The following is a 144,179-nucleotide window of genomic DNA, read 5'->3' as shown; positions in this document are numbered from 1 at the left end:
CAAAAGAACACAAAATCTCTCTCTCACAGGTCACTAAGTGTTTGAGATGAATTTGGGACTTGGAGAGGCTTTGATCTTTTGAATTGTGTCTAGGAGTGAATGCTAGAGCTCTTGTATTGAATGTGATGTTCAAAAATATTGGATGCTTGAAGTTGTGGTGGTTGGGGGGTATTTATAGCCACCACCAAGGTAGCCGTTGGGGAGGCTGTTGTCGATGGGCGCACCGGACAGTCCGGTGCGCCACCGGACACTCACTGTTCAGTGTCCGGTGCACCGCCACGTCACCCAACCGTTAGGGTTCTGGAGCAGTTGACCATTGGCGCCTTTGTCTTCTTGTGGCACCGGATAGTCTGGTGGTGCGCTGGACAGTCTAGTGTCCCTCTGACCCACTGCTCTGACTTCTGCCGCGGTACTATGTTGCACTGTTCATCCGTCAGAGTCGGCCGTTGGCGCGAGTTAGCCATTGCTCCGCTGGCACATCGGACAGTCGGTGGCACACCGGACAGTTCGGTGATTTATAGCGGAGCGCGCCTGTGTTTTCCCGAGAGTGGCTGCTTCGGATTTGTACGGGCATGGGGCAGCGGACACTGGCCGGTGCGCCAAACCACAGCACACTCAAGTCTTTGCTCCGGTTCAATTTAGTCCCTAACTTGAATCTTTTATTGATTTGTGTTGAACCTTATGCACCTGTAATACATGAGTTCTAGAGCAAACTAGTTAGTCCACATGTTTGCGTTGGACATTCAACCACAAAAATTAATCATAGGAAAAGGTTAACCCTTATTTCCCTTTCAATCACCCATGTCGCAGTTTCTTCGGCAAAACTGCTCGCCCTGGATACCCCATCTAGGCCATAGCCTCGTTCTCCCCCGCCTTGCGGTCTCGCAGGAGGGCCTCGCCGAGTAGCGTTCGCGTTCTGCGCAGTTGCTATGTGCCCGCGCTGGAGCTCGCTGCATCACCATGTTCGCAACAGAGTCGGGTCGCGTCCCCATGCACCTGCGTTCGCACCCAGAGTTGAGCCGTCGAGCCTGCACAGCGCCTCGCCGCACTGCAAGCTCATCGCGTTGTCGCCCTATGCTTCGCCGCGTGCCCGCTGCGTCCGTGCACTTGCACAGCGCTCGCGATCGCTGTCTGCATCCGCATCTTGCCGTACATCGTCGACTCGCCTCGTCGTCGTGCAGCCATCGAGTAGGGAGCCACGCCCGACGCCTTCCCAGCTTCGCCTCGCCGTTCGCCATCGTCGTGAGGTCAGCTTTGTCTACCCTCGATCTACGTGCATATCGTGCGCGTAGTCGTCGTTCATTTGCAGGTTCGCGCGCGCGCCGTGCGTCGAGTTCGCACCTTGTTTGCATGCTGTTTCACACGTGCAAATTCACATGTTGTATGCGCGCGTCGTTGTTCACGTAAATCGCTATTTGCACGCTTTAGTAAAATAATTCCGCTATATCGTTCATGTTAAATAATTGATTACTTGTTTAGTTGTCTATATAACAATTCAATCGAATCTAATTAATAATTTCAATTATGTGTTTCCTGTTAGTGTGATTATGATGACTTAAATGTTATATTTAATATTTGGTTAATATAAGAACGACATAATTTAGCAGTACTCATATGTCGCGTTGTTTCTAATCTCTACTATACCTTAAGGGGACAGCGAGGGCGTCCACAGCATCCGTGCCCCCGCCCCCGCCGTCCCGCGCGCGTTCTCACACCCCGCCCGGTAGCCTCCATCGTCGATGGAAGGGCGCGATCTCTGCAATCCGCAGGCCCCTGCCCCCGCAAATGCCGCCATGGATGGCGGGTGCAGCGGATTTCGCCTCTATCCCGCTTGGCCCCCTCCGCGCACATCCAGCCGCATGCCCGCGCATGGCAGATCCGCCTCCCCCTCCACCAACAAGCACGCGCCAGCACCCGATTCTCGCTCCCTCAGCCATGCCCTCGCTCGGCCCCCTCCGCCGCGGCACGCGCAAACCATCGTTCCCCCGCCCGCTCCATCGATCCCCATCCCCCTCAGATCCTCCCTACAAATCAGATCCCCACGCCCGCAGTGCCTCGCCTCGGCTGCTCTACCTCTATCCCACGACCCGCGAGATCGGAATCGCGGCGCCCCACCGCCCTCCTCCAAAATGGCGCCGTCTCTGCTCGGGGTCACCTTTCCTCCCTCTCACTTCCTCTTCTTCATTCAGGTGTGTTAGTTAAGCAGAGGAGGTGGCTTGGCTTGTTGCTCATGTTTTTGCGTGGATGTGTCCAGGGGTTCACCAAGTCGCTGGCCATGACGGTGCTCTCCGAGATCGGGGACAAGACCTTCTTCCCCGCCGCGGTACGCCTCCGGCCTCCATCCCCCTCACGTCACGTCGCCTGCTCTTCCTCCTGTCCTTTTGCTTGCCTTCCCTGCCTCTTCTTGCGTGCGCCGTTGTCCCGTGTGACTGCGTAGACGGGCCGGGTGCACATCTCCTCTGGTGAAGTGTGCCCCCGCCCCCGCCTCGGTTCCTCTCGTGCACGCACTACCGTGATCTTCTCCCCCATCCCCGATCCGAAATCTCCTCGCCCACACTTTCCATGGAAGGCGCCCAGCAGGTCCGCGCGATCCACTCCCCCACCCTATCTCTAGGTCGATCCGCGCGATCCACTCCCCTGATCTGCCTCACATCCATGGAAGTATCCGATCTGCCGCTCCCAAACTCTCCACAGTGCCCCCGCCCCGACGTGCCCCTCCCCCGTCCGTCTCCAGCGTGCTCGTCGCCCCCGGCTGCCCGTGCCCCTGCGGCCCTGCCCCTGCCCCCGCGATGCGCTCTGCTCGCCAAGCACGCCCACTCCCCATGCCCGCCACCCCCGGTGCCGCGATGCCCGCCTAACCCCCCTTCCCCTGCGACGACGGCATGTTGCGCGGATCGGCACGGTTGTGCGAATCGGCGCGGCGCGGGAGCTTGGCCGCATGAGGTGCCTCGTCGACGGTGGCCCATGGACGTGCCCCACGCCATCGCCCCCGGCCTCGCGTTGCTCACGAAGTCCCCCAGCCCCTGCGTCAGAAATTATAATTTGGGTCAGAGAAATGCAGTTCATTCTTATAAGCCCCACAATCTACATGTTCATTCTGCTAAGCCCCTCGACTCTCGATGGCAATGGTGAGCAGGCTGCCGCCACGCTGCGGAGCCAACGCTCCCCACAGCACCCGCGGTCCTGGAAGGTGAGCAGAGGACTGCCCTTCTTCCAACGAGGTAAGGAACTGACAAATGTGCGTGGTGTGTTACGCTTACCATGTAGGAGACGGTGGAGAGGGGTCTGGAGGATAACATGAGTATTGTGGAGGTAGACGACGTCTCCTGAAAATGCTAAATTTAGTTTATGTGCTGCTTCTGAATGCAGGCGATCAGTTTTTTATTGGTTTTATCTGTCGGGTCCAATTAGAAGGTCTCTGTCTAACCTATTACTGTTAGATATCATAGCGCTCAATGTTGGAGGCACCTATGTTCTTCTTACAGGGTACCTGAATCTTGGCTTTTGATCGGTTTGTCATGGCATACATTGGCACACTTTCTTATAAGTGGCGGTGTCGTGTTTAGCATAACACACGATGATTATTTTTTTTGTCTAATCTGTTCAAGAGGGTGTCCTTTTACAAAGGGACATACAGATGTTGTTTGATCTCAGTTCATTGTAACTTTTTGAGGGTGCCAGTGGGGGTGGTAATGGGCTCTAAATTTGCACTATAAAATTTAAGAATCGGATCGGATTAGGATCAGACTATTTCTTTTTAAACTAAAATTAATTAAGGGCTCAATCGAATTATGAAGAAATATTTGGATAGTGGTCCATTATAATCCCTAGGTGCCGGTGGACGTTTAAAGGATCTCCGGCCCTTGAATTTTTCTTCTTTGTCTCTAGCCAGGCTAGGCAAGGTTAAGTAAATGAACTGAATATGTCCAATGTAGCCTTTTTCCTGTGATTATTTATAATCTATAAATTGAATGATGCTACCGTGAGGACTTGGATAATTCAACGAAATTTCTCGAATTCATTTTTTTAGTTTCTTGTAGCGTTGATCGTGATTGGAAGACGATTGAAGCATGTGTCGGCTCAAAGACTGTTATACAGGTAATCCATAGCCTAAATCCTTAATAATAGTTCTCAAAATACTTAGTAATCAATCTATGTTATATAATGTCCCCAATCTATTAAAAATATTCCTTTGACAGATAAGGACTCACGCACTGAAGTACTTCTTGAAGGTTCAGAAGAATGGTGCGCGCGAGCATCTACCCCCACCTCAGGCCAAAACGAAAGGCAGCTCATCCATGTCCATAGAAAGCATCTAATAATGGTCTGCGTTATTCAAGGACCTAGCTATTTGGCATGATTTTTTCTAGATAACAAGTAATGACTAGATTCATTTGGCTCATGCAGTTTCTCAAACTATTTTATTACAAGGACAACCTACCCAGCGGCAGCAAGGTTCTGTCATGCCTATGGATACTGCTACTGTGAGAAACACAAATGTGAATGTGGCAGTGCCGTCGTGGGACGATTTTTTTTCTCGAAAGCGCAGGGGAACTGCGCCTTAAAATATATTAAGAAGAGGCCGCCGTGGGACGATACTCTTGCTCAATCTCTTAGTGCTGGTTTTTTTCAGGTTTCATAATCACTACGACCTGCATACAAAAATAAATGCCAGTAGAGCCAATTGTAACTTTTCATGTATTGGTGGTGCAGGTGCAACAAATAACTGTTCAGGTAGCACAGAGAGTCCGTCTGGTACTTGGCCAACTTCTGAAGCAGTTGAGCAAGAAATTATGGTTCCATCACTCCGTGGTGAGCACTCCCCTCGAAAAGTTTTTCTTTGGGATACCAAATTTCTAGATTATAGGTTACTATTTGCTACATCAGTCTTAGTTGGAAAGTTTATGATGAACCATTCAACCCATTCCATAGAATTACAAGCACGCAAAGCTTGAACTCTAACAGACTCGCTTGTTTAGTCCAAATGTAGGATAAGAAATAAGAATTCGATGAAGTAAAAAATAAAGAAAATAAATGGAAAATAAAATGTAATGACTCGTCCTAGCTATGTTCTTTGCTTATATACTTGAGTTTTTTGTTCTGACTAATACCATGAACTTCCATGCAAGTGGTTGAGCTGATGGCTTTCAACTGAGTTTGAGAAACATCTGACGCCCTATCTGCAACAACCCTGATTATTGACAGCAAGCCTAGCAAGGGTCAGCGCAATTCTTGCAGAAATTTGTTCGGGCGAAATATTAGTTGTTACTGATTCTAAGCTTGGAAATGTTATAAAAGAAAAGCTGGTTAGTGGTGTTTGTCAATTTATTGCTTTCTTTACATGGATAAGCCATCCTTAAATATTCAACGCGCTATTGCATAAAATTGGCTATCTCTACAATAGTGTTGTGATGGAGCTGATGCGAGGGCTGAGAAATCAGCTCATTGAGCTTATAAGTGGGTTGGGTACATAAGACCTGGGTCCAATGAGCTTGGGATTGTCGCACAACTTGTTTTTGGCTTAGTGGGTTCAGTCCCGAGAAGGTGAGTCTTGTATTGGTGCTACCGGCCATCTTATTTATCATGTTGTTATGTGCTCCATTTTTTGCTTTTATTGTATCAACATTTGTCCTTGGCATGAAATCATCTGGAAACATCTCTCAACTAAAAACAATGTCAGGGATCAATCTTTTTATCGAAGTCTCTATTCTTGTCTGAACATTATGCAAGTGGTTTTCTTTGAAATCATAAGCATGGAGTGCATCTATTTAAAGATAAAGCTTGGACAACCAATCATTTATTATCCGAGAATTTAATTTGGTTTTATTAATTAATTTAAACCTTTCTATAGGAAGAGAGTGGCTCTTCACTCCCATCGGACTGACAAAAAGTGAGTCACATGTTTTCTTATTTGTTTGACTTATGTTGGTGTGATATTTTGCCAAACAGATTTATATGGTTTTTCAGAAGCATTCTTACTATTTTATATGGTTTTTGAACAAGTGAATGTTTGGACTGCGTTCTAATGTTAATCATGTTTTGTTTTGTTTTGTTTTTGCACTCTGCATTTGTTTTATTCATGTATAACTGTAATCATATTATAGTTTTTTTGGAAATGTTTGCTCTATACCCGATCATATTCTAAAGCCACCATTGAGTCTCAACCTGTCTTACTTAACATTTGTAGTCACCTATCTGTGTGTAGAGCTGCACTAGCTGTTCTTATTGTCAGGTTCTGTTGGTGAGAACATGTTCCATTGGCAAGCGACCATCATGGGGCCTTCAGACACCCCATTTGCAGGTGGGGTATTCTTGGTGAACATTCACTTCCCACCGGATTACCCTTTCAAGCCACCAAAGGTATTTTTTCTCTAATTTATGATTTCTAATGCCACCTTTACTTGTATATTTGGATTCCTAGAGCTACAATTGTGCATCCTTGGTCAACATATCATATGATAACTCTTAAACCAGTTATAGTGATCTAATGCAAAGATGATATGCTTATGTGCAGGTGTCTTTCCACACCAAGGTTTTCGACCTGAACATTAACGACAACAACAACATTTGCCTTGGACATTCTTAAGGAACAATGTGGCAAAACTTATTTCACACTCTGTAGGAAAGGGAAACACCATTCTTTCGCATAAGCACGATGGTTCGGCCAACTGAACATGTCCCAGTCCACAACTATGTAGCTGAGAACCTCATAGGTAGATTCACAGTAGTTAACTGTCTGCTTGAACAAACTGATGCATATGTTTGTTCTATGTAAAAGATGACACTGTTGTTGGTTTTAATACTGAAATGTCATCCTAACCATTTTACTAGCTATGTCCAACACATTCTATTTTCATTTCTCTAAATGTTGGCAGCTGCTCTCCAATACGTATTACATGGTTGTCTCATGGTCTATGTAAGGAAACCTTGAACCTGAATGTGCACAACTTTAGTTGCTCTACCTGTTTTTAGAGGAATTATATTTAGATGGGTTGAATATTGTCATAATATATGTCCATATGTAAGTAATATAGAAATCACGCCACAACATATTTCTCCACAACATATAAGATAAGAGGGTCATATTTATGAGCTAAAATAATTTTGATAGATAAGAGGGTTATATTTGTGAGCTAGAATAGTTTTGATAGCCACAACTCGCCATCTCCTTTTTTTCTACTTTTCACCCTGCAATGCAAAATTGTTCTAAGAAGGTCATGGTACATCACCATATCATATATTACCAACTTTTAGGATTTGCTTAATTCAATTAATAGTGATATTGAGCCAAATTTTGGTTGTTCGAAATGTCAGACTTCAACATTTGTTAATTTTGTTGAGTTGAGTCTTGATAGCATCACTAAATAAAGACTTATGCATGCATAAACATCCCCCGTTGCAACGCACGGGCATATACCTAGTTTCATTATATGTTTAATTGTAGTGAGTCTCTTGCCTCGTAAACCCGTTTCTACTCGTTTCGGTCGCATCAACTCTGTAACAACTCAATTTCATATTAGTAACATTATTTCATCGCGACACAAGTTTTAATTAATCAGTTAGTCAAGTAATTGATTAATCTGTTGGTTAATTAAAATAGCTTTCTGGTTAAAACTACTTTACAGTTTCTACCTTGCGCCTTCATAAATAAATGTTAACTTTGATTATGCCTATTTAAATGTTATAATTCATAAGTGTTTAGTATAAACACAATATCTGTTAGTGATTCCCATGTGTCGTGCGCGTCGTCGCACTGTCTACGCGTTGTTCACACGTGTGGCGCTCGTCGTCGTCGCGTTGTTCGCGTGTTGTTCGTGCTGTTTCGCGTGTCGTGCGTGCTGTTTCGCGTGTCACGCGTCGCTCACGCATGTCTGAGAGCACCTAGAGGGGGGTGAATAGGTGATCCTGTAAAATCAAACACTAAATAGCCACAAAACTTAGTTATAGAAGTGTTAGTGCGACTAAGTAGTTTTGAGACGAGTTCTTGTGGACAAAACAATCACAGAGAACGCAACACAAGAGACACGCGATTTTATCCCGTGGTTCGGCCAAGTAATACTTGCCTACTTCCACGTTGTGGCGTTCCAATGGACGTGGGTTGCACTCAACCCCTTTCAAGTGATCCGATGATCAACTTGAATACCACGGTCTTTTCCTTTAGAGTTTTATCCCGTTTGCGAGGAATCTCCACAACTTGGAGTCTCTCGCCCTTACAATAGAGATCACAAAGAAAGCACAGAGTAAGGTTGGGAGAAGCAACACATGCAAGACTCAAATATGCAGCACCACCACGCACACAAGTGACGACTTGAGCTCAAATGACAAATCAGAGAGTGCACTACTCGAATGGAGCTTAAATCACTAGCACAACGAAGCGAATGCGCGGGAGCGGAGTCTGGATGCTTTAGAATACTTAGAAAATGCTTGGTGTACTCCTCCATGCGCCTAGGGGTCCCTTTTATAGCCCCAAGGCAGCTAGGAGCCATTGAAGATCAACATGGAAGGCCATCATTGCCTTCTGTCGAGTGGCGCACCGGAGTGTGCCACCGGACAGCCACTGTAGCCTGTCCGGTGCGTGATTTCCTTCCAAATCGGGCACAGTCGACCGTTGCAGCTCCGGGCCCGTTGGCGCACCAAACACTGTCCGGTGCACACCGGACAGTCCGGTGCCCCCCACCGACCATTGGAGTTGCCACACGTCGACCACAGATTTCGCAGCCGACCGTTGGCGATAGCGACCGTTGGCTCACCGGACAGTCCGGTGCACCACCGGACAGTCCGGTGAATTTTAGCCACGTCGCCTTTCTTCATTCCCGAGAGCGACAAGTTCGTCGCGGATGACTCATCAGACAGTCCGCTGCACCACCGGACAGTCCAGTGATTTTTAGCCGTACGCCGCCGTCGAATTCCGAGAGCGACGAGTTCACGCGAACCAGCTTGGTGCACCGGACACTGTCTGGTGCACCACCACACAGTCTGGTGTGCCAGGCCGAACTGGAATTTGGCTGCACACAGCCAAGTCTTTTGCAATTCGATTCTCTTCTTCTCAGCATTGTTTCTAGCACTTAGATAACCTCATTAGTATTTAAAAACAAATGTACTAAGTCTAGAAACATACCTCATGCCTTGATTTGCACTTTTCAACCTTTGGCACATTAGGACTTAAAGAATATGTGTTGGGCATCTAATCACCAAAATACTTATAGAAATTGTCCAAGGGCACATTTTCCTTTCAATGTCGCACAAAGTCCGTGCGCGTAATTAAACTGTATCGCTTATAATCGCTCGTGTTAATTAATTAATTACTTGTTTAATCCGACAACTATTAGAATAGAAGATTAATCGAAACTAAGTAGTAGTTTTAATCTACATTTAATAAAGGTAGATTAATATAATCATGTCGAACTAAATGTTATAGTTAATACATGTTTGGCGTAAACGCGATAACTTCTTGGTCGTAGCTCCGACTATTGCGTTTCTTTTTCTCGCGTGACCGTAGAAGCGATCTCTATTTTATATTACATGTTTTTATAATGTTTTCCTTTGTATGGTGTAATGTTCTTGTGCATGTATATGTTTGTTTGCATGTACTTGTTTGTCTTCACTTCGCGTTGCGATTAGAGCGTCGTTTCCGAGCTTCGGTGAATCGACGATTAATCGTTGGCGACCAAATGATCCAGCGCTTTGAGTTCTACGAGATTGAAGATCCTGAGTATCTGTTTAGTGAAGGCAAGTGTCCTCTAACCTATTATGTCCCATTTACTTTATAATTCATCAACCCACATACCATGATCAACCTAAGGATTGACTAGTATTCTGTTTCCCTGTCCTCGTTTACCCTTTGGGAATTGACTATTATGATTAGTTCTAGGCTAGCACTTTACTTCAATCAATGAACATGATGAGATGCAATGATGATACTATGATTTTATTCTAGATATGATGATATACTTGTGGCATTTTAGGGGACTCGAGCGGTTTCTCGGGTGCCTCTCCGAAAGGACTAGTTCGTTGGATGACCACTCGGGAAAACAGTGCAACCATGAGGGTGGTATGGGACGCCCTTAGCTAATTAATTAGAGGAACTAGGGTGTAGTTCACTTCGCCGTCGTGCCGTCAATGGGGCTCGGTGTATGCGGCTCGCTCTGCCGAGGGTGGTTTGCCCCTTGGGGAGGAGTGCGATACATTTAGGGAACCTAACGGATGGCTACAGCCTCAGGGAATCTTTATAAAGGCTTCGTAGTGAATCCTTGGCCATCCAGCTCAGGAGTGAATAAGGGTCTTGCAAGCCCGGGCTAGAGAGGGAATCACGGCTTGTGGGTAGAGTGCGCAACCTCTGCAGCGTGTTATGAAACCGATATATCAGTCGTGCTCGCGGTTATGAGCGGCCAAGGGAGTTCCATTGATTAGAGACACATTGAATCAGGGCTACTTTGTTTACAGATGATGATGAGGATAATGTTGGTTTCTATTGTGATTATGATTATGATTATGGTTTCTGGTATTCTTTTCGTTTGGAAAGAGCACTTTTGGGTTAACAACTTGGGTTAATGTAAAAACCTGGCTCTCTACTAGTAATAATTACCTAATCAACTAAAAACAACTACTTGACCTTAACCCCACATAAAGCTAGTCCACTACAGCCAAACGGGACATTTGCTGAGTACGTTGATGTGTACTCACCCTTGCTTTCACAAAACATCATGTTGCCTTTGGTGCAATCTATGCTCAGGTAAAGAAGAAGGCGTTGAGGCAGATCTCCAGGAGTTCCAGGACATCGATGAGTTCGAGGATTAGGCTAGCGACCTCCCCCAATCAGCTGCCTATGGTGGGTTGTTTATGTTTGCTATGTTTCGATTCTGTGTACTTTGATTTATATTATGTAAATGACTCTAGCCTTTAATATTATTACTTATTCTTTATTGTTATTCGAAGCATTGTGCTATGAAGAGTCATTTATGTAATCGTTGTGTACGTGAATTTCTGATCCTGGCACGTACATGGTTCGCATTCGGTTTACCTTCAAAACCGGGTGTGACAGGGGCGGTCGAACCGCCCCTAACGACTCTATCGACCTGTTCACCAGTCTAACTGGCAGACTATTGGTCAGATGTCAGAGGGGTCAGAGACCAGTTGAACTGCCCCTTAGGACCAGTTGAACTGGTCTTGACTAGAGAGTTCAGGAGAGAAAACCCCAGTTCAACTGCCCAGAGGCAAGTTCAACTGGTGTATGGTCAAAGAGGTTCACAGTTGAAGTTGAAGTTCAGTTGGAGTTGAGAAAGCTCAAATGTAGTTGAAAAAGCTCAACTGCAGCTGAAGAAGCTTAACTCAGCTGAAGTTCAACTCAACTGAAAAAGCTCAGCTATAGCTGAAAAAGCTCAACTCAGCTAAAGTTCAACTCAACTGAAAAAGCTCAGTTGTAGCTGAAAAAGCTCAACTGCAGCTGAAGAAGCTCAATTGTAGCTGAAGAAGCTCAACTCAGCTGAAGTTCAACTCAGCTGAAAAAGCTCAACTACAGCTGAAGAAGCTCAACTCAGCTGAAGAAGCTCAACTGTAGCTGAAAAAGCTCAACTCAGCTGAAAAAGCTCAACTGCAGCTGAAGAAGCTCAACTCAGTTGAAGTTCAACTCAGCTGAAAAGCTCAACTGCTTTTCAATAGGAACACTCTCAGTTTCTCAATCCTAACAACAGTCAGACACAGAGTGACCAAACGATTTTGGCTTTTCGAAATAGCTTTTGAATATAGAGGCTTGAGCTTTGGCAAACACCAACCTTCTATTTGGACCCCCCTTGATAGTGCGACAATTTCTATACTCAAGTTAAATAAAATATAATTAAGTAAACTCCTTGAATAATTTGTGTCTCGTGTGTGATTTCTCTATGGCGTTGCTTCATAAGGATCACAAACATCTTTGTCTCACCTTTTGAAGAAAACTCAAATCAAACCTTGTGACTTGTACCATTTCACCATATACGAGTTCAAATCATGGCTCCAAGTCACCTTACTGATGCATCAACATATTATAACTCTTCATAGCTGATTAGTTCATCGACTTAGTGCAAGTACTCTCTTCTTCACCTTAGCCATGGTACCTTGGTCCACAAGCCGTCGCTTGGCCTTCACCTTGTTCCTCGAAGCCCTTTCCTTGCTATCTTCACCCTATCAAGCCATTCTTGAGTCACATCATATTGAGCATCCATTGAGAGGATCATTTCTTCAATATTGTGAACCTTGCTTGAATGTCTTCTAGATATAACTGATAAGATCAATCAAGCTCTAGTTTGATTCTCATAGAAGCATATATGGACTGATAGTAATATGGTCAAGCCAATTCACGATTCCTCATATCTTATTCACTTTGGCTTGACCAATCCTCTTAATCACTTCATCCTCTATTCTGATCATATGTATGTAGTGATTTCTCAGGTCTTGTCCATATACTCAAACCAATATAGAGATCATATTATATCCATTTGCATTGTCTCATTGGTTATTTAACCTTGTGTTGAATCTTTGTTCACTGATCATTATACACTATTCAAGTATGTTCATCATACTGAATTTCCTGTTCAACACTTAGCAAACTTGTTAGACCTTTAAATGTGTTGTTATCCAAATCACCAAAACTCACAAAAGGGATGAATGCACTTTCAGCTAGGGACTATGATGGGGTCTTCTAGGTCTCCATATTGTGTCACGATAAACCCATACATTGTCCATGCCAATGGCCAAATCCAGTAGTACCAAATCCATTATCTGGGAATTCTCTGAAATAAGAATAGAGAAAAGAAAACAAAAACACTCTTTTATTCCTATAGAAAATGATCACGAGAATGGTGATTGAAGAAACAACTAACCCATTTTGGAATGAAGAAGCCTGAGAAGAGATCGAATAGAATAGAAAAGATGGTCAACAACCTAACATTCTAGTATGATAAATTTTTGCGTCTTGAGCAGCTTGGCTTGCTTATTTGAAAAGCTTGTGTCTTAGTCAGTGGACGTCCCCTACGAAAACACGACAATTAGAGCGGTCTCTACCAATAATAGATTTGACGAAAACAACTTTGACCAGATGAAGCGCACGCTAGGTAGATCTACCGTTGATGCCACATCGCCCATGGGATGGGAGAAGCGGAGTTCGCGCCGAAGCGGAAGACGAGTGAGCTAGGAGACGGGCTCCCGGTCCCTAGGGGCGACAAGGAGGTTCAAAGTTGGCTGGACTCGACACAACTTTTATCACCTAGTGAGCATCCTTATCCGGAGGCGAGCGCCCTAACCCTCCTCGCCGATGGCGGTGCAACGATGGAAAAAACGGGCGGAGGTTGTTGCGAAGTGGACGAAGTTTGTTGCTAGAGCGACAGCTCCTGCGAATGCTATAGTGCGAACAAATAGGATAGGAATGTGATATGATCTGAGGCCGCATGTTGATTTTGAAGAAATACAAGGGGTTCTTTGTAAAAAGATGACGCGAGACGACCATTAAAATTGATACTTTAATATAGTAGAGATAGAGATAAAGGAAAAGAGAAAGAATATATATAGGATGGAAAAATGTCCCATATTTTTAAGAAAACGTTATAGGAGTGTATAAATGAGAGAATGTACTCAAGTTTTTAAAAGTCCTTGTTTGTCCAAACCTTGTAAGGACCACTATGGGTTGTGGGGACCAAATTTTAGTTCTGTCTTATCGGATGTTTGAATACAAGTCAAAAGTATAAATATAATTTAACTATAAAACGAATTACATAGATAATGACTAAATGGTATTTCCTTCGTCCACATGATTTAGGATGTGTTTGATTTGGCTTTTGGCCTCTCTAAAAGCCAAACCAAATGAATGGATCTAGAAAACAGTTTTTTTCTAATAACCCACTTTTTTCGTAGTGCAAAACTTAAAGCATATCTGGACCTATTTTTAGTGGATTTCGGATGGAATGTAAAAATATATATGGAAATTTTTTAGTGTTTTTAGTGTTTTCCACCAAACAGTTTTAGCAGTTCGCAATCCACAACAGCTTTTTTCATACATCAGCTCTTTTTCACGGTCACAACCCAACCAAAAAGTCCATTAGTTGTTTAGAGTTTGTTCTAAGTCAATCACTATTAACTTTGGCCAATATATATAAGATTAAATTATCTTACGAAGTACATATTACGATAGTTCAAGTCATAATAAATCTAGTAATTTTACTTTTATGTTGTAAAGTTATATACAACCTCTAGTATAATCGGTTAAAGTTAATAATGATTGAGTTATGTTAAAATCAAAACGACTAATTCATGTGAACGGTGGGCGTACGAAGACTCTATTAAGCCAAGTTAGTCTATAATTTGCTAATGTGATGCTACAGTAAATAGTTGCTAATCGTATATTATAGTCCATTTAGACACAATAACTAAAAAATTATGTGAGAGATATGTGGCTCATACATTAATCTCTACTAACCATTAAGGGGGCAGTGTAGACTGCCCCTGCTCGTACCCGCACGCGCACTCCCCGCACGCCCGCAACGCCCACCGTCCGCCGCGCGCCCACGCGCCCCCACTGTCCGCCGCGAAACAGCCGCGTGCCCACGCGCCCCCACCCGCCGCCACGAAACATCCGCGCGCCCGCAACGGCCACCGTCCGCCGCGCGCCCACGAACGCCCACCCGCCGCCGCGAAACAACCGCTCTCTACTAACCATTAAGGGGGCAGTGTAGACTGCCCCCGCTCGTACCCGCACGCGCACGCCCCGCACGCCCGCAACGCCCGCCGTCCGCCGCGCGCCCCCACCGTCCACCGCGAAACAGTCGCGCGCCCACGCACCCCCACCCGCCGTCGCGAAACATCCGCGCGCCCGCAACGGCCGCCGTCCGCCGCGCGCCCACGAAGCCCCACCCGCCGTCGCGAAACAACCGCACGCCCGCAACGGCCGCACGATGCTTCCCCGCCTAACTCCGCTACCCGCGGCATCTCACGCACGCCCACCGCTTCTCCTGCTCGCCTGTCGCCGCTTCTCCAACCGCGATGCACGTCCGCGCCAAGCAATCCCCCATCGTAATCCTCCCCAGCCGTGAAGCACGCGCGCAGCACTCCGAAACCGCAAATCCCGCAACCATCCGCATGCCAAGCGCCCGCGCGAAACAATCCCCCGCCGTGAATCCCGCCCGCAAACCCCACACCATGCCGCCACCTCTCAGCAACCGCCACCAACACCCGCACGCCCACCCGCACTTCGCCCCAAGCTCAAAACCCCGCGTGTCCCGGCCTCGAGCTAGCCGCAAAACACCGCCATCCTCAATCCACCGTCAATTCGCAGCTCTGAGCACCTTTGTTCCCCTGCTCAATCCCCGCCCCGCCCTGTTTGTTGCCCCGCCCCGCCCGAAAGGAAGGACAAAGGAGAAGGAGCTTGCCCTGCCACCGGATAGGAACGATATCTGCTATTGCTCAACCGCGCAGGGCTCGACCAAGGTATGATCCACTCTCCAATGAAGTGTGGTATTGTTATGTTTGTTTATACTCAGTTCGCTACGAGCAATGATTTTAATTGTAGACGGTGTATTGTTTTGCTTGATTCTGAGCACTTAAGTCTCATGTGGATTGCATTTTCGGATTATGTAGACACGGTAAAACACATTTTACAAATGCCATTAGGTAGTGAATGTCATAGGAACTTTAATGATTTCAGCATATATATAAAAGTGTTAGTCACCCCTATGAGCTGATAACAGAGCAACAATCGAATCCCCACAGCTTGGTAACTTGAAGGTAATTGACTCAGCAATCAAATTGCAAGCCCAAGTTATGCTACTCACAAAATATATCATGCCACCCATATATGATCCTCAGAAGACTGTTTGTGCAATAATGGTCTGACCAATTCCAATTGCTTCCTCTGAAACCAGCTATTGTAGTTATTGGGGTGAGATCATTGTGGGAAGGAAGGATGTGGGTATTCACTTCATTAAGAATATGATTTGACTCGACAATGGACACCTGTAAACAGAACCATCAGCACATAAAAATTACGAACATAACACAATGACACAGTTTTGCTTTCCAATGTCAATGATGCTACTATGCCAGGTTAGTTGCATTGAGTAGTGGATCTTGATATCATAAAACTAGCTATTGTAGCGATATTGTTTTGGAGCCAAACCGCATCCCTAGCCCACCGCATTGCAACAAAGGGAAGTAACAGGCCACGACCCATCAACTAGCTGTTTTTCCCTTGTTGTGATTTCATCTCTTATCAGATTTTTTTGTTCAATTTAACTTGCTCTCAGATTGAATAAGATTTTGCCTAATTGTGTTGCAACAGTCAGATTGAATAAGAGATGAACGCTCTATTTTAAACAAAAAACTACCTGAAGAAACCCTCTGTTAAAACGAAGAGGACCAACATCTGCACTTCGAAGATCAGTATTTGTACTTCTGGTGTATTTCTTCTATTTATTGTAGAATCGATGAGTGATGGACTTTGGTAACCAAAACATGAACACTGGAACTTTCTCAACTCTAATAACTGGAAATCTTTATTCTTTTTCCCATATTTCACTTCAGTTCTACACTGCCTCCAATTTTGCCTTTTCCACCATCCATCTTTACTTTCACCCCACAAAACAAACCTACAAATGAGTTGTCTTGCCTTTTCTGATGATTTATTCCCAAATTGTAGCAGTTGTCATACTTCAGATAATCAATACCCTGAAAAGAAACAGTTTCCGTATTCATGAATTAGTACAATTTCTGCATGTTTATAGGTAGTTCAAGTCCTGAAGTCACAAATAGGTATATATACTCATCTGCTCTAGGTCAATAAGCACCGAACATCTAACTATAAATCCACATCCTAAATGTCCAGATACAGCAGTTTAAATAATTAGGCTTTTCGCCTCCTCCCTGCCTCTGTAATTTGTATATAAACAGGAAAATCATGTAGGCTGCTCTGATGTTCTAAAAAGACAAGATCAAGTTCCCAATGAAAAACATATATTTGCTCATCCGATTAGGCAAAACCTAGGCACTCTGACAAGTTCAGAAAAGAAGGGAACATACAGTATTGCTTATTTACTTGTCAGTTGCTCCTTAATGTTCATAGGTTAAGGTCAGGGTCCAGGCAAAATAATACCATAAGGGAGGACAAAATTGTAGCCAATGACTCATTAGGAGTGTGAAACTCAAATTTTTATTTTGCCTGGGGTCTGCTTTTATAAGCCTTCTCTGCTCCCTCCCGCTGAAAGCCGCCGAGGTGGGACTAGACTGAAGCACCATAAACGTTCAGACCTCTGTCTGGTTGCGTGGGCTTTCTGGGCTACCAATACGTCGATGCTGGCCCAGTCCGCAGAGTCTCTCTCGCTCCAAGTTCTCGAGTCCGTTTCCACCGCAGCTGACTGGACACAGGCCACCCGCCGTCCGCTTTGTTTCCCAGACATCAAGGCTAAACTCCATCCATGTTTGAAACAAAATCTTCTTTGTTTGTATGATGATCGTACGTACATGAATGGAACAGTTCCAGGAGGCAAGCCACACGGAGTCTGATCTCGATACTAGCTGCAACCCTTTGCTACCGGTCATCGGTCGCCTAAGAGGCTTGCCATAGTACGTGGCCACCTGTATAAATGATGTATTTTTCTTTTTTTATTTTTCATGGACTACTCGGTTTCATAAGTAAACGTGATCATTTGCAACAGCCATGCACAGAGAGCGCGACATCTGTGTGGGGTCTCACCAAACCTTGGTTTCTAGCTGAAATTTGCATGATTTCTTAGTCACTACCTACATTTTTTTGCCTGGGTACTACTCAATGGCGCTTATGCAGCAAACTAAAACTTTCTTTCAGTGTTCTGTAGCCAACTTTGGAGCACTCTAACATGTAACTTGTTGAGTATTGCTTAGTAATCACTGTTGAGCGGTTGTACCACGGTAGGCTGCATACTCTTTTGCATAGCGTTGCTTGTCGACCTGGTTCTGCTCCACATATGGTTGTCTATCCGCTACAAAATTTATATGGGCAGAAATGGTTAGAACATATGCTTTCCAAGTCTGTTTTTTCTCTAAGCAAACATGCATGATCACCAGGAAGTTACTGTGTGGAAGACAATGCACTCTAAGTAGTATGTTAGAGCTGGATTAGTCAGTTATGTACATTAGGTTCTCTTTTCCGTTCTTACAAGCAACAACATTTCAGTTTACATTAATTCGAGTGAGTAATGGAGCTGGTAGGTCAACTTATCAAGCTCTCATTCTATATAGATACTTCCAATCAATTGAAATATTTTTTACCTGCTATTTTGTCTATTTTCCCTTTATTTCATTTTACAATATTTTGAAACAAAATCAAACGCGTAGCAAAATTCCAATGATTTGGGCTGTTTCATTAATCTGTGTGCTATTACCGTGGTCAAATGTTGTTTTATGGTTAAGCTATAGTCTTGATTCAGATTCACTTCTATTTGTTTCATCATATTCTGGTACATGTCATCTTTTGCCACCTATTTCCGAGCTTCTTTGCAATCTCTGTGGTCGCCAGTTCTGTATTGCTGCTCTTGATATTCTGCAATGGGGAAGTCACTTTTAACTTCGTGACCTGTATGACTATTGTTTGTTTGATCTGCAAAATTCTAGGCTAAGTGCCTCATCTAGACTAACAAAAAAACATGCATTTTGTTGCAACCTAGCGTGTTCTGCATACAATCGAGTAGAGAAAGTAGAAGAGCTATAACCAAATGGAAAGTGAAATTCCAAGTTGTTGGGTTCTGATTCTGAAAGAAACACAAACCAGAAGCTGGATAAATGATAGATGAAAAGCTTCTCCAACTAATCATATTCAGTTTTCTCAATATGGCCTTCTGAAATTCATGGTTATAACTAACTTACAGCTTGCTCAGCCTTTGAGAAGTATATGAATGGAGCTATAGCTCTCTTAGGGGCATTGGGATCTTTCTTCTTCTTTACCTTCTTTTTTTAGAACCTTCATCTGGCCCACTCTTCAGCTTCTTCTTCACAGGCGGCTTTGAGCTACTAGCTTCCTTCTTGGAAGGTTTCTGGAAGACGTTTGTTACCACAATGCATCATATAGCTCCATTCTGGAACCATTGTTATGCCACTAGGATCACCGCCACTAGCCATCTCATGCAAGGTCATAGATTCATGATTTATGTCATATATTGTTGTTGGGACCATGCTTCGTCGCCGAAGGTCCTGCAGGAAGAAACAGCTTCGGCAAAAGCTGCTCATACGTGATGCATAAGCTACCACTTATGAGGCTTCGGTGTTACAGCGTGTCCAAAGATGAAGGATCGAACCGACTTAAAGATGGAATGACCTTTTAGTCCATAAGGGTCCGAGTCATTGTTGTAAACTTTTATAAGGGGCATGATTGTAATTCCTTACAGGTTGTGTCCTGTGCCTATAAATAGTGAACAGTATTCCTTTACTGTTCACACGATCCTGTAATTGCAAACGCATTGCTCTGGAATTATTGTTTCCCGCCAAGGCTAAGGTATAAATATGCCTAAACATTATGCTTTGATATTTAAATTCATATAATAAAATATGTGAGTAATGTTATCTATCTATGGCATATCTTTCTCTAATACTCCATGTTTTATATTTTATTTCATATTGTTTTATAAGTCTAATCACGAAGGTATGACCTTCGTGATATTTTGTTCATGGCCTTCGTCCGAAGTTCATTAAACCCTTGGGGAGATAATGCTTCAGCGGACGAAGGACATTAATATTTAACATTTTATGTTGCCTTGTTCTTGATTCAAAGCATTTGAGATCAAGTCACCAACATTGGCGCTCACCTCCGGTGAACTCACTTCCACTTTTTTGAGCTGATGGCTTCGATCAAGAATCAAGCTGGAACTGCTTCGGCTCCGAAGCTGATTCTCCCGATAACAGGCGGTTCATGCTCAGAGCCGGCCAACAAGAAACAGAAGAAGGAGGCACAGAGAAGAGTACAACACGTAGGGGTACAAGGACCCTTCATCAAATCAAGATGGTCTCACATCCCAATTACCTTTTCTCAAGAGGATCTTCAGCTCAAGGATTACCCACACAATGATGCTATGGTTATCTCTTGTGTGATCAAAGGATTTCTGGTCCATAATGTTTTGGTTGATACAGGCAGTGCAGCTGATATCATATTTGCTAAGGCCTTCAGACAGATGCAAGAGCCCGAAGACAAGATCCATGATGCCACACATCCCCTTTGTGGCTTCGGAGGAAGGCAGATTGTAGCACTCGGAAAAATCACAATGCCAGTAACCTTCGGATTTATCAACAACACAAGGACTGAACAAGTTGTGTTCGATATTGTTGACATGGAATACCCTTACAATGCAATCATTGGTCGTGGTACTCTCAATGCCTTCGAAGCAATTCTTCATCCAGCATATCTTTGCATGAAGATACCTTCGGACCAAGGACCCATTGCTATTCATGGAAGTCAGGAAGCTGCTAGAAGGGCTGAAGGAAATTGGATAGACTCAAAAGCAATCCATAACATAGATGGAGCTGAAGCTTGTGAGCAATATAAGTTCAGAAGGGAGAAAGCTGCTTCGGCCGATCAGCCGAAGCCCATGCTCTTATGCGAGGACATAGCAGAGCAGAAGGTGCTATTGGGATCCCAACTGTCCGAAGAGCAGGAGAAAACCTTGATAAGGTTTCTATTCAACAACGAAGATGTTTTTGCATGGTCAGCTAATGATCTTTGCGGAGTCAACAGGGATGTTATTGAACACTCGCTCAATGTTGATCCATCCTTCAGACCTAGAAAGCAGAGGCTTCGGAAGATGTCTCATGACAAGGCCGAAGGTGCTCGGAATGAAGTGAAAAGACTCCTCAGTGCCGGAGTTATCAGAGAGGTAAAATACCCAGAATGGCTGGCTAACACTATTATGGTAAAGAAGGCCAATGGTAAATGGAGGATGTGTATTGATTTTACTGATCTCAACAAGGCCTGTCCGAAGGACGAGTTTCCATTGCCAAGGATAGATTCCCTAGTTGATGCAGCAGCTTCATCAGAGCTTATGAGTCTGCTGGATTGTTATTCAGGCTATCATCAAATTTGGATGAAGAAGGAGGATGAGCCAAAAACCAGCTTCATAACCCCTAGTGGAACATATTGTTACCTTCGGATGCCTGAGGGGCTCAAGAATGCTGGAGGAAGCTTCAGTAGAATGACAGCGAAGGTTCTTCATTCTCAGATAGGCAGAAATGTGCTAACTTATGTTGATGATATCATTGTAAAAAGCACGAAGCAAGATAATCACATTGCTGATCTGCAGGAGACCTTCGGTAATTTTAGACAGGCCGGTTTAAAGTTGAATCCAGAAAAATGTGTCTTCAGAGTGAAGAAAGGGAAATTTCTTGGCTGCCTAGTTTCAACAAAAGGGATTGAGGCTAATCCAAATAAAATCGAAGCTATCCTTCGAATGGAACCACCAAGTACAAAGAAGGGGGCTCAAAGATTGACAGGAAGACTGGCATCTCTCAACAGATTTATATCTAGAACAGCAGAGAGAAATTTACCATTTTTCGAAGTGCTGAAGTCAGCCGAAGTTTTTCAATGGGGACCAGTCCAGCAGAGAGCCTTCGAAGAGCTGAAGCAATATTTGATAGACCTAACAACACTAACTCCACCAACGCCAGGGGCTCCTCTGTTGTTATATGTGGCAGCTTCGCACTCAGCGGTAAGTGCAGCACTTGTCCAGGAGAAGCTTGAAGGCCAAGTCAAAAAGCAAGCCCCAATATACTTTGTATCCGAAGTTCTTAGTTTATCAAAGAAAAAATATACAGAATTGGAGAAGGTGTTGTATGCTGTTTTGATGGCCTCCAGGAAGCTTCGGCACTATTTTTAAGCATACAATATAGTTGTTCCTTCTTCACAACCGTTGAAGGATATTATGAGAAATAGAGAAGCTACTGGAAGGGTTGGAAAATGGGCTGCGGAACTCAATGAATTTTGTATTGATTATGTGCATAGATTTTCGATTCAGTCCCAAGCGTTGGCAGACTTCATTGCTGACTGGACGCCAGGGGCTCAGGAAGAAGAAACGAGTAAAGATGCCGAAGTTTGGACAGTATTTTGTGATGGATCTTGGGGAACCTTCGGAGCAGGAGCAGCTGCTGTGTTGGTCGCACCTTCCAAAGTTAAAACTTGTTATGCAAGAAGACTTGATTTCAGTTGCACAAATAACATTGCTGAGTACGAAGCTTTGCTCTTGGGTCTTCGGAAATTAAAGGCGATGGGAATCAGAAGGGCGGTTCTTAAAACTGATTCCCGGGTTATTTCTGGTCATATTGACAACTTATAAAGCAAGAGATCCAAAGTTTGAAAAATATTTAGACACGGTCCGAAGGATTGAGGCTTCCTTTGAAGGGTTTTCTGTTAAAAATATTCCTCGTGGAGAAAATGAATATGCTGATTTATTAGCCAAGTCAGCAGCACAGGGGCTGCCCTTACCTTCGGAAGTATTTTTCGAAACAATAAAAGCACCTTCGGTTGAGCTTCTTGAAAGAGCAGTCCTCAACATATCCCCTGTCTATAGTGAAGACTGGAGAACTGAGATCATCTCTTTCCTTCAGGGTAACTTTCTTTCAGATGACGAATCTTATAACAGGAGGATAGAGGCAAGAGCTCGACCATATGTTATAATAGAAGGGGAACTATACAAGCGTGGGGTCTGTTCTCCGTTACTCAAGTGTTTATCTAGAGCCGAAGGTATAGAATTGATGAAGGAAATACACGCAGGCCTGTGTGGATCTCACATTGGATCTAGGCCTTTGCTTGGAAAAGTTTTTCGTCAAGGATTTTATTGGCCAAAGGCAGCTTCAGATGCAGCGGAATTAGTCCAAAAGTGCGAAGGTTGTCAGAAATGTGCAAGAGATAAAAAACAACCTTCGTCTCTAACTCAGTTAATACAACCCACTTGGCCCTTGCAAAGGTGGGGCCTTGATTTGTTAGGTCTGTTACCACCAGCACAAGGGAACTTAAGATATGTTGTAGTGGCAGTGGAATATTTTTCTAAATGGATTGAGGCAAAGCCTTTAGCCACAATAACTTCGGTCACTATTCAAAAGTTTTTCTGGCAAAATATTGTTTGTCGCTTCGGAGTACCGAAGGCTATTGCTGTGGATAATGGGACGCAGTTTGATTCCGAAGCTTTCAGAGAATTTTGTGATCAAATTGGCACGAAGATCCATTTCGCATCAGTTTGACATCCGGAGTCAAATGGACTTGTTGAAAGAGCTAATGGCATCATAATGACAGGAATAATGAAGTTAATCTTCAATCAGCCCAGGGGAAAGTGGCCAGACGAATTAATCAAAGTGGTGTGGAGCCACAACACAACAATATCAAGATCAACAGGCTTTACACCATTCAAACTATTGTTTGGTGACGAAGCAATAACTCCGGAAGAAGCCAAAGCAGGATCAATAAGAATAGTAGCTTCGGCAGAAGACGAAGCTGAAGCTGATTACTCTGTGGAAAAAGATGCTATAGAGGGGATCAGGCTTCAAGCTGTGGAAAACATCAACAAATACCAAGCTGAAACAATAAAATGGCGTGATAGAAAGGTTAGGCTAAAGAACATTGAACTATGACATTTGGTGCTTCGAAGAGTAGCCAACCCAGAGACAGTAGGCAAATTACAGCTGAAGTGGGAAGGACCATTTCTGGTAGTATCTTCGTCAAGACCCGGTTCCTACATATTGAAGGATATGGACGGCAACGACATTCCTATATCATGGAACGCAGACGAGCTTCGGCGATATTATGTTTAGCTTGATGTAGTTTTTTCTATTATTTCTTGTGGCACCCTTTTCCTTTCCAAAGGGGGAGAAAGGTTTTTAATGGGGCCACAACATGTAATTTTTCTTTTCCTTATTTCAATTCTATAAGAGCGATATCCCCCAAAGATATAAATGTAAAAGCTGAGAACGCACCATCGAGTGCAAAGGAAAAAGAAAAGAAAACAGGGAGAAGCTCAAAAGTCGTTCCTAAGGGAATGTAGAGCTCACAGCGAAAAATAAATGCTGATTCCGTCGAAAATAAAAGGCGAAGAAGCTCCTAAGGGAGGCTTACAGCGAAAAATAAACGCTGATTCCGCCGAAAGTAAAAGGCGAAGAAGCTCCTAAGGGAGGCTTACAGCGAAAAGTCAGCGCTGATACACCAAAAAGTAAACGGTGAAGCCAAAAAATAAACGGCAAAAAGATTTAAGTCATTCCCAAGGGAATGAAGGCTATGATTATGGTTTAGAATATACATTCGGATATTCATTTGCATGATACATTACATCATGACATTTGCATTCATAAACATTCATTTAGACATATATAGGATCATTATCATCATACCATACAGAAAAGGCAGATGCTTCGGCTATGAGGAAAAAACTTCGGAGAAAGAGGAAATTTTCATGCTTCGTTGTGTACGAAAAGAAGGGAAGGTGTTTTTCGCCTTCGGCTCAAAAATAACATTTCGTCCACAACAAAGCAGATCGTACAAGGATAAAGGGGAAAAGATATATTACAAGGTATGCACAAATTTACATAAGTTTTTCTACAATTATATTACAAAGATTTCTCCAGAATTTTTTGCAGAAAAGTCTTTTGCAGCAACTGTTAAGTTTCAGCCCGTCATTCTTCAGCTTCGTCATCCTGTACATATTAAAACAGAATGAGAAAGGTGCAGAATTCAAGGAGAAGGTAAAAGTAACAAGTATAAGTTTCTCACCGGCTTAAGGTGGCTCTGAGCTTCGTCACCAGCCATTTTTCGCCCGCCGTTTATCCAAATCTGAGTCATAAATCTGTTTCCTATGCTTCTGGCTAGGCTTGGGATGTCAACCAAATCTGCCGGTGACAAACTGAAGTTTGGCCTATTTACAATCTTCCCATGCGTGCAGCCAGCCTTCAGGAAAGCGGTAGCCGTGCCTCGAGAAGCTAGCAGGGCGCAGAAATCAGCATGCCCAGCAATAACTTCGTCAAGTGCGTCAACCTCGCCTTCAATGTATTCCAAGGTGCTGGGCAGGTTTTCAGCTGAAGGTGTAAACTTATTAGAGCTGGCTCCAATTGAGTGAAACACATCCTTCAGCCGCTGCACGCATCGACTGCCGAAATTTAAGCATTTCTCCTAAAGCTCCTTCAATGATTTTTGCAAATTTGAATTCTTCTCGATCTCGGTCTTGAGACTTGTTTCGAGGTTCTTCTTTTCCTGCTCAAATTTTTCTGACTTTTTGAGTAATTCATTGTTTAATCTGTCATTTTCGGCTTGGGCCTCAGCCAGTGAACCTTCCATAGAATGAATAACGAAGTCTTTCTTTTCTATGGCAGCTTCGTGTTCTTTAACTATGATTTCAAGGTCTTGAATGACGAAGTCCTTTTTCTTCAGAGCAGCTTCGTAATTTTCGACTTTGTCTTCTAGATCTTTGATGATAGCTTTGTTTTTCTCCTCTTCAAGATCTTGTTGCATTCTCAGCACTTTACTTAGTAGTATACTCTGCCAAAACAACCTTCGTTAGAAAACATATTAATTCAGAAAACAATATAAAATCGAGTTTTTTACCTTGAAATTAGCATAGAGCAGGCTACCGGCGATATGTTGTCGCTGGTACCTACAGAGGTCCGCTTCTATCTTCGGCAGGCCAACGCTTTTGGAGAAGGTCCTAACAACCTTGGTCTCGGTTCGATTCCGAAGGCATCTTAGCTTCCCTTCATTGACCCCACCAAATAGCAGAGACCTTGGTTTGTATCCACAGGATATAACATATTTCTTTAGCTCTTCTTTTTCAGCGTCTGTTAACTCTTGTCCAAGTATATCTTGAAAATTAAAATTTCCTTCTTCCAAAATGTCTTCAATCTGCTCTTTTCCTTTTTCAGTTGTCGTGTTCACCGCAACCACAACAGCTTCTTCAGCCATTCTCAGAATTATATTGTCAATATCATCAAGCGTGGTTTCCAGGTTAGGATCTTCGGTGGTCCCGGTTTCGGCTCCGGTGGCTTCGGCTTCAGTAGTTGCTCTGGTAGCTTCGGCTCCGGTGGCTTCGGCTCCGGTGGTTTCGGCAATGATAATTTTTGACGCCGATATCGGTGGCGGTGTCTGATGAATGACATCTGCCACTTGGATAATTCTTCGTTTTTTCGGCTTTGTGGGACTTTCTGCTGCCGAAGCTTCTTTGTCCTTCTGAAAAAACTTCGTCAGTTCTGGTGCCAGCGGACTTAGCTTGACAGACAAAGGTTCAGTCATTACCTTCAGAATCTCTTCCACTTCGGCAGCAGAAGGTGTTGCAGGAGCTTCCTCCTCTCGGGCCGATGTCTTTGGTTTTGGAGATGCAGGTTTTGGAGATGCAACTTTTCTTTTCCTTGGAGCAGCTACCTTCGGCTCAGGGCTCAGTTTTTCAGAAATTTCTTTTTCCTTTTTAGCCAATTTGGTGTTTTCTTTGTCAAGGGCGCTGGCAATTCTTTTTCTCTTTGGGCCTTCGGCATCTCCGCCTAGTTGCTCATAATCAGGATAGTCAAAATTCAAGGCATCTAGCACACGATTCAATCTTCGTTTCGGACGACTGCCGAAGGCTGCTGTCATCAACTGATCTTCTTTCTTAGAATAATTACCGAGGATATCGTTGCACATAATCTCGATTGTATCCAACCACTCCTGGCAGGGTTTTTTAAAGTGTTTCTTAAACTTGTAGTGATAAGGCAATCGAACAAGTTCTCCCTTTTTCTTTTCTCCCTCCAGCTTCGGCATCTCCCACTCCCTCAGTGTTGGGAACACTTTAAAAGCCAGAAATTCCTGCACTAAGTCTCTAGTGCCAATATGTTCTGAAATTACTCGAAATTCACCCAAAGCAATCTGGCTCGGGCTCCCCCTTATCATGTTGCATTGGGGCCTTGTCTCTCCGAAGGTTAGCTCTAGTGGACTCTGGACCAATTTATCTTCATCTTCATCAACTTTAACATAAAACCATTCAGACTTCCATCGGGCTGGCCATTTGCTTCGGTAGCTTATCACTAGAAACTTCGTAGTCTTGCGATAAGCAAAGTTATAGCAGCCAAAATTCTCATGCAGACCATCTCCTCTGGCTTTAATCTGGTAGTGTAATTCGTGAACTCGGCAGAAACCCTCACCGAACGGTTCCACTCCCTGGCTACGAAGGGCCCAAATATAAACGCTTAATCTAACGATAGCATTAGGGGTCAGTTGATGAAGGTAAACCCCAAACTTCTTCAAAACATCAGCAATCATCCCATTCAAAGGAAATCTTAATCCTGCTTTAAAAAAGCTTTTGAACACTACCACCTCAATTTTTCCCGGCTTCGGAGTAATTTCCTCTCCGCCAAAACGAACCAGCTCCTTTTTTGCTTCACTGAAATAGCCCAGCTTCACCATTTTGTGAAAATCAGCTTCAGAAATGGTGGACTTTCCAAACTCCAGATGACTAGGTTTACTTGGCATCCCACAGCTGTACTCATCTTCGGAACCAACTTCTTCAACATCAGCTTGTGCTGCTTCGGCAGCAGGTGTGTCCTCTGATGAAACTAGCCCAGAACGCCTCATTGCTTCGGAAATCGGAACAGTGTTAGCGACTTTGGTCTCATCTCCATCACGCTCAACCCTAGCAGTGGAGCGTACTCTGGCCATTTGATTTTAAATTTCTTGAAAATTTCTTGGAAATTAATAACCTTTTTTCCTAAGCTCTTCTCGTGACGAAGCAGAATCCAAACTGGAGCTTCGTTTGAATGCAAAAGTCAAGCTTCGGCTATGGTTAAATTTTTGGCAGCAAAACAGTGCAATAGCAATGAATGTTGTGGTAACTTCACACCTACCTGTCTGTTTATATAGTGCTGCAGGTAAGAAGGTGAATCGTCAAGATTTTTACACCGGACAAACAGTCGCTCGCACCCACTGAACGGTGGGACCGCTCCGTGCTCGGAAACTGTATCGTTTCTCGGCAACGAGCTAAGGGAAGGTGTTTTTCGGACCTTCGGCTTCCCGAAGCCTAAGAGACTTTTTTCACGGATCAAGCTCGTTACGAAAAACGATCTAGCACCGCGAAGGGGCTACTGTTGGGACCATGCTTCGTCGCCGAAGGTCCTACAGGAAGAAACAGCTTCGGCAAAAGCTGCTCATACGTGATGCCGAAGCTACCACTTATGAGGCTTCGGTGTTACAGTGTGTCAAAAGATGAAGGATCGAACCGACTTAAAGATGGAATGACCTTTTAGTCCATAAGGGTCCGAGTCATTGTTGTAAACTTTTATAAGGGGTATGATTGTAATTCCTTCCAGGCTGTGTCCTGTGCCTATAAATAGTGAACAGTATTCCTTTACTGTTCACACGATCCTGTAATTGCAAACGCATTGCTCTGGAATTATTGTTTCACACCAAGGCTAAGGTATAAATATGCCTAAACATTATGCTTTGATATTTAAATTCATATAATAAAATATGTGAGTAATGTTATCTATCTATGGCATATCTTTCTCTAATACTCCATGTTTTATATTTTATTTCATATTGTTTTATAAGTCTGATCACGAAGGTATGACCTTCGTGATATTTTGTTCATGGCCTTCGTCCGAAGTTCATTAAACCCTTAGGGAGATAATGCTTCAGCGGACGAAGGATATTAATATTTAACATTTTATGTTGCCTTGTTCTTGATTCAAAGCATTTGAGATCAAGTCACCAACAATTGTGATAAGCTGCAACTTCTCAGATAAGCTGCAACTTCTAATTCATGTACTTCGCAAAGGCTACAAAAACATCATCATATATTCTGGAAGAAGATAACTTGTATTATGGCCTTCCCTATTGTTGGATCATGTGAATTTTTATGGCACCATAACAGCAGCAAAATTTTCCTTTTCTGCTTTTTTGCTCTAGAAGGGAATCAGCAACCAAATTTCTTTATTAATTCAGTTAACTGTATCATGATGTTTGCAGCAGAAATTAATACCATCAGATATTAGGCTATATCATGATTTTAAATTTAGCATAAATTAGTTTAGTTAACTATATCATGATGTTTGCAACCAGAGTATTGCACTGTCGTTGGGCTTGATATATTCAATTTCAATCACTAAAACTATTGGTCTGATTATTCTGCATTTGTTCATTGGCTATGATGCAAGCTACACCAGAGTATTGGACTGTCGTTGCAGAGTTATTTTCAATGAATTATTGAATTGACAAGTTTGTGCGATTTCTGGTACATTTCAGATTGTGCGGATTTGGTAAAGGGAACCAAGGACAAGCATTTGAGGGTTAAGGGACCTGACAGGATCCCTACTAAGGTTCTCCACATCACCACTCGCGTGTCCCCTTGCGGTGAAGGTATCAAGCTGTCTACTGGTTGGCTTTGTTTAATTTTACTGATTGAGTTTTTAGTGCTTTCATTAATCGGAATACGTAATATATTGATTTGTTCACTATTCACTAATTTATGCATGTGTTAAGCATTAAAGTGCTCGCAGTTCACACAATATTATGCTATTGTTAATTTTATTTTGGATTCCATTTTTTCTTAAAATGATTTTTCTTACTACTATAACATGTAAAACCATTGTATCTATCCTGCACCATGGGAGGTGATTTTTGTTATTTATGTTATTATCTACTCCCTGTGTTCCTAATTATTGGTCACTTTGGCTTTTATATAGTATAATATTCCAAACTTGTGTGTATTTTGGGTATTTATTGGGGTAGTGTAAAGTTTATATGCATACTTCCTGTATATAGAGGTTGATGCTATTTATCTAATGATAGTGGTAAGGCTTAGCTAATAGTATGCTTTGTGTACGGTGAGTTGCATCCGTTCACAATTCTCTTTCTCACATACTTCCTGTGTTCATGCTGCATTGCTGCTGAAAATCAGCATCGGTCAATAACACCTTGAATGATGTTACATCCTGCCTACGTGGTGTACCTTTTATGAAAGGAAGATTGAAGAGAGCAGACAGACAGCTCTGCAAATCCTCCCTTTGCCATGTTTCCCGTTAATTAGCTCCCCCTCTACGGTCATCTATGCTTCATGTCGTCGTCTGCCCTGACCATTTCAGCCCTAGGAGGACTGCTATCATTGTCTGTCCCACTATGCGTGCTCTTGTGCTCAGCTCTCGTGCCTTCGGGATGGTAGTATTGCGGGTCGGCGAGGAAGGAGAGCGCCGCGACGACGTCGCTGATCCCCGGCCGGGTGGCAGCGTCCTCCTGCAGGCACATGGACGCTGGTTGGAGTCGGTGCTGTAGCCCAGCAGCTTGACGAGGTTTGGGTGGTGCAGGAGGCTGAGCATCAGCACCTCGACGAGGAACTCGCCGTTGCCCTGGAGACCGTCCCTGTTCAGATGCTTCACGGCGATAACCTCTTCGGTGTCCTCGAGGAGCCCTTTGTACACCCGTCCGAAGCCGCCTTCTCCGAGCAGGTTCTGCGAGCTGAACCCGTCCGTCGCGGCGCCCAGCTGACTGAACGTCAGCGCTATATGTGTACATTTGGGCCGTGCCTGATGGACCGGCCCGAAGCACGGAAAAAAGCACGGCCCAGGCACGGCACGACCCGTTATATCGGGCCGGGTTTGGGCCGAGGTCACGGCCTATGGACGGGCACGAGCACGACCCGTTTAAGGTAGGCACGAAAAGACCCATATAGAGGCACGAAAAGGCCCATATATTTATTAAAACCACACTTCATTCCACACTTTCATATACTTGATAAAGAACACAAAGCTAGAGATAATGCTAGTTAGATGTTTTTTGTAGCTTTGAATTAGAGTGTGTGATGTAATTTTGCTTTTGTTATGAACATTAGACAATAAACTGAACTTACGAACTTTGTATAGAGTTGATTATACTCTTTTTCCTTCTAACAAAATGATTTATAAAACGAGGTAGTCTTTGCATAGCTGTGGTAACTTAATACAAATATTAAGTTTGATTTTGTTCAAATTTATTTGTCTTATCTTTTATTTGTTTTATTATTTTTATTAATTTAGGGCTCTAATGTGAATTTTGGGCCAAAAACTAAATTTTGGGCCGTAATGTGAATTTCGGACTTTTATAATTTCGGGCCGCCCGAAATGAGCCCGGCACGTTTAAGAAATTACTGGCCGGGCCGTGGGCCGAGGGCTAGGCCCATGGGCCGGCCCGACATGACCCGAAATTCAAACGGGCCGGACCGGCCCGAAATTCAAATAATTCGGGCCTTTTCGGGCTTGGGCCGGGCCGGGCTGGGCGACCCGAATGTACACCTATAGTCAGCGCCCTGCTGGGCATGTTTTGGTTTCTAACCCCTAGGCTCTCCTCTGCATGCGATGCATTTAATTTGAGTGCCTGGGTAATCGGATCGGATCTATAATATATACCTGACTTGGCCGAAATGTCGTGGACGAGGTCCACCAGCCCGCCGCTCTCCTTCCTGGCCTTCATCTTCTGCATGCCATCCACCTCTGCATGATTTGCAGACTCGTGAACTACAAGCCTTAATCACATTCACACCTATAGTCTAAAATAAGTGCTCAACCAACCAACCCACACTGCTCATGTGTCGTGCTATATCAATGCATTAGAGCATTTTACTATTTAGTTTAAAATATTTTCAAATGATGAAAGGTTTTGATGGAGCCAGCCGTATTGAACCGTGAAAGAGTTGCATTGGACAAGAAAAACAGGATGCCTATGTAAGTTATATTATAAACAATAGTTAACACAAGATTTCGCTATCAAATTTATATGAACGTTATTTAGTCGCATGTTTAATATAGCTTCAAGTTGTTCGACGACTATAGCGATGAAGATTTTTATGGGGTACAACGGAAGTATAGTATTGTCGCTCGAGTTGAAGTTAAATTCCCGATTGAACCACGTTATCGTGACAGGCAACATTACATTCTGTCTGACATCAATGTAAGACAACCCCTCTTTAGGTTTCATTTACATAACTATATATAATGTTCGTACCACAATCTATTTTGTGCTGAAATCAAATTAGGGAGCCAAGATCGAGGCCATTGCAACTCGGTATGAGATAGTCAAATACTTCAACAGTTTGCTCCATGAAAAGCATGTCTACAAGATGCACAATGTATGGTTTGGTCTTAATCCGGGTGCATTTAATTTTCGACATCTAAATGGTACCATGGAGTTGTATTTCACCCAACAAACTCTCGTAGAGCCATACGTTGTCCCAGTTCAAATGCCGCCATTTCCAAAACATATATTCTTGAACCTTGATGATATTGCCGAGCTGCCAAACAGGACTTTAGTTGGTAAGCATATATCGATCTACTAACCCTATTAAAAATTCCTTTACACAAAATTGAGTATTAATCCATATTTAATTGTGCTTTTTGTAGACATTATGGCTATTGTAGTCCACTTGGATACAATCCATCGCACAATGTGGGGTACATTCAGGAAGATTGTTATAATGGATGCTAGGTATATTCCATTAATATATTACCAATATGATGTTAAATCTATTAGTACTAATCTATTCTTCACAAAATCAATGTCACAAGGTGGTCTTTACATACCATTAAAGTTTGGGGCGATTTACTAAACAAAAATGCACTCCACTGGGCGTTGGCTAATGAGAATTATAGCATCATAATTGGGACCATGTTTCGGCGGTTCAGAAAACAAGGTACAACATATGTTTACGCCTTGCTAACACATTATTCACTATTTTTTCTTTTATAATGATTCATATTGAATATTAAATATGCTATTCTAGAGTGTCTCGAATCAACTGACCATACAACAATACACTTCAAACCATTCCATCACAACACCCATTATTTTGAACGTAAGTATTTTATAAGATTACCTACATCAAAATTATGTACTTGTTTTCATTATATTGTGAACTGAGTATACATGTGATTAAATGTTGCACTCATTGCAGCAATTCAAAAGGCTTTGGTGGCACGGAACGATCGTCAGTTTGTCGTTAGATATCTTGACGACCAAAGGCGTAGATAGAGTCTGTAACTTTTGCAAATCTGAATTTTATGATGGAATACATGTACTATTATTGACGCAACTTACATGTGTCAATATTTGTAAAACATTTTGTTCTACTGGGACATATCAATGAATAAGTGGAACATCAAATCGTTTAGCTCGTACGTTTTCCATTAGAACACTATATTGGTTTAATGTTGTGTCATTTTTTACATTAAAATCGTAACTTCGCTCGTGAAATTACGTCAAATATACAGATTAAATCCGAAACAATTTTAATGTACATTCGGTATACCGAAGCCCATCTATAGGAGCTAGGCGTGCTCCAGGAAGATATTCCACATCACCAGAGTTAGGAAAACAATTACTTAGCGCGTCACCCATATCCATCTATGCAGTTCAAACTTGGAATATAATACAATATCTTATACAGACACCAACATCGTTCTCTTATCACCTATCTCTAGGTCTTATCTCTTTACTCTCGACTATGATGCTTGTTTCTATAACCTCTATTACCAAGGGCATCTTTTTTGATCTTCTATTCGCTTGGTTTATTGCAGTCATATCATTTCACCCTTAGTTCTTGCAGTATATTATTTTTATGCTCATGTTTTCTCGGGTACTGTTCTTGTTATAGATCAGATGGGACATAATGCCGGTCGCAAACCATTCACAGACATCTCTAGCAATATCATTAGAGGTAAAGGTCAATACACAAACTGACCATACATCGTCGAAACGTAGTAAGTAGGGAACACTAATACACAAACTTACATTATAGGTGATCAAAATGAATTGCTCGGACCAATGCTCGATGCTAAGGAGCGTAAGAGAAAAAGGGATAGGGAAAGATATGCAGCGATGTCCGTTGAACAAAAAAACGAGAAGAATAGGAAGCGTCGTGAAACACGTCAACGAAACAAGGGACACAATGTGATACCCAATGTGTCAGGAGGTGATGAAAAACGTCCAATTTTAATTAATAATGTATGCCATCAGCAGTTTTCTACAAATAATAATAAAATAGTCAGGACCATCGTGCATGATTGTCAACTTAAGTATTGAGGTTTACAAATACCTTTAAGTTTAGGCTGTTCTTCTCCCCTTTCACAACTTTCAGTACAATCAAAATCCATTCTGTACTCATCTTTCTCGTTCTTTAATGAGAACTCAACCAGGATCAGGGGGACAAACTATTTTGGCTCAAAAGGTTTTGTACAAGTCTTGGAACTTGGTTTTGTCTTCTGAATGAGGTCAAACTGTTTTGGCTGAATAAGGAGCAGGCGGATGATCTCTCCCTCCGATCCAATCGGCCATCGGAATGGGTTTTGCTTGCATCCACATCTACCATTGGAGGAAGAAGGCAGGGAGCCTTGCACCGACGATCGACCACTGCTTCCGCCTCTAGGACTAGGATGAACAGTTTCCATGTGGCATGAACAAGGCTCTTACTTAACAGAGAGTTAAGGAGGGCGGTACGATGATAATCGGTGAGGTATGTATGTATGCACGTTCTTTCAAGAAGATCCGGCCACCTCGCATGCCAGATCGACCTAGCTGTGTCGTCGATCAGTTACACCAGGAGGTATGTTCTTGTGACATGCAGCGTAACGGCTCAAAAGGAGGTATGAAGCACCTGGCCATTTGAAAACTCATATATTAGGTTGTCGGTAGCCTTATTGCCAACCATTGCTCGAATTTCACAACACAACTGATTAACTGTTGATATTACCGGTCCCTAGCCAGTGGTAGACACCAGTAAGGCACTAACCTGTTCTTCAGAAAAATGAACAACAACTAGGATTTTTCAGAAACTGGCATTCCTTGCCTCTGCTTGCCAAGAAAAAGAAAATGTTGAAATTTTTTAATTGGCAACTTGTTAGCTTGAAGTAATTCTATTTCTGCATGGCTTATGTTGTTTTGGTACCAGCAGCCTCCATCGTCAAGGAGGCTCGACATGAGGTCTTAATGTCTTACCAGCAGAGAGCTGAGGCTCTGGAGGGATTGCTTGAGTTCAGTGCCCAGTTGCTGCCACAGGAGAGATTTTAAACCTGCAGCAGCTTTGTGCGTTAAACAAGCTTTAGTCTACCTTGTAAATTGGAGATAAATGTATGTGAACAAACCAAGCATGCTGGTTGGATGAGAACGAGAAGACAAGAGACAGAGAGCACCCTACCTGTAGGAGCCTGTGAGAACGGAGACAATGGCGTCGTTCTCCAGCAGCACCTGCATGTAGGCGGGGCTGCCTTGCATGGCGGCGAGGTGTAGCGGCATGGCGCCGCGGTCGTCCCTGATGTTGGCGAACCGGGCGAAACCCCTGCCAGACTTCCACAACAGCGAGTGAGTAGTGGTCGCCGGGCGGTAGGCGGGGGAGGAGGGAGAAGGTCTCGCTACGAGTCAGCCACCGTCGTAGTCCGCGCCGCCACGAGGATTGCCTACAACCAGTCTCAGATTTTATTTATATTTATTAAAGTTAGTAACTGCAGTGCAGTATGTTAGTCTCTAGAGAATAATGTTACGTAAATCTGCATTCAAATGATTGACTGTAGACTGCCGTCGCCTCCCATCTACAATATGTTTATATCATTTTATTTGCAATATTAATTGTTCATTGTTATGTTATCACTAATACATGTAAAATTGTTTAGCTGGTTATAGTAAAAACATTTGAATCGTGTATCAAATAATACATAGTAACAATGATTATAGGTTTTTGTCTCCTGTGGATGGAATCTAAAGAGGAAAATGTTGCACTTACAATCATCCAAAGAGATAATACATTATCTATAGATGAATCTCTACTAATGTCCTTGTCTCATAACAAGCCAAAAAAATCGGTGACTACTACAATAGTTTCGAAAGGTATGATAACTTTCATACTACCGTATGGATCAATTTGTATTGTTTTTATTGCAAGTGATTTATGTTTGATCTCATGACTGTTTCGTTCGTAGATTATATTTGCACGCAGGGTGATCTTGCACTCATCGATTGGATTAAAGAAATCCCTTGTGAACCAAGGGTAGAAGTCGTGTTTATTGATGATGCTTTTGTGGAAAGGAAGTGGATGGAATGCCTATTTCAACCGGACGCATATCTAGGTGATGAGGTAATTCATGATAATTCAACTAGCTAGGAGCACCACACTTCCAAGATACTCACCCTGGTATTTTAAACCATAACTTACATACTTGCAGGTGATAGACTGTTACATAAATTTAATAAAAGCTCAAGAGCATCTAAAATGCCGATCTGGAGGTCGTGTACACATAGAAAATGCTTTTCAGTTCAACTTTCTAAAGCGAGACGGTGATGTTGAAACTAAAACAGATGAGTTATATCCAAGTAAAGACATGGCACAAATATCTAGCGCTGAAAGAAGGGTTTTACTTTATCTAGACCATGACATGGTAAATACGAGATTGCAATCTACACGGTTAGTGTTTACATATATTATTATGCAATATTTATAATTGACTTGTAGGTGTTTATTCCAATAAATATCCGAGAAATGCACTGGTATCTTGCCGTGATCAATGCAAGAAATATGGAGATACAAGTGCTCGACTCACTTGGTACATCATCCGGTCGCAATGACCTCATTGACACTGTGAGTTTATACAAACTCAACAATTACGAATCCATTATTAACTTAAAATCTCAACTTCTAATTCTATGTTTTTATAATAATATAAAGATAAAAGGACTCCAAAGACAAATTGATATGGTATCTCAGCGTAAGGAATTAAAAGATCACAGGTGGCTAGACCTCCGAGTTGCTTCTTGGCCACTTAGAGAAATAGAAATGGAATATGCAAAGCAAACATATAGGTACACCATATATTCTTATGTGTTGCTATTAATATTCATTGCTGTTAATCTTGACATTTTATCATCTGGTTGATGTAGCTCCTCGTGTGGCCTCTTTCTACTAAACTATATCGAATACTGGACAGGGGATGAACTATCTGATAATTTTACCCAGGTATATTATTACTACTATGACATTATGCGTGCATCATGGACGCGTGAATTGTGGTAGAGCTTTCTTTCAGGCTGCAGACTTGTTTGCATCCCTACTGTTCCAAGTCGTGCTCGCCTTTGTTGTTTGTTGTACGACCGACGATTTTTTATGATTGGTTCAGTCGTTTTGCTTTGCATACACTGTGAACATAACTGCAATCTGCATATTTATCACATGCACAGATTTTCTTGTTGGCAGTTTGCACTTTCTGATGGGTCTCTTTTTTAACAATAAATTACATGTGGCTATAACATGAATATCTGTTTGCTGTCTTCTGTTATTATTATGTCAATCCAATTGATACATATAATTGCTAAATAAATTGTTTCTTATTTGCAGGATGACATGTCACACTTTAGGAAAAAATTGGCTGCTATATTACTATCTTCAGATATAAACAAGAGAAAGGGGTGTCCGTTATACAAGTATGACAAAGAAGTCGATGTTGGATGCTCCTCTGATGTTCAGATATTAGATAGTCCCACAAATCCTAAGAAGAGGAAACTACTTTGTGTATCTGAAGAAAGCGAAGTATTGATGGAAGATGATGATGGCCCCATCACTCAAGCAGACTTAGAAAGGTGGTTTGTTCATGATTGGGATAAAAGAACTCCTATAAAAATCCCGACCGATGAGTGCACTAATGAATTTTTACAGAGTGGCCTTTCCACAAAGGACATGCCAGTGACCAAAGGCGATTTAATAGATGTTCTATGTGATTACATCATGACAATCCAAGATGATACGACATTAGAGTAAGTGCTCATTGTTTTATCTATTTTATATGTACCAACTACGTAGAATTTTGATATATACTTTTGTCATGTTGCATTACAGGATGACATGGGTGTGAAGTTTCAACCCTTTTAAGATAGAAATATTTGTCAAAGACCTGCAAAACGTATTAAGGGTAAATCTTGATATGACTCTAAAATGTTTTGACATGGCTGTTCGATTGTTGGCCATTAAAGAGTCACATATGTCGAAAGATGAAATGATAAAGGATAAAAAACATTATATGGACATGCACTTCTGGGTAAGTTTGTTTCCAATCAATAATGTAGTAATATATTGTATCTATACATATAATCCTCATGTGGACATGTATATATATTTATCTAGAGAATGGTTGGTTTTGGTAAACTTCCAAAGTACCATCAGTATCCTACTGCAGAAGAGTTAGCCAAAACACTCGACTGTTGGCCTTCATTGAACTATTATATCACTGGTTGTAAATATGTAAGTATGTGTTCATTTCGAATGTATTTATAAAAGGCACTTCGTTGCAATCCTAATGACTGGTATTTTGTAGGTTCTTATGCCATGGAAATTCAACGGATGCTACGCACTTTTCATAATCGATCATGGTAAAAAGCACGTAACTTTTATAGACTTTACACCCACTCAAGATTGGTGTAAACACATGCCATACAAGAGGTTTGCGGAAGCAATTATCATGGCCTCCAAGAAATATAAGATTGCCTACAATAAGAAACGTTTTGGATAGGCAGATGATATTTTTAAGTGGGAACATACAATTCGGTCTGGTCTTCCAATGGACTTAAAAGGGTATTTTCTCAATACCATGTTCTCAACAATTTAAATTTTTTCTATGATAACCATTGTATATAATATAGTTGGCCAAACATTATTCTGTAGGGTTAATACAAGCTACGTCGTTCTACAAGCTATGGTCATGTGGGGGAGTGGTAGACGAATGAAATTTAATAGGGTGAGTGGAGTACGTTTGGTTCATGTTCAAACATACATTTCAGTTACATAATATAAATTTGACGTTTTGTTCTCTTGTGTTTTTGTGTGTAGGATGCAAAGATTCTTCGAAGGAACTTTGTAATTGATCTATTAAGTGACGAGGAGAATTCATGCTGCTATGCTATCCCTCCAAATATACAACAACGACTTATCAGTATCGCTAAAAAAGATTAGATTAATGTACGATTGTCGACATATTTGACTATTATTAGAAATTGTAAGACATCATAATTATAATTTAGATTGCATCAATAAACAGGTTGATATAGACCAATATGGTTTGTGTGTGGTTTACAGGTTTTAAATCTCTACTAACTATTAAGGGGGCAGTGTACTAAATCTATTTTACATCTTGTCATCTACGCGAAATCCATTTTTTCTATTGATGCACCTAGATACCAAGCTCACCTATTTTGGTTGGAGTTGGGAGTTTTAGATAGGAGGAGCAGAGGGTGATCGAGGTGCAGATTAGGATGTGGCAGCAGGGGGTACAGGACAATGTAGAGCAGATGAAGGACAAGCAGACTGCAACTTTGGATGATGTACTAGCATCAGCACAAGTTGATTCGTGCAATACCGATGGTGCATCAATAATAGACGTGTAGAACTATATATTTTCCATGTCTTCTTTTTCTCGTGTATTATTTTCCAAATCCGAAGAACATCTGCCATGATATAAGCTTTCTTGTGCAGACCACTTTTTTGTGTGCTTGCAATTGCAACTCCATTGCTTTTTCGTCATGTGGGGAGGTTAGTCCACCTATTGTTTTCAGGTCCCAATAAATGCACAAGCTGTGAGTTTGTTTTTTTTCCTAAATATTATAACACATTTGTAACCTTTTCCTATAATATTATAATACATTTGTATATGAATTATCGTGATATTTTATCTTCTCGTTGCAACGCACGGGCATCCACCTAACAGTGTATACGAGTGGGTTGAAAGCTAGGCTATAAAGGTTCTTACAACCAATAATTAGCTATACTATTAAAATCTACAGGCTCTATACTAGTGGGTTGAAAGGTAGAGATAGATGAGACTTGCTCTTAAGTCGTATTCATGCGTTGTCCAGCCGTTCACATTGTGGGGAAACGTACGGCCATTCCCGTTCCCCGCCGCCCCTCGCCTCCGCTGCACGCGATCGACGATCCACAGCCACCACCTCTGCGTTCCCCACCGGAGCATCTTCACCAATCACCACTGGGCTGGCTCCCGCGTTCCCCACTGGATTTCTGCACCCAGCGCTTCTTCTGAAATTTAGAAGGCGGTGGAACCGTCAAATCAAATGGAGGGATCCTCTTACGCGTCAAGGAGCTACAGCGAACTAGCTGCCGCAGCTTCCGGAGGTGGAAGGACGCTGAGGGTAATACCGCTGCGGCATCCGCTGGGTTCTCTGTCGACGTCTTCCACGTCGCCGTGGTGGCGGGCGGTGGTGGGAAGGGCTCGGGGCATGGGGCCGCTTGATTGGGCGGAGGCGGCCTTGCCGTGTGTGGCGTGGACACGGAACTACAGATGGAAGCAGGACCTCCAGGCCGACCTCGCCTCGGGCATCACCGTTGGAGTCATGCTTGTGCCCCAGGTACACCCACTGGCTCCCGACGTATGTTTTTTTTGAGATACTCCGTCTACTAGATTGTTGTGTTGCTTATAAGGATTTGAGTGTCTCCTTGGAGAAACGAGCTTCCAATAGTTTGTAACGCAGATTATTTGCAATCGATACAGATGTAAGATTTTTTGGAGAATCACATATTAGCAAGATCGTCTAGCCATTTTGGTGTATTATTTGCTATCATGGTTCGAAAATGTTTGTGCTCCAAACATCTAGGGCATTAACAGAATATTTTTTTCCTTATTAAGCTCCTTGTCTTTATATATGCTTGGCAGGTTATCCGCGAACCTGCATATAGGATTAATTATGTGTTAGCAGCCCGCCTCGATCTCATGGGGAAGAAGTAACAGATCGGGGTTGGAAGCAACCAGATGGGGGAGGAGAACGTGTGTAGCAAGTTCAGTTTACAAAGTTCATAACCCTCATTCCCACCACCGGCACATATATAACAGGCACTCTACTTGGGCCCCCAACCTACTGCCACTCCGGGCCTGCCTAATGCACAGTGGGTTTCCTCCTACACTGGCCTGTCCACTTGTAGGGGAGCTGACACCCCCTCCTTGCGACAACGCTTGCCTCCAAGCGGTAGTGTCTGAGAACATCACATTAAGGGTGGCTTCATACCATTACCATCGAGCCCGGACCAACGCACCAACACTTGATCGATGGAGAAGTCATTCCGGGAAATTGTTCTACGATCCAGGACCTATGCGGGATACTGAAGAGCGAGGTCAGTAGTAGGAATTGTTGCAGTGACCTGTTGTGCTGGATGAAGCGATTGCTTCAATTGGGAAACATGTAAGACCGGGTGAACCGTAACAGAGTCCGGAAGGCGCAACTTATAAGCCACCTTACCCACTTTCTGAAGGATTTCAAAAGGTTCGAAATACTTTAAGCTGAGTTTGTGATAGCTCGAGTAGCGACAGACCCTTGAGTGTATGGCTACAACTTGACATAAACAGAGTCACCCACATAGAAGTCACGCTCAGAACGACCTTTATTAGCATGGTGCTTCATGCGTTGCTTAACTCGGATGAGGTGCTGTTTTACCAGTCGGAGCATAAGTTCCCGTTGAGCCAGCCAGTCAACTAAGTTAGTATGTGCGACAACGCTCACTGGTGGGAGATTAAAGTGCCTCGGAGGATGGCCATAGAGCACTTCAAATGGAGATATACCTTAGACGGAGCATTCGTTAACAAGCTTGGTTTGTCCATCACTTTGAGGGTGGTATGTTGTGCTTATCCGAAGCTTGGTTCTAGAGAGGCGAAATAGTCCCTGCCACAATCTCTGTCAGAAATCAGGGTCTCGGGGAAGCCATGCAGTTATAGACATTGGAAATGAATGCTTGGGCCACCTTCAGAGCAGAGAATGGGTGGAGGAGATTGATGAAATGAGCATATTTGTTGAAGGTATCCACAACAATGAGAATGCAGTTAGCGTGAGCCGAACGAGGTAAACCCTCGATGAAGTCCAAGGACACGACCTGCCAAGCTTGGTCTGGGACCGGAAGAGGCTGCAGAAGACCAGGCTACTTCGCCTGATCGGCTTTGGCTTGTTAGCAAATGGTGTAGGTAGCCACATACTCTCTGACTGCTTTCTTGAGACCATGCCAGGCAAACAGTTGTTTGACTCGTCGGTAACGAGAAAGCTGGAGTGTCCTCCCACAACACTGGCGTGAAGGCCAACCAGTACCCTGTTGCTGGAGACCACGATTGGTTCCCAGCGTCGTATAAGGACCTAGTGTCCGTGTTTACCAAACCTATCCATAAGCATGTGACCAAATGTTGTCCAGGTCCTCCAGGAAAGGGAGGCTAACTGAGGTTTGACAGATTGTAACCACCTAGCTGCTGGACCTGAAAACTGCATTGTAGCTACAGTAACCCACAAACTAGGATTGATGTCATACATGGAGAAATAGTCCTCGCACCTAGACTGCCATAGTTTAGGATTTTCACCATCAAAGGTGGGGAAATTGAGCTTAGGTAATTGTTCTAAGGGTGGACTAGGGAAGACCTCGACAGACGACCCCCAAAGTGAACTAGATGATGAGGACTCGTAAGGTTGTTGACAGGAGTAGCAACTGGTGTATGAGGCACATGATCAATGAAACGGAACATGGAAGGATCGGGCATACCGTTGGCCAAGAGATGGTTATGGGTTTAGATCAAACCGAAACCATGCTTTCGTGTAGTCGAGGGAGTGCGGTGCCCAAAAGGGTCGTCAGCGTGTGTCGCAGAAGCAGACTGGCGCCTTGCCACCGACTCATGGGGACTGAGCACGCTTGGAGAATTATCGAAGTCCTCCATGGCACCACGTTCAAGGAGTCGTGAGATCTTGGTGAGCTCTGAGCGCATCACGTCCATTGAAGACTTGACGGAGTCGACTGTGTGTACGATTCGTGGGCGCCAAGCCTTGAACACTGCCTGTACATTCTCCAGAACGACCACTCCTGTGGTGGCATCCACGGCAATCGCATCCAGCTGATCCTAAGTCGACGACTCAAGCTTGGCGACCCTCGCTTTCACCGGTGCTCTAAGGATCACCGCATATCTGCTCGAAATGCGTTGATTCCCGTGTCATCCAATTTGGCTTGCAGGGTCGCGAGATTGGTCGCGTTGGCGTCCACCTTCGACTCTAGCGCGCGCCAACACACGTCCTGGTCGTCGAAGCGATCGTAGAGCTGTTGAAGAAGCTTCTGGGTGGAATCAAGTGCTTTGGCCTGGACCTTGAGGGACTTCGCCTGATCGTCCAGCGCCGCTGCGATACTTGGATCTGTCGCACCCGCCATTCGAGCGTGTCGTGTGTAGTGGCTCACGCCCGCCAGGCCCCGCGATCGGTGTCTTTGATACCAAATGTTAGCAACCCGCCTGAGCTGCTCGATCTCGTGGGGAAGTGTAACATATCGGTGAAGGAAGCACCAGATCGAGGAGGAGAACGTGTGTAGCAAGTTCAGTTTACAGAGTTCATAACCCTCATTCCGGTCGCCGACACATATATAACAGACGAATCTACTTGGGCCCCAACCTACTACCACTCCGGTCCTGCATAACACACACTAGGTTTCCTCCTACGCCGACCCATCCACTATTGCGTTCCCGTGCCAGTCGCCTGTTCCTCAGGAGCCTGTGTTGCAGGGAAGCTGGCATTATGTGGGTTACGTAACCCACTTGCGTCTCTACTTTTGTGCCAAAACGATTATAAAATCTTGTAAAAGGTTATCCTAGTTTTGAGCTTTGTGAGTTGTTATGAGATTTATTGTGTTGGTGCACCTTAATAATGGAGAAATTCAAGTTATAGGAATTCATGGGGTCTCATGTATAGCTTTTTTGCTATATAATTAATGGAGTCTTGCTTTTATTGTCATGTGGCTTTGGGTTCCATCTACATCAGTTTTACATGGAAAGTTTGGTTTATTAAATTAGTGCACTTGCCTAATGGCCTGTTGGGATCAGGTAGGGCTATTTACTAGTTGGGGCTAAAAATTAGCCCAAACTAGTTGGGGTTCGCCAGCCAATTGGCTAACAATTAGTTGGAGTCTTGGTTCAATCATTGCGTCAGGTTCTTCTGGGGACATCGCACTCTGGAAGTAGACAAAGTATGGCTAGCCTCATATCACTTGATTGGGGCTGCCTGTACTTGGTACGAAATGGTGGAGCGTGACAACCCCAACATGCCGTGGGAGCGCTTCCGGGATCTTTGCAATGAGCGCTTTGGTCCACCCCTTCGGCAAAACCCGTTGGGTGAACTGGCCTGCCTTTAGTCCCGGACGACGATAGAGGAGTACCAAGAGCGCTTCTGCGCCTTGCTAGGCCATGTGGAACCTCTATCACAGGCATAGCAAGTGCACCTCTTCATTGCTGGGCTACCGGATTGCATCCGCATCGACGTCTCATAGCACCGCCGGATCTCCAGCAAGCCTTGCGATTGGCAAGGGCGTATGAGCGGCGCTCCCAAGCATTGGATGGACTGTCCCAGCCAGCAAGCGCACGACAAACTAGACCCCCGATCAAAATAGTCACACCTCCATCCCTGCCAGCGACAACAGCACAACCAAGGGCAACCCCGTAGCAGTTGCGTCCATTCAAATGCCTAACACCGACGGAGATGGCGGAGCGACAGCGACAAGGCCTGTGCTACAACTGCGATGAGCAGTATGTGCGCGGTCATCGCCGTCCTCGGCTCTTTTATCTTGAAGTCATGGACGATGAAGACAACAGTGACACACCAGAGGACACAACCACATAAGAACTGGAACCAGTTATATCTCTGCAGTCTGCAGGCTATCACGGGCATGGCACTGAGGACACTATGCAACTACAGGTCATGATCAAGGGCAGAGAACTGGTGGCATTATTGGACACGAGATTCACACACACATTCGTCGATTAGAGGGTAGCGCGCTCACTAGGACTAGAGCTCCGCTCATGTCTCGGTCTTACTGTTGCAGTGGCCAACGACGACAAGGTTGCCTGCCAAGGGATCGCCAACTATCTCAGTCTACAGATCGCTTTAGAAGAGTTTAGTGTCAAGGTGTTCACCATTCCACTGGGTAGCCTGGATGTAATTCTTGGCGTGGACTTCCTTCGCACATTAGGCCCCATCCTTTGGAACCTGGATGACCTATGCATGGCATTCTGGCACCGCGACCAACACATCTTATGGAAAGGATTAGGTTCCACCCGCTGGGACATTGAGATGAAGGTCGCTGCACGGGCGGCACGTGCAGACCCGACACCTTTGATGGACATGCTGCTGCAGCAGTTTGCAGGCGTCTTCAGGGAGCTGTCCGACGTCCCCCCTGCACGCTCCTGCGACCATCGGATTCATCTCAAGCCAGGCACACCACCTATCGCAGTTCGTCCATACTGCTACCCACAACTGCAGAAGGACGAACTCGAAACACAATGTGCATCAATGTTAGGAATTATTCGACCCAGCACCTCAACATTCTCAGCTCTAGTGCCACTAGTGAGGAAGCAGGACAAGTCATGGCGATTTTGTATTGATTACCTGGCATTGAATGAGCAAACAGTCAAGGATAAGTACCCAATCCCCATCGTGGATGAACTCTTGGATGAGTTACACGACGCCTTCCTCTTCACAAAAATGGACCTCCGATCAGGATATTATCAAGTGCGAGCGCACCTTGACGACGTCCATAAAACGACATTCCAAACACATCATGGTCATTTCGAGTTCTTGGTAGTGCCGTCTGGCCTCACAAACGCACCGGCAACATTCCAGAGTTTAATGAATGAAGTTCTTCGACCATTCCTAAGATGGTGTGTGTTGGTTTTCTTTGATGACATCCTAATCTACAGTAAGCCATGGTCTGAGCACCTCCAGCATGTCAAAGCAGTACTAGAGACACTCCAAGCCAATCACAGGGAGTCACCATGGACAACAGCAAGGTGGAGGCAATCACCTCATGGCCGACCCCCTGCTCTGCCCATGGCCTCCGCGGATTTCTGGGATTGGCAGGGTATTATTGCAAGTTCAACAAAGATTTCGGCGTGATAGCAGCACCTCTCACAAAACGACTCAAGAAAGAAGCATTTCAGTGGAGCAGCGAGTCCACAGGCACTCAAAACAGCCCTCTCCATAGCCCCAGTCTCGCAGTTGCCCAACTTTAATCAGTCATTCATTGTCGACTGTGATGCATCCGGGTTTGGGTTTGGTGCGGTTATCCATCAGGAAGCTGGGCCTTTAGCATTCTTCAGTTGACCATTTGCAGCACGCCATGTCAAACTAGCAGCATATGAACGAGAACTGATTGGCCTCGTTCAAGCTGTCAGGCACTAGAGACCCTATCTATGGGGACGACACTTCATCATCAAAACAGATAATTTTAGCCTCAAATTCATGTTAGATCAGCGCTTATTGACAATTCCCCAGCATCAGTGGATAAGCAAGCCTTTTGGTTATGATTTCACAGTCGAATACAGGGCCGGCCGGTTCAATACCGTCGTCGATGCCCTGCCACGACGTGAGACCGAGACCCTGGCAGCAGCAACAGTATCAAGTCCTTCCTTCCAACTTTACAATGATGCGCAGGGAGTGCCCTCAAGACACCAAGTGGCAGCGCATACATGGCCAGATTACCTCCGGCGCTCTGGGCAGTCCATGGCAAATCACTGATGGCCTGATTCATCACACGAACCGGATCTTTGTGCCCGCTACATCTTCCCTGCTGCCCTTCATTATCCAACTAGTGCACACAGCCAGTCACGACGGAATTCAGAAAACATTGCATCGCCTGCGCGCAAATTTCTTTGTACCCAACGACAAGGCATTGGTTCGTGACTGGGTACGATCTTGTACAGTTTGTCAGCAAAACAAGACGGTCACCCTACACCCGGCTGTCCTGCTACAGCCCTTGGAGGTGCCTTCACAAGTGTGGGCCGATATATCGATGGATTTCATCGAAGGTCTTCCAAAGGTTCATGGCAAATCAGTGATATTAACAGTGGTTGACCGTTTCTCAAAATATGCACAATCATCACTCTTAGCCACCCTTATACAGCTTCATCAGTTGCACGAGCATTCTTTGAGGGAATTGTCCGCCTTCATGGGTTCCCCTCCTCAATTGTGAGTGACCGTGACCCAGTTTTCACAGGTAATGTTTGGCGCGACCTTTTTAAGATGGCGGGTGTCAAACTCAAAATGCGTATAGCCTTCCATCCACAAACCGACGGACAGTCAGAGGTGGTCAATAAGGTTATAGCCATGTATTTGAGGTGCATCACTGGTGATCGACCACGGGCTTGGGTGGACTGGCTCCCTTGGGTAGAATATTGCTATAACACTGCATTTCATTCAGCTTTGCGCACCACGCCATTCAGAGTAGCGTATGGCAGGGACCCTCCACTGTTGCTGCCATACCAGAGTGGATCGGCCTCTACATCGACGGTTGATGCCATGCTACAGGAACGTGATCAGTTCCTAGCAAAAGTGCGTGACCGGCTCTTTCAGGCACAGGAACACAGACGCAAGTTTTATGATGCAAAGCACCGCAAGCTAGAGTTCGCGGTCGGGGACTGGGTATGGCTGCGACTACTCAATCGCCAGGCACTCTCCTTGGTGGATCGACCCAAAGGAAAGCTTTGTCCTTGCTACGTCGGTCCCTTCAAAGTCATGGAGAAAATTGGAACTGTGGCGTATTGCCTACAGTTACCAGCTACAACCCGCATTCATGATGTCTTTCATGTAGGTCTCCTGAAACAATTCCATGGCACGCCACCGACAGCTACCCCACCCCTGCCACAAATGGAGAACAACAGACTGCTTCCTCACCCAGCACAGGTTCTGCGTGCTAGACTTCAAAGGGGCACATGGCATGTTCTTGTCCAGTGGGAAGGCTCTTCACCAGCTGAGGCAACCTAGGAACCATTGTTGCAATTTCAGAACTCCTACCTAGAGTTTCAGCTCGAGGACGACCTGTTCGTCGAGGAGCGGAGAGATGTTATGACCGGTAAGGTCTATACAAGGAAGCCTAAACCAGGGAAGACTCTAGATAGAGACCAGGACGAGCTGGACTCTAAGCCCAAGCTGTGGGCTGGATAGATTAAGTTTGTTATTATCCAAGAGTAAAAGTAGGAGATGTATTAGGACAGAGGAGAATTAATCTAAGAAAAAGGGATTGTCTTCTCACCTCTCTCCTGCAGCACTCGCCGTGCCGCAGCACGGCGCCCCAGCCACTTCGCCGCCGTCGAGCCTACCGGCCTCGATCCCCTACTTCCCATCCCTACCACCTGAGACCGAGGCGTGGCTCTTCCAGTACCCTTATTCTCCAGAAATTAGAACATGATTTTTTCCCTTGTGCTGTACTGTAGGCAATGTCATATGCAAAGCTGGCTGGGCTGCACCCAATTTATGGGCTCTGTAAGTGTTTCCATCTCTAATTCCTCTATTTTCTTCTATGTTCTCAAGTGAGCTCATTTGGTAATGCAACCATATCTTTTCATTTCCATGTTCTGAACAGACACAGGCTTTGTCCCGTTATTTATATATGCAATATTTGGCTCGTCACGACAACTAGCAGTAGGTCCAGTGGCACTTGTTTCTCTTCTTGTATCCAATGTTCTTGGGGGTATAGTTAATTCATCTAGTAAGCTGTACACAGAATTAGCCATATTACTGGCATTCATGGTTGGGATATTGGAGTGCTTGATGGGACTGCTAAGGTAACTTTGTTTACCCAGGAAAATGTTTTTCTAATTCTTGTTGGAGAATTTGAAATTTCAAGCATTGAAACTGACCTTTACAGAGAAGAATGTTTCACCACCTGCTTTGTTTGAGTATTATTTTATTTTGGGGCGGTAAGCACAACTATGTAGTCAATTGTAGTCATACCACCTGGTTTATTCAACCAATAAGCTAAAGACTGTGCTGTTTCATTGAGAAGTACAGCAATCAACCGTGCAACATAATTGTTAGAGTGGATGCAATAACCAGTTCAACCCAAAAGCTTAAATTGTTGGGAGGAGCCAGAGTGGAAATAAAGGGGCGGAGGAACAAATCAAGCCTCTGCCAGGATTCGAACTCAAGACCTCTGACTTTGATACCATATTAGACCGGATGCAATAACCAGTTCAACCTAAAAGCTTAAGTTGTTGGGAGAAGGTAGCCAATCTACTTGTACACTTCACCAATAATATTAAAAAATTAAGGATAAAATTAGTTTGCCTACCACTAAGTTTGCAGGAAGCCAGGAACCCTCACCACATTGGTTCACGTGGTTATTAAAAGTACTCGACCATTGGGAATGACCTCCCTAGGGCATTGTCTTATGTAGAACTTTTTTTTCTCGAAAAGCGCAGGAGAACTGTGCCCCAATATGTTAAGAAGGTGATAAAAGGCCTAAAGAAGACCAAGTACAAAAGAGAAAGACTTCCTTACGTAGGTCGAAAAATTGAAAACCCCAAATAATCCATCAGAAAGACAACAACCACACCACTGGCCCTAAGACACCCCCAAGACTAAGCCACGCCTAAGAAAAGCCATGAAGCTTGGTTTCCCTTGTGGGGTACTGTAGACGGTGGGCTGGCAATTCTATTTTGATAAGTGGATCCAGGCCTAGAACATTGAACACACATTGGGAGGTTACACATATTTTTTTTCTGGAGCAAAACCAGGGAATGATCCCTGGCTGGTTGGCGCTCCTACTCAGCATTCGCTTTCATAAGGCTATTTACTCAACCATTTGCAACTATAAGACAAGACTTCATGAAAAAGGCCGTAAAGAATGCAAGGGACAACTAGATAACATTATGGCATATCAGGAAAATTTCAAACTGTGGAACAATGGAAATTTGTGGCATAAGAAGCATTTTCTGTTTTAAAAATTTGAGGGAAATGATACAAAAAGGTGGGGGGAATGTATTCTGTGCACAAGATCCTCTCCTTGCACAAATGCACAAATTAAATCCGAACCTTTCGTCCAACATCCAATGGCTGAGCATGTGGGTTTTTCTTTATAAATATGCAGTTGGATGCGGGAGAGAGGAACACCAAACATTTTTTTCCATAAAATACACCAACCGTTGGATGTAGGACAAAGGGTCCAGATTTAATTTATGCATTTGTGTATGGAGGGGATCTCGTGCACATGATATGTTCCCAAAAGGTGGGTGGTACTTGTACCACTCAGGCGCATTGCTGGTCACCTGGTCCATTATTTTCTGCTCATGTTTGTTGGTCCAAGGACAATCAAGGCTACTAAGCCTTGTTGAGAAAATGAGAAGGAAGACATGCACTATAGAAGTTAAGCCCTATTTTCTGTTATGATAAAGAGAGAGGCCTTTGTACCTGGTCTTCTTTAGACCTCTTTTTCCTCTGCTTAATATATAATGGGGCACAGTTCTCCTGCGCGTTTCAAGAATTTTTTTTCATTATGGTCCATCCACCTCTTCTGCTCCTCTTGACCATGATAATTCATTATGGGCCTTTGGACCATGCCATTATCATTTTCAATATATAAATGGATGTTTTTTACCTTGAAGTTCTGCTTTTGTACATAATTCTCTATGCACTATGTTCTTGGGAGATTTTTGGAATAGTTTTTTCAAATTATACTCAAACAAGAAATAAACCGTTATTCTATTTTTTTAGTGTAAAGACTTAAGATACATATATTCTATTTTTGTAATTATTATAAGAGCTAAAACGTCCCCTTTCTAGTGTTATATCTGCTTAACCATACTTTTCCATATGGTGCAACCTATGTTATCTTTTTTGCAAGGTGCATTGACTTGATCCCGTGCTCTCTGACTTAAATATTTTCTTAATTTGATAGTAGAACAAATACACAATCTTGGTATGCTTGTTCTCTGTGAGAATGTGTAACCATTTCATATGTTTTATTTTGTATACAGGCTTGGTTGGCTCATTCGTTTCATTAGCCATTCTGTAATATCTGGGTTCACTACAGCTTCAGCCATTGTTATTGGTTTATCCCAGATAAAGTATTTCTTAGGTTACAACGTCACAAGAAGCAGCAAAATTATACCACTAATTGAGAGCATAATTGCAGGAGCTGATGAGGTGGGTTTCCTTGTGTTCCCATGATTTTATTTATTGCCTTCTTGCCAACCTATATTCCTTTTCCTGCTCCCTTGGTAAATATTTTACCTTTTGTAATGCTTAATTTTTCATTGCATCATAGGCCGTGAGGCACTCATATATTATTCATGCTTCATTATGGAAGTCACAATTCTACCAAATACAAATTTATACATTTTTTGGTCCGGAAGGAAAATTAAACTAGACTAATACAAAGCTAATCACTTTTTTGGCTCATTGTCACCTTTTTTTTTTTCTCGAATACGCAGGAGAACTGCGCATCATTATATTAAGTAGAGAGAAGGTCTAAAGAAGACCAAGAACAACAGCTATACAAAAGAAAATAAAGGAGAAAAAGGAAGAAAAAGAAAGAACAAAAAAACAAGTGAACCAAGCCCCTAAATTAAGGCCACAGCCTTCTCAGAGCCTTAGCACCTGCCATCTCCCAAAGCCTGGCATCCTCCTGGATCTGTTGCAGAACTGCATTCGAATTTGGGGAGACACCATCAAAAACACAAGCATTTCTGTGCTTCCAGATCCACCAAGCCACGAGAATAACCAATGTGTTGAACCCTTTCCTGTGCAAAGATGGCACAAGATCTTCAGCCATACTCCACCAATCCTGGAAAATTGACGTCTCCAGCCCTGGTGCCACAAGCTGCAGCCCCACTTTGCATAAGATCTGCCACCATAAATTCCTGGAGAAGACACAAGAGACCAAAATGTGCTGGATTGTCTCCTCCTGCTGATCACATAGAACGCATTTCACCGGGTGGTCAAGACCTCTACGAGCTAGACGGTCCGCTGTCCAGCATCTATTAAGGGAAGCAAGCCAAATGAAGAATTTGCACTTAGGGGGCGCCCAACTCTTCCATATCCTTTTACCTGGCTCAAATTCCATAGAACCAGCCAAAAAACGTTGGTAGGCTGTTTTAGCAGAGTACTCCCCTGAAGCACCTGGAAGCCAACGGAAAGCATCAGGTACTCCAGGTTGCAAATGAATATCCTGAGTTAAATCCCAAATTATTAAGAAATCAACAATCACTTCTGCCGGTAAGCTGCCAGAGATGTCACCAACCCAACTGTTGTCCCTGAGAGCTTGCTGAACTGTTTTCCTTTTTCTCACTCGAATTGGAACTCTATTTAACAGGGAAGGGGCAATTTCTGAGATACATTGGCCATGCAACCAGCGGTCAGTCCAAAACAGTGTACCACCCCCATCCCCTACTATGGAGCAAACTGAGGCTGAGAACATGGCAGTAACATTAGGATGGACTTGCACATCAAACTCAGCCCAAGGCCTGTCTGGTTGAGTTTTCTTGAGCCACAGCCACCTCAGATTCAAAGCCCAACCAAGAATTTCAAGATTGTGAATTCCCAAACCCCCCATACTTAGGGGTTTACAGACCTTATTCCACCCCACAAGGCAATGACCACCTCTAACATCTTTTCTGCCCTTCCACAAAAAGCCCCTTCTGATTTTGTCGATAGCCTTGACCACCCATTTAGGGCAGGGAATCGCAATAAGGTGATAAATAGGGATGGCAGTGAGGACAGATCTGACAAGTGTTAATCTTCCAGCTTGGTTCATTAAAGGAGCCTTCCAGCCTGGCAGCTTATTAGCAACTTTATCAATAACTTCCAAAAACGCACTTCTAGGCATTTTCTTAATAGAAAGAGGAAGCCCCAAATATTTGCAAGGAAATCCAACAATGTTGCAAGGGAATAAGGATTGTGCCTCATCAACACATAGATCATTACATTGGATAGGAGTCATGCTGCATTTACTGACATTGGTTTTAAGACCAGAGGCCTCCCCAAAAATCCTTAGAACCTCCTTGATCAGTGTGATCTCTTTTCTGCTAGGCTGTAGGAAAAGTACAACATCATCAGCATACAGGGAAATCCGTTGACCCTTTCCATGTCTTAATACAGGCAGCAACAGACCCCTTTCCTGTGCCTTTAAAATAAGTGAATCCAAGGTATCCATCACTAGGATGAAAAGCATAGGGGACAAGGGGTCCCCCTGTCTAAGCCCTCTATGATGCTTGATAATCTTCCCAGGTTCCCCATTCACAAGTACTCTTGTTGAAGAAGAGTACAACAATTTGGAAATGATGCTGCACCAAACAGGACCAAAACCCAAATGCCTGAAAATTTCAAACAAGAAGGACCAGGAAACCGAATCAAAAGCTTTTCCAATATCCAATTTCAGCAGGATACGGGGCACCTTTTGCCTATGAATAGCCCTTGCAGTCTGCTGAACTGAAATAAAATTCTCATGGATGCTTCTCCCCTTCACAAACGCACTTTGATTTTTTGACACCAGCACAGGAAGCCTTGGTGCAAGTCTGGTGGCCAACAGCTTAGTTATAATTTTTGCAAAACTGTGAATCAGACTTATTGGCCTGAAATCTTTAACTTCCAAAGCCTCCTTCTTTTTAGGTAGTAAGGTCACATAAGCTGAATTAAGGAGATGCAAATTAGAAATATCCCCATGAAGCAATCTGTTAATAGCTGTCATAAGATCACCTTTAATAACTGGCCAAGCCTTTTTATAGAATCTCCCAGTATAGCCATCAGGCCCAGGGGCTTTGTCAGATGGCAGTGACTTGATAGTATTCCAGACCTCCTCCTCACTGAAATTATGATCTAGATCAAGTAAATTCAAGGCCGGCCTATGGAAGGCATCTAGATTTAGAGTAGAGTCCCTGCAATGAACTGTCCCAAGAAGATGATTATAGAAATCCCACACTGCCTCTTTTTTATCTTCCTGCTCGAACAATAATCTGTCCCCGACCTTCAACTTCCCAATGAAGTTTTTTCTCTTCTTATACCTGGCGTGTTGATGAAAATATGAGGTATTGGCGTCACCCTCTTTCAGCCACAGTAAACCACTCCTCAGACGGGCTACAGTTCTCTCCAAGGATGCCAATGCCAAAATATGATGTTTTAATTTACGACGAAACCATTCTTCAGCGGGGGACAGACTTCTAGAATCCCTCTCAATTTCGAGCCTGTGAAGAATTTCTTTGGCCATAAGGAGTTGCTGATTAATATTGCCCACTTTTCTATGACTCCAGGCCTGCAATTGCTTAGATAATCTCTGCAGCTTGGCAGCGAAAATCTGCAGGGGACAAACTGCACCCACAGGCTGGGACCAAGAGCACTCAACAACCTCCAAGAAACCCTCCAATCTGGTCCAAAAACTCTCAAAATGGAATCTCCTTTTTCCTTGGGTGAGCTCATTCAGACCCAATAAAAGAGGGCAGTGATCTGAAATTAAAGAGGCAGAGCTTTGAAGAACACAATTAGGGAAATCATCATCCCAGTCTGTTGTACAGAAGACCCGATCCAGGCGAACAAGAGTAGGGTTAGCCCGATCATTTGACCAAGTATATTTTCTACCCAACAGAGGTAACTCCTTTAATTGCAGATCATTAAGCAGCCGCCTAAACCTTCCCATCATTGCCCTGTTCAGATTATCATTGTTCTTATCACCTGCCTGATATATAAGATTGAAATCACCGCCAATCATCCAAGGGCCAATGCATGCAGAACGGATCAGCTGAAGTTCCTGCAGAAATTGTATTTTGAGATCATCTGACTGGGGGCCGTAAACCCCAGTGAGCCACCACGCTGATCTCCCTTCTTGCTGAAATTGCGCTGAAACTGAAAAATTGTCAATCCTTGTCTGAAAAACCTTGCACACAGAGCTCTTCCAAGCCAACAGGATACCACCACAAGTACCAGCCGCAGACAGAACCAATGATTCATCAAATTCATTGCCTAATAAGGATAGAAGCATAAAGCGGGAGATGGAGACTTTCTTTGTTTCTTGCAAACAAACAATGTCTGGTCTAGTATCATTTATCATGGTGCGCACCACATCTCTCCTAGCTTTCTGATTGAGTCCCCTAACGTTCCAAAATAGAATTTTCGAAGGATCCATAAAACTAAAGAACAACAACAACCAACAAAAAACTGTCTTACACAAGATCAGCTGGAGAAAACCCAGATATAGCGGGCAATTCAGCATCCGGAGCTGGGTCATCCGGGACAGTCCACCCGAACAAAGCAGCCAGCGCCTTTATGTGAGAATCCGAAGGTCTACTGCTGAACAATCTTCCATATTCTTCCAGGGTTTCCCAGCCAAGAGCCTGCTGATCCGACACAATTTTCAGCCTTTTCATGATGTCCACTTGAATCTGCCTTCCGGAAGTGTTGAACTTTTTTTGTTTTGCCAAGCGACAACTGCGTCGGGGAATAAAATCAGGAGGCATCAGCCTAGCCGACTGTCGTCTCTGTGGCACCGGCGGAGGCAGCAGACACTCCACCTTCTCTGTAACGGAAGCCACAAAGGACTGAATGGGGGCATCATCAGATCCCAGGTCCGGAATTAATTCAATGTGGTGATCCACTGAAGGTGCCAAAACTCGTGGACAATCACTCTGCCGTCTGCGGTATACTTTCAAGGTTGTTACTTTGGTTGCCACAGCGGGCGGCGCATCAAGACGGGGCGAGACTGTCCCAGACGGCATTGTCACCTTTGAGATGTAAATAAAATAAATTAGTTTAAGCTTCAGTTTGGAGCTCTTAGCAGCTTGGAACATGGAATGATGCTGTGTTCCCCGTTATAGGAACTTTGTCCTCAAACGAGGAACATCGATCAAATCTTGCTTGGAATGTGACCTGACGAGAGCAAGTGTTGTGATCACAAGAGTGCAGTGGGCTAGATAGCTCAGTTGGCACAAATAAGGGTAATGGAAAGATATGCAAGACACTAAGGTAGTGTTTGGATGGATGGATGAGGAAGTGTTAGAGTTCATTGATTCAGATTGGGCTAACCCTAGAGGGTAGCTATATAATGTCTGTACATGGGCCTAGCCACATGGGCCTAGCCATATATTCTAACACCCCCCCGCAGTCTGAACATCCGTCGCAGCGGAGTTTACAGACTGGACTCGAAAAGAAGAAGTACATCACCATCACACAATAGGATCCCCCCACAGACTCAACTAGCCACTATTAATGTTGAGGCTGGAGCGAAACTCGGCGAAGGTCGAGGACGGAAGACCCTTGGTGAAGATGTCGGCGAACTGGGAGGTGGTCGGGACGTGGAGGACCCGAACGTCACCGACGGCGACCAGATATCGGACGAAGTGTAGATCAATCTCCACATGCTTGGTCCGCTGGTGCTGCACCGGGTTGGTGGAGAGGTAGACGGCACTGACGTTGTCGCAGTAGACCAACGTGCTCCTGGAGAGGGGACTGTGGAGCTCGGCGAGGAGCTGCCGGAGCCACGCAGCCTCCGCCACGCCGTTGGCCACGGCACGGTATTCCGCCTCGGCGCTCGAGCGGGAGACGACCGGCTGGCGCTTCGACGACCAGGACACCAGGTTACCGCCTAAGAAGACGGCGTAGCCGGAGGTGGAGCGCCGAGTGTCCGGGCACCCGGCCCAGTCAGCGTCGGTGTAGACGACCAGCTCGGAGGAGGTAGACCAGTGAAGAAGTAGCCCGTAGTTGACGGTGCCCCAGAGGTAGCGGAGGAGGCGCTTGAGTGCCACGAGGTGGGGCTCTCGGGGGTCGTGCATATGGAGACAGACCTGCTGCACGACGTAGGAGATGTCCGGCCTGGTGAAAGTGAGGTACTGAAGGGCACCGGCAAGACTCCTGTACCCGGTGGGGTCCGCGACTGGGTCACCTGTGGCCTCAGAGAGCTTGGCCTGCGTGTCGATAGGGGTGGAGCAGGGCTTGCAGTCACTCATCTGGGCCCGCTCCAGAATGTCAAGAGTGTACTGTCGCTGGTGAAGGAGGAGTCCTGAGGGGCGAGGCTCAGCAGTGACCCCCAGGAAATGGTGAAGCACACCCAGATCCTTGACCGGAAACTCCCGCTGAAGCGCGTCGACGAGGCGGCGAAGAAGTGACTGACTGGAGGCGGTGAGGACAATGTCATCCACGTAGAGGAGCAAGTAGGCAGTCTCTGCGCCATGATGGTGGACGAACAGAGACGTGTCTGACTTGGCCTCCACGAAGCCCAGTGTCACCAGGAACGTAGCCAGTCTGGAGTGCCACGCCCGGGGGGCCTGCTTGAGGCCGTAGAGGGACCTGTTGAGCCGGCAGACCATGTCAGGGCGAGAGGAGTCCACGAACCCCGCCGGCTGACAACAGTAGACGGTCTCGGTGAGGGCGCCGTGCAGGAAGCCGTTCTTGACGTCGAGCTGGTGAACTGGCCAGGAGCGAGCAAGGGCCAGCGAGAGCACCGTGCGGACGGTGGCCGGCTTCACAACCGGGCTGAAGGTTTCATCGTAGTCGACTCCGGAGCGCTGAGTGAAGCCTCGAAGGACCCAGCGAGCCTTGTACCGCTCCAGGGTACCATCGGCCCGCTGCTTGTGCGTCCAGATCCACTTGCCGGTGACGATGTTGGTGCCGGGCGGACGGGGCACCAGATCCCACGTCTGGTTGGCAACGAGCGCCGCGTACTCCTCCTCCATCGCCCGACGCCAGTGGGGGTCCAGCAGGGCGGTGCGGACGGAGGAGGGTACCGGAGAAACCTGCGAGTCTCCGGTCGTGGCCGTCAGGACACGGGGCGGCAGGGTACCAGCCGCGTGTCGCGTCACCATCGGGTGGACGTGCCGCGGGTCGCGGTGAAGGAGCGGTGGGTGATACACCGACGTCTCGACACGTGCCGCGGGTGGCCGCGGCGGAGGTGTAGGTGTTCCTGGCGGGGACTGGGCCGCCGGCGGTGCCGCCGGAGGAGAAGGCACCGGTGGGGACGGTGGCGGTGGCGGCGACGGCGGCGGTGGAGGTGCGAACCCCGGCGGCGGCAGTCGGCGCTGGTAGACCCGCACAGGCTGGGCAAAGCGAGCCGGAGGGGTTGGTACCGACGGCCCCGTAGGCGGTGCAGTCCCACCACCCCCGCTCGGGCCGGGGGCGATCGGAGACGGGGCTCCGCGGAGAGACGACACCACCGTAGGCGACACCACCGGACCCGGGCAAGGCACCAGGCCGGGAGTGGGACCGACAGGCGGAGAGTGAGTACCTGCAGAGAGAGGAAGGATAGGTGGCTCGACCACCGCGTCAGTCGAAAAGAGAGTGAAGAGGTCAAGGGCAGGGTCGGAGGAGGGTGGTGTGGTGGTGGAGTAGTAGGGAAATGCGGACTCATCAAACACCACATGGCGAGAGATGAGGATCCGGCGAGAGGAGAGGTCAAAGCATCGGTAGCCCTTGTGGTCCGGGGAGTACCCGAGAAACACACAGAGGGTGGAGCGGGGTGCTAGCTTGTGAGGAGCAGTGGCAGCGGTGTCGGGTAGCAAGCACACCCGAAGACACGGAGGTGGTCATAGCGCGGAGGGGAACCGAAGAGTGCCTGGTGAGGAGTGGGGGCCGGGCACGCAGTGGAAGGGAGACGGTTGAGGAGGTAGGTAGAGGTGTGGAGGGCCTCGGCCCAGAAACGTGGCGGTAGGTGCGCCTGGAGAAGAAGAGTGTGGATGGTGTCGTTGGTCGTGCGGATCATGCGCTCAGCCTTGCCGTTCTGGGAGGAGGTATACGGGCAAGACATCCGCAACTGTATCCCGTGGGAGAGGAAGAAGTCGCGGGAGGTGGAGTTATCGAACTCCCGACCATTGTCACACTGAACGACCTTAATGGTGAGGCCGAACTGAGTAGACACCCAGGCGAAGAAGTGGCGGAGGGCGGGGAAAGTCTCAGACTTAGCACGCAAAGGAAAAGTCCACACATAATGAGAAAAATCATCAAGCACCACAAGATAATATTTGTAGCCTGACATACTGGTAATAGGTGAAGTCCACAAATCGCAGTGTACAAGATCAAAGGCATGAGTAGCATGCGAGGAGGAAGAAGAAAAAGGAAGACGAACATGGCGGCCTAACTGGCACGCATGACAAAGATGCTCATCATGTGATCTAGTACATGGGATAGTGGCACTACGAGTAAGTTGCATCAAGGCATCGCGTCCGGGGTGACCAAGGCGACGGTGCCAGGTGGTAGAAGACGTAGTGGCAGCAAAAACAGCAGCTGTGTCAGGGGACGAAGACGAAGAAGACGTGGCGTGCGGAAGCCGAAGGGTGTAGAGGGGGCCGGTGCTGTCACATCTGAGGAGGGGGCGCCGAGTTGCCGAGTCCTTCACAGTAAGACCAGAAGAGTCAAACTCGACAGAACAAGAATTATCAGCAGTAAACCGACGAATAGAAAGAAGATTGTGGACCAAAGAAGGAGCGACAAGAACATCGGGAATGTGAAAAGAGCCGGGAGGGTCGACGGCACCCACAGATGTGACAGGAAGACACGAGCCATTCGCCACCATGATGGACGAAGGGAGAGAGGAAGAAGGAGGGCGAACAGAGGTGAGTATACCAGGGTCAGGAGTGGTGTGGTAGGTAGCACCGGTGTCCGCGATCCACTCAGGACTCATCGGTAGAGTCAGAGTGGGAGTCTGGAAGGCAGCCAGGGCAGTCGCGTCCCAACCAACCAGCCCGGACGGTGGAGTAGCCGACGGTGTGGGCCACGACGAAGCGGCAGGCGTGGAGGTCCAAGGCGACGGAGAGGCGAAGGCGAACCCCGGCGGCGAGGTGAACCCCGGTGGCGCACCAGCGAACATGGCCGCTGGGGGACGAGCCTCAGAACCAGGCCCCTGGAACGGCCACATGGAGATGCGCCCTGACCACGGGTGGTGGAAAGTGGGCCAAGACGCACCCTGTTGGGGCACCGGCGCCGGTGCGTTGCCACGAGCACCACCGCCGGAACCACCACTGCCGCCACCGCGGCCACCGCGGCCACCACGGCGGCGACGACCACCACCACCCCCACCTCCGCCACCCCGACCCCCGCTGCCCATGCTCGGCCCGGGAGGACGATGACCAAGGACAGATTGTGACGGAGTAGGTGGACGGGTCGGGGTGAAAGCCGCCAGTGCTGTCGAGGAGGACGAGGACCCCGAGCCGGAGAGCGACGCAGTCTGAGCACCTAGAGTGATCTCCTCCAGGGCGAGGTCGTCGCGGACCTGGAGGAAGGTTGGGAAGGGCCGCTGGCGTATGATCAACGACCGGAGGTGGGCGTAGTGATCGCTGAGGCCGCGGAGGACATTGAGGACTAGGTTGCGGTCCTCCACGGGGCAGCCCAGATCGCCAAGTGAGTCCGCCATGGTCTGCATCTTGCGGCAGTACTCACTGACGCTGAGGTCCCCCTGGACGAAGGTGCGGAAGGCTGCGTCAAGACGGAGAGCCCGGGCCTCGGCGTTGCCCAGGAACTGGCCCTCGATGGCAAGCCAAACAGCCCGAGCATGAGGGAGGTTCCGCAGGAGGCTGTGGAGGTCACCGGAGATCGTCCCCACGATCCAGGTGAGCACGATGTTGTCGAGGCGCACCCACGCGGCAGTCGGCGCCACGCCGGCGGGGTCGCAGAGGACGTGATCATCCAGGGCGTAGCGGCGAAGGGTGAGGAGTAGGTCCCGCCAGCGGGCGTAGGACGGCGACTCTGGCTCCAGGACGACGGGGACCATGAGGCAAATGTTCTGGACACTCCCAGCCTGAAGATGGAGCTGAGCCACGAGCGGGTCAGCCGGGTCATGCCAGAGCACCGTGGTGGTGGTACGGTGCCCGGTTCCGACGGTCGGCGCGATCGAGACGCCGTACATGGCACCCACGGTGGCAGAGGAGGTGGTCCCGCCGTCGTGGGCCGCAGGCGAGGCGAGGAGCTGTTCCGCCGCGGCAATCTGAGCAGCGATAGCGTCGGCGGCCTCGCGCTCGCGCTCCCACACGAGGGCCGCTTCCCGCAGACGGGCCTGTCGCGCCGCATGCTCCGCACGGGCAGCGGTGAGGGCGGTGACGGTGTAAACCTGGTGGGAGACCGGTGGGGGAGGCGGCTGATCGACGGCAGGATGTGGATCCACGACCAACGGAGGGGGGATCCACAGCAGCAAGGGCAGAGGCGGCGCTCACGGTGGTGTCCCCAGCGGCGGCACGAGACCCTGCCCCCCACGTGGTCCCGAGCGCAGAGGAGACAGCGGTGGCGGTTGGGGGCCGCATACCAGGGGCAGGGGAGACAGCGGCGGCTGCTGGGGGGGGCGCGCCCAGCGGCGCCAGACCCGCGCCCACGCGGCCGGGTGGAGCAGCAGCACGCGCCCAAGGGGAGGAAGAGAGGGGAGGGAAGTGGTGCTCGCCGTCCATGGCGGCTCCCTGGCGGGGCAGCGCGCTGGCGGCGCACTGTGCGAGCTGGGGCTGGGGGCGGCTGCGTCCGCGGGTCCTCCTGGCGTCGCGTCGGATCGCGCAGACGAGCCTTGGGGACGCGGCGTGGCAGGGGCAGGCGGAGCTCCTGGCGGGCGGGTTGGCTGGGACGCCCGACGCAGTAGTAGGACGACGCGACTCCCGGCGGTGGGCGCAGCAGGGGCTCCGGGCGGGCGGGTGGCCGGCGCGGCAGGAGGAGGGCGCGGCTCCCGGCGGCGGTGGAGCTCGGCGGCGCGGCAGGGGCAGGCGGAGCGCCTGGGCGCGGCCCCGGGCGGGCAGGTGGCCGGCGCGGCAGGAGGAGGGCGCGGGCTCCCGGCGGCTGTGCGGCTTGGGAGAGAGAGAAGAGAGGCGGCGGCTGCAGGGAGGGAGGGAGTAAACCCTAGCCAGATACCATGTTAGAGTTCATTGATTCAGATTGGGCTAACCCTAGAGGGTAGCTATATAATGTCTGTACATGGGCCTAGCCACATGGGCCTAGCCATATATTCTAACAGGAAGGATGAAGAGGGATGGGGTGGGATCATTCTAACTTGACCCATGTTTGGTTTGGAGGTCCAGAGTCAGTGTCAAGGAATATTCTTCAAAAATAGTGGATGAGGCCATCCCTCAAAAAGTAAGGGACGGGGTCAACCCAGGGTTGATCCCGTCCCATCCCTCGTTGACACCGAACCAAACACATCATAACACTACCAACCTATTTTGCTACTTGGTGACATGTAATTCTGACCAGCAGCAAGAGATCTACGGTGGATAGTTGGGACATAATTTGGGAAGATAAAGATTGAACCATTGAGATTGAAGAATGAGTGGCGTTGGTCACTTCTATTGCTTGACCAAAAGGAGTTGTGGAGGGTTTTGATAGTTGTAAATGTTGTAGTACTCATTTGCTTTGTCCCCAACTGTCACGAGACTACAAAAATCATGGCAGAAGAACACTAGATTAGTTATTAGTAGCACCCATTGATTCTATTAACTTAGGGGTGCAAATGGGGTGGATAATTTCTATCAAACAATAGCGCTTCACTAAACTTGATCTATTCTATGCTCAATCCTCCTATGGTATCTTTCAAATTCTTTGCTTCACCCAAAATCCTAAGTGTCTAGTTGGCACAGCTTCCACACCGGCTCTATGTGCGGAGCGGATGGAGCTGTCTCAAATGTTGAAGTGTATAAGTGGATTGGCTAGCTTCTCCCATCAACTTAAGCTTTTAGGTTGAACTGGTTAGTGCGTCCACTCTAACATCAAACGCTCACGTACGAAGAAACGCTCCTAGTTGGCAAAGCACGAATCAGAAGCTATTTCTGTGTATGGATGCGGGCCGCAAAAATTGTCTTTGCGTGAAGGGTTTTGGTTTCAGCCGTGGTACGCGTGCGGAGGAGCTGCACCAAATAGGACCTAACTGTTATATTTCTATCTCTTCTATAGAGATGGCTTGACTTGACATGTAAGATATATTTTATCGCCAAGGAAATCTAATCCCTATCCATGTAACTAATTTGTCTATTCCCTGATAAACCAATCTCTAACCAACACACAACAATAATCTATTAGCACAATCCCACAAAGAGATAAATATTGATTTTGGAATTTATTGGTAGAAATGGCTCTTCTTGAGTTGTTTGTCAAGAAGTTCGTGTCTTATTGAGGACACCACTAAGAAAATGCACATGGATTTATTACATTTTGTTGCTAAATCTCATTGCCTATGTCAAAGAAGCATCAATCCTTGAATGAGTAGCTACAATTGAGGCCTTAGGTGAGGCCATGGCATGGCTTGATATTCTTGTCATGTGAATCAGTGGACCTTGAGACAGGCATAATGTTTAGGTAGGCATGCTTGATGTTGTTGTCATGTGAACCACTGGACCTTGAGGCAAGCATAATGTTTAGGTAGATTAGGCATCATCTCCCTAAGGCATCATCCCCTGATCACAAAGGGTACTGGTGTATTGTCTTGATATCTCACTGTCTCTTGATCTCCCGTCATGTCACGTTCGACAAGAAAGATTTCCCCTTATTTACTACCACCCCCTCCGCCTCCTTTCATGAGTTTGATTTTCCTTTATGATCTTGACTCCGTGGCGCCCTCTGGTTAGCCACCGTTTGTTTTTCCACCTTTAAGTTATCTTACAACATTTTAGCTAGTAGCCTTGGTGCCCCTTTGGCTCCCGCGCCCTTGGACTCCCTTTAGGTCGCCCCGTCGCCTCTCGCCGACCCGCGTGCCACCTCGTCGACATCTGTTGGGCCTCTGGGACCCTTAGTGGCCTTGCCTTTGGCCCCTTCTTCGACATCGCCCCCGCCTCTGGCTCTTTTTGGTGCCCTTGTCTGTTATGATTCCTCGCTGTTATGCCCAACCTGTGCATGTCTATCAGCGACATGCCTGGGTGGGTACATCGCCCCGCTCCCGCATCGAGCCAACGATGTATCACCCCTTCATTGCGTCCCTCGCCACATCTAGCCGATGGTGACTCGCTAGGTCGCCGAGGTCCTTGGCGCTGTTGATCGCCTCGTCCTCTCTATGGCCACCTCACCATCAGACTCTTTCATGCTTCCATCTATAGTGCCCTTACTGATCCTCATTGGCGCTGTGCTATAGAGTTAGAGTACCATGGCCTCCTTGCCAATCACACCTGTGATCTAGTGCCCCGTCCCCCTGGCGATAATGTGGTGGCTGACAAGTGGGTCTGGACACATAAACAGATGGCAGCTGGCTCTCTAGATCGGTAAAAGGCCTGCTGGGTTCTTTGGGGGTTTACATAGTGTCCTGATGTTGAATATGATGAGACGTTCAGTCTCATCGTAAAGCCTACTATTGTTCGTACAATCTGTACTTTGGCACTTCCATTCTTAGCTAGTTCATCAACTGTATGTCAAGAACGCCTTTCTTTATAGGACTCTTACTGCGACCATCTACTACAGCTAGCTTGCTGACTTTGTTGATCCTACTCACCTCGATATGGTATGCAAGCCAACAAGTCCCTCTACGGTCTGAAGCAAAACCCCTTGCACTTGATACAGTTGTTTCGCCACATACCTGCTCTCCTTTGGTTTTGTTGAGGCCAAGTCGGACAAATCTCTGTTCATCTATCGGTGTGGCAGTGACATTGTGTACCTGCTCCTTTATGTTGATGTCATCGTGTTTACTGCCTCATCTTCGGCTCTCCTGCATTGGATCACCATCGCTCTTCAGCATGAGTTTGCCATGAAGGATTTGGGCCCCCTTCACTTTTTGTGGATTGCTGTTGAGCGTCGCTCTAAGGGCCTCTTCCTTTAACAACGTTAGTATACCCTGGACATCCTCGAGCAGGCTGTCATGCTAAACTGCAAGCCCTGTGTGACCCCGGTGGACACACAAACCAAGCTCTTTGGCGATGGCGCTCCTGTCAGTGACCCCATTGTCTACCACAGCCTCACCGGTGCTCTTGAGCATCTCACCTTCACCAGACTCGACATCACATGCGCTATTCAGCAGGTCTACCTCTATATGCATGATCCCTATGAGCTGCACTTGGGTGCGGTCAAGCAGATCCTTCGGTATCTTTGGGGCAATGTCAACTACGACCTCCACTTTCGGCGCTCCATCGATGAGCCGATTGTCTACACCAACGTTGACTAGGCCGGGTGCCTGGACACCTGCTGGTCTACCTCCGGCCATGTGGTGTCTCTTGGGGCCAACCTCATCTCTTGGTCCTTCAAGCGTCAACTTGTGGTCTCGAGTTCCAGTGATAAGGCTGAGTACTAGCCTCTTGGGTGGCGGAGGCGAGTTGGCTGCGCAAGCTTCTCCAGGAGCTTCACAGCCCCTCACCAGTACTCCTTTTCTAATATTTATACACAACCCACCTTGTTAGGGTTAGGGTTTCCAACAATCCACTTGTGTACGTGTATGTTAAATAAGAATAGGCGCTATGTTTATGTTTACTTGAAAACTTAAAACTAAGTAGCAAACTGAAGCATTTGTTTAACAAGGACACTATTTGTTACATTATTTTTGGCACATGTATCGTCACCTGATTACTAAATCAACTTAATGAAACTAAACTTTAAATTTGGTTGTGCTTGAACTTTTATCACGTTTCATTTCAACTTACAGTGAACTGCACTTATGCTTTACAATCCATTGTCGTTCAAATTAGTATATCAATTCTCATATTTGATTTACACACTTTCACTAACTTAACAAAGCAGTTCTCCTGGCCTCCGTTTGTGATGGGATCAATTTTTCTTGCGATTCTTCTAATTATGAAAAATACAGTAAGTTTCTGTTTTATTTATTTATTTATTTATTTATTTATTTATTAAATATAGTTTTAGCCAGCTCCAAATGTTATGATCATTTTCCTTGTTTGTGACCCTAAAACCTTGCAGGGAAAATCCAATAAAAGATTGCATTTTCTAAGAGTTTCTGGTCCTCTTACGGCTGTTGTGCTTGGAACAATTTTTGTGAAAATCTTTCATCCACCAGCCATATCAGTGGTGAGTTTTATTTGAAGTTTGACTAAAAGATATAAAGTATGCGTGGACTAATATATTGCAACCAAATAGCAATGGTTGCTAACTAGCACCCAGCAGGCCAGCACCATGGGCAAACAAGGGGAAGAAATGACAATTTTGCTCTTATTTACTGCTGTTAGAATACTTGTTTACTTTTGCTGTTGTATTGGTTTTGCCCTAGCCCATGTACTGTTAGACTCCTATACAATGATTTCAAGTCGCCTGGTCGATCCCTAGGACCGACCAGGTGACTAGTCGCGATTAGGCGACGACTAGGGCGATTAGTCGACTCCTAGTCGGTCCTAGTCGTTCCCTGGTCGTCCTAGTCTAGTAGTTATACTTATATAGCTATATATAAAAAAGTTATACTTATATAGCTATATATATAAATGTACATGTATACAACTACATTATATAAATTAGAAAGTCACTACTTAGCACAGGCTTAGGATTAGAGCAGCCAGCAACCATCCACTAATTTGGCAAAACTGCAGAGAAGGGGGAGATGGGGGAGAGCAGGAGGGACCTTGAGATGACAAGCTCATCTCCTCAATGGTGCAGGTCTGCTGGAGCTTGGGAAGGGGCAGAGTGGAGACTGCAGCTGGTGAACCTTAAGATAGTCGCCGTAGGTGGAGACTGCAGCAGGCGAGCAGGGGAAGGGGCACGGTGGTGTAGACACTGATGATGTAGCCGCCGGTGAGCTGTAGGTCTGAAGGGGTAGCCACCGACGACCAAGTGTGTATAAGGGCTGGAACAGTCGAGCTAGCAAGAGAGGAGAGTAGGAGACGTAGTGCACTGTTTGGCGGCTAGGTATTACAGAGGAGAGGAGAGGGCTGAAAATGGCCCAATAACAAAACCCTAGCCAGGACGGCCAGGAAACAGTAATCGGGCGATTAGTCGCCCTAATCGGTGATTAGTCGGACGACCAACCTATCTAGTCGAGTCGTCCAGCTAATCGAGCCCAAATAGCCGACCAGCCCGACTAATCGCGACTAATCGCGATTGGTCGGACGACTTGAAATCATTGGTCCTATATATACAACACCCCACCCTAATTACGGTTAGGGTTTTCTTTCTTGCAATATGGTATCAAGCCTCTCTCTTTCCTCCCACTCCCTCTTCTAGCCACCGGGCTACCTTGACGCCGACCATGGCACTCAACCCGACCAACCCCTTTTCCCTCCCTCCCCTTCCCCTCCACCTCCCACAGCTGGGCCGTCATCGTTCCCCCCAACTTGACACCTTCATGCCCGTGCTTGTCTTCACGGCGGCATCTGGTCCTTTCCCCGCCGCAGTCGTCACTCCATATGCCACCGACGTCGTGGCCAGCGCCCCTGCGACCAGCGCTCCTGCGGCCGGTAGTCTAGCAGTCGGTCCTCCCCAGCGGGCACCAATGCCCTTGCTCTCCTCCCACGTGGCTAGGCCAAGTGTGCAGTTGCCAAGGGCTCCTGCGCCCATGTTACCCCCTCTCGCGGTCGGGCTGAGCACACAGTAGCCAGGCGGCTCTGTCCCTTTCCCCTACCACTACTCTAGCCGCCGGGCCGCCAGCACCGTCGCCTCGATTTGCTAGCACGCCTCCGGCCATCGCTCAACGCTGCCTCGCCACCCCCTTACCAAACGCGCCACCTCTTCTCCGGTGCTCCTTCAGCACTCGCCGTGCCACCTGCCCTCGCTTCCCACATGTGCTTAGCAGCATGTCTCACGACCCATCGGCTCAAATGCCGGACACCCTCTCGGACGCCTTCGTCGCCGCAGTGCTCCTCTCTTCCACCTCCAAACACGGGCACCACCACCTGACCTCGAGCTCCTTCTTAGACTCCTCCTGCTCTTGTGACCTGCTCGGGCCCGTCTTTGGCCTCGCCTCGCGCCGGAGCCACTCTGGCCAGATCCTGCTCCTTTTTGCCCAAACCCCATATGTCGCTCCTGGCCACCCCCTTCCTCCCCCAACATGGGGGCACGAGTGGTCTGTGGGTGGTGACCTCTCCTTTCCTGCTCCTGCTCCCTTAACGCCCGTCCTTCCCTCCGCGGTCCACGTGCCTCCCTACGTATGTGTGTGTATGCCTTCACGACAGGTGATTTCTCTAGGGCATGTTCGTGGTCTTTGATCGGGATACAAACCCAATTCTCCATGACTGCGTCGATCTCTGCCACCCTCTGGCCTTCGTCCACCCTTAGGAGCAGGGGCAGATCTAGAAATTTTTATGCTTCGGGCCAAAACTACTAGTTTTTTTCTCCTTTTATCTTAGCCATTTTAAACTAGATTAAATACAAATTTATGTGGGATCACATGGATCGTACCCCGGGCCACGTACCAGGTGGCCCGGGGTGTAGATCCGCTCCTGTTTAGGAGGGCCACCATGCTCCAACGTTGTTTGTGTTCTGCGGTGTCGAGATTGTCTCCATGACAATAGAGGCCATGCTGTCACCATCGCCCATGTTCGCCGTCAGTCTGCTCGGCACTGGTGGCTCTTTTGCCCATACCGGAGGCTATGTGGGTGCGTTCTCTTGCTCTCGCCTCGCACCCCATGTTACCATAGCCCACTTCTACTCCCATCGACTGAGTTGCCGACTCTAGTGCCTCGTACTACACCACTCCTGATCCCGGTACTGTCTCTTTTCGCCATCCTAGCAACCCCGCCTTCCCTTCTTTCATCATTGTAGTAATGGGTCGACTCTACCTGTCACCTCAGTAGGTAACCCAACCCTTCCTGGTCCATTGTACCTCAACAACATCTTTGTAGCCCCCAACATCATATAGAACCTTGTCTCAGTCCGTCGCTTCACCATTAACAACCACTGTTTTTTGTGGAGTTCGATCCTTAGGGGCTCGCCATATGAGATCTTACCACTTGTGTCATGGTCGCTCGATGCGACAGCTCGGCCCCCCTATATCCTATTCGCTTGCCTGCCCCACCTCCCTTATCTTGTGTTACCACACCCTACGCCCTCGCTGTTGCTGCCTCTGCCTCCACTTGGCATGGTTGTCTTGACCACTTTGGTCATGACATTCTCTCTAGACTCTTGGCTACTCCGTTCTTTGCCCTCTTCGGCATGACCTCCTCCTACGAGCACCTTAGCGTCTTCGAGCGCGCATGCTATCCCAACACCTCTGGCACCGCTCCCACATACTTGCATCTCTGATCCACTCGCTGTCTTTTTCTCGGGTACTCTGGTCAATAGGGGAACCGGTGCCTTGATCTCCTCACCCACCGCGTCATCAACTCCCATCACGTGGTATAATACGAGGACATCATTCCTCTTGTTGGCTCTTCCCCACGTCCCGACCTCGACACCCTCTTGGATGTCGATCCTGTCATTGTCCCTCCCCTTTCTTTACCCACGATCTTGTCAACACCGTCCACGCCACTTGCGGCCCTACCGCCTCCGACTGTGCCTGGCGTGGTCTCGCCGCCTCTAACTGTGCCCCGTGAGGCCTCGTCAACTTTGACCGTGCCATGCGCGACTCTGTCACCTCCAACCGTCACCTTCGATCACGCCCTGTGCGACACCATCACCCTCAGCTGCACCACGTGCAGCCTCGTGCTTCCCGACATCTATGGCTCGTTTCGTCGATCCCGCCCACGTCTACTAGTGATGTGTGCGGCCCAGTCCACCAGTCCGGTCTCATGATCAGCCGCTAGTGCACCATCCGGTTGCCATCCATCGTGATCCCTGCCACGTCCACCCGATGGTCATGCAACAGACGACCGACTGGTTCTCACGGACCCCACTACTCTGCCTCCCTCGCCAATACCCCCCTTCGTCGGCAGCGCGCTCATTGACCCCTACGGGCTTTGCGTTATGGAGGAGTACTAGGCCTTGCTGGCCAACCAGGAAACCACACGTGGGACCTGGTGCCGTGTTCCACTGGAACCAACGTGGTCACCGGCATGTGGATCTTTCGACACAAGCACAAGGTCGATGGGCGATGGTTACCTAAATCAAGACAAGGCCCATTGGGTTTTTCGGGGCTTTACCTAGCGCCTTTGAGCGGACTACGACAATACCTTCAGCCTTGTTGTGAAGCGCACCACTATCCGAACCGTCTTCTCCCTTGCGCTCTTGCGGGATAGGGCGGCCCACAAGTTGGACGTCAAGAATGCCTTTCTTCACGACACTCTGACCGAGTCGGTGTACTGCAGCTAGCCCGTCGGTTTCGTCCAATCCACTCACCCGGGTATGGTGTGTAAGCTTAACCACTCTTTATATGGCCTCAAGTAGGCACCACAGGCTTGGTACAATCACTTCATTTCCTACTTGGTCTCTTTGGGCTTCGCCGAGGCCAAGTCGGACTCGTCCCTGTTCATCCTTTGACGTTGCGATGACGCTGCTCTACATCGATGACATCATGCTTATGGCCTCCGGTCTTGCCCACCTCCAGCGCATCATCGCCTCCTTGCAATAGGAATTTGTGATGAAGGACTTGGGCCTCCTTTATTTGCTGGGGTCACCGTGGAGCAATGCCCACACAAGCTCTTCCTTCCCAAACGACAGTACACCCTCGACATCCTGGATTAGGTTGACATGTTTGATTGCAAGCCATGCTACACGCCTGTCGACACCCAGACGAAGGTTTTCGACAATGACGACACCCAGTTGGTGTCGTGGCGGCCTAACGCAGCCTTGCTAGGGCAATACAATACCTCACCCTCACCCAACTTGACATTGCCTACGCTGTGCAGTAGGTGTGCCTCCACATGCACACCTCGCGGGAGTCACACCTCACTACAACGAAGTGGAATCTTCATTACCTCTGTGGTACCATCGATCACATGCACACCCCGTGGGAGCCACACCTCACCACTGAGGCTGAGTACTACGTTATGGCCAACGACATGGCTAAGAGAGCCTCACCATGTACCTCACTACGACTCGGTCGGACCCCGTGTACGCTGTTCAATATGTCTATCTCTTCATGCACGACCACGAAAGCAACACCATGCTTTGATCAAGCGCAACCTATGCTCAGGGGCGAAGCCAGGATTTGATTTTAGGGGGGACAAATCAGATTGAGGGTGGCTGCTAGAAGGTATTTTGTATTATTTATATGGTGATTAGCTAAGAAAATTACTGGCTCATGGAATTAGGTGAGGATTGGGGGGGACATTGTTCCCCTCTGCTCCCCTGGCGTCGCCCCTGCTTATGCTATGTGAAGGACACACTTGACACTGGTTTGCACCTCGACACAAAGCTGTTCAATAGGTTTACCTCTTCATGCACGACCCATGATAGCCACATCTTGCTTTGATCAAGCGCAACCTATGCTATGTGAATGGCACTCTTGACACTAGTTTGCAGCTCGGCACTGGTATTGTGGGCAAGCTGCTCAGCGGCGTTCTACCTCTAACTATTGCATCTTCCTCCGCAACAACTTGGTCTCTTGGTCTTCGAAGTGGCAGACTGCAGTGTCCCCTTCCAGTGCCCACCTCCATCCATCAAGTTAAGCTTTTAGGTTGAACTATTCGGTGTATGCAACTTAATATGCGATTAAAGTCAGAGGCATTGAGTTCGAATCTTAGTGCAATTAAATAAAATAAATGTCACTTTTATTCCACAGCCTAAGGGAGCCACCATGTGAGCGGTGTTGGAATATAAGTGAATTATCCATTTTTCTCTATCATCTTAAGCTATTGGGTTGAATTGATCGGTGCATGCAACTTAATAGAGAGAACCTAACAGGAGACAACACACCTCAATATTATGTTCTGCTGTAGGTGCAACGTACTGGTTAGATACAATGGAAGACGACAACAATGATTAAGCTTAAAGTTTTATTGTGCAGTGGGCTCTATTAAATATACTGAAGCTCATGTGTTTTTTGGATTGTTTAGAATTATACATAAAAAATACTCAATTTATTATTATTTCCATGCTTATATCAAAACACAACACACAATATGATGGCCAACTACGCAAGCAATTCTCTCTCTCTTGCTTTAGGTTGGTGAAATACCACAGGGTCTTCCCAGGTTCTCCATTCCTCAAGGATTTGAGCATCTAATGTCACTTGTGCCAACTGCTGTACTAATCACTGGTGTTGCTATTTTGGTGAGAAATTTGTTGCTATTTTGGTGAGAAATACCACAGGGTCTTCCCAGGTTCTCCATTAAGTATTTTACCATACCATTCCAGGAATCTGTTGGTATTGCTAAAGCTTTGGCAGCGAAGAATGGGTATGAGTTGGACTCTAACAAAGAGGCAAGCATCATTTACTAGCCTAATTAGTGTTTCTTTGCAGTTGTTACAAGTTGATAAACATTGTTCGTACACATGTAATTTTATTTGTATCACTGCATGGTATGCGACAAAACAATGAAATTTTCAGGCACATTTTTTTGTGTTGTGGGATGAAGCTCTTCCGCAGTGGTAGTCAATGTATCATCAGGAAGATTTTAACTTAGTAGGTTGCAATAGTTAATATGCCAAGATCTAATGAATCAAATGTTAGCTTCTATGCATCTTGTTCACTTGACAACACACACTTGTCTCAATTGTTAACTAAGAATTTTAGCCTATATAAAGTTAGGTACCATGATTGGATAATAAATAGGTTTAGGGAAGGACATGGAATATGTACTTCTGTATTGAGGATTGCATGTTTTGTCTTGTAATATAGCTTGTTTAACTGTTCCGCTCATGTTTTCTTTGTTATAGTTATTTGGTCTGGGAATAGCAAATATCTGTGGTTCATTCTTCTCTGCATATCCTGCCACAGGTAAAATATTTAACATTATATAGTGATAAATAACCCAGTCCTTTGTTAGTCTTTTGCATATTGTCTTAGTTGCTAGATCAAAATATTACAAGCCTAAACTACTGGTTCATGCAGGCTCCTTTTCTAGGTCAGCAGTGAATCATGAAAGTGGGGCAAAAACTGGGTTATCTGGAATCATAATGGGCATAATCATTGGTGGTGCTCTCTTATTTATGACCCCATTATTTACTGATATACCCCAGGTAATTCTTATTATATGTCATTATGGCACCTTTTCCTTAAGGTTAAGCTTTGGTACTGTATTTTTTATTCCATTTTGAAACCCTTAATTTCATCTACCAAATCTTCCAATTTGAAAACCCTTAGCAATTTGTATCGAGAAGGGCAGGTTTGGTGCAGTGGTGAGAGCTGTCTAACTGAGCCGCTAAGTCGCGGGTTTGAAGCAGTCTCTTTGCATTTGTGGGCAAGGCTTGTCTCGGTTTATCCCTTTTTAGACTTCACTCATGTAGGAGTCTCTGACATTGGGTTTGCCCTTTCTTTTAGCAATTTGTATCAAATCAAGTCCATATTAAGAGGATTGCTTCATTATGTCGATGAGCAGAAACTGGGTTATCGAATCAAGTCCATATTAAGAGGGTCTAACCTAGTTCAGGAAACATAAGGACATACTATTGTCGATGGGCTTCAGCCTAGCACCCTGAGCTGCTGTTAGTATTAGTCTAGGACGTTTAGATTTGTTTTGAGATAAGCTTAGATGGCTTGGATTAGTTCTACTCATATAAATCTTAATCCTTGGGCATCCTCTCTTTCTATATGTTGTAACATGTGCTCTCACCTATCAATTCCACAAATCAATCTTGTTTACATGGTATCATATGGGGTTTTGTTCCTTGATCCTAACCCCTTTTGCTCAAAATCGTGCAAGGCGTCCCTCAATCGACAATTTGACACACCTATCGTCGTTATCCCTTTTTCTCATTGTTAGACTGTATGTGTGTGTCTGTGTGTTATGGGCCTAGAACCTAGTCCATGTGTCCCATTAGGGTTAGAGTATCTTTTGACTCGGTGTCATGGCCGTTTCTCATTGAGGTTTTGAGGAAGATGGGGTTTGGGCAGATTTGGTGTGATGTTGTTAGTGGGCTGTTGGCTACTTCCTCCACAAGAATCTTGCTTAATGGCGTTCCTGGGGATATCATTTCGCACCAAAGGGGTCTAAGGCAAGGCGACCCACTCTCCCCTATGTTGTTCATTTTGGTTATGGATGTTCTAAACTTGCTCATTCAAAAGGCTTCCAATGAAGGGTTACTTCAGCAGCTATCATCTGGGACTTTGAATCACATGCTTTCTCTCTACGCGGATGACGCTGTGGTTTTTCTTAGGCCGGTGGCTTCAGACATCAATTTGGTCCTGGAGATCCTTCGGCTTTTTGGGGAAGCTTCGGGGCTCAAGACCAATGTCCAGAAAAGTAGTGTGTTCCCCATCCGTTGTACCGAAGATGATTTGATGCGAGTCCAAGCTTCTCTCCCCTGCCCCATTTCAGATTCCCCGTGTCAATATCTTGCCCCTGTCCTTGGGAAAGCTTTCAAAGGCTCAACTACAGGCATTGGTGGACAAAGCAGCTAATGTGCTCCCGGGTTGGAAGGCCGACCTGATGACAAAAGCGGGAAGAGCTGTCTATGTTCAGTTCGTTCTCACAGCAAAAATGATTTATGCTGCGATGGCTTTGGACCTCCCTAATTGGACCATCAAAGCTATTGACAAGGTAAGAAGAGGTTTCCTTTGGAAAGGAAGAAAACAAGCCAATGGTGGTCACTGTTTGGTGGCGTGGGGTAAGGTTACTAGGCCTAAAGATCTGGGTGGGCTCGGGATCACTGATCTTCGGCTTTTGAGCGTGGCGCTTCGAGCTAGGTGGCCTTGGCTCCAAAGAACCGATCACTCTAAGCCTTGGTCGGTCCTCCCTGCTCAGGCCTGTGGAGCGGTGGAAGCCTTGATCAATGTTGCAGTTGTGTCTCAATTTGGTGATGGGCATGACATCCTTTTTTGGAAGGATCGGTGGCTGAATGGTAGATGCATCGGTGAGGTGGCACCTGTGGTCCTTGAGCATGTCCCTAAGCGTGTCGCTTCCAAAAGGCAGGTAAAAGATGCTCTAACAAATCTTAATTGGGTGGCTGATATAAGGGGTGCGATTTCAGTTAGGCGCTTGCACATGTTTTGGATCTCTGTGACTTGCTGGAGGGCTTAGTTCTTCAACCTGGGATTCCTGATAAGCATATTTGGAAGTTCAGCGCGTCGGGGGATTACTCCTCTAGTTCTGCCTACTAGGTTCTTCTCCTTGGAGCTGTTGAGTTTGGGCCGACTGAACGGATTTGGAGGACTTGGGCACCAGGGAAATGGAAATTTTTTATGTGGCTGGTTGAGCATGATAGATGTTGGACAGCTGACAGGTTGGTTAAGAGGGGAATGGATCATCCCGACTGTTGTCCGCTTTGTGACCAGGCTGATGAGACTATTAATCACTTATTGGTCGAGTGCAGCTTTGCAAAGCAGTTTTGGTTCCTTTTCCTTCGGTCAGGGGACTTCCAGGTGCTCTGTCCCTCTACAGGTAATGACTGCTTTGACTCTTGGTGGGAGAAGAGTGCCGAGGTGGTGGGCAAGCCTTTGTCGGATGGTTTCAACTCGCTGGTCATATTGGGTGCATGGTCGATCTGGAAACACAGGAATATGTGTGTGTTTGATGGTTGTAGCCCGAGTGTTGAGGTCGCCCTTTCGACAGCTAGGGAGGAGATGATGTGCTGGCGTTTGGCTGGCGCTAAAACTCTCTCTTTCTTCCGTCTAGAGGAGTTGTCTTAGGTGTGTAAATGGGTTCCATCCCTTTTTCTTCTTAATACAAAAATACGCAGACCTCCTGCGTATTCAAGAAAAAAAGTATATGTAATACTGCAGCCCACTTTTAATGTATTAGGGTTTTCATTCTAACATAATATTGAGCTATAGGATAACATACTATCGAGCTGTAGGTCACCAACCTTCTCTCCCGGCCATCACTGACGAGGACCTAGGGCTGTTGGCTGAACACTCGACGCCTCCCCTCCTGCTGGCTCTTCCCTCGAGAAATTAGCTATTTTGCCACTCAGTTTTCCTCCCCCTTGCCCCTGGGCCTGGGCTTCGGTGGCTGTTGGACCTGCCCTCTCCCTCGCCGCCACCCTTGTCTTCACCACCTTCAAGTCGCCTCCACCGGCCCCTCCTGCCCCTAGGCCTGGCGACCTTGACCCTGCAGGCGGTGGCCTAGGCCACGCCTTCCTGGGCGCCGCTAGCCTAGGCCATGCCAGTCTTGGTGTGGGCCTAGGCACCACCGACCTAACCGCCACCAACCTAGGCATGAGACTCAGCGTCATCCCTAGGGTTGGCTGCTTGGGCACCGTCGGGGGCCTACCGCTGTTAGCCTGGGCCCTGTTGTCCTGGGCGCCACCTCTGGTGCTGGCGGCCTGGGTACAGCCCCTAGCCCTTGGCGCCTCGTACTGGCGCGTCAGGCCTGCTTCCCCTTTTGCACCTCGCTGGTTGATCCTCGCCATCCCAACGTTGCGACTATCCACTTCACAATGGCTGTGACCCTCATGACTGCTAAGGCTACTGTGGCTGCTGCCCAAGAGCGGGAACGAGTCATAGCCCTTGTCTAGGAGCAAGAAAGAACCGCTACAGATGCCCTCATCCGACAACTTGCTGAGGTTGAGTGCCATTTGAAGAGCTCTCCCTTCCTCGATCCACCCTCGGAGTATCTAGTGGTCAACCCACCTTCGTGCGAAGTTGCCGTCATCGCCAACCACCATGCCCAGATGACGGGTGTCCAAAACATCCGCTTTAGATTACCTTGATGTGTTGGTTGTCTGTGCTAAGGGGGAAAGGGGCCCAGTCAGCAACTCCGCCTCATGTGGCAGATTTGCTCATGCGTGTGGCGCAATGGTGCCTGACCAACTTCTTCAGCGCTGTGGAGTGTCGTGTTGCGCCGAAGTGCTAGATTGCCGTGGAGTGTTGTGTCGTTCTGGAGTGCTGGAATATCGGTGCAACGACCATGGAGTTGCTATGGCACGTGGATGGCTCGATCAGCTGAGTGCTGACTACCGAAGTTTGCAGCGAGCACCATCGCTGCTGATAGACTAGACCATAGGGTTCGAGCGGAGCAAAAGATTGAGGGAGGTGGCTTGAAGGATGGGCACTACGACGAGGCGAGCGACAACGGCATAAGTCTTCTTTTCTCATTCTCACATGTATGTTGGGCTTTTCTGATAGACTAAATCTAGAGCCACTTTGTATATTTGGTACACGTGCCATAAAAAATAGTGGGGGTATAAAATAATTTTTGGGCCACAACCCTAGTGGCCCTAGCCCCTAGGCTCAAATCTGCCTCTGACAGCACCCGCTGCACATCTGTGTGGTGTAAATGTTCATATTTTTAGTATGATCAACTTCATTTAGGTTTACTATGATAAATAAATTATATAATCCAGAATACTCATTTTTGCTGATTTTATGTCATCTTTTTTCCAGTGTGCATTGGCTGCAATTGTGATTTCTGCTGTTACTGGCCTGGTAAGGGCATTTTGACTTCTTATTGCATACTAATTTTGCAAAGAATAAAATTATCATTTTACTGTCTGTTCTAACTTTATGGTGTTTTTGTAAAATGCGGCCTTAGTTAAATTATAAATGCCCTAGTTTCTTTTGTATCTCTTCTCGTAGTATTTAAACCTTGTGTTGTGATATAAACAATTTTACATTTGATTTCTCATAGAAATCAGTTTCTAATTTCAGGTAGATTATGAAGAGGCCATCTTCTTGTGGGCTATTGATAAGAAAGATTTCTTTTTATGGGCAATCACATTTATCACAACATTAGTTTTTGGCATTGAGATTGGCGTCCTTGTTGGGGTAAAATCACAAGTCATCTATTTTTAGTTTATCATAGTTTTATCGTTGTCATGAAAGAAACATTCCTTTTTTAATTGTATTATTTTTCTTTTTAGGTTGCATTCTCATTGGCCTTTGTGATTCATGAGTCAGCAAATCCACATATAGGTATGAGAGTTGGTTCTAGTCAGCTAAATTGTGCCATACCTCCCTTGATCACAAATCATTAGTGTACAAAGACAAAGTCATGGAAAACACCCACACCCAATGTGGGTGTTGGAGAGGGTGGGGGTGTTTCTTCCATATATATGTTTAAGTATATGAAGACACATCTAATAGTTTCATATGGTCCATGAGGCTCCTATAGTCAACTCCGATATAAGAGTCTTCTCTCTCTAGCCCCCAAGGTATCTTTTCTTTTTTTGATGGATTCTTTTCTTTATGTTTGGTATTGGCCTCCGTAAGCAGGCTTGTACCTGGTCTTCTTTAGACCTCTTTTTCCTCTGCTTAATATATAATGGGGAGAAGTTCTCCTGCGTGTTTCGAGAAAAAAAACTAAACAAAGTGACCCTAGATTTTTAGCACCAGCAATAGCCCAACTGTCAAGAGCATCGAACCCTTGACTCGCCGGGCCTCGGCTACGTAACTCGTAGCCTTTGGCCGTCTTCTCCGGTAGGAGTATTCCTCCTAACCGCAGGCTTGAGAGAGAGAGGTGGGAAATGACTTGATACTTTATTGCCCTCAACAGTGCTGCGCACCTGGGGATATATAGGGCCGGCGGCCACACAAATGGAGCAAGCTCCCTAATTATCCTCCCTGCCAAAATACTACTTTCCTACTTATTCCTTGCCATAAGTGCCAAATTGCTACTTTCCTACTTATTCCTTGCCATAAGAGCCAAATTGATACTTTCCTATTTATCCCTTGCCATAAGTGGCTGCTGCTTTCCTAAACTTGAGTGCCTACCATCTGTGGCGCTGCTGCACTTTTGGCGCGCTCTGCTGCCCGCCGGATGTCGCGTGCGCGCCTGCGCCTTGTGTACGGCTTACCGTACATGACATCTCTCCCGGCCTCGAAAGTCAGCTCGTCCTCGAGCTGGAAAGCGGGGAAGCTTGCCCGGAAATCCTCGAAATCCTCCCAGGTTGCAGACGTCACTGGTTCACCGTGCCACTGTATCAGAACTTGCCTAATGCCGCGAGCCAGGCGACCCGCCAAGACACGGGAAGGTGTGGACACCACTGCGCCGTTGAGTGTGGCCGGGAGCGCAGGTGGTTCCGTTGGTGGCGCCCCAACGAACTTCTTAAGGATGCCCACATGGAAGACGTCGTGGATTTTGGCGTCGGATGGAAGCTGTAGGCGTACAGCTGCCTCGTTGATGATCTCCTTGACACGGTAGGGGCCGACGTAGCGGGGCTTCAACTTGCCTGTGGTGGAACGTGGCAGGGATGCCGATGGTCGTTGACGGAGACGAAGAAGGGCCCAGTCACCGACGTTGTAGACGACCTGCCTGTGATGCTGATCGTAGGCGCGTTTCTGGGATTCTTGCGCCTGATGGAGACGGTAGCGAACGTCGTCGAGGAAGGCGGCCCGTTCCTCCATCTCCTGCGCCACCGCGGGCACGCGTGCGTCACCCGGCTCGTAGGACCGGATGGTCGGTGGGTCGCGGCCGTAGACCACCCGGAATGGCGTCTCGCGGAGCGAGGACTGGTAGGCAGTGTTGTAGGTGTACTCCGCCCATGGAAGCCACCGGAGCCACTGTCGGGGTCGGTCGCCGGTGAAGCAGCGAAGGTACATCACGATGACGCGGTTGGCTGCCTCCGACTGGCCGTCGGATTGCGGATGGAAAGCGGAGGACATGAACAACTTGGTTCCAGTCAGGGCCATTAGCTCCCTCCAGAAGGCCGACGTGAAGACGGGGTCGCGGTCCGAGACGATGGACTGCGGGATGCCGTGCAGCCTCACCACCTCGGCGCAGAATGCTTGCGCCACCAACTCCGCCGTGTATGGGTGCGCCAGTGGGATGAAGTGGCAGTACTTGCTGAAACGGTCGACGACAGTGAGAATGACCGTCTTGCCTTGCACGCGGGGCAGAGCTTCGATGAAGTCTATGCCGATGTCCGACCACACCCCATCTGGGATCGGCAGGGGCTGTAGGAGACCAACCGGACATAGGTGATCTGACTTGTATGTTTGGCACGTTCCGCACGCCCTGACGAATTCCTGCACAATACGACGCATGTTGGGAAAATGAAAGTCGCGCCGTAGTCGATGCAGGGTGCGGTGGACGCCTTCGTGGCCGTCATCGTGTACAGTGGCCACGATCTCCCGTAGTAGGGGTGAAGTGGCTGGGATATAGAGGCGCCCCTCCATGGCGACCATCCCACCGATGATGGACCATGGTGCTGCGCGCGTGCCTGCGCGGATCTCTTCGTAGATGGCGACGAGGGCCGGATCCGTAGCCTGTGCCTGGCGCAGGCGCTCGATGAAGTCGAAACGGGGTGCTGAAATGGCCATCAGCGTGCCCTCGTCGGGGTCCCTCCTGGATAGTGCGTCGGCGACGGTGTTCGTGGCGCCCGAGCGGTATTCGACCGTAAAGTCGAATCCCAGAAGTTTGCCCACCCAATGGTGTTGGGGAATCGTGGCCAACCGCTGGTCGAGGAGATACTTGAGACTGAAGTGATCCGTCTTGACGATGAAGTGCCGTCCCCATAGGTACGGCCGCCAGTGCCGGACGGCCTGGACCAGGCCGATAAGTTCGCGCTCGTAGGCGGCGAGGTCGCGGTGGCGGGGTGCAATAGGTCGGCTGAAGAACGCGACCGGGTGTCCCTCCTGGACGAGCACCCCACCGAAGCCTGTGGAGGACGCATCGCACTCCACCACGAACCGCTTGCCGAAGTCTGGGATGGCGAGGACAGGGGCGGACGACACGGCTGCCTTGAGCGCCGTAAAGGCAGCCATGACCGCGTCATCCCAGACGAAGCCATCCTTTTTGAGGAGGGCCGTTAAGGGGGCAGCCACCGTGCCGTAGTTGTGGACGAAGCGGCGGTAGTACCCGGTGAGGCCGAGGAACCCTCGAACAGCCCGGACCGTGCGCGGCGGCGGCCAGTCGTGAATGGCAGTCACCTTGGCCGGGTCCATGGCCACCCCTGCGGCCGAGATGATGTGGCCGAGGTAGGCGACAGATGGTGCTCCGAAAGAACACTTCGAACGCTTGATGAACAGCTGATGGCGTTGTAGCTCCTCGAGGACGGCCCGTAGATGGCGGAGGTGATCGGCCCACGTGCTGCTGTAAATTAGGATGTCATCAAAGAATACCAGGACGAACCGTCGGAGGAATGGCCGCAGCACGTCATTCATCAGTGCCTGGAACGTGGCGGGGGCGTTGCAGAGCCCGAACGCCATCACGAGGAACTCGTACAAGCCATCATGTGTGCGGAACGCGGTCTTGTGCACGTCTTCTGGCCGCATCCGGACCTGGTGATAGCCCGACCGTAGATCCAGTTTGGTGAAGAATTTGGCGCCGTGGAGCTCGTCGAGAAGCTCCTCCACGACCGGGATGGGGAACGCGTCTTTGATGGTGAGGGCGTTCAGGGCCCGGTAGTCGACACAGAAGCGCCACGAGCCATCGGGCTTCTTGACCAGGAGCACGGGCGATGAGAATGGGGAGTCGCTGCGTCGCACGATCCCCTGGTCAATCATGGCGTTGCACTGCCGCTCCAGCTCGTCCTTGTGTGCAGCCGGGTAGCGGTACGGCCGGACAGCCACCGGTGACACATCGGGCTTGAGGAGGATGCGATGATCGTGGGCGCGCTTGGGGGGCAAACCCATCGGAGCTGCGAAGAGCCCCCCGAACGAGGCGAGAAGGGCCTCCAGTAGTGCGTCCGTCCCGTTGGTGGCGCGCAGCGCGGGCTCCTTGGGGCTGGGCGTGCCCGTCCAGGAGATGGAGCGCCCCTGGCGCTGGAACGTCATGCGGCGATTGGCGAGGTTCCACACGATTGGCCCCAACGCCCCAAGCCATCGTGTGCCGAGGACGACGTCGTACCCGGCCAATGGCATGACGAAGAGGTCAGCCGGGTAGATTTCGCCCTTGACGTGGAGCGGCGCATTGCGAAGGACGCCCGCGCAGGTGATCCGTTCGCCATTGGCCACCATGGCCGTGAGGCGGGGTCTGCGCTGGATGGGGATGCCCGACTGGTGCGCCGCCGCTGCGGATATAAAATTGTGGGTGCTTCCCGAGTCGAGCAGTGCCACCAGGGAGACCGAACCAAGGGTGACGGCGATCTGCATGGTGTCCCCTGGCGCGACCCCGGCCACGGCCTGGAGGGAGAAACAGGGAGCGTCGGTCTCCGCGGCACCCGTTTCCGCCTCGGCCTCCTCAATTTCGACGCCATCCAAGAAGAAAATGCGCCTGCAAAAACGGTTGTGGCCACGAGAATATTTCTCGTTACAATTAAAACACAGGCCTTGGCGGCGCCGATCCGCCATCTCCTCTGGAGATAAGCGCCTGGAGCCGTCGCCACGGCCCGTTGCTGTGCCCAGTGGCGGCGCTGGCAGCGCCAAGGGGGCCTGTGGCGCCGGTAGCGCCTGGGTCGCTGGCCGCGCCGGTGGCGGCGGTAGGATGCCGCGCGGCACTGTCTTGGCTGGTGCCGGGATCTTGGCTAGCTCCATCTGCTCCACCTGCCGCGCTAGGCTCATAGCAGTGTTGAGGTTGCCGGGGTTGAGTATCCGTACTGCGTGGCTGAGCGGTGGCAGCAGGCCGCCGGTGTAGAGTTGGACGCGTTGCTCCTCCGCCATCCTGCCAGCACGGGGTAGGAGCTCCTGGAATCGGTTGGAGTACTCCTCGACCGTGCCGGTGCGTCGGCACTCGGTGAGCTCGAAGAACGGCGCTGAACGGAGGGCTGGCCCGAAACGCAGATTGAGTAGTTCCCTGAATCTGCTCCAGGATGGGGTGCCCTCGTCTTCCTGTAGTTGTATGTACCAGTGCTGTGCGATGCCCTCGAGGTTATACGAGGCCATCCACACTTGCTCCTCCACCATCGTACGCTGCTGTCGAAAATACGACTCACATTTGTTGATGAAGAGGAGTGGATCGGTCTTGCCATCAAACCGCGGAAAGTCCCATTTCTGGAACCTTGGCGGGCGATCGATGTCGCGATGACGCTCGGGCTAGGCGCCGCTTGAGGAGGAGGAATCGGACTTCTCCTTCAGCCTGGTGATGTCGGCCTGCATGGCCTTCATCATCTCGATGACGTCGACTAAAGTGGGCTCGGCCATGTGGATCGAGGATGGCGAACCGCTAGTGGGCGTGGTCGGGGATGGTGGTGTGGTGAGTGGATCGGTGGGCGGGACTGGGTGAGGCAAGGATCTCCGGACTCGTGATACCAAGCTGTCAAGAGCGTCGAACCCTTGACTCGCCGGGCCTCGGCTACGTAACTCGTAGCCTTCGGCCGTCTTCTCCGGTAGGAGTATTCCTCCTAACCGCAGGCTTGAGAGAGAGAGAGGTGGGAAATGACTTGATACTTTATTGCCCTCAACAGTGCTGCGCACCTGGGGATATATAGGGCCGGCGGCCACACAAATGTAGCAAGCTCCCTAATTATCCTCCCTGCCAAAATACTACTTTCCTACTTATTCCTTGCCATAAGTGCCAAATTGCTACTTTCCTACTTATTCCTTGCCATAAGAGCCAAATTGATACTTTCCTATTTATCCCTTGCCATAAGTGGCTGCTGCTTTCCTAAACTTGAGTGCCTGCCATCTGTGGCGCTGCTGCACTTTTGGCGCGCTCTGCTGCCCGCCGGATGTCGCGTGCGCGCCTGCGCCTTGTGTACGGCTTACCGTACATGACACCAACACACTAATTCATCAAGGAAGGTCCTTTGAATTCTTGCCAAGTGAAAGTAGCCTAGAGGGGGGGGGGGTGAATAGGCTAATCTAAAAATTTTCACAACAAACTTCGAAAGATTGTTAAATACACAGTTCAACTGGTGCAGGCCGGTTCAACAGCTACGTGCGCAAGTTGAACCACTCTGAACCAATCCAACTGTTTTATAAACTTTAGACTATAATCTACTCGAAAATGTATTTCGCGAGTCCTTTTGAGAAGTGAAGTATAACTAAGTTAGAATGTGAAGATGAATATATATAAAGGCTATTTCACTTCTAGATCCACTTTACGGGAAAATCTATATGTCAATCTTGCAAGTAAAATATCTTAAGTTAAAGACAAGCAAAATCACAAGACAGAAGATTTAACCCGACGTTCGGCCACACCACAAAGGTGTCCTACTCCTCGTTGAGGAGCCCACAAAGGGCCGGGTCTTTTTCAACCCTAATCCTCCAAAAGCCGACCACAAAGGTCAAGACAATCTCTTCTTATCTTAGCTCAAAGAGCGGGTGATACAAACTTCTTGGGGTCGTCCACAAATTTGGAGTCTCCACAAAGGTCAAGGTTGCTTGGGAGTCTCCAAATTTGTGGACGACCCCAAAAAGTTTGTATCACCCGCTCTTTGAGCTAAAGATAAGAAGAGATTGCCTTGACCTTTGTTGTCGGCTTTTGGAGGATTAGGGTTGAAAAAGACCCGGCCCTTTGTGGGCTCCTCAATGGGGAGTAGGACACCTTTGTGGTGTGGCCGAACCTCGGGTTAAATCTTGTGTCTTGTGTTCTTGCTTGTCTTTAACTTAAGATATTTTTACTTACAAGATTGACATATAGATTTTCCCGTAGAATGGATCTACAAGTGAAATAATCTTTATATATTCATCTTCACATTCTAACTTAGTTATACTTCACTTCTGAAAAGGACTCGCGAAATACATTTTCGAGTAGATTATAGTCTAAAGTTTATAAAACAGTTGGATTGGTTTAGAGTGGTTCAACTTGCGCACGTAGCTGTTGAACCGGCCTGCACCAGTTGAACTGTGTATTTAACAATCTTTCGATGTTTGTTGTGAAAATTTTCAGATTAGCCTATTCACCCCCCCTTTAGGCTACTTTCAATTGGTATCAAAGCTTCGTACCTCGTTTTACGCTTAACCGCGTGAGGAAACGATCATGTCTAGTCAAAGGGACCATGTGGATCCTGTTCTCGAGGAAATCCTCATCACATCTTCCGGTGAGGAAGTGGACCCCAAGATCCTCGACCTCGCCATGAAGATTGCCGAGAAGATGTTCCTCAAAATGAAAGAGGAAGATGCTAAGAAAAGGGCCGAAGAAGAAGAATCAAGAAGAAAGGCCGAAGAAGACAAAGGAAAGAGAAAATTTGAATACAATGATGATTTGGTAGAACTTTTTGTGTCAAGGGTGATGAGCAAGTTAAGTATCACCACCGAAGGATCATCCACCAAAAGTAAAGCTAACGAGTTCAATAAAGTTCAGTTTGATTATTCTAGAAATTTTATTCCCAACTTCTCTTCCGCTCCACTTGGAAAGTTACCAACTCTTAGTGAGTTGAACTATGACGAGTGGGCCGATAAGATGAAGTCGCATTTAATCGGTGTACATCGTAGTCTTTGGGAGATTGTCAATATAGGTATGCATAAGCTCGCCCAAGGAGAAGAGATGACTCCGGAAGTGATGCAAGAAGTGCACCGCAATGCTCAAGCGGTGAGCATAATAAAAGGAAGCCTTTGTCCGGAAGAGTACCGGAAAGTCCAAGGAAGAGAGGATGCTCGTGACATTTGGAACATTCTCAAAATGTCACATGAAGGAGACCCCAAAGCTAAGAGACATAGAATTGAAGCTTTGAAGAGTGAGCTTGCACGATATGATTGGACTAAGGGTGAGTCACTTCAATCACTCTTTGACCGGCTAATGGTGTTGGTCAACAAAATAAGAGTGCTTGGAAGTGAAGATTGGAGTGACTCTAAGGTCACTAGACTATTTATGAGAGCATACAAAAGAAAAGGATAAAAGTCTAGCAAAATGATAAGGGACCGTGATGACTATGAGTAAATGACACCTCACCAACTATTTGCTAAGATTTAACAACATGAGTCCGAAGAAGCCCCAATCAAGACAAGAGACACTCATGCCTTGATCTCAAATGAACAAGATTCCTCCAAGAAGAACAAAGATCACAAGACAAAGAAAGTGGTCGAAACATCAAGTGATGAAGATAGTTCAAGTGATGAGCTTGCACGATATGATTGGACTAAGGGTGAGTCACTTCAATCACTCTTTGACCGGCTAATGGTGTTGGTCAACAAAATAAGAGTGCTTGGAAGTGAAGATTGGAGTGACTCTAAGGTCACTAGACTATTTATGAGAGCATACAAAGAAAAGGATAAAAGTCTAGCAAAATGATAAGGGACCGTGATGACTATGAGGAAATGACACCTCACCAACTATTTGCTAAGATTTAACAACATGAGTCCGAAGAAGCTCCAATCAAGACAAGAGACACTCATGCCTTGATCTCAAATGAACAAGATTCCTCCAAGAAGAACAAAGATCACAGGACAAAGAAAGTGGTCGAAACATCAAGTGATGAAGATAGTTCAAGTGATGAAGACACAGCTATGTTCATCAAAACCTTCAAGAAGTTTGTTAGTAAAAATGATAAGTATCAATGAAAAGGAAAGAAGAGGGCATGTTATGAATGTGGCCAAACCGGTCATTTCATAGCGGATTGTCCAAACAAAAAGGAAAACGAAGCCAAGGAGTACAAAAAGGATAAGTTCAAAAAGGGGGGCAAGAACAAAGGATACTTCAAGAAAAAGAAATATGGCCAAGCCCACATTGGTGAAGAATGGAACTCCAATGAAGAAAGTTCTAGCTCCGAAGAAGAGGAAGAGGTGGCAAACATCGCCATCCAATCTACTTCAAGCTCGCAACTCTTCACCAACCTTCACGACGACTCCTACACTCCAACTTGCCTCATGACAAAAGAAGACAAGGTACATTTGTTTAATGATGACTTTATTAATGATGATGAAGAACAACTTGCTATGAAAAATAAGATAATTAAAGAATTTGATTTAAATGGATACAATGTAATCACTAAACTAATGAAGAAGCTAGATAAAAGAAAAACAACTCTTGATGGTCAAGAAGACTTGCTCATCCTTGAAAAGGAGAGAAACCTAGAGCTTCAAGAATTGCTTTTCAATAAAGGGTGGAGATCCCCCTAGTTCAGAGAGGGAACCATCCTGTATGATGCCTTGTGGAGGATTCACTCCTCAAATGACAAGTCAACTCAAGCAAAGGTAAACTTGAGTTACACAAAGGACAAGATGAAGGATGCGGTCTCAACAAGTGGAGAAAAGTTTAGAGCTCCCATTTCTCATTCTTATCTTTGTGATTATATGTTGACATTGGATTCAGGAAAACTGGATGTAAAATATGTGGGTGCCTACACTAAGAGAAAAGTTATGAAAAGGAGTGTGTGGGTACCCAAACCAATAACTAACACTACAGGACCCAATTCAATTTGGGTACCTAAAAGCATAGCTTAAACTTGTTTTGCAGGTCTACTCCTCCGGTGGGTCAAGTTGGGTGCTTGACAGTGGATGTACAAATCACATGACCGGAGAGAAAGACATGTTTCACTCCCTGCAACTAACTCAAGAACCACAAGAAATTGTATTTGGAGATAGTGACAAGAGTGAAGTGATTGGTGTTGGTAACATCTCTATCTCCGACCACCAGTCACTTTCAAATGCTTTGTTAGTTGATTCGTTAAGCTATAACTTGATGTGCGTTTCACAACTTTGTGGAATGGGATATAATTGCCTATTTACTGATGTTGATGTGAAGATTCTTAGAAGGGAGGATTCCTCTGTTGCTTTTATAGGTCTCTTGAAGGGCAAACTATCTTGTTGATTTCACAACAAGTAGAGTGATGCCTGAGACTTGTTTAGTAGCAAAATCCGACAAGGGCTGGCTTTGGCATCGCCGGCTAGTTCATGTTGGCATGAGGAACTTGGCCAAACTTCAAAAGGATAATCACATTATTGGACTAACAAATGTTATGTTTGAGAAAAATAAGGTATGTAGCGCATGTCAAGCAGGGAAGCAACATGGCGTTCCACATCAATCAAACTGACAATTTTTGGGCAGAGGCGGTCAACACAGCTTGTCATGCAATCAACCGCCTTTATCTTCACAAGATTTACAAGAAGGCTGCCTACGAGCTTCTCACCGGTAACAAACCTAAGGTTGATTACTTTAGAGTTTTTGTTAGAGTATAGGGTTAGGCCCATGTGGCTAGGCCCATGTGGCCCATGTACAAACACTATATAGCTACCCTCTAGGGTTAGCCCTAATAATATACAATTATTACCTCTAACATGGTACCAGAGCCAAATTAGGTCACCCCAGCCGCCGGCTGCTCCCACCCCTGCAGCCGCCGGCTGCTCCCAACCCTGCAGCCGCCGCCGCCCCTGGAGATCCTGCGGCTACCGGATCCATCGCGCAGACGCGCCCCCAAGGAGAGCTCCGCGCCCGTCGGTCCGCCCCTCCAGCCGAGCCGCCGGTCTGCCCCTCCAGCTCCGTGCCCACCGGTCCGCCCCTCCAGCCTCGCGCCGGCCTGTCCCCCGCCGAGCCGCCGGTCTGCCCCCAGCGCGGGTCTTCCCCCAGACCTGCCCCTGCGTGCCAGGCCGCCGCCGCCAGGACCTAGCGCGCGTCCAGGAATCTACGCCGCCCCCTGCGCCCGGCTGCGCGCGCCCCTCTCCCGCGGCTCTGGTTCGCGCACCGCGCCTCCAGCCAGCCAAGGAGCCGCGCGCCCCTGCACGCCAGTGACCCTCCCATGGCTGGCGAGCAGCCTCCTCTCTCCCACTCCACTTTCCCTCCCCTCTCCTCCTGGGCGCGGGCCGCCTCCCCTGGCAGGCGCGCCGTCACCGCCTCTCTTGCCGCTGCTGCGGCCGTCGTGCGTGGGCGTGCCTCCTGGCCCGTCCCCACCCCCTCCCAGCCGCCGCCGCTGCCTCCCCTGCAGGTGCGCAGGCGCTGGTGGCAGGGGCGTGGGGGTCCGTGCCCGCCTCCCCTGCGCTCGGGTCGGTGTGGGGGGCTGGGCCCACCGCCGCCGGTGAAGCCCTCACAGCTGCGGGCACCGCCTCGGCCCTTGCGGCTGTGGCGGATGCAATTCCCGCGGGTGTTGCCGGTCCGGAGGACCCTCCCTCGCCAATTCCCCCGTCGATGGTCGTCGATCAGCCGCCTCCTCCACCGGTCGCCCACCCAGGATACACCGGCGCCGCCCTCACTGCTGCCCGTGCGGAGCACGCTGCGCGACAGGCCAGTTTGCGGGAAGCGGCCCTCGTGTGGGAGCGCGAGGCCGCCGACGCTATCGCTGCTCAGATTGCCGCGGCGGAATAGCTCCTCGCCTCGCCTGCGACCCACGATGGCGGGGCCACCTCCTCTGACACCGTGGGCGGCGTGTACGGTGTCCCGACCGTCGGAACCAGGCCCCGCACCATCCCCACGGTGCTCTAGCATGACACGGTTGACCCGCTCGTGGCTCGGCTCCACCTTCAGGCTGGAAGTGTCTAGAACTTTCGCCTGATGGTTCTTGTCGTCCTGGAGCCCGAGTCGCCGTCATACGCACGCTGGCGGGACTTACTCCTCATCCATCGCCGCTACGCTCTGGATGAACACGTCCTCTTTGACCCCACCGGCGTGGCGCCGACTGCCGCGTGGGTGCGCCTTGACAGCATCGTGCTCACCTGGATCGTGGGGACGATCTCCGTTGACCTCCACAGCCTCCTCCGCAACCTTCCTCACGCTCGGGCTGTTTGGCTTGCCATCGAGGGCCAGTTCATGGGCAACGCCGAGGCCCGGGCTCTTCGCCTCGACGCTGCTTTTCGCACCTTCATCCAGGGGGACCTCAGTGTCAGTGCGTACTACCGCAAGATGAAGACCATGGCGGACTCACTTGGTGATCTGGGCTGCCCCGTGGAGGACCGCATCCTAGTCCTCAACGTCCTCCGCGGCCTCGGCAATCGCTACACCCACCTCCGGTCGTTGATCATGCGCCAGCGCCCCTTTCCTACCTTCCTCCAGGTCCGCGACGACCTCGCCCTCGAGGAGATCACTCTGGGTGCTCAGGCTGTCTCGATCTCCGGCATGGGGTCCTCGTCCTCTTCGACAGCACTGGCGGCTTTCACCCCGACCCGTCCACCTACTCCGTCTCAGTCTGCCCTTGGCCCTCGCCCTCTCGGGCCAAGCATGGGCGGCGGGGGCGGTGGTGGTCGTCGCCGCCGTGATGGCCGTGGTGGTGGTGCCCGTGGCAACGCACCGACGCCGGGACCCCAGCAGGGTGCGCCTTGGCCCACTTTCCACCACCCGTGGTCAGGGCACATCTCCATGTGGCCGTTCCAGGGGCCAGGCTCTGAGGCTCGTCTCCCGGCGGCCATGTTCGCTGGTGCGCAGCCAGGGTTCGCCTTCGCCTCTTCGTCGCCCTGGACCTCGACACCTGCCGCTTCGTCGTGGCCCACGCTGCCGGCTACTCCACCGTCCGGGCTGGTTGGTTGGGACGCGGCCGCCCTGGCTGCCTTCCAGACTCCCACTCTGACTCCGCCGATGGGTCCCGAGTGGATCGCGGACACCGGTGCTACCTACCACACCACCCCGACCCTGGTATACTCACCTCTGTTCGCCCTCCTTCCTCTCTCCCTTCGTCCATCATGGTGGCGAATGACTTGTGTCTTCCTGTTACATCTGTGGGTGCCGCCGGCCCTCCCGGCTCTTTTCGCATTCCCGATGTTCTTGTCGCTCCTTCTTTGGTCCACAATCTTCTTTCTATTCGTCGGTTTACTGCTGATAATTCTTGTTCTGTCGAGTTTGACTCTTCTGGTCTTACTGTGAAGGACTCGGCAACTCGGCGCCCCCTACTCAGATGTGACAGCACCGACCCCCTCTACACCCTTCGGCTTCCACACGCCACATCTTCGTCTTCGTCACCTGACACAGCTGCTGTTTTTGCTGCCGTCACGTTTTCTACCACCTGACATCGTCGCCTTGGTCACCCCGGACGCGATGCCTTGATGCAACTTACTCGTAGTGCCACTATCCCATGTACTAGATCACATGATGAGCATCTTTGTCATGCGTGCCAGTTAGGCCGCCATGTTCGTCTTCCTTTTTCTTCTTCCTCGCATGCTACTCATGCATTTGATCTTGTACACTTCGATTTGTGGACTTCACCTATTACCAGTATGTCAGGCTACAAATACTATCTTATGGTGCTTGATGATTTTTCTCATTATGTGTGGACTTTTCCTTTGCGTGTCAAGTTTGAGACTTTCTCGCCCTCCGCCACTTCTTCGCTTGGGTGTCCACTCAGTTTGGCCTCACCATTAAGGCCGTTCAGTGTGACAATGGTCAGGAGTTTGATAACTCCACCTCCCGCGACTTCTTTCTCTCCCACGGGATGCAGTTGCGGATGTCTTGCCCGTATACCTCCTCCCAGAACGGCAAGGATGAGCGCATGATCCGCACGACCAACGACACCATCCGCACTCTTCTTCTCGAGGCGCACCTACCGGCACGTTTCTGGACTGAGGCCCTCCACACCTCTACCTACCTCCTCAACCGTCTCCCTTCCACTGCGTGCCCGGCCCCCACTCCTCACCAGGCACTCTTCGGTATCCCTCCTCGCTATGACCACCTCCGTGTCTTCGGGTGTGCTTGCTACCCGAACACCGCTGCCACTGCTCCTCACAAACTAGCACCCTGTTCCACCCTCTGTGTGTTTCTCAGGTACTCCCCGGACCACAAAGGCTACCGCTGCTTTGACCTCTGCTCTCGCCGGGTCCTCATCTCTCGCCATGTGTTGTTTGATGAGTCCGTATTTCCCTACTCCACCACCACACCACCCTCCTCCGACCCTTACCTTGACGTCTTCACTCTCTTTCCGACTGACGCGGTGGTCGAGCCACCTATCCTTCCTCTCTCTGCAGGTACTCGATCACCGCCTGTCGGTCCTACTCTCGGCCCGGTGCCTTGCTCGGGTCCGGCAGTGTCGCCTACGGTGGTGTTGCCTCTCCGTGGAGCCCCGTCTCCGACCGCCCCCAGGCCGAGCGAGGGTGGTGGGACTGCACCGCCTACGGGGCCGTCGGTACCGACCCCTCCGGCCCGCTTCGCCCAGCCGGTGCAGGTCTACCAGCGCCGGCTGTCGCCGTCGGGGTTTGCATCACCACCGCCGCCGTCGCCACCTCTGCCGCTGTCCCCATCAGTGCCCTCTCCTCCGGCGACACTGCCGGTGGCCCAATCCCCGCCAGGGACACCTACACCTCTGCCGTGGCCCGTGTCGAGACGCCGGTGTACCACCCACCGCTCCTTCACCACGACCCACGACACGTCCACCCGATGGTGACGCGGCACGCGGCTGGTACCCTGCTGCCTCGAGTCCTGGCGGCCACGACCGGAGACTTGCAGGTTTCTCCGGTACCCTCCTCTGTTCGCACCGCCCTGCTAAACCCCCACTGGCGTCGGGCGATGGAGGAGGAGTACGCGGCGCTCGTCGCCAACCAGACGTGGGATCTGGTGCCCCGTCCGCCCGGCACCAACGTCGTCACCGGCAAGTGGATCTGGACGCACAAGCGGCAGACCGATGGTACCCTGGAGCGGTACAAGGCTCGCTGGGTTCTTCGGGGCTTCACTCAGCGCCCTGGAGTCGATTACGATGAGACCTTCAGCCCGGTTGTGAATCCGGCCACCGTCCGCACGGTGCTATTGCTATGGCTAGCCCTTGCTCGCTCCTGGCCAGTTCACTAGCTCGACGTCAAGAACGTCTTCCTGCACGGCGCCCTCACCGAGACCGTCTACTGCTGTCAGCCAGCGAGGTTCGTGGACTCCTCTCGTCCTGACATGGTCTACCGACTCAGCAGGTCCCTCTATGGCCTCAAGCAGCCCCCCCCGGGCGTGGCACTCCAGATTGGCTACGTTCCTGGTGACACTGGGCTTCGTGGAGGCCAAGTCAGACACGTCTCTGTTCGTCCACCATCATGAAGCAGAGATTGCCTACTTGCTCCTCTACGTGGATGACATTGTCCTCACCGCCTCCAGTCAGTCACTCCTTCGCCGCCTCGTCGACGCGCTTCAGCGGGAGTTTCCGGTCAAGGATCTGTGTGTGCTTCACCATTTCCTGGGGGTCACTGCTGAGCCTCGCCCCTCAGGACTCCTTCACCAGCGGCAGTACACTCTTGACATTCTGGAGCGGGCCAAGATGATTAACTGCAAGCCCTGCTCTACCCCAGTCGACAAGCAGGCGAAGCTCTCTGAGGCCATGGGTGACCCAGTCGAGGACCCCATCGGGTATAGGAGTCTTGCCGGTGCCCTTCAGTACCTCACCTTCACTAGGCCAGACATCTCCTACGCTGTGCAGCAGGTCTGTCTCCATATGCACGACCCCCGAGAGCCCCACCTCGCGGCTCTCAAGCGCCTCCTCTGCTACCTCCGGGGCACCGTCGACTACGAGCTGCTTCTTCACAGGTCTACCTCCTCCGAGCTGGTCGTCTACACCGACGCTGACTGGGCCGGGTGCCCGGACACTCGGCGCTCCACCTCCGGCTACGCCGTCTTCTTAGGCGGTAACCTGGTGTCCTGGTCGTCGAAGCGCCAGCTGGTCGTCTCCCGCTCGAGCGTCGCGGCGGAGTACCGTGCCGTGGTCAACGACGTGGCGGAGGCTGCGTGGCTCCGGTAGCTCCTCGCCGAGCTCCACAGTCCCCTCTCCAAGAGCACGTTGGTCTACTGCGACAACGTCAGCGCCGTCTACCTCTCCACCAACCCGGTGCAGCACCAACGGACCAAGCATGTGGAGATCGATCTACACTTCGTCCGAGATCTGGTCGCTGTTGGTGATGTTCGTGTCCTCCACGTCCCGACCACCTCCCAGTTTGCCGACATCTTCACCAAGGGTATTCCGTCCTCGACCTTCGCCGAGTTTCGCTCCAGCCTCAACATCAGTAGTGGCTAGTTGAGTCTGTGGGGGGATCCTAGTCCAGTCTGTAAACTCCGCTGCGACGGAAGTTCAGACTGCGGGGGGTGTTAGAGTATAGGGTTAGGCCCATGTGGCCCATGTACAAACACTATATAGCTACCCTCTGGGGTTAGCCCTAATAATATACAATTATTACCTGTAACAGTTTTTGGTTGTAAATGCTTCATTCTTAACAAGAAAGTCAAGAGCCCTAATAATATACAATTATTACCTCTAGGGGTAGCCTGAATTCCTCATGGATTTGTTTCTTTATGCTTGTTTCTGGCCTCCGTAAGGAGCGTCTTTTGTATTATGTTTTTTCCCTCTTCTTAATATAATTAAAGGCGCAGTTCCCCTGCGCTTTCGAGAAAAAAAGAGCTCGAAGTTTGCTCCTAGAATGGACGAGGGTTTCTTGCTTGGTTATGCATCAAATGCGCATGGATATCGCATTTTCAACAATACCACCGGTCTTGTTGAAACTGCGATAGACATGACATTTGATGAATCTAATGGCTCGCAAGGGCATGTTTCTAATGATATTGCAGGAAATGATATCCCACCTAATGAAGCCATCAAGAAGCTTGCAATAGGTGAAGTGAAGCCACAAGAAAAGGACGATGATGAAGGGAGAATTTGATACAATTTTGACATCATGGTTAGTAGCATAGACAATTAATATTCTTATGGACTCTAACCTTGCTACTGGTGCATATGTTTCTCCAAAGTCAAGTCCTTTCACTTGAGTGAAACCTTGAGCAACCAGTCGCGCCTTGTTCCTTGTGACCAATCCGTTTTCATCTTGCTTGTTGCGGAAAACTCATTTAGTTCCAATTACGTTTTGCTTGGGTCTTGCTACTAAGGACCAGACTTCATTTCTTGTGAAGTTGTTAAGCTCTTCTTGCATTGCAATGATCTAGTCTGGATCGCTTAGTGCTTCCTCCACCCTAAGTGGTTCAATAGAGGAGACAAACGAGTAAAATTCACAAAAGTTTGCTAAACGAGATCGAGTTGTTACCCCTCTCCTGATGCTACCCAGGATGTTGTCCACAGGATGATCTCTCTGAATGCCCTGGTGAACTTGAGGGTGAGGCACCAGAGAATGTCTCTGAATTTGATCATCACTTTCATCTTGTTCAATGGCTTCTTCACTAGCAACTTCTTTCTCATTTTCCACAATGGTTGGCATATCTTGCGGTAGAAGCTCTTCTTCAAGGATTGGATGACTTGAGGTTGATGGGTTTGCTTGGATGGAAGGATTTTCACCAACCACTCTAGCACTCCCATCAACAACCCTATTTGTCATCCAAATTCTCTCTTCATCATCGTCCTTTTCTTGTGGCTTCACTTCACCTATTGCAAGCTTCATGATGGCTTCATTAGGTGGGATATCATTTTCTGCAATATCATTAGAAACATGCCCTTGCGAGCCATTAGATTCATCAAATGTCACGTCTATCGCTATTTCAACAAGACCGGTGGTATCGTTGAAAACATGATATCCATGCGCATTTGATGCATAACCAAGCAAGAAACCCTCGTCCACTCTAGGAGCAAACTTCGAGCTCTTGACTTTCTTGTTAAGAATGAAACATTTACAACCTAAAACTCTAAAGTAATCAACCTTAGGTTTGTTACCGGTGAGAAGCTCGTAGGCAGTCTTCTTGTAAATCTTGTGAAGATAAAGGCGGTTGATTGCATGACAGGCGGTGTTGACCGCCTCTGCCCAAAAATTGCCAGGTGTCTTGTATTCATCCAACATAGTCCTGGCGGCTTCGATTAGTGTTCGGTTCTTCCTTTCCACAACACCATTTTGTTGTGGAGTGTAGGGGACCGAGAACTCATGTTTGATTCCTTGTTCGCCTAAGAATTCTTCAACACCTGTATTCTTGAACTCTGTCCCATTATCACTTCTCACCCTTTTGATTTTTAACTCAAACTCATTTTGAGCTCTTCTCATAAATTTCTTCAAAGTCTCTTAGATTTCACCTTTGTCACTCAAAAAGAAAACCCAGGTGAAGCGAGAAAAATCATCAACAATAACTAAACTATACTTACTGCCACCAATACTAATATAGGTCACAGGCCCGAAGAGGTCCATATGAAGAAGCTCCAAAGGCCTCTTGGTTGTGACCACGTTCTTTGATTGATGTGGAACGCCGTGTTGCTTCCCTGCTTGACATACGCTGCATACCTTATTTTTCTCAAACATAACATTTGTTAGTCCAATAATGTGATTACCCTTTTGAAGTTTGGCCAAGTTCCTCATGCCAACATAAGCTAGTCGGCGATGCCAAAGCCAACCTTGTCGGATTTTGCCACTAAACAAGTCTCAGGCGTCACTCTACTAGTTGTGAAATCAACAAGATAGAGTTTGCCCTTTAAGCGACCTGTAAAAGCAACAGAGGATTCCTCCCTTCTAAGAATCTTCACATCAACATTAGTAAATAGGCAATTATGTCCCATTCCACAAAGTTGTGAAACTGACATCAAGTTATAGCTTAATAAATCAACTAACAAAACATTTGATAGTGATTGGTGGTCAGAGATAGGAATGTTACCAACACCAATCACTTCACTCTTGCCACTATATCCAAACACAATTTCTTGTGCTTCTTGAGTTAGTTGCAGGGAGTGAAACATATCTTTCTCCTCGGTCATATGATTTGTACATCCACTGTCAAGCACCCAACTTGACCCACCAGAGGAGTAGACCTGCAAAACAAGTTGAAGCTATGTTTTTAGGTACCCAAATTGAATTCGGTCCTGTAGTGTTAGTTATTGCTTTGGGTACCCACACACTCCTTTTCATAACCTTTCTCTTAGTGTAGGCACCCACATATTTTACAACCAGTTTTCCTGAATCTCAAGTCAACATATAATCACAAAGATAAGAATGAGAAATAGGAGCTCTAAACTTTTCTCCATTTGTGGAGACCGCATCCTTCATCTTGTCCTTTGTGTAACTCAAGTTTACCTTTACTTGAGTTGACTTGTCATTTGAGGAGTGAATCCTCCCCAAGGCATCATATAGGGTGGTTCCCTCTATGAACTTGGGGGATCTCCACCCCTTATGCTTTATGCTAGGGTTTACCTTATATGAGTTGTACCCAAGCCACTTTCTCCCATTGTTGGGCTTCAAGGACTTGTACTTGGGTTAAACTTTCTTTAACCCATCATTGCTAGAGCATTTCTTCAGTATTTCTTTAACCTTAACCTGTGGGCTTTTCTTCCTTCCATGGTTAGTCAAACAACAAGAAGCATGATATTTTGTACAATGTTTACAAATATCATTATTTGAGGAGCTAGCCTTAGACTTTTCAACTGAAGATGAAGTGTTGAAGTTCTTGCAGTTTTCAAGTTGCACTTGAAGTTCTTGAATTTGAACCGTTAAGCATGACAAGCTTGATTCAAGTGCATCCCTTTCGTTTGCAAGAGTAACTATATAGGTTTTTACATTAGTCATTTCTTTTTCTTTATCCTTTATAGTTATTTTGGCTAAAGATATTTCCTTAGTCAAAACCTCAAGCATCTCATCTTTATTGGAAAGCAATTCTTGAAGCTCTAGGTTTCTCTCCTTTTCAAGGATGAGCAAGTCTTCTTGAGCATCGAGAGTTGCTTTTCTTTTATCTAGCTTCTCCATTAGTTTAGTGATTACATTGTATCCATTTAAACCAAATTCTTTAATCATCTTATTTTTCATAGCAAGTTGTTCTTCATCATCATTAATAAAGTCATCATTAAACAAATGTACCTTGTCTTCTTTTGTCATGAGGCAAGTTGGAGTGTAGGAGTCGTCGTGAAGGTTGGTGAAGGGTTGCGAGCTTGAAGTAGATTGGATGGCGATGTTTGCCACCTCTTCCTCTTCTTCGAAGCTAGAACTTTATTCATCGGAGTTCCATTCTTCACCAATGTGGGCTTGGCCATATTTCTTCTTCTTAAAGTATCCTTTGTTCTTGCCCCCATTTTTGAACTTATCCTTTTTGTACTCCTTGGCTTCTTGTTCCTTTTTGTTTGGACAATCCGCTATGAAATGACCGGTTTGGCCACTTTCATAACATGCCTCTTCTTTCCTTTTCGTTGATACTTATCATTTTTACTAACAAACTTCTTGAAGGTTTTGATGAACATAACTGTGTCTTCATCACTTGAACTATCTTCATCACTTGATGTTTCGACCACTTTCTTTGTCCTGTGATCTTTGTTCTTCTTGGAGGAATCTTGTTCATTTGAGATCAAGGCATGGGTGTCTCTTGTCTTGATTGGAGCTTCTTCGGACTCATGTTGTTGAATCTTAGCAAATAGTTGGTGAGGTGTCATTTCCTCATAGTCATCACGGTCCCTTATCATTCTTTGTAGACTTTTATCCTTTTCTTTGTATGCTCTCATAAATAGTCTAGTGACCTTAGAGTCACTCCAATCTTCACTTCCAAGCACTCTTATTTTGTTGACCAACACCATTAGCCGGTCAAAGAGTGATTGAAGTGACTCACCCTTAGTCCAATCATATCGTGCAAGCTCATCACTTGAACTATCTTCATCACTTGATCTTTCGACCACTTTCTTTGTCTTGTGATCTTTGTTCTTCTTGGAGGAATCTTGTTCATTTGAGATCAAGGCATGAGTGTCTCTTGTCTTGATTGGGGCTTCTTCGGACTCATGTTGTTAAATCTTAGCAAATAGTTGGTGAGGTGTCATTTACTCATAGTCATCACGGTCCCTTATCATTTTGCTAGACTTTTATCCTTTTCTTTTGTATGCTCTCATAAATAGTCTAGTGACCTTAGAGTCACTCCAATCTTCACTTCCAAGCACTCTTATTTTGTTGACCAACACCATTAGCCGGTCAAAGAGTGATTGAAGTGACTCACCCTTAGTCCAATCATATCGTGCAAGCTCACTCTTCAAAGCTTCAATTCTATGTCTCTTAGCTTTGGGGTCTCCTTCATGTGACATTTTGAGAATGTTCCAAATGTCACGAGCATCCTCTCTTCCTTGGACTTTCTGGTACTCTTCCGGACAAAGGCTTCCTTTTATTATGCTCACCGCTTGAGCATTGCGGTGCACTTCTTGCATTATTTCTGGAGTCATCTTTTCTCCTTGGGCGGGCTTATGCATACCTATATTGACAATCTCCCAAAGACTACGATGTACACCGATTAAATGCGACTTCATCTTATCGGCCCACTCGTCATAGTTCAACTCACTAAGAGTTGGTAACTTTCCAAGTGGAGCGTAAGAGAAGTTGGGAATAAAATTTTTAGAATAATCAAACTGAACTTTATTGAACTCGTTAGCTTTACTTTTGGTGGATGATCCTTCGGTGGTGATACTTACCTTGCTCATCACCCTTGACACCAAAAGTTCTACCAAATCATCATTGTATTCAAATTTTCCCTTTCCTTTGTCTTCTTCGGCCTTTCTTCTTGATTCTTCTTCTTTGGCCCTTTTCTTAGCATCTTCCTCTTTCATTTTGAGGAACATCTTCTCGGCAATCTTCATGGCGAGGTCGAGGATCTTGGGGTCCACTTCCTCACCGGAAGATGTGACGGGGATTTCCTCGAGAAGAGGATCCACATGGTCCCTTTGACTAGACATGATCGTTTCCTCATGCGGTTAAGCGTAAAACGAGGTACGAAGCTTTGATACCAATTGAAAGTAGCCTAGAGGGGAGGTGAATAGGCTAATCTGAAAATTTTTACAACAAACTTCGAAAGATTGTTAAATACACAGTTCAACTGGTGCAGGCCGGTTCAACAGCTACGCGCGCAAGTTGAACCACTCTAAACCAATCCAACTGTTTTATAAACTTTAGACTATAATCTACTCGAAAATGTATTTCGCGAGTCCTTTTGAGAAGTGAAGTATAACTAAGTTAGAATGTGAAGATGAATATATATAAAGGCTATTTCACTTCTAGATCCACTTTACGGGAAAATCTATATGTCAATCTTGCAAGTAAAATATCTTAAGTTAAAGACAAGCAAGAACACAAGACACAAGATTTAACCCGAGGATCGGCCACACCACAAAGGTGTCCTACTCCCCGTTGAGGAGCCCACAAAGAGCTGGGTCTTTTTCAACCCTAATTCTCCAAAAGCCGACCACAAAGGTCAAGGCAATCTCTTCTTATCTTAGCTCAAAGAGCGGGTGATACAAACTTTTTGGGGTCGTCCACAAATTTGGAGACTCTCAAGCAACCTCAAACGATCTTGAAACTTAGGGTTTCAAGAACACCAAGAACGCACAAGAGGTGTTTGCACAAGCTCAAGATTTTAAAAGAGATGGGAGAGGAAAACCAAATTGTGAGCACAAGCACAAACCTCACACCCAAGAGCTCCTCTAACAAGGTTGAATCTTGAGGAAGATTTAAGTGTGAGAGAGAAGGGGAAGAGGAGTGCTTTGTCTCAAGTTAGGTGAGCAATAAATGTGTAAGTGTACAACAACATTGAAGAAGGGGGTGGAGGGTTCTATTTATAGCCACGGCTCAAAAACTAGTCGTTTGACCTGGAACCCCGCTGAAAACCGGTTGAACCGCCCCCTGGCAGGTCAGCAGACTGTCTGCCAGTCTGACTGGCAGACTGACCTGCAGACTGGTCAGGCTGACAAGATCGGTTGAACCGCCCCCTAGGGCTGTTGAACCGCCCCCTGACAACTCTGGTGACCTGACTGCCAGTCTGACGGGCAGACTGCAGGTCAGAAGTCAGAGGGATCAGAGACCAGTTGAACTGCCCCTCAGGACCAGTTCAGCTGGTCTAGACCAGAGATTTTAGGAGAGAAAACCCCAGCTCAACTGCCCGGAGACAAGTTCAGCTGGTGTATGGTCAAAGAGGTCCACAACTGAAGTTGAAGTTCAGCTGGAGTTGAGAAAGCTCAACTCAGCTGAAGTCCAGCTCAGCTGAAAAGCTCAGCTGCAGCTGAAGAAGCTCAACTCAGCTGAAGTCCAGCTCAGCTGCAGCTGAAGAAGCTCAACTCAGCTGAAGTTAAGTTCAGCTGCAGTTGAAGAAGTTCAATTGTTTTTCAACAAGAACGCTCTAGGTTTCTCAAACCTAACCACGGTCAACCATAGAATGCTAAAGTGATTTTTGATTTTCAAAAATAGCTTTTGAATTTGGGGACTTGAGCTATATCAAACACCATTACCTGTGCGAAAAAAGAATAAGTAAGAATTACATCATGCAACTCAAGATTTACATAAAATTTTATACGTCCGTTGCATGAAGTCCTTGATGCTTCCTTAAGTTCCTGTTTCTTTCTAATCATACACTGGGAACAAAAACTGTTAGTACCCTTATTTGTTTTGTCATTATATCACCAAAACCCTCACTTGGGGTTGATTGCACTTACACCAAGGAAGGAGAATCCCCATCAAAACCCATCTTGTTTCGATGGAGCCATAAGCACCATGCCCCTAGGATGAGAACGCTGTAACCCCTTTTTCTGTTTTTGTGTACGCGAAGACCCACTCGTTTCCACCAATCTGCGAAAGAGGGTTCATCAACGGCTAGAGTAAGGTGACCTAATCCAAATGGGGCTAATATACTGTGCCAAAATTGACAGGAAAAGATGAAATTGATGAGGTTCTAGATTGTTTCCTGCTCCTGATCGCCAATAGTCAAACATTTATTCTTCATTGCCAACCAAAGAAAGAATTTGCATTTTGGAGTCATTTTTCGCCAAAGCATAAACTCGAGAGCACCATCGACTTCACTTGATCAAACTCAGTGCTTTAGATCCTCCACTTCCAACTTTAGTTTAAAGTAGAATGTTATAAGATTATAAATGCCTATCTACTATAGTTCCATATTGCCCTGTGGTTCCCTATGTTATTAGATGTATACAATGTTTTCGAGTCGATAAGTCGAGTCGAGAAGTAGACTAATCGTGACTAGTCGAATATAAGTTGATGAATATATTTCTACAATTTTCTATATATGCTAATACTAAAAACACACTGAAACACTAAAAAACACCTTGTTTGGTATATCTTCATCCATCTCCATCTTCTACAATACATTATTAAATATTGAACAGTCTTGTAGCAAGTCTCCTATTGTTTTCTGATTTCAAAGAACTTGTTTGGATTAAAAAACAGTGCATGCCCCATACAGATTGGTACTCATCTGACTATCCCACCTCTTATCAACAATAGAAATTACTTCATCCATTAATTGTTCTTTGTGTTCCGAAGCTTCTTTGATGCTCTTTTTTGCATGGTCCATGGCAGCCCACATTTTAGCCGATGCAGGTCTCTGCCATTTCAGCCTAACAAGATCTCTATCATTTGTCTTGGTCTTCATCAAGTCTTAAATCCTTCCATATTCATAGATAAATCTGGCTATCGTCTTTGCTTTAGCAATGCAACCACTAAACTTTTTTTATCTTCCCAATAACCTCTAGCATGAGATCCTAGTGGGTAGTACAAGGTGTCAAAAATAAGGTAGGAAACTTGTCCATTAGCATCCTACCTACTAGGGTTGAGATGGTTCAGTAAGCTCACATTTTTATACCTAGGCCTAAATAAGTCACCCAACTCAAATGCTACGACTAGTCGTGACTAGTCGATGAGTTGAGCGACTAGTAGAGAAAGTCGAGTCGCTCTGGTTGACTATCACCTCTACACCGACTTCTTGACTAGTCGCTCGACTTTAAAACCTTGGATGTATATCTATGTATTTTTGTATCTCCCATTTGTATAAGGGGTTTAGTGCGTATTTATTCTCATGTGTCGATGTATATATATCAGCCTTAGGGCCTTATATTGAATACAAGTCTTATTCGTAACATGGTATCGGAAGGACTCATAGATGAAAGACATGTGCAATGAGGAGTCAAATAAAAAGAACACGAGGCTAACATCTATGGTTAAGTACCTGAAGTACAAGGTGGAGGTGGTCCCTTAGTGGAAGATTGAGAAGTAGCAGCAAAACCTATAGGTAAAGAAGGCTGAGTTACATAACCAACATCTCATGTCGGCATAGAGACCACAAGGCGACGAAGTAGCAAAAGAATCTCTTATGTATCTAAACCACTGATTTCAAGTCGGGCGACCAGCTAGTCGATCGACAGGACCGACCAGGCGCCTAATCGCGATTAGGGCGACAATTAGGTCAACTAATCGGTTCTAGTCGGCCTCTGGTCATCCCTAGTCGTCCTATGTATATTCCTAGGCATATAAGTCATGTCAACAGATAGAGGTCAAGTCACTACTGGGCACTAGATATGTGCTACTGCTAGACTGATGGAAACTGGTAAGAATAAGATCATTGGTGCTGCTGGACTGGTGGGATAAACTGGTCGCTGCTATGAAGCTAAGAACTATCTAAGTAAGGCAATAGAACATAGAAGTATAGAACACTAGATGAGCAGGGCCAGGGCAGACTGCAAACAAATGGGTACTGCTGCGCAGAATGCAAAACTGTAGAGTGCATACAAGGGGGAAGGAGGGGAGCAGGGATGACCTTCGGATGACGAGCTCATCTTGTGCCTTGTAGATGAGCAGGGGGCAGGGATGACCTTTAAGGATGAGCTGCACGCTGGCACTGGTGGAGAGCCCTGGAGGCTGGAGCAGCAGCCGCCGGCAGAGGACATAAAGTTTAGGAGAGGGGTGCAGGCACAGGGGAGGCTTTAGGGTTTAGGGGTGCCAACAGATTTATTCGGCTACTGGGCCCAAAAAACGGTGAAGCCCAATAGCACATCTAGCCCGCTGCGCACTGGTCGACCAGAGATGGCTAATCGGACGACTAATCGGATGATTTGGACGCCTAATCGACGATTAGGACGACCAGAAAAACAAATCGCGTCGTCCCCCTGGTCGGCCACTTACAGGTGACCAGCCCGACTAATCGCGATTAGTCGGACGATTTGAAAACAGAGATCTAAACCACCCGAACTCCGTCGTTAACCTCAGTACTACTAGCACCATTAGTACCCTATGATGATTGATGAGCCTAAGTCTTTTTCTTCATCAAACAATGTGACTCCACATGCCCATCTCTATCACAATGGTCACAATGAAGACCACCACGCCCTCGTGCTGAAGGAGGGACACTTGGAGAAGGCATTGTCGGTGGAGTAGCAACCGGCCGAGAGGACGAAGAAGGCGGTCAATCATACTCCGCCCGTTGAGAGGACGAAGAATGAGCAGCTAAAACTGACGAAGACTGCAACAGGCCAGCAGCACATGAACGAGTTTCCTCATTACGAACATACAAGAGCGTCCATAAGAGAAGCACAAGGGTGACGAGCGAAGCCTGAAGAGGTTTACACTAGTCATGAAGTCGTAGATACAACGAAGCTCAAGTGTAGCCCAGTGGCGTAGCTGTGATTTTTGATGAGGTATGCCATAATAATTTAGTATATAATTTAGAATATAAAAGATAAAAATAACATATAAAATTATATATTTAACATTTAAGTCTACAAATGCTGAAATTAGAATGTATATATAATATGAAACAATCCAAACATTAAGTACAAAATACAATGTTCGTGTCTAGTTTTTTTAGGTCTCAGTGTACTGGTGGGCCGACTTAGGGTATGTCGCGGCCCACAAGTACCACCCACTAGATATGCCGCGGCCTTTTGAGTCTAACAGGACTGGCAAGTATCTGGTGACAACGACAGACTAAGAGTATCAGGCTAACGTCAAGTAGCAGACACAAGATAGCACTGGAATTTCTCTATCATAAGAGTTGCTCATGACGAATAGCAACAAGATAGGTTGACTAACCAGTAGGCTCATAATGCTTCCGTAGAAAGGCCACATCTGATGTGCAAACTCAAACTCCACAATATCAGCAGGTAGACGATCTTCCATACTAAAGCCAGAATAGCACTGGCACGATCATCCTCATCCAACAAAGTCCTATAAGCATAGAACCTGAACTCACAAGAAGGCATCTGATCATCATAATCGGCAAGTAACTCCATCTTCTCATCAGTTGCTGGACATGGTAGATCACCAGTGAGGAACTCCCAAAGTTGCAACGACGCATATATAGACGCATGTGTGGAACCCAATCATGATAGTTGGTGCCATTGAAAAGTACTGGACATCGCAGAATCGAACACCACCGGACGGTGAACAAAAAGATGAGGCCATAGAAACAGTCGACAACGAGAGCGTTAAATAAGAAGTGGCAGACGAGTTGCAATTTTTTTTACCTTTTTTTGCTTTTTTAATACGGTTCGGTCTTGCTAAGGGCAAAACAAAGGAAGTCACCCACAGAAAGACATCGATGACAGAGGTAGTCGCTCGTTCGGATTTGAAGCCACACGTGATCGAGTTTGGTTGGGCAAAACAGAGGAAGTCGCTTGTAGAAAGAGACCAACGATAGAGGAAGTCGTCTGCTCGAACCTCGCACGCTAGTCGAAGCCACACGATTAGGAAGCCGTGACTTGCCAACTGGTCAACTCACTGAAGCCATGCATGATCGAGGAACCTTGATCCGCTCCATGGTGGACGCACTGAAGCTGCACATGATTAAAGGAAGCCGCCTGTTGGTCGAAGCCTCACGATGAAGTCGTGACCCGTCCGCTGGATGGACGCGCTGGTGGCTACACGCGCTCGGACTCGCTCATTGGTGGACTTTTGGGCTGGTGGCTACACACGCTCTCTTGTGGAAGAAGACACTCGCCATCTGGAGGTATGTAAGAGCTAGCAGCGGATCCTCAAAGCAAGGAAAAGAAAAAAAACTAACCCTAGAACCTAGCCCGCTTCTGTTGCTCACATGGCCACTGTTCGCACCCTCGTTGTTGTGACCTCTGATCGTCAGTGGTCTATCTCTCAGCTTGATGTCAAGAATGCCTTTTTTAATAGTGAGTTGCGTGAGGAGGTTTAGATGTAGCCACCACTTGGGTATTCTGTTCCTGAGGGCATGGTTTGTCGCCTTCGTCGTTCTCGTTATGGCCTTAAGTAGGCTCCTCGTGCTTGGTTCTAGTGTTTCGCTTCTATGGTCATTGTTGCTAGTTTTTCTGCTAGTAGTCATGATCCTGCTTTGTGTGCACAAGTCATCTCATTGTAGGGCTCTTCTCGTTTTTGTTGATGACATGATTATTACAGGGAATGATACTCATTATATTGTGAAGGCCCGTCTTAGTGAGCAGTTTCTTATGTCTGATCTTGGTTATCTTCGGTATTTTCTTGGGATTGAGGTTTCCTCTACTCCTAAGGGTTTTGTATCTTTCAGGGAAAATACATTCAGAGGCTTCTTGATTTGGCTTCTCTTACTAATCAACGCACTATTGAGACTCTCATGGAGCTCAACGTTTGTCTTCGTGGCATTGATAGCGAACATCTTGTGGTTCCTACTCGCTATCGTCACAATGTTGGTAGTCTGGTCTACCTTTGTGTTGCTCGCTCTGATATCTCGTATCTTGTGCATATTCCGAGTCAGTTTATATCTGCTCCCACTCAGGTTCACTACACCCATCTTCTTTGTGTTATACATTACCTTCGTGGGGCTATCTCTCATTGTTTGTTCTTTCTTCGCTCTAGCTTCTTACAGCCCCATGCCTACTGTGATGCGATTTGGCTAGTGATTCTTCGATCGTCGGTTTTTTTTCTGCCCATTGTGTTTTTCTTGGTGGTTCCCTTATTGCTTGGAAGACTAAAAAGCAGTTAGCAGTTTCACGTTCAAGTACAAAGGCATAGTTGCGTGCTACAACTTTTGCGACGTCAAAGGTGACTTGGCTACGATGGTTGCTTGCAGATTTCGGTGTTTGTCTATAACGATTACTCTTTTGTCTGATAGTGTGCTATTAGTATTGCTCATGATCCGATAAAGCTCGAGCTTACTAATTATATTGGTGTTGATGATTCTTATACTCGAACTCAAGCTCAAGATGATGTCATTGATCTTCTTATGTGCCTTCAGGAATAGTTGGCTGATTTCTTCACCAAGGCGCAGACCAGAGCTCAACATCGCTTCTCTCTCTCCAAACTCGGTGTGATTTACCCACCTTGAGTTTTTTTAGGGGGGGGGGATGTTAGGTGTATATCTATGTATATCCCCTTTGTATAAGGGGTTTAGTACATATTTACCCTTTATGTACCGGTGTATACATATCAGCTTAGTGCCTCATATTGAATAAAGTCTTACTCTTAACATATATATCCATCTTCATTAATGGAGTGCATTTTCTAATTCTATGGTTAGTAACCACTGAATGGGTATATTATGAAAATATATTTCATGGGGTATCTCATGATACTAATTTCGTGTCATAGATACTGTTGTTATTTTCTATAAATTTAGTCAAACTTACAAATGTTTGACTTAAGACAACTCTAGAATTTGATTTATTTCTGTAACTGTGTTAAAGATTATCAACTCTTTGGTTGTGGCTGACCTGTCCTTGTACAGCTGTCTTGGGCCGTTTACCTGGCACTACTGTGTACAGGAATACATTGCAGTACCCTGAGGCTTATACGTATAATGGGATAGTAGTGGTTCGAATTGATGCACCGATCTACTTTGCCAACATTAGCTACATCAAAGACAGGTAGATTGGTTGGTCTGTTCTCGTCATGTGTAAACACATGAATAAATTTTCATCATTTACAAGGAAATGTTAGTTCTACTGGTAATCATAATCTTTTGTCAGGTTGCGTGAGTATGAGCTCAATCTTCCAAGTTCAAACAAGGGACTTGATGTTGGAAGGGTGTATTTTGTGATCCTCGAGATGTCCCGTAAGACTCTGATTTTCTAATCGCATTGTCAGCATCAGATTGTTCCCCTCGGTTGTGGGCATTTCAGAAGGAAATTTATGAGCTTCTCAAGGGCTTTCTGTATCACTTGTTAAATTGATAAAATCTTTGGTCATGCAGCTGTTACATATATTGATTCGAGTGCTGTTCAAGCTCTTAAAGACTTGCACCAAGAATACAAAGCACGCCATATTCAGGTCCTTTCCCATAGTCACATTTGAAACTATTGCACCGAGAAACTTGTACAACTGTTTTCAGAAGCAGCATATTCTTTACTGACTGCAGATTGCCATAGCTAACCCGAACCGGCAAGTGTACCTTCTGTTGTCAAGATCGGGCATCATTGACTTGGTAGGAGCTGGGTGGTGCTTTGTGCGAGTGCATGACGCCGTGCAAGTGTGCCTACAGCACGTGCAGAATTCATCTTCAAATGCGTTGAAGCTACCCGTGCAGGCATCAGGCGTGTTGACCGATTCTGTTTCGACTCCTAAACCAGAGCAGCAGCATCAAAAGCAGCACGGCCTCTTCAAGGACCTATGGAAGGCACAGGACAGTAACGCGGATGCTGGTGGTGAGGTGCAGCCACTGCTCCGGCAAAACCTTGTGTAATACTCCTACAAAATACGGAGTACTTCCTGGGATGGACTCACGCCCTCGCTGGCCTATACATATACGTGTTTATTTATTTGTCTATGTTGTTGTTAACATGGTATCGTGGTGAACAAAAGAAACTGAACATGCCATTGTTACTGTGGTGTGGCGTTTTTTGTACACTTTTGATACCTAAATGGAACTCCTATGATTTGGGTCTGGAAAGGGTGTGTGAAGATGTTTTGTTCCAGGTTTTGGAGTTCCGCTCCCAGATTGGCTTGACAAGCATGTTAATTCCATGAACTCTCTTCCACAAAAACAGTACAGCTGATTATCAGTTTTATGTTTAGAATGAGAAAATAGCCCTGGCGCATCTTATCTTACTGTAGGGATGGACGTCTGGCGCTCTTTTGCTCGCTTGCTCAAGCTGTCTCGTTTAGTGAAGAAACATTTGGATTATAATTTATTACCATTTCTACATACATGTTTACAATATCAAAAAATCAACTGTGTAATCAATATATTCACCACAGGTACAGAAACAATAGCAGAGGGTGGCGATAGAGTAGGTGAACTTGCTAGACGCTTAACTTGGCCAATTCGCACCATGAATAAGCATTTTTGGTGATTTTGGTTTCAGACTTACAATTGGATGTATTCTTTCGGAGACGTTCAAGAGTGGATACGTGCATGTCTATCTGTACTGTGACAGTCGCAAAAAGAAGGAACTAATTAACCCTATGCTGGCTGATGTGTATAGTTATCTACCTGCACTCGATGTGCATGCATGAGAAGAATTGTGAGAGAGACTTATCGTTTTGGCGATCTTTCGTCGTCTCTGCTCAGGACTTACAAATAAGCCACGATCGATAAGCATATCCCGGTGCAACATGTAGTAGCCATGCATAAATTTGTTGGTACGACACGATGTTGGTGTCTTTTTGGGGCGCCAATCACTGCTTGAGAACCGGCGGCGGTGCTCGCTGCATAGGCGCGGACGGTCCGCGACCAGGGGCCGGACGGTCCGCGACCTAGGATAGGGCTAATGGTTTCCTGTCTGACGTGCCAGATGGTCCGCGCCCTGGGGCCGGACGGTCCGCGCGTGCGCATGGGCGGTGAAGGTCATCGGCGGCGCCTGGATCTCTCTCCCGGGAGGGACCCCGTCGGGAAGGAGAGATCCTAGGTGTTGTTTAGGCTCGGCAGGCCGACCAAGACTCCTCTAATCAACGTAGAGTCGAAGAGAAGCGGAGAATTTGGGGATTGGAAGGCTAAACTAGAACTAGACTAGAACTACTCCTAAATGTACAAGAAATAAATGCGAGATAAATTGGTTATTGATTCTGTCAGTACCCTGGAACAAGGGTACCCTTTACTACAGTATGAAGGCACGGAGTCCATGCGGCTATCTCTAGTTGCGTGGCAAATAGCGCCCGACCCCACCACGTGGGCAGCTCCAGGGCCGCCACGTGGCCAGAGAAGACGATATCCTCCAAGGTATCGTCAATAGGTCCGGACCCCCATGGGAAGTGCCGGACCTCTGTATATACGGACTGGACCTCCGGGTAAAGTCCAGGACCTCCACGGGCACGAACCGGACCCCTCGTATGGGTCTCGGACCCCTCTGTGTGGGGTCCGGGCCACTCACGGCAGGGTCCCGGACCTTAATCAAGACCAGGCGGGGGTCCAGAGCCGACACGTGTCCGGACCATGCCATGTACGCTTCTGCTCCCCGCTCAGGCGGAGACCTGATGTTGCCACGTGGCCCACTGCCCATGACGTAAGCCTGTGGACGGAGCCTGACGTAAGGCCTCTGGGCTGGCACACTGGACAGTCCGGTGAATTATAGCGGAGTGGCTCCCCAAATTTCCGAAGCTAGCAAGTTGGAGTTGATCCACCCTGGTGCACCGGACAGTCCGGTGCGCCAGATCAGGGCAGCCTTCGGTTGGTTTTGCTCCTTTCTATTTGAACCCTTTCTTGGACTTTTATTGGTTTGTGTTGAACCTTTGGCACCTGTAGAACTTATAATCTAGAGCAAACTAGTTAGTCCAATTATTTGTGTTGGGCAATTCAACCACCAAAATCATTTAGAAAAAGGTTTGACCCTATTTCCCTTTCAATCTCCCCCTTTTGGTGATTGATGCCAACACAAACCAAAGCAAATATACAAGTGTAGAGTTGAACTAGTTTGCATAAGGTAAGTGGAAAGGTTACTTGGAATTAAACCAATTTACATTTTCATAAGATATGCATGGATTGCTTTCTTTATTTTAACATTTTGGACCACACTTGCACCACTTGTTTTGTTTTTGCAAATTTTTTGGAAATTCTTTTTCAAAGTCTTTTTGCAAATAGTCAAAGGTATATGAATAAGATTTCGAGAAGCATTTTTAAGATTTGAAATTTTCTCCCCCTGTTTCTAATGCTTTTCCTTTGACTAAACAAAACTCCCCCTTAATGAAATTCTCCTCTTAGTGCTCAAGAGGGTTTTAGATATTAATTTTGAAGGAGGTCATACCAATTTGAAATTATATCAAAAATAAGATACCAATTGAAAAACTTCTTTAATACCAATTGAAAGACTACATTTACACATTTTTGAAATTGGTGGTGGTGCGGTCCTTTTGCTTTGGGCTAATACTTTCTCCCCCTTTGGCATGAATCGCCAAAAACGGATACTTTGTGAGTGAAATATAAGCCCTTAATTACTTTCTCTCCCCCTTTGGAAAATAATATATGAGTGAAGATTATACCAAATTGGAGAGCGGTGCAGAGTGACGGCGAAGGATGAATAATTCGGTGGAGTGGAGTGGAAGCCTTGTCTTCGCTGAGGACTCCATTTCCCTTTCAATCTATGACTTAGCATGAAATACACTTGAAAACCACATTAGTCATAGCACATGAAAGAGAGGAGATAATTGCCATTATGGAAGAAGAGAGCAGGGGATTCGACGAAATGGAGGCGTTGGCGTTGGCTTCTATATTTTGGAGACGCAGACGACAGACAAACTCCAAAATGGATACAAGACAGCACTTGGGGCTGCGTAAACAGATATCAGTATCCTGTCACTGTTTACCGTCCCCGTGCGCAGACGCCGTCTGGCGTTGTCTCCGTCGCTTCTCCTCCGTCGCGGAATTGGAGTCGATGTTGCACGCCTCGCCGTCCCCGTGGCGTACCCGAGCAGGCTTGCGTTCGCCACCACCGCGCCAGCCGCCGTGGTCGCCGTGTGCGTGCCGTGCCCGTCCCTGTCCCGGGCCGACCTGAACGTCCTCTTCCCCACGCCTATTGCGCCGCCGTTTGCCGCACGGAGGCCGCGCGAGAAGCTGCACGCGCCCACCAGCTTCCTCCCGCACAAGCTCGACGGGAAATCCACGCCAGCCTCGCACACCCCCTTCCAGCGAGCCGGCGATGGCGGCAGGTTGCCGCCCGCGAAGCTCGGCGACTCTGGCCATACGCCGGTGTCAAGAACCCCTATGACCACGTCGTGCGTGGCCGCTTCCAGATTGCCCATGGCAGGCCGGTAGGCCGGCGTGAGAAGGCCCAAGAACTCTGGGAAGCGCGTGGTGTGGAGCTGGAACATCTCGTCCGGCACAACCTGGAGCACCTCGGGGACCGGTAGCAGCGCCGCCACGAATCCGTGCGCGGCGGCGGAGTAGGAGTACAGCAAGTGGCGGCCCGGGTCGATGGACAGGGACTCGAGGTGCGCCGCATGGCGCACGACCTCGGCCGAGAGGCCAGCGTCCAGCGCGGCCATGGCAGCCGCTCGGCGCCGGAGCAGGAGCTTCACGTGCGCCAGGAGCTGGGACACGGCCTCCGACTCCGTCGTTGGGATTATGAACGCCGAACCGGAGCTGGATGTCTTGCCGGACGGGACGCAGGGAGTCGCGGCGGTCGCGGAGGACGACGACGACGAGAAACTGTCGTCCGACCAGCACACGCTCTCGCGGCGGAACGCCACCGAAGCGAGGCGGCGGCCGGTCTGCAGCAGCACCATAGCGTCCTCGATGAGGCCGAGGTGGAACCAAGCTTGGCCGAGGACCAAGTACCTGTACGTGGACGTGGGCATCAACCATCAGGAAACCGGTCGGTCGGATTCTCATTCTCGCCAAATCAAGGCACCAATTCGTGCAATGCTCAAGGTCCCGTACCTCCACTGGGTACCGGTGCTCGGGTTCTTGGAGAGGCCGGCAAGGACGCGGCGCTTGAGCTCGGAGATGTCGAAGCAGCAGAAGGAGCGGACGGGGCGAGCGTCAGGTTCCGCGTCGTCGGAGCGGTGGCGGTCGGGCGAGAAGAGTTTGGCGCGGGAGATCGTGCCGAGATCACCGGAGCCAGTGGACAAGAGGGACGCCGACGAGGACGAGGAGGTGTCCTCGCCAGAGCACGACTTGCCGCGGCTGGGGATGTAATCGCGGAGCATCTCCGCGACCTCGCTGTAGCGACACAGCGCGAGGAACGCGCGCGACCGCAGCTCCAGGGCGGCCTCCATCCGCGGCGACAGCTCCAGCGCCGCGTCGAAGAAGGAGCCGCAAGAGGAGACGGAGACGCAAGCCACCCCAAGAGCACTCTGCACTCCAATTCCGCGACGGAGGAGAAGCGACAGAGACAACGCCAGACGGCGTCTGCGCACGGGGACGGTAAACGGTGACAGGACACTTATATCTGTTTACGCAGCCCCAAGTGCTGTCTCACATCCATTTTGGAGTTTGTCTGTCGTCTACGTCTCCAAAATATAGAAGCCAACGCCAAGGCCTCCATTTCGTCGAATCCCCTTCTCTCTTCTTCCATAATAGCAATTATCTCGAAAGAGAGGTGATCAAAGGTACATAAATAAGCTATGTGTGCAAAATATCAATCAAAATTCTTAGAATCGAGAATGTTTAGCTCATGCCTAAGTTTGGTAAAAGTTTTCTCATCTAATGGTTTGGTAAAGATATCGGCTAATTGTTCTTTAGTGCTAACATAAGCAATCTCGATATCCCCCCTTTGTTGGTGATCCCTCAAAAAGTGATACCGAATGGCTATGTGCTTAGTGCGACTGTGCTCAACGGGATTATCCGCCATGCGGATTGCACTCTCATTATCACATAGGAGAGGGACTTTGGTTAATTTGTAGCCATAGTCCCTAAGGGTTTGCCTCATCCAAAGCAATTGCGGGCAACAATGGCCTACGACAATGTACATGGCTTTGGCGGTAGAAAGAGCTACTGAATTTTGTTTCTTTGAAGCCCAAGACACCAGGGATCTTCCCAAGAACTTGGCAAGTCCCTGATGTGCTCTTTCTATCAATTTTACACCCTGCCCAATCAGCATCTGAATAACCTATTAAATCAAAAGTGGATCCCTTGGGGTACCAAAGTCCAAACTTAGGTGTATGAACTAAATATCTCAAGATTCGTTTCACGGCCCTAAGGTGAACTTTCTTAGGATCGCCTTGGAATCTTGCACACATGCATACGGAAAGCATAATATCCGGTCGAGATGCACATAAATAGAGTAAAGAACCTATCATCGACCGGTATACCTTTTGATCTACGGATTTACCTCCTGTGTCGAGGTCAAGATGCCCATTGGTTCCCATGGGTTTCTTGATGGGCTTGGCATCCTTCATTCCAAACTTAGTGAGTATGTCTTGAATGTACTTCGTATGGCTGATGAAGGTGCCCTCTTGGAGTTGCTTGACTTGAAATCCTAAGAAATACTTCAACTCCCCCATCATAGACATCTCGAATTTTTGAACCATGATCCTACTAAACTCTTCACAAGTAGATTTGTTAGTAGACCAAAATATGATATCATCAACATAAATTTGGCATACAAACAAATCATTTGCAATTGTTTTAGTAAAGAGAGTAGGATCGACTTTTCCGACTTTGAAGCCATTAGCGATAAGAAAATCTCTTAGGCATTCATACCATGCTCTTGGGGCTTGCTTGAGCCCATAAAGCGCCTTAAAGAGTTTATATACATGGTTAGGGTACTCACTATCTTCAAAGTCGGGAGGTTGCTCAACATAGACCTCCTCCTTGATTGGTCCATTGAGGAAGGCACTTTTCACGTCCATTTGATAGAGCTTAAAGCCATGGTAAGTAGCATAGGCAAGTAATATACGAATTGACTCAAGCCTAGCTACGGGTGCATAGGTTTCACCGAAATCCAAACCTTCGACTTGTGAATATCCCTTGGCTACAAGTCGGGCTTTGTTCCTTGTCACCACACCATGCTTATCTTTCTTGTTGCGGAAGACCCACTTGGTTCCTACAACATTTTGATTAGGACGTGGAACAAGATGCCATACCTCATTCCTCGTGAAATTGTTGAGTTCCTCTTGCATCGCCAATACCCAATTCGAATCTCTTAACGCATCTTCTACCCTGTATGGCTCAATAGAAGACACAACAAAGTAATATTCACAAAAATGAGCGACATGAGATCGAGTGGTTACCCCCTTATGAATATCGCCGAGGATGGAGTTCACGGGGTGATCTCATTGTATCGCTTGGTGGACTCTTGGGTGTGGCGGTCTTGGATCCTCATCATCTTCCTTGTCTTGATTATTGGCATCTCCCCCTTGATCATTGTCCTCCTCTTGAGGTGGCTCTTCTTGATCTTCATTTTTATCATCTTGAGCTTGATCCTCATCTTGGGTTGGTGGAGATGCTTGATTTGAAGATGATGGTTGATCTTGTGCATGTGGAGGCTCTTCGGATTTCTTAGGACACACATCCCTAATGGACATGTTCCTTAGCGCGACGCACGGAGCCTCTTCATCATCTAGCTCATCAAGATCAACTTGCTTTACTTGAGAGCCGTTAGTCTCATCAAACACAATGTCACAAGAAACTTCAACTAGTCCAGTGGATTTGTTAAAGACACTATATGCCCTTGTGTTTGAATCATATCCTAGTAAAAAGCCTTCTACAGTCTTAGGAGCAAATTTGGATTTTCTACCTCTCTTAACAAGAATAAAGCATTTGCTACCAAAGACTCTAAAATATGAAACATTTGGCTTTTTACCGGTGAGGAGTTCATACGATGTCTTCTTGAGATTTGGTGAAGGTAGAGACGGTTGATGGCGTAGCAAGCGGTGTTGATTGCTTCCGCCCAAAACCGGTCCGAAGTCTTGTACTCATCAAGCATGGTCCTCGCCATGTCAAGTAGAGTTCTATTCTTCCTCTCCACTACATCATTTTGTTGTGGTGTGTAGGGCGAAGAGAACTCATGCTTGATGCCCTCGTCCTCAAGAAAGTCTTCAATTTGAGAGTTCTTGAACTCTGTTCCGTTGTCGCTTCTTATTTTCTTGAGTCTTAAACCGAACTCGTTTTGAGCCCGTCTTAAGAATCCCTTTAAGGTCTCTTGGGTTTGGGATTTTTCTTGCAAAAAGAACACCCAAGTGAAGCGAGAATAGTCATCCACAATAATTAGACAGTACTTACTCCCGCCGATGCTTATGTAAGCAATTGGGCCGGATAGATCCATGTGGAGTAGCTCAAGCGGCCTGTCAGTCGTCATGATGTTCTTGTGTGAATGATGAACACCAACTTGCTTCCCTGCTTGACATGCGCTACAAATCCTGTCTTTCTCAAAATGAACATTTGTTAATCCCAAAATGTGCTCTCCCTTTAGAAGCTTATGAAGATTCTTCATCCCAACGTGGGCTAGTCGGCGATGCTAGAGCCAACCCATGTTAGTCTTAGCAATTAAGCAAGTGTCGAGTTCAGCTCTATTAAAATCAACTAAGTATAGCTGATCCTCTAACACTCCCTTAAATGCTATTGAATCATCACTTCTTATAAAGACAATAACACCTATATCCGTAAAAAGACAATTGTAGCCCATTTTGCATAATTGAGAAACTGAAAGCAAATTGTAATCTAAAGAATCTACAAGAAAAACATTGGAAATAGAGTGGTCAGGTGATATAGCAATTTTACCAAGTCCTTTGACCAAACCTTGATTTCCATCCCCGAATGTGATAGCTCGTTGGGGATCATGGTTTTTCTCGTAGGAGGAGAACATCCTTTTCTCCCCAGTTATGTGGTTTGTGCACCCGCTATCAATGATCCAACTTGAGCCCCCAGATGCATAAACCTACAAAACAAGTTTAGGCCTTGTTCTTAGGTACCCAAATGGTCTTGGGTCCTTTGACATTAGAAACAAGCACCTTGGGTACCCAAACACAAGTCTTTGAGCCCTTGTGTTTGGCCCCAACATATTTGACAACTACTTTGCCTGATTTGTTAGTTAAAACATATGAAGCATCAAAAGTCTTAAATGAAATGTTATGATCATTTGATGCAATAGGAGATTTCTTTTTAGGCATTTTAACATGGGTAGAACGCCTAGAGCTAGAAGCCTCATTCTTATAAATAAAAGCATGGTGAGAAACAAAATGAGTCTTCTTAGCATGAATTCTCCTAATCTTATCCTCAGGATAACCAGCAGGATATAAAATATAGCCCTCGTTATCCTGAGGCATGGGAGCCTTGCCCTTGACAAAATTAGACAATCTTTTAGGGGCATTGAGCTTGACATTGCCTCCCTGTTGGAAGCCAATGCCATCCTTAATGGCACGGCGTCTCCCATTATAAAGCATACTACGAGAAAATTTAAATTTTTCATTCTCTAATTCATGCTCGGCAATTTTAGCATCTAATTTTGCTATATGATCATTTTGTTGTTTAATCATATCAATGTGATCATGAATAGCATCAACATTAATATCTCTACATCTAGTACAAATAGTAACATGCTCAATGGTAGATGTAGAGGGTTTGCAAACATTTAATTCATCAATCTTAGCATGTAACATGACATTTTCATTTCTAAGATTAGAAACAATATCATTGCAAACATTTAAATTTTTAGCCTTTGTAATCAATTTATCATTTTATATCTTAAGGCTAGCAATTGATTCATTCAACTTGTCAATCTTAGCAATCAAATTAGCATTATCATTTTTAAGTTTGACAAGAGGATCATCACAAACATTTAAATTCTCAACCTTAGCAAATAATTTAGCATTCTCATTTCTAAGGTTGGAAATAGTATCATGGCAAGTGCTTAGTTCACAAGTTAATTTTTCACATTTTTGTACTTCCTGAGCATAATCATTTTTAACCTTAACATGCTTTTTGTTTTCTTTAATAAGGAAGTCCTCTTGGCTATCCAAGAGTTCATCCTTCTCATGAATAGCACCTATCAATTCATTTAATTTTTCTTTTTGTTGCATGTTTAGGTTGCAAAAAGGGCAAGCAAATTATCTTCATCATCGCTAGAGTTTTCCTCGTCACTAGATGTTGCATATTTAGTGGAGGCTCTAGATTTTACCTTCTTTTTGCCATCCTTTGCCATGAGGCACTTGTGGCCGATGTTTGGAAAGAGGATACCCTTGTTGACGGCGATGTTTGCGGCATCCTCGTCGGAGGAGGAGTCGGTGGAGCTCTCATCGGAGTCCCACTCCCGACACACGTGGGCATCGCCGCCCTTCTTCTTGTAATACTTCTTCTTCTCCTTCCTTCTTCCCTTCTTGTCGTCGCCCCTGTCACTATCACTTGATAATGGACATTTAGCAATGAAATGATCAGGCTTACCACACTTGTAGCAAACTTTCTTGGAGCAGGGCTTGTAGTCCTTCCCCCTCCTTTGCTTGAGGATTTGGCGGAAGCTCTTGATGATGAGCGCCATTTCCTCGTTGTCGATCTAGGAGGCGTCGATGGGGAGTCTACTTGATGTAGACTCTTCTTTCTTCTCCTCTATTGCTTTGAAGGCAACAGGTTGCACTTCAGGTGTGGAGGAGGTGCCTCGCTCGATGATTTGTTTGGAGCCTTTGATCATCAACTCAAAGCTCACAAACTTCCCTATAACCTCCTCGGGAGACATTAGCTTGTATCTAGAATCACCACGAATTAATTGAACTTGTGTATGATTGAGAAATACAAGTGATCTTAGAATAACCTTGACCATTTCATGGTCATCCCATTTTGTGCTCTCGAGGTTGTGCACTTGGTTCACCAAGGTCTTGAGCCGATTGTACATGGCTTGTGGCTCCTCTCCTTGGTTGAGCATAAATCGACCGAGCTCCCCCTTGATCGTTTCCATCTTGGTGATCTTGGTCACCTCGTCTCCTTCGTGCGTGGTCTTTAGTACGTCCCAAATCTCTTTGGCACTTTTCAACCCTTGCACCTTATTGAAGTGTTGGATTTGGGCGACTTCGTCCGCATCATAATCTTCATCCCCTATGGATGGTACCTGTGCTCCAAATTCAACAATGTCCCATATGCTTGTGTGGAGTGAAGTTAGGTGATATTTCATCATTTCACTCCACCTAGAATAATCTTCACCATTAAAAGCCGGTGGTTTGCCTAATGGGATGAAAAGTAAAGGAGTATGTTTAGAAATGCGAGGGTAGCGTAATGGGATCTTACTAAACTTCTTGCTCTCATGGCGCCTAGAAGTGACGGATGGCGTGTCGGAGCCGAAGGTGGAAGGCAGCGAAGAGTCGGTCTCATAGTAGACCACCTTCTTCATTTTCTTCTTCTTGTCGCCACTACGGTGTGACTTGACGCGGGGAGGTGACTCCTCCTTTTTGTTGCCGGACTCTCCCGATGGAGCTTTCCCGTGGCTTGTGGCGGGCTTCTCGCCGGTCACCATTTCCTTCTTGGCGTGAGCTCCCGGCATCACTTCGAGCGGTTAGGCTCTAATGAAGTACCGGGCTTTGATACCAATTGAAAGTCTCCTAGAGGGGGGGGTGAATAGGCAAATCTGAAATTTATAAAGTTTAAGCACAACTACAAGCCGGGGTTAGCGTTAGAAATATAATCGAGTCCGAAAGAGAGGGCGAAAAACAAATCACAAGTGAATAAAGCAAATGACACGGTGATTTGTTTTACCGAGGTTCGGTTCTTGCAAACCTACTCCCCGTTGAGGTGGTCACAAAGACCGGGTCTCTTTCAACCCTTTCCCTCTCTCAAACAGTCACTTAGACCGAGTGAGCTTCTCTTCTCAATCAATTGGGACACTTAGTCCCCACAAGGACCACCACACAATTAGTGTCTCTTGCTTTGATTAAAAATGTCTTGGGAATAAGAAATGGGGAAGAAGAAAAGCGATCCAAGCGCAAGAGCACAAAAGAACACGACAAAACTCTCTCTTCTAGTCACTAATTGCTTTGAGTGGAATTGGGACTTGGAGAGATTTTGATTCAATCTATTTGTGTCTTGTATTGAATGCACTAGCTCTTGTATTGAATGTGTTGGCTGAAAACTTGGATGGCTTGAAGTGTGGTGGTTGAGGGGTATTTATAGCCCCAACCACCAAAGTGGCCGTTGGGGAGGCTGTCTCTCGACGGGCGCACCGGACACTGTCCGGTGCGCCAGCCACGTCACCCGACTGGTAGGGTTCGACCGTTGGAGCTCTGACAGGTGGGGCCACCGAACAGTCCGGTGGTGCACTAGACAGTCACTGTTCACTGTCCGGTGCGCCTTCTAGCGCCTGCTCTGACTCTGCGCGCTCTGTCCGCGCACTGTTCACGCATTGTACACTTTTGCAGACGACCGTTGGCGCTGTTAGCCGTTGCTCCGCATGGCACACCGGACAGTCCGGTGCTACACCGGACAGTCCTGTGAATTATAGCGGAGTGGCTCCCCAAATTCCCGAAGCTAGCAAGTTGGAGTTGATCCACCCTGGTGCACCGGACAGTCCGGTGCGCCAGACCAGGGCAGCCTTCGGTTGGTTTTGCTCCTTTCTATTTGAACCCTTTCTTGGACTTTTTATTGGTTTTTGTTGAACCTTTGGCACCTGTAGAACTTATAATCTAGAGCAAACTAGTTAGTCCAATTATTTGTGTTGGGCAATTCAACCACCAAAATGATTTAGAAAAAGGTTTGACCCTATTTCCCTTTCAGGTATCAGTCACCTGAGGGGGTCCTAAAGGATGTTTTCACCGGAGACTCCGACTCCGGCGATGACAACTAGTCCGGCCACTGAGGAGACCCCGTTGTTCCTAGTCTACGGGGCTGAAGCCTGCCTTCCCCCGGAAACCCTTATGGGCTCCTCACGGGTCCAGTATTTTAACAAGTCTATGCAGGGATAGCTACGGCGTAAGGACGTGGACTTCATCAACAAACGCATATGGCAAGCGGCGAACTAAAATGCACGATACAACTAAGCGCTCGGGCGCCACCGCCAGTGGATCGTGCATAGTAGGGTGCTCGGGGTTTGGGACCTAGTCCTACGGCGAGTACTGAATCGAGAAGGGCTCCACAAACTCTCCCCCAGTTGGGAAGGACCCTTCAAGGTGACAGAAGCATGCCGACCCAGGAGTGCCCTCCTCGCCACAGCTGAAGGGGTGCCTCTTCCCAATCCCTGGAACATAGAGCATTCCTGTAAGTCCTACCCACAGAAGCAAGTCCGAGGGGTTATGATTTCTTCTTGTAATTAGGTTGTGCATACGTGTACGCCAGCCCGGTGAGGTCCGCCCTCATAAGCCCGACCTGTTGGTCTACACTCATGCATGTCAAGTTATAAGGAATGAATTTACCCCCCTCAGATGTGCCCCTGTGATGGTTTTATTCTACTACAGATTCCAGATATTATTATTTTTTATCTAACCCACCCATACGGTCTCCCACCCTTGCTGGTATGATGACATCCGAATTGAGTAGCCAGGCTTGCAGTTTAGGACCCCTCTACGAAAGCAGGGGGTCCGACAACCTGGGGGCCAGTTCTAGAGAATGGGTACTCGTCTCCTAGGGTGGTCTAAAGTTGTGTACCCGCTTAGCTTGGTTCCGCACCCTAAGCCTGCATGCTCCACCACTCTGCGGTGGGTATCCTAGTATTTGGAACTATAGCCCTGTGGGTTCGAGAACCTAGGGTCCGGTTCTAGAGAATGGACGCACGTCCCCTGGGGTGGTCCAGAGCCGTGTAGCCGCTTAGCCTGGTCCCGTACCGTAAGCCTACACACTTCACCACTCTGCGATGGGTGTCCTAGTATCTGGAACTGTGATTCAGGGGGTCCGGGCACACGGCTTGGCTTCCCAGGCCAAATCCCGCATGTCCTATTGCATGAATCAAAGGATGGCTGATACCAGATGATGGGTCCTAATGGGTGTGCTACTAACACTTCGTAACCGAAGCTGTGTGCAAGTATATGTCCTAGTCGAGGCTACCTCCTGGAGGCCGGGACACCAACTCTTCCTTAGGTATGCTGGTATCTAGCCTCGACACATCGAGCCTACATCCCAGGGGGGCCAGGTTGTGGCAGAACCACCCGGATTATTCCAGCTTAAGTGCCCAAGTCACACCCGCAAGGGCAGCAACACACTTAAACCGGAATAACCCGTCAGTCCCTCGGATCTAGTCCGACAAGGCCACTTACCCAGGATCGAATACCACTAGCTCACTCGAAGGTGAGGCACAGAGAAATACAATAAAGCATAATACCCTAAATTTAATAAGTATCATTAGTGATTACATTATCGGAGTTTAATAAATAATAACCATAAATTTTTAATGCAGCGGAAATAACTAACGGAGAAAACCGAGTAACATGGCGAAGCCTGGCCACGCTACTCCTCCTGGTCCTCTCCTGTGGAAGCAGTAACCCACTCGACTGTCTATCCCGGTGGCAGGGATGGAGGCCAAGTCACACTAGCAACCAATCACCCTAAGGGGTACCTGCAAAAATTATGCCACAAGCAAGGCTAAGTATACTAATACTCATCTAGACTTACCCGGTGTGAGGAGTCTACTCCTCTACCTCTAGACATGCAGCTGTTTGGCTGAAGGGTTTGGTTTGCCAAAAGCACTAGCTGAGTCTAAACTCAAGTTTTAGCTTTTCAAGTTTTAGTATGCTCCTTTTTAAACTAGATGAGTACCTAGCTACTCATACATGGTATCAAACATTTTTAGCAATCAACATCTTTTGCCAATCAACTCATTTCCACTTATTACTCAATGTAGTACAATGGATCAAGCAGTCTCATTAGCTGCGAGAAGCAGACGATTCGAATCGAGTTTTTATCCTTGCAAGGTAAACCTAAACACACGACGTGCAGGGGCACTCCGTCCCCACACACATCAACCGTCCCCATCGATTCCCTGGCAACAGATCAGGGCTCACCGCCTTGGCGTACAATGCCTCACTGACTCCGACTGCCGTCGTGCAGTGACCGCACTTGTACCCACCATAACCGGAATGGGAGACCACGTCTCAGGTCGCGTGAGGGGTAAAGTCTGCGGGCAGGTTCACTCAGGTACTAGGCTTACCGATTTACCATATTTCTCGGCATGTGTTTAGTACGTTCAAACACTTGACACAGGTATCCGCACGTTAATCCTTATTCCAATTTTCATCTCATAGACCACGCGTCCCCATGGACCCGTGTCCACAGACCATCATCATTCTGTTATCAAAATGGATACAACCAATTCCTGACCTCGCGCGAGTGCTAGAAAAATCACTCGACTTCTACCGAGATCCCTAATTAGCAAAGCAGCTACTCGACCTAGCATACTAGTATCCATCTCAAAAAGGAATCCTAAGTTCATGCAACTAGGGTTTCAGGCAACTCCTACACTTAAGTGCACAGTACAAACCTACAAACATTAAGTGCAGTAAAATAGCATATATAACGGTTATGCATAAAACCGGGGCTTGCCTTTAATTTGACACTTAGATAGTGTTTGTTGGGGTGGGTACTCGCTTGGCGAGCATCCACTGGGTAAGTCCACCATTCTTCAGGTCGTCCACCAACTACATCTTGTGGTTGGCACCACATCACTGGCTCGATCATCATCTCTCGGTCCTAAATGAGATGCAAGATGCATATGTATGAATATAATGAAAGTAGCACAAAAGTAGCACAAGACATACAAGGACACAGTGGCGAACTAAACAATAAAATGGAAGACACCGGAACAACCACATGTTCGCTTTAGTTATCTACACATTATCGACGTTCAACATTAACACCATTAAAAAGATGACAACATGTTATTTATTTACGCAACACAATTACAACATCACAAGCACGCACATTTTATTTATTTGGATACGGCTTTTCATTAGTTCTCCTATTGACTGCGCAAAAGCGTCACCGACCACACAAGTCCAACCAAGACGACGTAAGCTTGAATACGACATAGGCATCACTAACTACGGAACTCCTATATCACAATCAACTACAGCAAGCAAGCACATTAATCATGGAACGTATGTTAACCTAAGTTTAGACATTACAAGTCTATATCCGTTAAGTGCTAACTAAACATTTTTAGCCAAAAGGTGAACTAAACAATCAAATGCGCATTTGCAGATTTTTGGGACAACAACACAGCAGTTACTTGTTTTAAACATAACTTTTTCAAATATTAATCCAAACATAGCAAACTAGGACTTTCTGGAAAGCTTACAAAGGGCTCTACAGCTTTGATATTTTTAAGTCAATCTGATTCAGCACTTAGCAATGTCAAAAGGTGCAATCACAGCAGCTTTGTCCAGATTTGGAAAGATTCAGACTTGCAACTTCAAAAATTCACAACTAAAGATTCAGACATCCAAACAATTTGATCTTAGACTTTCTGAAAAGGTAATTAAATTGCCTACATATCATTTATAAACATCTCAAGGTGATTCAATATTTAACTAAGGATAAAAGACACTAGAAGGCTTTGCTGTCCAGATTTGGACAGATTCAGTCTTCAGACTTTAAACATCCATAACTTAATCTTCAGATCACCAAAAAGAGTGATCCAAGACTTTTTGGAAAGCTCAGCAATAGTACTACACAACTTTTATAATCACCCAGAAGTGATTCAATGTTTAACTAAATCAAACAACACAATTTTCGAAATCTATTCTGACGGTGGACAGAACACAACAAGCAGTTTGTAAAATTCATAACTCTTAAACTATCAGGCATGTGGTTATGAAATTTTAACACAAGCAAGATTATAAAGGCATCTACAACTTTCTTATAATCGACAAGGACTGATTCTAACATTACATTAGGCAAACAATGCAGTTTCTGAAATCTGTACAGAATTTGGACAGATTCAGTCACTGAATTTGTAAAAATCATAACTCCTAAACTGTCAGACCTATGGCTGTCAAATTTTAACCCAAGTAAGATGATAGAGTTATCTACAACTTTCTTGTGACCACCAATAACTTATTTCAATATTAACTTAAGCAACCATTGCAATTTCTGAAATCTGTTCAGAAATTCGACAGATTCAGGTGCTGGGCTTGTGAAAAGCACAACTCCTAAACGATCAGTTTTATGGCTGTCAAATTTTAGTACAAGCAAGATAATCATGTTATCTACAACTCTTCTATATGACTTTTCTACAGAAAACATGATTTGGTTTATCAAACAAACAGCACAATGAAAATAATACGTGCAGCCCAAAACAGCAATCAATAAATTCCAGCTTCTATATAATTCAAGAATTGCCGCATTCTAGAGACTTGAATCATTCTAGCACTTTACCATTTTTTAGAGTTAAATTAATTAAATGAGGACTAGCAAGTAGACTTATAATTTTTATCCAAATCATTTAGTGCACTAAAATTACCATATTCATTTAACAAACGCATTCACCACGTAAATAGCGTCATCACACATGACCTCGACTTAACCGCAGAGAAAGCAATGACTACTTCGGCATGTCACCACCTCTCTACAGTCCAATCCATATTAACTACATCGATCGAACCTCATATCGCGCAACTCTTATAACTTACAATCTCAAATACAACCATAGCACGACATGTAGTTGAGACTCTTTGTTCAAGTTAACACAATCACGACTACCATACACATGCGTACCACTTTTTCCTCCACGTACATTTAATCTACGCCAAAAACATACTCGTGCACATGCCTACTTACAAACGTATGCACAACGACAAAACCGACGACCATCTCACTACAACATCTAACAAGAGCTGTGAATAAAATTAAAAGGAGTATCTCACCACTTCATCACACTCATTCATCTCCTATATGCACACTAATTCGTTTCTTGCGACACATGCACTCAAAAATCAATCCACATTACACAAGGTACACTTATCTCTTATTTATGCGTAGACTTAACACCTTTCGGGATAAAACGTCACTATAGACACCTTACACATAATTGCATTAGGAACCTATTAGTTCACTTGAAAACATCCATTCAAAGTCATAAACACAATCCTACACTATATGTGAAGCACAATTTAAGGAACGCATAATGCGTCTAGACTCGACTTATAAACATAGAGGAAGCAACGACTACCTTGGCATGCCATCACCCCTCTACTTAAGCCAAAACAATTTCTACCTACTCTGACCGAACTTCCGTGTCGAGCACATCTTATATTGCCCTGTCTCGCATACAACAATGTGGTGGCGTGCACTCGAGACACTTCGACCCACGTAGCGCAACAATAAATACGATGCACCACGGCGCACACACACACGTTCACTAATCCATCGCTCGCGTATCTTATATTTCCAACTTACTTATCACATCAAACAAGCACGACACATGTGTTTACCAAAACGTGAATGTGACCTTGCCACTGCATATAACCAAAACATTTTATACCCACACATATTTAAACACCAATGTACACCACATCGACCAAAACATAATTAGACAAACTACAAACCGCACACATCAACAACCTCTTGTTCTCTAACCGCAAATGCGATCCTACCAACGTGTATAACCGAAACATATTACACACATCCACATATATACATGCACTGCCCGACATCAACCAAAGCATATGTATTATTATAAATCAATCAACCTGAACGAGTCGTGACTAGACGCATGGGTTGTCCACATGGCTCGGCATTCCATCGAACGGGCAAGGCGCGAAGCGCGACGTCGACCATTAGCTGTGAAAACACACACATTTGTTGGCGACAGACCATCGAACATTACAAACGCTAAAAAAATAGCGAGGACAGTGGGGGTTTCTCACCACGAGTTTCGACGGCGCGATTGGGGGCTGCGTACACCCGATTGGAGCCCGACGACGAGTGCGACGAGGCAAACCTCGCAGCAGTGCTACTTCATCCATGGAAGGCATCGAGTGGGGGAAACAGGGGGAGGTGTAGGGAGGGCGTCACCCATGGTTTCCTGCTGCTGCCATGGGGAAACAGGAATGGAGGAACAGTGGGTGTCGTCCTTGGAAGACGCCTGGAAACTCCGGGCGCCATTTGGGAGCTGAGGGTGGAACAGAGCTGGGGGGCGGCTGCTGGTTTTCCATGGAAGGAATGGGGGCGCCATGGGAAGGAGAGTAGAGGAGTCGAGCTGCTGGGCGCCGGCCATGGAGCAGGGGCTTGCCCAGAGGACGCTCGCCATGGGAGGAGCAGAGAGCTCGCAGGAAGAAACGGCGACCGGTAGGGGAAAACTCGGCTCGCGTCCAACCTACGTGCAGGGGAGAAATTGGAGGAGGGAGAGCTCGTGGCCATGGGGGGGAGATGCTGCTCGCCTGTAGCAAGGGAGTTCGTCCACGCCATGGAGGGCAGAGACATGGCGCAGAACGCCAGGGACAGAGGAGCAGGGAGAAGCGACGACCGATGGGAGGAGCTTCGGCGCGCCGGGGAAGAAAGGTGTCGTGCTGCAGCCGTGGGGAGGAAGGGCTCGCAGCCATGGAGCAGGGAAGGGCGCAGGCTTCCTGCTGGCCGTGGAGCAGGGGACGCTGGGCAGAGGAGGGCGGCTGGGAGTGTGGAGGCGCATGGGAGAAGGAGCTGAGCTCCCTGCTGCAACCGTGAGGAAGAAAGGGACAGGGAAAAAGAAAATGGCGGCTAGGGGGGTAGATGAATAAAATCCAATTTGCAAGGGGAGAGGGGTTCTATTTATAGAAGGAGCCCTAGGGTTAGGGTTTCAAATGGGCCCAATTGGGCTGGTTTGGGCTGGCCCAAACACGCAAACGGGCTGCGCTAAATTATTTTTTTGAATAAAAATGCTCTCGAGGAATTCGTCGCTACGGAAAAACAGAGCGAAAAGAGTTCGGCCGAATGGAAGGTTGAGCGGTTAACTCGGCCGAGAGTCTGTTTCGAATTCGCTCGGAAATAATTCCTCGCGCACTATTTTAGAAATAAATGTGTCTCTCAGATTTCTGATCGGCTTTGAATTTTAGTCGGAGAAAGCGAATCGTGACATTTTAAAAATCGCTGTCGGAGTGAGTTTTGAATTCGGTTTAGATACAAAGATACTAGGCTGAGTCGAGTAAGAATTAATTAGAGGGCGACATACTGAGTATTCCGTTTAAGAGTACGGACTCGGATAAAATAGTCGGACATCGATCGAAGTTCGAGGAATTTAGATTCGGGCTCAGATCAGATAACAGTCGTCGAGAGTTTGATTTAAAGAGCTCCAGAAGAGATTTATAATTCGAGAATGATCTTCGAGTCTGCATGAGTTCCGAGAATTAAAAGTTTTAACACGCTCCAAAATTGGTTGTTTCTCGCGATCGAATAACTCCGAATTCGGTGAACTTCCATGAGAAAGCCTGATAGACCGAGATAGACACGATCGAGAAATAGAAATTTTCACTGAGCATTCAAGATTAGGATAATTCTTCCGACATGACCCGAAATAGACACCTGGGGTGTCACACAGGTATCAGGAAAGGAGTTGATAAAACCACACATAGCAAGAACAAGCATCATACAGATAAGAGCTATTTAATTGATAGTTCCCAAAAGTATCTTACAAAAATGAAAGTTATTACATCCGCCTTCAAGCGGAGCCCTAGCCTCATTTCTACAGGTATGAGCTACTCGACATCAGTAGGGTCGCGCTGGAGGCACGTGGCCGCCGTCTCCACGGCATCTTGTACGACCTCCCAGGCGGCGTCTTCAGCAGCTGGGCCAGCGGTCACCGTTGGAGGCGGCACTGAAGCCATCAAAGCCAAAGAGATGGAGCCGCAGCTCAGCTCGCTTCACACCTCATGGAGTTGGAGCTAGACCAGTTCATGGAGGTGCACCATGGGGTGCTGGTGAAGCTCACACGAAAGATGGAGCTGCAGCTCAGCTTGCTCCCCGCCTCCGGAAGGTCGCTGCGCAACGCCCTTTCGTCCGTATGCTGGAGGAAGAAGCGTCACCCCCACAGACATCTCGCAGAGGTAGGCGAAGATGACCGCCTGAGGGATGAAGCAGGGCGTGAAGTGCTGAGGTTGGAGGCCGAGCTCCCCGAGCAGCAACACGAAGAAAGACGAGATCGACAGCGCCAACCCGCAGAGGAAGTTGGAGACGAAGAACATGAACTCCCCGGCGGCGAGATCGCCGTGGGGAGAGGCATCGACACGGATCCTTCCTGCGAACGCCGGCGCACCCCATCCGAGCAGGTTGCGCACCAAGTTGAGTGCCACCTCGGACTAGAAGCACTCAGGAGGGTCTAGCAAGGCCATGGCGGCTACGGTGGCAGAAGAGCGCGGGGGGGGGGGGGGGGGGCGAAAGGGCACAACGAGAGATGAGAATGACTACCGCACTCGGGGGAATCCGCTTTTAAGAAAGACTCCCCCACTCACGCCCTGACACGCCGCAGAAAACCTCGCCCAACGCGCCCAAGGCGACCCAGCCTCTGACACGGGGGCCCGGGCCCACAAGTCATACTCCTTGGGCATCGGTCTCCGTGTGCAAAGAAGGCGATCCGCCACGTAAGGAGCGAACCACCGCGCCTCTTCATCTCCGCCGAAAGCAGCGGCCTAGCCTCTGACACGGGGGGCCCAGGCCCACGAGTCATACTCCTTGGGTGTCGGTCTCCGTGTGCAAAGAAGGCGAACCGCCATGCAAGGAGCGAACCGCCGCGCCTCTTCATCTCCGCCGAAAGCAGCGGCCCAGCCTCTGACACGGGGGCCCGAGCCCACGAGTCATACTCTTTGGGTGTCGGTCTCCGTGTGCGAAGAAGGCGAACCGCCACGCAAGGAGCGAACCGCCGCGCCTCTTCACCTCCGCCGAAACCAACAGCCCAGTCTCTGGCACGGGGGCCCGGGCCCACGAGTCATCCTCCCTGGGCGCTGGTTCCTGGGTGCAGAGAAGTCAAACCGCCGCTTGCGCCAGTACCGTGTCTCCTCGGGGCCGCAGCAGAAGATAGAGAAGGTGAATTTTCAAAACCAATGCAGTGGTATCGAGGCACCCCGCGCATGGCCCGGCGAGACCATCATGCGTGGGGGCCGCAGGTCAGTCAGCCGCGGGGACAGCCGTGGCAGTTGGTGTGACCGAAGGCGGACTGACAGTGATTACGTCAGCAAACGCACGGAAGCGGCGCACCTATCGCCAGTCAAGCTTTTGCCCCACCCGCAGGCTCGTACCCTCCCCTGAGGCGGGCCCAGGGGCCACTGTCAGTACCCTGGAACAGGGGTACCCCTTACTACAGTATGGAGGCACGGAGTCCATGCGGCTATCTCTAGTCGCGTGGCAAATAGCCCCCGACCCCACCACGTGGGTAGCTCCAGGGCCGCCACGTGGCCAGAGAAGACGATATCCTCCAAGGTATCGTCCGTAGGTCCGGACCCCCATGGGAAGTGCCGGACCCCTCTATATATGGACTAGACCTCCGGGTAAAGTCCAGGACCCCCACGGGCACGAACCGGACCCCTGGTATGGGTCCCGGACCCCTCTGTGTGGGGTCCGGGCCACTCATGGAAGGGTCCCGGGATTCTGGGACAAAGAGTGCCCGGACCTTAATCAAGACCAGGCGGGGATCCGGAGCCGACACGTGTCCGGACCATGTCGTGTACGCTTCTGCTCCCCGCTCAGGCGGAGACCTGATGCTGCCACGTTGCCCACTGCCCGTGACGTAAGCCTACGGGCGGAGCCTGACGTAAGGCCTCTGGGCCATGTGGCCTCTGCATTAATTGCGGATAAGCCACGCCGCCTGTCCACTCCACTGGCAGGCGATGTGCCGCCTCGGCATTTAATGAGCCCTGTCCACTCCACTGGCAGGCGATGTGCCGCCTCAACATTTATTGTGCCCTATCCACTCCGCTAGCAGGCGGCGACCAGGCCATCCTGCAGGCGGCACACCTGTCTATTCCATTGGCAGGCAGTACGCCTATACTACGGCATACACTGCACCCATCATCACTCGCGCGCAGCATATCGACAATGTAGGCGCTACGGAGATGATGGTGCTCGGAGATCTTCTAGGCGACACAGACATTGGATACTTCCATATGTATTCCCTCCGTTTTGCCCCTGGGCCCACATGTCGAGGCTCAGCATCCTTGTACGTGCCCCCCTTGAGCTATAAAAGGAAGGGCACATAGCGTTACAAGGCAGACACACTTAGACCCAGCTCAGGCTCACAAGTTCATACAAGCTCTCAAGCTCAATACATCACACAGTGGAGTAGAGTATTACGCTCCGGCGGCCCGAACCACTCTAAATCCTTGTGTGTTCTTGTGTTCATCTTCCCGTTTCCACCCAACAGGCAAAACGCTTAGGCTCCTCCTCATTTTAGGATTTAGGGCGGGTGCATTCCGCCACCCGGCTGGAGATTTCCTCTCCGACAGATTCGATTGTTGATGCTTAATTGGTCGTAATCCTCTGTATTTATAGAGGAGGGGGGCTGGACCCGTTACAAATAGATTTCCCGAGTTAATTCCACGAATCTAGCCAACAACTGTAGCAAGAAACTCAGAACCCTAACTGGTTCTATGCACGCGCGGACCGTCCGGACCATAGGCGTGGACCGTCCGGCCCCATGGGCGGACCGTCCGATGGCTCAAAATGGTGCTCAACATATGCCCCTGCCTTTTGGAGGATCTGGGCGAACCAAAAGCAACTAACCTGATGTGACCACATCGGCTTTCTTAGGCATCTTGCCACCTACTAGGATGGTACGTGAAAGTCGCCTAAAGGGGGTGTGGATAGGCGCAAACTGAAATTTACAACTTTAAACACACTACAAGTCGGGGTTATCGTTAGAATAAAATCCGAGTCCAAGAGAGAGAGGAAAACAAATCAACCAAAAATATAAAGCGGATGACACAGTGATTTGTTTTACCGAGGTTCGGTTCCAAAGAACCTAGTCCCCGTTGAGGTGGTCACAAAGACCGGGTCTCTTTCAACCCTTTCCCTCTCTCAAACTGTCACTTAGACCGAGTGAGCCTTCTGTTTAATCAAGTGGGTCACTTAGACCCCACAAGGACCACCACACACTTGGTGTCTCTTGCATTGATTACAAGTCACTTAGAGAACAAGAATGAGGAAGAAGAAAGCCAACCAAGCAACAAGAGCAACAAAGAAACACAAGAACGATCTTCTCACAAGTCCTAAAGACTAGAATTGAATTGGGGACTTTGATCAGATCGAAGGCTTTGATTTGTGTCTTGGAGTGTTGTGTATTGCTCTTGTATTGAATGGAGTGTGATGAATGCTTGGATTGTTGGAGTGGAGGTGGTTGGGGGGTATTTATAGCCCCAACCACCAATTCAACCATTGGGGCAGGCTGTTGTCGATGGGCGCACCGGACAGTGTCCGGTGCGCTAGCCACGTCACCCAACCATTAGGGTTCTGACGGTTTCGACCGTTGGAGCTTTGTCTTCATGTGGCACCGGACAGTATGGTGCCGCACCGGACAGGCACTGTTCACTGTCCGGTGCGCCTTCTGCGGCTGCTCTGACTTCTACGCGAACGGTCCGTGCACTGTAGCGTTGTAGGCGACTGTTGCCCTAGTTAGCCGTTGCTCCACTGGTGCACCGGACAATCCGGTGGCACACCGGACAGTCCGGTGAATTATAGCGAGCGGCACTTCTGAAACCCGAAGATAGCAAGTTTGAAGTTGTACGGCCCTGGTACACCGGACACTGTCCGGTGGTGCACCGGACAGTCCGGTGCGCCAGACCAGGGTTCTCTTCGGTTCCTTTTTGCTCCTTTCTTTTTGAACCCTAACTTGATCTTTTTATTGGTTTGTATTGAACCTTTAGCACCTGTAGTATAATCTAGAGCAAACTAGTTAGTCCAATTATTTGTGTTGGACATTCAACCACCACAATTATTTATAGGAAAAGGTTAAACCTTATTTCCCTTTCAATCTCCCCCTTTTTGGTGATTGATGCCAACACAAACCAAAGCAAATATATAAGTGCAGAATTGAACTAGTTTGCATAAGGTAAGTGCATACGTTGCTTGGAGTTAAACCAATATTTTACTTCTACTAGATATGCATGGTTGGTTTCTTTTATTTAACATTTTGGACCACATTTGCACCACTTGTTTTGTTTTTGCAAATTCTGTTGGAAAAATCTTTTCAAAGTCTTTTACAAATAGTCAAAGGTATATGAATAAGATTGCAAGAAGCATTTTTAAGATTTGAAATTTCTTCCCCTGTTTCAAATGCTTTTCCTTTGACTAAACAAAACTCCCCCTCAATGAAATTCTCCTCTTAGAGCATCTCCAAGAGCTCTCCATAAAACGACTCCTCAAAATCAGTTTTAAGGGACATCTAAATAATAAGTGGGGGTAGATTTTAATCCTTTCTCCAACAGATCCCTTAAAGCGGCAGTTTGTTTCTGGGGAGCCCAAAAAACCCCTCATTTGTAGCTACAAATGAGGAAGTTTTAAGGGCTATGAAAAAGTTGGGAGCGCTTTAGGGGAACTGTTGGAGACATGTTTTTGTGTTTTTCCAAAAAAAATAGATTTAGGGGAGACTTCTGGGGAGCTTTTGGAGATGCTCTTAGTGTTTAAGAGGGTTTTACCAACTTTTGTAAATATCAATTGAGTAAGATCAAATACATTTGAATACCAATTTTGAAATAATTCTTGAAAGTTTTGAAATTGGTGGTGGTGCGATCCTTTTGCTTTGGGCTAATATTCTCTCCCCCTTTGGCATTAATCGCCAAAAACAGAGTCTTTTGAGAGCCCTTTTTACTTTCTCCCAAATGGTATAAGTAAATATGAGTGAAGATTATACCAATTTGGAGTGATGTGGAGTGATGGCGAAGGGTAAATGATACCGATAGAGTGGAGTGGAAGCCTTGTCTTCGCCAAAGACTCCATTTCCCTTTCAATCTACGACTTAGCATAAAAATACACTTGAAAGCATATTAGTCGTAGACATAAAAGAGATATGATTAAAGGTATATAAATGAGTTATGTGTGCAATGTTTCAATCAAAATTCCGAGAATCAAGAATGTTTAGCTCATTCCTAAGTTTGATAAAGGTTTTCTCATCTAGTGGTTTGGTAAAGATATAGGCTAATTGTTCTTTGGTGCTAACATAAGCGATCTCGATATCCCCCCTTTGTTGGTGATCCCTCAAAAAGTGATACCAAATGTCTATGTGCTTAGTGCGGCTGTGTTTAACGGGATTATCCGCCATGCGGATTGCACTCTCATTGTCACATAGGAGAGGGACTTTGCTCAATTTGAAGCCATAGTCCCTGAGGGTTTGCCTCATCCAGAGTAATTGCGCACAGCAATGGCCGGTGGCAATATACTCGGCTTCAGCGGTAGAAAGAGCTACTGAGTTTTGTTTCTTTGAAGCTCAAGACACCAGGGATCTTCCCAAAAACTAACAAGTCCCTGATGTGCTCTTCCTATCAATTTTACACCCTGCCCAATCAGCATCTGAATATCCTATTAAATCAAAAGTGGATCCCTTGGGGTACCAAAGTCCAAACTTAGGTGTGTAAACTAAATAGCTCACGATTCTTTTAACGGCCCTAAGGTGAACTTCCTTAGGATCGACTTGGAACCTTGCACACATGCATATGGAAAGCATAATATCCGGTCGAGATGCACATAAATAGAGTAAAGATCCTATCATCGACAGATATACCTTTTGATCTACGGATTTACCTCCCATGTCGAGGTCAAGATGCCCATTTGTTCCTATGGGTGTCTTGATGGGCTTGGCATCCTTCATTCCAAACTTGGTAAGTATATCTTGAATGTGCTTTGTTTGGCAGATGAAGGTGCCCTCTTGGAGTTGCTTGACTTGAAATCCTAGAAAATACTTCAACTCCCCCATCATAGACATCTCGAATTTTTGAATCATGATCCTACTAAACTCTTCACAAGTAGATTTGTTAGTAGACCCAAATATAATATCATCAACATAAATTTGGCATACAAACAAATCTTTTGCAATAGTTTTAGTAAAGATAGTATGATCGGCTTTACCGACTTTGAAGCCATTAGTGATAAGGAAATCTCGCAAGCATTCATACCATGCTCTTGGGGCTTGCTTGAGCCCATAAAGTGCCTTTGAGAGTTTGTAAACATGATTAGGGTACTCACTATCTTCAAAGCCGAGAGGTTGCTCAACATAGACCTCTTCCTTGATTGGTCCATTAAGGAAAGCACTTTTCACGTCCATTTGATAAAGCTTAAAGCCATGGTAAGTAGCATAGGCAAGTAATATACGAATTGACTCAAGCCTAGCTATGGGTGCATAGGTTTCACCGGAATCCAAACCTTCGACTTGTGAATATCCCTTGGCCACAAGTCGGGCTTTGTTTCTTGTCACCACACCATGCTCATCTTGCTTGTTGCGGAATACCCACTTGGTTCCTACAACATTTTTGTTAGGACGTGGAACTAAATGCCATACCTTATTCCTCGTGAAGTTGTTGAGCTCCTCTTGCATTGCCTATACCCAATCCAAATCTCTTAGTGCATCCTCTACCCTATAAGGCTCAATAGACGAAACAAAAGAGTAATGCTCACAACAATGTGCGACCCGAGATCGAGTGGTTACCTCCTTATGAATATCGCCGAGGATGGAGTTCATGGGGTGATCTCTTTGAATCGCTTGGTGGACTCTTGGGTGTGGCGGTCTTTGACCCTGAATTTCTTGATCATCTTCCTTGTCTTGATCAACTTTATCTCCCCCTTGATCATTATCCTCCTCTTGAGGTGGCTCATCTTCTTGATCTTCATCTTCATCATTTTGAGCTTGATCCTCATCTTGAGTTGGTGGAGATCCTTGCATGGAAGATGACAGTTGATCTTGTGCTTGTGGAGGCTCTTCGGATTCCTTAGGACACACATCCCCAATGGACATGTTCCTTAGTGCGACGCACGGAGCCTCTTCATCATCTAGCTCATCAAGATCAACTTGCTCTACTTGAGAGCCATTAGTCTCATCAAACACAATGTCACAAGAAACCTCAACTAATCCAGTGGATTTGTTGAAGACTCTATATGCCCTTGTGTTTGAGTCATATCCTATTAAAAAGCCTTCTACAGCCTTAGGAGCAAATTTAGATTTTCTACCTCTTTTAATAACAATAAAGCATTTGCTACCATAGACTCTAAAATATGAAACATTGGGCTTTTTACCGGTGAGGAGTTCATAAGATGTCTTCTTGAGGATTCAGTGAAGGTAGAGTCGGTTGATGGAGTAGCAGGCGGTGTTAATCGCCTCAGCCCAAAACCGATCCGGAGTCTTGTACTCATCAAGCATGGTCCTCGCCATGTCTAATAGAGTTCTATTCTTCCTCTCTACTACACCATTTTGCTGAGGTGTGTAGGGAGAAGAGAACTCATGCTTGATGGCCTCCTCCTCAAGAAAGCCTTCAATTTGAGAGTTCTTGAACTCCGTCCCATTGTCGCTTCTTATCTTTTTGATTCTCAATCCGAACTCATTTTGAGCCCGTCTCAAGAATCCCTTTAAGGTCTCTTGGGTCTGAGATTTTTCCTGTAAAAAGAATACCCAAGTGAAGCGAGAATAGTCATCCATAATTACTAGACAGTACTTACTCCCGCCGATGCTTATGTAAGCTATCGAGCCGAATAGATCCATGTGGAGTAGTTCCAGTGGCATGTCTGTTGTCATGATGTTTTTGTGCGGATGGTGGGTACCAACTTGCTTTCCTGCTTGACATGCGCTACAAACCCTGTCTTTCTCAAAATGAACATTTGTTAGTCCCAAAATGTGCTATCCTTTTAGAAGCTTGTGAAGATTCTTCATCCCAACATGTGCTAGTCGGTGATGCCAGAGCCAACACATATTAGTCTTAGCAATTAAGCAAGTATCGAGTTCAGCTCTATTAAAATCAACTAAGTATAGCTAACCCTCTAATACTCCCTTAAATGCTACTGAATCATCACTTCTTCTAAAGACAGTCACACCTAAATCCGTAAAAAGACAGTTGTAGCCCATTTTACATAATTGAGAAACAGAAAGCAAATTGTAATCTAAAGAATCTACAAGAAAAACATTGGAAATGGAATGGTCAGGAGATATAGCAATTTTACCAAATCCTTTGACCAAACCTTGATTTCCATCCCCGAATGTGATAGCTCTTTGGGGATCTTCGTTTTTCTCGTAGGAGGAGAACATCCTTTTCTCCCCAGTCATGTGGTTTGTGCATCCGCTATCAATAATCCAACTTGCGCCCCCGGATGCATAAACATACAAAATAAGTTTAGGCCTTGTTCTTTGGTACCCAAACAGTCTTGGGTCCTTTCACGTTAGAAACAAGCACCTTGGGTACCCAAACACAAGTCTTGGAGCCCTTGTGTTTGCCCCCAACATATTTGGCAACTACTTTGCCTGATTTGTTAGTTAGAACATAAGATGCATCAAAAGTCTTAAATGAAACATTAGGTTCATTTGATGCAGTAGGAGTTTTCTTTTTAGGCAATTTAACATGGGTTGATTGCCTAGAGCTAGATGCCTCATTCTTGTACATAAAAGCATGATGGGAAACAGAATGAGACTTCCTAGCATGAATTCTCCTAATCTTGTGCTCAGGATAACCAGCAGGATATAAAATGTAACCCTCATTATCCTAAGCATGGGAGCCTTGCCCTTAACAAAATTAGACAGTCTTTTGGGGGCATTAAGCTTGACAATGCTTCTCTGTTGGAAACCAATGCCATCCTTAATGCCAGGGCGTCTCCCACTATAGAGCATGGTTCTAGCAAATATAAATTTTTCATTTTCAATTTCATGCTCATTAATTTTAGCAGTTAATGTAGCTATCTAATCATTTATAGCATCTACATTAACATCTCTACATCTAGTGCAAATAGAAACATGATCAACAGTAGATGTAGATGGTCTGCAAGCATTTAATTCATCAATCTTAGCATGTAAAGTAGCATTCTCATTTCTAAGACTAGAAATAGCATCATTGCAAACATTTAAATCTTTAGCCTTAGAAATTAAACTTGCATTTTCATCCCTAAGGCTAGAAATTGATTCATTCAATTTATCAATCTTTGCAATTAAACTAGCATTTCTATTTCTAAGATTGACAATTGAATCATTGCTAACATTTGATTTTTCAACCTTAGCAATTAAACTAACATTCTCAGTTCTAAGGTTGGAAATAGTGTTATGACAAATGCTAAGCTCTTTAGTCAAGTTTTCACATTTTTCTATCTCCTGAGCATAAGCATTTTTCACCTTAACATGCTTTTTGTTTTCCTTAATAAGGAATTCCTCTTGGCTATCCAAGAGTTCATCCTTCTCCTGAATAGCACCTATTAATTCATTTAATTTTTCTTTTTATTGCATGTTAAGGTTGGCAAAAAGACTAAGCAAGTTATCTTCATCATCACTAGAACTACCCTCATCACTAGATGTAGTATACTTGGGGGTGGTTCTAGCTTGTACCTTCTTTTTCTTGCCGTCCTTTGCCATGAAGCATTTGTGGCCGACGTTGAGGAAGAGAAGTCCCATGTTGACGGTGATGTTTGCGGCATCCTCGTCCGAGGAGGAGTCGGTGGAGCTCTCATCGGAGTCCCATTCCCGACACACATGGGCATCGCCGCCCTTCTTCTTGTAGTACTTCTTATTTTCCTTCTTCCTCCCCTTCTTGTCGTTGTCCTTGTCACTATCACTAGATATAGGGCATTTAGCGATAAAATGACTGGCTTACCACACTTGTAGCACACCCTCTTGGAGTGGGGTTTGTAGTCCTTCCCCTCCTTTGCTTGAAGATTTGACAGAAGCTCTTGATGATGAGCGCCATCTCCTCATTGTCGAGCTTGGAGGCATCGATGAGGAGCCTACTTGATGTAGACTCTTCTTTCTTTTCCTCCGTTGCTTTGAATGCGACGGGTTGCACCTCAGTTGTGGAGGTGCCGTCTTGCTCGACGATTTGTTTGGAGCCTTTGATCATCAACTCAAAGCTCACAAACTTTCCTATCACTTCCTCGGGAGACATTAGCTTATATCTAGTATCACCATGTATTAACTGAACTTGAGTAGGATTACGAAATACGAGTGATCTAAGAATAACCTTGACCATTTCATGGTCATCCCATTTTGTGCTCCCGAGGTTACGCACTTGATTCACCAAGGTCTTGAGCCGGTTGTACATAGCTTGTGGCTCCTCTCCTTGGTTTAGGATGAATCGACCGAGCTCCCCCTCGATCGTCTCCCGCTTGGTGATCTTGGTCACCTCATCCCCTTCGTGTGTGGTCTTTAGTACATCCCAAATATCTTTGGCACTTTTTAGCCCTTGCACCTTATTATACTCCTCTCGACATAGAGAGGCAAGGAGTATAGTAGTGGCTTGGGAGTTGAAGTGTCGGATTTGGGCGATCTCGTCCGAATCATATCCTTCATCCCCCACGGATGGTACCTGCGCTCCAAACTCAACAATATCCCATATGCTTGTGTGGAGTGAGGTTAGGTGATGCCTCATTTTATCACTCCACATACAATAATCTTCACCATAAAAACCGGTGGTTTGCCTAATGGGACGGAAAGTAAAGGAGTACGTTTGGAAATACGGGGATAGCATAGGGGGATCTTACTAAACTTCTTGCGCTCATGGCGCTTAGAAGTGACAGACGGAGCGTCGGAGCCGGAGGTGGAGGGTGACGAAGAATCGGTCTCGTAGTAGACCACTTTCTTCATTTTCTTCTTCTTGTCGCCACTCCGGTGCGACTTGATGTGGGGAGGTGATTCCTCCCTTCCTTTGGCGCCGGACTCCCTTGATGGACCCTTCCCGTGGCTTATGCCCGTTTCCATCTCCCTCTTGGCGGATCCTCCCGACATCACTTCGAGTGGTTAGACTCTAATGAAGTACCGGCTTTGATACCAATTGAAAGTTGCCTAGAGGGAGGGTGGATAGGCGGAAACTGAAATTTACAACTTTAAACACACTACAAGCCGGGGTTATCGTTAGAATAAAATCCGAATCCAAGAGAGAGGAAAACAAATCAACCAAGAATATAAAGCGGATGACACAGTGATTTGTTTTACCGAGGTTCGGTTCCAAAGAACCTAGTCCCCGTTGAGGTGGTCACAAAGACCGGGTCTCTTTCAACCCTTTCCCTCTCTCAAACTGTCACTTAGACCGAGTGAGCCTTCTCTTTAATCAAACGGGTCACTTAGACCCCACAAGGACCACCACACACTTGGTGTCTCTTGCTTTGATTACAAGTCACTTAGAGAACAAGAATGAGGAAGAAGAAAGTCAACCAAGCAACAAGAGGAACAAAGAAACACAAGAACGATCCTCTCACAAGTCCTAAAGACTAGAATTGAATTGGGGACTTTGATCGGATCGAAGGTTTTGATTTGTGTCTTGGAGTGTTGTGTATTGCTCTTGTATTGAATGGAGTGTGATGAATGCTTGGATTGTTGGAGTGGAGGTGGTTGGGGTATTTATAGCCCCCAACCACCAGTTCAACAGTTAGGGCAGACTGCTGTCGATGGGCGCACCGGACAGTCCGGTGTGCTAGCCACATCACCCAACCGTTAGGGTTCTGACGGTTTCGACCGTTGGAGCTTTGTCTTCATGTGGCACCGGACAGGCACTGTTCACTGTCCGGTGCGCCTTCTACGGCTGCTCTGACTTCTGCGCGAACTGTCCGCGCACTGTAGCGTTGCAAGCGACCGTTGCCCTGATTAGCCGTTGCTCCGCTAGTGCACCGGAAAGTCCGGTGGCACACCGGACAGTCTGGTGAATTATAGCGGAGCGGTGCTTCTGAAACCCGAAGATAGCAAGTTTTAAGTCGTACGGCCCTGGTACATCGGACACTGTCCGGTGCGCCAGACCAGGGTTCACTTTGGTTTCTTTTTGCTCCTTTCTTTTTGAACCCTAGCTTGATCTTTTTATTGGTTTATGTTGAACCTTTAGCACCTGTAGAATATATAATCTAGAGCAAACTAGTTAGTCCAATTATTTGTGTTGGGCATTCAACCACCAAAATTATTTATAGGAAAAGGTTATACCCTATTTCCCTTTCAGTACGCAAGGGTCTTGGTCACGATGGTTAACCCAACGGACGTGACCTATTTAGATTTGATCGAACTGTCAGTCCCAACACCGTCGAGCGTCGTACTGGTCCTGACCAATTCGTCATCTTGCTTTCCTAATTATCTGAGTGTTCTGGCGTAGCTCCGTAGTCGACCAGGTCTTATCCTTGCAGGTCGTCTTCCTCCATGGGTGTCGGTACGTCGTTGGAGGTGTCCTGGTGTAGTGCGGACGGTCCGACCTTGGAGATTGAACGATCCGCGCCCTATACAGATGGTCCGGCCTTTCTAGCCGGACTATCTGCCATACCTGCAGAGAACTGCATAGTTGTTGTTTTATTTTCTGTCTTTGTGGCCGATTTCTTTTCCTCAATGGCCTTTGGTCTCCATCTCTTTTGCGGTGGTGGGTACTGCGGATGTGTGTCACTGAATATTTTTTCAGCCTCCTTTTCCTGATTCTCCTTTGCTCTGAGGCACTGTAATTTTCGCTTTTGCGATCGTGTCAATCCAGATGGGCACCATCGGTGCATGGAGTATTTTGGATCGGTTGTTTTGTTGACAGCCGTATCTTTTTTTATTTGTGTTGGCCGATTCACCAAAAATCATCGGCCCTTTGTTATTTTGCCGTACGACGACATCTGTTGTTCCTATTTTAATAACATCCCCTTTTATCGTATAGTTGGAGGCCGTAACTATATGCCCCCTGCCGGATTAGCAGCCCTTGAGGTCGAGTTGTCCGGCAATCTTGCTGGGCCTGTGCTCGTGGACCAGATTGAGGGGCTCTCAATCGGTCTTGTACTGGAGGCGTCAACCTGTCAAAAACAGATGATTGAAGCGCCCCCCAGGCGGGGTATTGTGGTATCCCGAATGGATATGGTGGCACGCCCCACATCTGATTCGGGATATATAGTGGTGGTGGTATGTATGTATAATGACATGACATGGGTGTATGTGGAGGTGGCGGTGTCCACGCACGTGTGTTAGGTCTTAATGGAACATTATGACCTCTCGTCCTTTCTAATTGATAAGGTGGTCCAATCGGCCTAACCTGTTGTCGCTCCTGGGTGGGTAAGTGAGGTCGCTTTGGTGGTCGGTTACTGGGGCCAGCCTTCTTTTTCACATATTTAGACAATAATTAATCAAAGGTTGGGCTCAATTTGACCAACCGATCAGCTGCCTTGAACGTGTTGGTTTTCCACGTACCTATTTCTGGTCGTTGTGGTTTGAAGGTACGTGGTCGCCGTGGCTCCTTGGCGTTGCCGGACCGCCTACTGGAATGACCCGCACTGTCCGGCAAGGTCCCAGACCATCCGCGTCTGTGTATCGGACCGTCCGCGATGCGAAGAACAGGTTCCCGCGTTCAGCCACCTATTTGCGATTGCCCCCCAGCGTTTGTAATGGTATCCTTCAGAGTCTCTCCTCCACTAGGAGTCTTCTCGGCAACCACCTTCCTGCAAGAAATTTTATTATTTTCATCGGCCTTTCGTGTGTTGCCGATGATGACTTCCTTGCCTTCGCCCTTATCTGTCACGTCGGGTCGAATTAGGACTTTTTGCCCTCGAAGTCGATCACATTCATTGGGAAGGGCTCCGTGTCCTCTTGAAATTTCAATCGTCCCTGATTAATGGCCGATTGGATTTGCCGTCGAAACACATTACAGTCATTAGTGGCATGTGAAAATGATTTGTGCCACTTGCAATATGCACGATGTCTTAGTTCATCGGCGGGTGGAACAGTATAATCTATCTTAATTTTACCATTTTTTAGTAATTCGTCGAATATCTTATCGCATTTGCCAACATTGAATGTAAACTTAACCTCCTCTTGTCGTTTCTTTTGAACCAGCTACAAGGAGGAACAAGCCGAAGATTTGGCTTGCTTGGGCCAAACCATTTCGGCAGCATAAACTTCTTTTGATTCGTCGTCCGAACTACTTTGATCACATTCTATTATATGGACATCGTGACGAGCTGCTTTGGCTAGTTCTTTGCTTCAGCTTTCACAAGCTAAAGCTCTTTGATGTAACTGTGCTAGCGTAAAGAACTGGACGCCTTCTAATCTCTCTTTTAAATAATAGCGCAATCCATCAAAGGCTAACCCCGCCAATTGTTTTTCTGCTAAATGAATTTGAAATCATCGGTTTCTTGTATCCCGGAATCTTCGGATGTAATCATTAACCAATTCATCTTTCCCTTATCGTAAGGCCACTAGGTCTACTAAATCTAGCTCGTAATCACTAGAGAAGAAATGGTCATGAAAGTTTTGTTCTAAGTCTCCCCATGACAAAATGGAATTAGGAGGGAGCGCGACATACCATGCTAATGCAGTCCCTGTTAAAGATAATAAAAATATACACATATGGAATGGTTCAGAGTCGGCCAATGCTCCTAATTGTGCTAAGAAATGGTCTATGTGCTCACACGTGCTCTTTCCTTGGTCACCCGAAAACTTTGCGAATTCGGGTATTCTGGTCCCCTGTGGGTATGGGAGACGGTCAAACTGGCTATTATAAGGTCTTCGATATGACTGCCCCCCGGGGACTATGCTAACTCCGAGCTTATCTCGGAACGCCCCAGCTATTTCCTCTCTTACTATATCGATGGCAGTCGGTGGGAGACCACCGACTCTTTGGTCCAATATGGGTGAGGTAGTTTGGATGTTGGTATGTCGTCTTCCCTCCCATTGGCTTGAGTTTTGTGGTGTACTAATATTTTCCCTATGTGGTTCATAGGACTGGTCATCCCTTCCCGGCCTTCTATGGGCCGGAAAGTACTCTCCCCCACGTGTTTGAAATGGTAAGTTATGGTGCTGGTGTGTCGTATGGTGTGATGGGGGGTTTAGCTGGGACGGATGCGGAGTTGGATATCCATCCTCCTCAAAAAACTCTATGCCGGACCATCCGGTTAAATACGCGGACCGTCCAGCTACATGCGCGGACTGTCCGGTGTTATATTTGGACTGTCTGGCGCCATACGCTGACGGTCTGAATGGGTTATCTAGGGTTTGCACGGTATGTGGCGGCTTGGGTGTAGGCCTTAGTGAAAGTGCATTCATCCCTTTTGTGAGTTTTGGTGATTTGGATAACAACACATTTAAAGGTCTAACGAGTTTGCTAAGTGTTGCATAGGAAATTCAGTATGATGAACATACTTGAATAGTGTATAATGATCAGTGAACAAAAGTTCAACACGAGGTTAAATAACCAATGAGACAATGCAAATGGATATAATATGGTCTATGTATTGGTTTGAATATATATGGACAAGACCTGAGAAAACACTACATACATATGATCAGAACAGAGGATGAAGTGATTAAGAGGATTGGTCAAGCCAAAGTGAATAAGATATGAGGAATCGTGAATTTGCTTGACCATATTACTATCAGTCCATATATGCTTCTATGAGAATCAAACTAGAGCTTGATTAATCTTAACAGTTATATCTAGAAGACATTCAAGCAAGGTTCACAATTTTGAAGAAATGATTCTCTCAATGGATGCTCAAAATGATGTGACTCAAGAATGGCTTGATAGGGTGAAGATAGCAAGGAAAGGGCTTCGAGGAACTAAGCGAAGGTGAAGGTCAAGCGACGGCTTGTAGACCGAGGTACCATGGCTAAGGTGAATAAGAGAGTACTTGCACTAAGTCGATGAACTAATCAGCTATGAAGAGTTATAACATGTTGATGCATCAGTAAGGTGATTTGAAGCCACGATTTGAACTCATATATGGTGATATGGTACAAGTCACAGGGTTTGAGTTGTGTTTGCTTCAAAAGGTGAGACAAAGATGTTTGTGATCCTTATGAAGCAACACCATGGAGAAATCACACATGAGACACCAATGACTCAAGGAGTTTACTTAATTATATTTTATTTAACTTGAGTATAGGAATCGTCGTACTATAAAGAGGGATCCAAAAAGAAGGTTGGTGTTTGCCAAAGCTCAAACATCTATATTCAAAAGCTATTTTTGAAAACCAAAAATCTCTTGAACATTCTTTGGTTGACTGTGGTTAGGTTTGAGAAACCTAGAGTGTTCTTGTTGAAAAGCAGCTGAACTTCTTCAACTGTAGCTGAGCTTTTCAGCTGAGCTGAACTTCAGCTGAGTTGAGCTTCTTCAGCTGCAGCTGAGCTGAACTTCAGCTGAGTTGAGCTTCTTCAGCTGTAGCTGAGCTGAACTTCAGCTGAGTTGAGCTTTCTCAACTCCAGCTGAACTTCAGCTGAGTTGAGCTTTCTCAACTCCAGCTGAACTTCAAGTTCAACCGGAGTCCAGGCAGGTTCAACCGGGGTCCAAGGCAAGTTCAACCGGTGTCCAGAGAGGTTCAACCGGTGTCCAGGGAAAGTTCAGCCAGGGTTTTTTCCCCGGACCTCATTGGTCAAAACCGGTTGAACCGGTCCTAGGGGAGGGTCAACTGGTGTCAGGGACACCTGACCGGTCTGACCTCCTGACTGGCAGACTGACTGCTAGTCTGACCCCCAGGCAGTTCAACCAGCCCTAGGGCGGTTCAA

The 144,179-nt window shown here is 46.9% G+C and overlaps 3 protein-coding genes and 3 long non-coding RNA genes across 6 annotated transcripts; all 6 read left to right on the top strand.

Annotated features, from left to right (window-relative positions):
* The first annotated feature begins 3,986 nt into the window (after positions 1-3,986).
* On the top strand, positions 3,987-4,516 carry LOC103647233 (uncharacterized). The gene is made up of 3 exons (XR_002267662.2): positions 3,987-4,098; positions 4,233-4,324; positions 4,408-4,516. It is a non-coding gene; the product is annotated as an uncharacterized lncRNA (long non-coding RNA).
* Positions 4,517-4,725: 209 nt separating this feature from the next.
* Positions 4,726-6,728, top strand: LOC103647232 (uncharacterized). The gene is made up of 3 exons (XR_002267661.3): positions 4,726-4,812; positions 5,130-6,360; positions 6,515-6,728. It is a non-coding gene; the product is annotated as an uncharacterized lncRNA (long non-coding RNA).
* Positions 6,729-32,167: 25,439 nt separating this feature from the next.
* Positions 32,168-32,562, top strand: LOC103647231 (uncharacterized). The gene is made up of 3 exons (XR_562718.2): positions 32,168-32,256; positions 32,344-32,428; positions 32,509-32,562. It is a non-coding gene; the product is annotated as an uncharacterized lncRNA (long non-coding RNA).
* Positions 32,563-35,632: 3,070 nt separating this feature from the next.
* Positions 35,633-36,919, top strand: LOC111590860 (uncharacterized). The gene is made up of 4 exons (XM_023301750.1): positions 35,633-36,065; positions 36,154-36,366; positions 36,441-36,683; positions 36,866-36,919. Exons 1-4 carry the CDS (start codon positions 35,880-35,882, stop codon positions 36,917-36,919), a joined length of 696 nt encoding a protein of 231 aa, XP_023157518.1. The 5' UTR covers positions 35,633-35,879.
* A 2,906-nt stretch (positions 36,920-39,825) lies between these two features.
* sfp7 (sulfate transporter7) lies at positions 39,826-107,712 on the top strand. The gene is made up of 17 exons (NM_001319700.1): positions 39,826-40,333; positions 48,196-48,244; positions 48,345-48,546; positions 50,737-50,905; positions 65,354-65,419; positions 65,534-65,641; positions 71,600-71,707; positions 71,792-71,857; positions 72,314-72,374; positions 72,489-72,616; positions 76,920-76,961; positions 77,184-77,300; positions 77,396-77,447; positions 106,558-106,696; positions 106,799-106,884; positions 107,023-107,099; positions 107,188-107,712. The coding sequence occupies exons 1-17, from the start codon at positions 40,040-40,042 to the stop codon at positions 107,509-107,511; spliced, it is 2,088 nt and encodes a 695-aa protein (NP_001306629.1). The 5' UTR covers positions 39,826-40,039; the 3' UTR covers positions 107,512-107,712.
* A 3,462-nt stretch (positions 107,713-111,174) lies between these two features.
* On the top strand, positions 111,175-111,910 carry LOC103649049 (uncharacterized). Its single transcript, XM_020549036.1, has 2 exons — positions 111,175-111,543; positions 111,631-111,910. The coding sequence occupies exons 1-2, from the start codon at positions 111,175-111,177 to the stop codon at positions 111,895-111,897; spliced, it is 636 nt and encodes a 211-aa protein (XP_020404625.1). The 3' UTR covers positions 111,898-111,910.
* Positions 111,911-144,179: the final 32,269 nt, after the last annotated feature.

Source organism: Zea mays, chromosome 2, assembly GCF_902167145.1.
Source record: "Zea mays cultivar B73 chromosome 2, Zm-B73-REFERENCE-NAM-5.0, whole genome shotgun sequence".
Classification (NCBI taxonomy): Eukaryota; Viridiplantae; Streptophyta; class Magnoliopsida; order Poales; family Poaceae; genus Zea; species Zea mays.
The sequence above is the reverse complement of the archived record's forward strand: the minus strand, read 5'-3'. Positions and strand labels throughout refer to the sequence as shown.

Bases quoted from the DNA above. Each gene is read 5' to 3' on its own strand.
- LOC103649049 (XM_020549036.1), top strand. From the start codon at position 111,175: ATGGACAGGGACTCGAGGTGCGCCGCATGGCGCACGACCTCGGCCGAG. The intron at 111,544-111,630 runs GTGGACGTGGGC...GCAATGCTCAAG, and splicing joins CGAGGACCAAGTACCTGTAC to GTCCCGTACCTCCACTGGGT.
- sfp7 (NM_001319700.1), top strand. From the start codon at position 40,040: ATGGAGGGATCCTCTTACGCGTCAAGGAGCTACAGCGAACTAGCTGCC. The intron at 77,448-106,557 runs GTATGAGAGTTG...GTCCTTGTACAG, and splicing joins GTCAGCAAATCCACATATAG to CTGTCTTGGGCCGTTTACCT. The intron at 106,697-106,798 runs GTAGATTGGTTG...ATCTTTTGTCAG, and splicing joins ATTAGCTACATCAAAGACAG to GTTGCGTGAGTATGAGCTCA.
- LOC111590860 (XM_023301750.1), top strand. From the start codon at position 35,880: ATGTTTGATCTCATGACTGTTTCGTTCGTAGATTATATTTGCACGCAG. The intron at 36,367-36,440 runs GTAAATACGAGA...ATTGACTTGTAG, and splicing joins TTTATCTAGACCATGACATG to GTGTTTATTCCAATAAATAT. The intron at 36,684-36,865 runs GTATCTCAGCGT...TGGTTGATGTAG, and splicing joins TCCAAAGACAAATTGATATG to CTCCTCGTGTGGCCTCTTTC.